The sequence below is a fragment of the Zootoca vivipara genome, chromosome 5 (genome assembly GCF_963506605.1).
Source record: "Zootoca vivipara chromosome 5, rZooViv1.1, whole genome shotgun sequence".
NCBI lineage: Eukaryota > Metazoa > Chordata > Lepidosauria > Squamata > Lacertidae > Zootoca > Zootoca vivipara.
The window spans coordinates 63059683-63181578 of record NC_083280.1 but is presented as its reverse complement, the minus strand read 5'-3'; the positions used below and the strand labels follow the sequence as shown (position 1 = coordinate 63181578).

General features: G+C 42.0%; 1 protein-coding gene across 1 annotated transcript; it reads left to right on the top strand.

Annotated features, from left to right (window-relative positions):
- The first annotated feature begins 228 nt into the window (after positions 1–228).
- DNTT (DNA nucleotidylexotransferase) lies at positions 229–108550 on the top strand. The gene is made up of 13 exons (XM_035138067.2): positions 229–431; positions 6398–6598; positions 7989–7998; positions 17307–17319; positions 17801–17877; positions 30901–31071; positions 31733–31804; positions 38687–38810; positions 41680–41812; positions 79153–79255; positions 89751–90014; positions 91492–91575; positions 108464–108550. The coding sequence occupies exons 1-13, from the start codon at positions 229–231 to the stop codon at positions 108548–108550; spliced, it is 1542 nt and encodes a 513-aa protein (XP_034993958.2).
- Positions 108551–121896: the final 13346 nt, after the last annotated feature.

The window sequence follows — 121896 nt, the reverse complement described above, 5'->3', positions numbered from 1 at the left end:
AAGTTGTAAAAGTTGCTTGAATCACAAGGAGTCTGAAAGAAAAGCCTGCTGTGTTTACTCCCATATAGCTTTGAGCTTGTGAGCCTGGAAGAGAAATAGAGCAAAATGACATCACTGGATGGTGCCATCAAAAGCTGCCTGTTGGCTGGGCAGACAGACTGAGTGCAAGCTGGTTTTTTCTGAGCTAAGCATTGGTTTAGACAAACAAGACAAAGTCTGCATTGTGTCATGAATATGATCAGAGCTACAGGCCTTATTCCCACGAGGAAGAAGTGGAAAGGGATGCAACTTTCAGCTCCTGTGAGCAGCTACAAAATACAGTTCAATGACATAACCATTTTTATTGTTGAGAAGAAGATGGGAATGAGCAGAAGGACATTCCTGATGGATTTAGCAAGAAGAAAAGGCTTCAGGGTGGAAAATGAGCTAAGGTATGGGGGGGGGGGGAACCACCACTCCACCCTCACCATTCATTAGATTCTTTTGTATGTAGACTTGGAGCTTAACATCTTTTGCTGACTGTGCAGTCCTATGCATGTCTACTCAGAAGTAATTTATCCCAGGTAAGTAGGGATATGGGATTGCAGCCTTAGCGTGCAAGGATGTGCTTATATATTCTGTAGCTGTCTTTTAGTAATTTTTCTGTCACTTAAAAGTTTGGGAAATTGTCATGAAGATAACGAAGCAAAGAGATCTGAATTGAATAATAAGTGGAATAAGTGGGCTGTTTAGCAACATTTCTGTGAAACTTCACTTAGCATTCGAGTTACATATTTAGTTTGATGTCTATATAGCTTCAAGGAAATGAATGTTCAAATGCACTCTAGTTCAACTGAGGTATATTCTGCATATATGCATAGGCTACTATTCTTGACTGCTGCAAGAAACTAGCATCCCATAGGAACATAGGAAACTGCATCATACAGGATCATACCATTGGTCCATCTAGCCCAGTATTGTCAACACTGGCTGGCAGCGGCTTTCCTAGGTTTCAGGTGATCAAGATGCTGGGGATTAAACCTGATACCCTCTGCATGCAAAGCATGTAGTGCCACTGAGCTTCAGCCCTTGCCCAGATGACCTTCATGTGAGTCTTCTTCCTAGCTTTCAGCGTAGAATCATAGAATTTTAGAGTTGGAAGGGACCAGAAGGACATCTGTAATGCAGGGATCCCACCCAACATGGGGTTTGAACCCACAACCCTGAGATTAAGGGTCTCAAACTCTACCGACTGAGCTTCCGCCTTTCCCCTCTCAATGGCCATTTAGAAAAATTCTAGGAAAATGTGGGAACCACAACAATAGTGGCTTCCAATTCTGAAATCCTCATGGGACAAGTTACCGTATCAGTTCTGAAGCAACAAGAGTCCTTCATTTTACATTACTGCTTCTCAGAAGACTATTCAGACATTTCATTCTTTTAATGATAAAGGAATAAATTGGTTTCTGAACAATTTTCAGATCACCAGCCTGAAGACACACACACACACGCACACACACACACACACTCTTTATCTTCCTCCGTTTGTTATGTGCCGACACATCCCTAAACTCTGCACCTAAATGTATTTGTAGAGTTCACTCATAAAATCTTTTATCTCCCTTTCTGCTAGACTGAATAGGCAGTTCTTTCAAATGCACCTTTTAAGAGGCTGATGTGCTTTGGAGTTCCATTCCGTCATTATTTTTAAATCTTTTCTGATCCGGGCTGAACAGAGTATTGCAAATAAAGGCCTCTTCCTGTGTCTTTTGGATACATCATAGTCAATGGCATCCACAACAGACTGTGTGCATTCTTTGCCACCATGTGGCTGGTGAATAACGGTTGTCCAACCAGTTGTCCCAGTTGTCCAACCTCTTTTGTCATTCCCATGCTTTAGGTCACCGGTGTAGCAAAATTGCTCATCATTTTTGCTCTTAATTCTTTCAAATAGAATCTCTCAAGTAGAATATTAGGAGTGCATCCCATTCATCTCGCAAATCGGGTTCTCTATTCATTGAGAGCACGTGTTGCGGTAGGGGTTAACAGGACATCTCCTGGGTTGCTGGGCAGATTAGTCTAATGGCCAGAGGGGGATTGGACAGTTTGTTGGGCGGGGGAGAAGTCATGTTGCAAGTTAATGATTGATAGTGATAGCGGGTATAAATTCTTTGTGTGCAGCTTTTAGTTTCACTGCTTATATGGATATTCCGTTAAAGGAATCTTGGGGCTCGACGGGCTCTCATCTGTATCCCCGCAAGGGGCTAGGGCCATGCAAGAGCAAGATCCTCAGGGAACATTTGGGGAGAGGTGAAGGGCCTGACACACGGCTCCATCATCTTTCAGTGGGTGTTTACCTACTGACTTCCCTAGATGGCTAGGGATGTCAGATCTGTCCCAGGGCGGGGGACAGATGGATGAACCAATGCCTAAACAACCACTCACATTTGGTTGTATTTTAAATGAAGTTGTGGCCAAAATAATGCCAAAAACCTTACACTTAAATTGCTGTGTGATGTGTGATTTATTGGGGGGGGGATGTCCTGTGACCTCGACATGCAATGGCTTTCTGATCTCCTTCCATACCGACAATGGTTCCTGACCTAACATGATGGTATGATGAAATTTAATCAAACATGCTTGTACCTTATTTACCAGCAAATACTAATTGCACATGTAAAAGAATGTGCAGGGATGGTGAAATGGATGTTCCAGATGTTGGACTACCATCATCCCAAACCAACATAGCCCAAGGTTCAAGGATGATGGGAGTTGTAGGACAACAACATCTGGAGAGCCACAGGTTCCCATACTTGCTCTAGTGTGACCAAGATACAGAATTCAAAGCAAGCCTATGTTAATGGGGGCTGGCATGGTTCCTGGAAGCTCTATTAAGTTATTTGGGGCAGAGTAACTGTAGGCTTGTGGAGGTAGTACACATGCATTGCAGATTTAATCCTTGGCATTTCCAGGCTAGGAAAGATGCCTGTGTGTGTCTGTGGATGGCAGAGTTTTTCTTCTTTGGGGATCACTCATAGCCGAGTAAGATTGTCTTCCATAAACACGGTTTTAAAAATGAGTCTGTAAGTGACTGTGGAGGCCAATTCTGGATCCACAAGTCTTTCCACAGTGAGGACATTGGTTTCCGGGTGGATTTGCCAAGCATGCCTTCCTCTTAGCATGTTTCTCCCTTGCATCCTGAGTTCGAGTGTCTTCAAAGCCCACAACACCTTTGGTAAATGCTGTTCCCCAATTGAAGTGCTCGCAGGCTAGTGTTTCCCAGTTGTCAGTGTTTATACTACATTTTTTTAGATTTACCTTGAGACAGTCTTTAAACCTCTTTTGCTGACCACCAGCCTTATGCTTTCCATTTTTAACTTCGGAATAGAGTAGTTGCTTTGGAAGATGATCATCAGGCATCCGCACAACATGACCTGTCCAATGAAGCTGATGTTGAAGAATCACTGCTTCAACACTGGTGATCTTTGCTTCTTCCATTACACTGATTTTAGTTCGCCTGTCTTCCCAAGTGATGTGTAAAAATTTTCGGAGACACCATTGATGAAATCTTTTGAGGAGCTGGAGATGGCGTTTATAAGTGGTCCAACATATAGTAAGTTTGGTAGTACAATAGCTTTGTGAACAAGCATTTTGCTTTCCCTACGAATGTCCTGGTCCTCAAACACTCTGCCCTTCAATCGGGAGAAAGCCACACTCACAGAGCTCAGGCGATGCTAGATTTTGGCATCAATGTTGGCCCTTGTGGAAAGATAACTGCCTAGGTAGGAGAAGTGATAGACATTATCCAACGTTACACCACTGAGTTGGATTTGTGGCGCTGCACAGGAAAGATACCTGTGTGTGTGTGTGATGGCAGAGTTATGCCTTTGGAGCAAGGAAAAGGTGGAGAAAGAAAATTTTGCAAATATGCTTCATATTGTTAGTGAGGAAATGGAATGCATCACTTTGTTTTCCTGCATCCGTTCTGAATTCACTTCAGCCAAGACCATTTAACCGTCAATTTTAAAATATTGTCAACAATATCTGTGGAAATCCTGCACTTCTTACATTTTATTATTTTTTGCCAAGAAGATGATGCAGCTGTAAAAGCATCAGAGGAAACTGTGGCACTGTTGGCTGAGCTGCTGCTGTTGTGAGTGCAGAAATGGCAAAGTTCCCAGATCGTCAGCTTTATACATATACATTAAACAAGCACATTTTATATAAAGGGATATAAACCACAGGAAGCAGAAGTTAAACATCTCTAACTGAAATTTGTTGTTGTTGAGACAACAAGGCAGAACCTAGCTCTGTGTTGATAAGAACATTGATGCACAGTGAATCTGATGACTCAGATATGTATTTAACTTAGGAAACATACCCCATCTTTCCTCTAAAAAAACCTAAGCTTACAACATCCAAGGAAAAATGCCAGAAAACAAGCAATTAAAACAATTTATAATCCAAAGCAGAAGCAGGATGACAATTCTTTGGATCCTCCCTTCTATAATATGCCTGACTAGTGGGATTTCAGAACTGGCATTTCAAGCTGTATTAGGGTCAAACTGCACATGACCTTCACTGTGTAGTTCTCCCTTGAGTGCACCATCCCTCTCTTCCCAGTTGCCCTGATAACTGGACTGGGCTCCCAGCAAGCTGGGTAGAGAACATAATCCTACACCCCTCCCTGCTGCAGCCTGCAGTTTGCACTGCAAACCAAGCTTTCTGTGTCTGTGACAATGAGTCCTGTTTCTCTGAAGTCAGCTATAGGAACATAGTGGTGGGTATTGACCCAGCTCAGGCACATGGTGTAGTGGCAAAGGCAATAGTTGGTCGTATTGTGATGGTTTCACTCCTGCCTGCAGGGTTATACTAGAGGGTGGTTGTTCAGCTCCATGGCTTTTGTCCTGTGGGGTCATGGCTGCAATTATCCATTCAGTCTCCTAATCTTATTCAATGTTCGTATGTAACTACTGGGAGCTGCTGTTTGGCTTTTTGGAGCACCAAGTTATTAGTACAGCTCTGTCTCTCCATTCCATCTGAATCAGGAGAGGCTGGTGCCTGAAATAAGTGAGGACGAATATATTGAGGATGAATCCTGATAAGGCAGAAGTGCTGCGGACGGGCAGTTCCTGTATCTGGGAATTTGGTGGACAACCCTGTTTCTGGGAGCAGTTGAAATCCTTCTGAAATAACAGGTTCATAGTCTGCGGGTACTCTTGGATTCTAGTCATGTCACTGGAGTCCCAGGTGGCTTCTATGCCTAGAGGTGTTTATGGTCATACTAGGCTGGTTTGGCAGCTACAGCTGTTCCTGGACCAGGATGGCCAGGCCTCAGTAATCCATGTTGTAGTGACTTTCATCTGATCTACTGCAATGCACTCTATGTGGGGCTGCCCTTGAAGGCTGTCAACATATCCCAGCATTCTCTGGAAGGCATTGCTGTGGCAAGTCAAGTCACTGTGCCACTGCAGCTAAATTTGACCGATTGGATCTTGCTTCCATTTGGTGAGTTAATGCCTCACCATATATTTCCCATATGGCTCATGCCACCTAAAATTATGCGAGAAGGTGCTATCCTATTCGGGCGGTAATTTTAGAAACAAGTTTTGGAAAGCGTCTTAAACGGCTTAGCACGCTATCCCTCGGAAAGCCCATTTGAAGCCCATTTCCTCCTCAGTGAATTCTGGGCCCTGTAGTTCACACCTCACAGGGTTACAATTGCCAGAAACCCTTAACAAACCACAGTGCTCAGAATTCTTTGAGGGAAAGATTGTGCTTCAAATGTCCTTTAAAGGTATAGTCACTATGCAGTCCCTGCTCTGCCTGGATTATACCAGAGGACTGGTATATTGAAGATCACAAGCCTGTGGGCATCAGGCACAAGGCTTTTGCTGGTTTTCAGCTGCCATATGTAAAAGCTTGAGTACAGACAGCTTATTGAGAAATCCCAGCAGTGGCATTGCTTGAAGTGTTCGACCCAACTGTCTCTTAACTGTTATGAAGCTCCCAGTCAATGAACAGGCACACCATTAATTCTCAAGGCTGTCAGGTAGCCTTAAGGAGGCTCTTCATTGCAACAGCATGTGGGCAGGCCAAATGTTTTCAGTGCTGCAGGCAATGGTGGGGAAAAAAAATATGTGCCTTAAGGGCATCAATTGATACTGAGTGTCAGAGGAAAGTCCAATCTGAAGGTTACAGGTAGGTAGCCATGTTGGTCTGACGTAGTTGAAACAAAATAAAAATATTCCTTCCAGCAGCACCTTATAGACCAACTAAGTTTGTCATTGGTATGAGCTTCGAAAGCATCGTGGCGTCAAATCACTTCCCCCTGTTCATTTTGTGGACAGCAAAATTTCAGGCTATTCTTGATAACTGGGAGAAAGACTTTTTTCCTTTATGTTTGTTTCTTTCCTAGTGATTCTGTCACACACATTGTGACTGAGAATAATTCTTGCACCGAGATCTTGAAATGGCTACAAGCACAGAAGGTGGAGGACAGTGCGAGATTCAGGATCCTGGACATCTCATGGTTGACAGCCTGCCTGGAGGCGGGAAGGCCGGTGGATTCAGAGAAATATCGGCTTGTAAGTAAAATGGACTCAGTTGAAAGCAACAGGTTGGGCAACACGTTGGAAAAGTCAAACCACAAGTAATGGGTGGTCGGGCCAGAATACTTAGGTTTAAATGGATTTGAAGGCTGGCTTCACCAAATCCAAAGTGGATGAAGTCCAAGTACTTAACTTGCTTGTTGGATCACAGCCAGACTTGGCTTACCTAATTTATTCTCCTGCCAAAACATGTTCTCCTTCTCTGTGGAAGCCTCCTGAGAAATATAAAGCAAACAGAGAATGGCCTAGAGTCAGTGCTGGTACACATGATCTTCTCTGCCCTTCTGACCACCCACCTCCATAATTTCCCTGACACCCAGCTGTGATGACCTTGGAGCGCATTTGTATGGAAAAGCGGCATACAGATTTAAACAATAAATTAATCTATGGCAAAGTACATGGTGGTGCGCATGTAATTACCAAATGCCAAACTCTGGGTTGGTCAGCTTTTGGGTGGGTAGGGGGCTGCTGCCACGGAGACCAGGTGATATATCTTTTTTCTTTTTAAAAAACACACATTTTCTGTCATTTATCCACATTCAGAGAAGTGGACTCTCCCATTTCCCACCTGGGAGCCTACTTCTTCTCCCAGTCTCTCACCCTGGGAGACCCTTTCTACCCTGTCTTTCATATAGGGAGGTTGGTCATGGATCCTAAGCCCCTTCATTCTGCTGACATGTCCCTCAAAGCAGAACTGAAGACATAGGAGTCAACTCCTAGGGAGCAAGGTCCCTTCGCCGCCTCCCCTAAAAAGTTTGAGGGGGTCAGACCAAAACTGAGGGGAATTTCCATTCAAATGGTGTGTTTGTGCCATGTCATGTGATCAGTTATGCAGGGCGGGGCTTACCCCCCAATTTTTTTTATTCAAGTTGGCACCCCTGACTGAAGATGACATCATTCCCTTCTTTTGTCATTGATGGAAGCGGGGAAATGGAAAACATTGTGGTATTAAATTGCCCCATCTCATGTCCCGGTCACAGGTAGCCAACAGAACAGAGGACATGGTGGTCGCTTCCCAAAGACCCCCCAACCCCCCCAACCAAAATATTAATCTGTTGCAGAATGCTTTCAATGCAGGAACTTTCAAATTGTGTGTGAGCACAGCGTTAACTCTCCAATCCGTCTTGAACATTATAGCACTGTTTTTACTATAACTTTAGTAATGTGCTTCATGCCACAAGCCAGAGAACCACACCACTAATTGTATCTGCCCAGCTGAGTTTGTGACTTGCTTCCTCCCTGCCGCCCAGAACTGCAGTCTCCACCACAAGCAAGACACTGTTCATATAATATGAACCATATTCATTTAAGCCTAATGCAGCTCTGTGGATATCTTGAAGAAAGTAATTGCCTAATAGGAATTAGGGCAGTCCTGCTATTGAAACTCCTTATGTGTAGTCCTTATCCCGTGTCAATTACAATGCCCAAAGAATGGGCATAAAAAGCAGGAGCAATTTCTGCCATGGTGGCAAGCTCAGCAAGTGCCATCATGACTACAGGAAGGATTGCAAGGCTGTCCAGCTACAAATGTGAATGCTGTGCTTTAAGAGATTTTGGGCGTGAGCAAGTCAGGGGATAATTATATGGAGAGAATAGTGGCAGCACCGTTAAGTGTGAACAAGCTGTTAATGTATAGTATTCAGTCTTTTTGTTCACAGAACCCGGATGGCTCATAGCTGGAGAAGGCTAGCTGGAGCAGAGTTTCCCATGGATTAGCTCTTCTGAGTGCAGAGCCAGGGAATGACAATTGATCAAGAAAAATGTATCTGGCTATCTGGCATCATCAATAATTTAAACGCTCTGCTGAGATGCGAGTCTCTGTCACCTGAGCAGATAAGAATATATTGCAGTTTCCTAATTTCTTCAGGATATTGCAAGGCCCAGATTTCTTTGGGATATTGCAGTTGACCGATTTGTTCCGGATATTGTGTTCAGTTCAGGTGTTTCTAACTTTCTAAACTTTATTAAGAAGGAACAACTCTATTTTGGGTGAGCCCTGAGCATGTGCCTAAAATAAGGTCGGCAATCTAAGTATTGTGTTAGCAAAATCCACATGCGCCCACCAGATGGCGATATTGCTCTCAGGCACTGGACGTTGTACAGCGCTTGTATTTTTTTTAAAAAAAATATTCCCAATGGATTTCTTGAAGAAAAGAATATAGTCAATACTTTGGATAATGCCTGTTTATGTCAATACATTTGTTGATTTATACAGGTTAAGCTTCGGTATTGGCTTACATGAGGAGCTGTGCTAAAAGATTAAAAGCTCAGGTAGAGATGGATGATCTAATAAAAATCCCTATGTGTGTGCATGCATGCATGTATTATGTGAGTGCGCGCACATGTGTGTGTGTGTGTGTGTGTGTGTGCGGCCCCCCCAGAGTAACTCAGTAATATTATATACATTTGCATAACAATTAAGGGATTTGATGTATAATAACCGAGCAATTTCCTTCAACTGCGCTATTTATGCCCCAAACTGGTAGCAATTTCCTTCAACTGCGCTATTTATGCCCCAAACTATAGGACAGATGTCAAAGATTTGAGATGGTTAGTTCTACTCAGAGTTGACCCATGGATAATGATGGCCATGCATGGTGTGGATCTGACCATAGGAGCATTCATTTCAATGGACCAACTCTGAATGCAGCTCAGCTGGATATAACCCTTGGGCTGCTTATTTCAGTTTGAGATGTGAGCTTCACCATATGAGCCATTTCTTCCTGAAAGCCTGTTCCTGTTTATCTTGCTCTCTTGGTCTTGCTGAGCCTTCTGCACTTCTATTTCTTTCCACCATTTGTTCCCTAAGCCCCCAAGTCCCTTCTGCCTGTCTCTTGTACCAGAGATCTTCTTTGGCGATCACTCATAGCCGAGTAAGATTGTCTTCCATAAACACGGTTTTAACAATGGGTCCGTAAGTGACTGTGGAGGCCAATTCTGGACCCACACATCCTTCCGCAATGGGGACATTGGTTTCCAGGCAGGAGTTGATCACGGTGTGGATTTGCCAAGCGTGCCTTCCTCTTAGCACATTTCTCCCTTGCGTCCTGAGATCGAGTTTCTTCAAAGCCCATGACACCCTTGGTAAAGGCTGTTCTCCAATTGAAGTGCTCGCAGGCCAGTGTTTGCCAGTTGTCAGTGTTTATACTACATTTTTAAAGATTTGCCTTGAGACAGTCTTTAAACCTCTTTTGTTGACCACCAGCATTACGCTTTCCATTTTTAACTTCAGAATAGAATAGTTGCTTTGGAAGGCATCCGCACAACATGACCAGTCCAACGAAGCTGATGTTGAAGAATCATTGCTGCAACACTGGTGATCTTTGCTTCTTCCATTACACTGATTTTAGTTCGCCTGTCTTCCCAAGTGATGTGTAAAAATTTTCAGAGACACCGTTGATGGAATCTTTCGAGGAGTTGGAGATGGCGTTTATAAGTAGTCCATGTTTCACAAGCATATAGTAAGGTTGGTAGTACAATAGCTTTGTAAACAAGCATTTTGGTTTTCCTGCGAATGTCCCGGTCCTCAAACACTCTGCCCTTCAGTCGGGAGAAAGCCGCACTTGCAGAGCTCAGGCGATGCTGGATTTCGGCATCAATGTTGGCCCTTGTGGAAAGGTAACTGCCTAGGGAGGAGAAGTGATCAACATTTTCCAATGTTACACCACTGAGTTAGATTTGTGGCGCTGCAGAGGGGTTATTTTGTACCTGTTGGTGCAGCACTTTGGTTTTTTGGATGTTGAGTGATAGGCCAAGCTTTTCGTAAGCTTCTACAAAGATATTTAGGATGGCTTGGAGGTCATCCTCTGAGCGTGCGCACACTACGTTGTCATCAGCATACTGAAGCTCTATGACGGAAGTTACGGTAACCTTACTTTTTTGCTTTCAGCCTGCTCAGATTGAAGAGCTTTCCATCAGTTCGATATATGATTTCTACTCCGGTCAGGAGTTTCCCACCTGTACCTGTTCCCATCTCTGTACCAGAGATGCTCCACTAATGACTAACACATGGCCTTCTGACTTCCCATGCTGAATCAATGACCAGGGCTTCATCAACACAGCACAAAACACCTGCACAGCATTATAATGCAGCCAGCACTTTGTGATTTTGTTTCTTTGTCCTTGTGATCATACCTGTCTCAGAGATGGAGAACATCTCCCACCATCCCTTACTAATGGCCATTCTTGCTGGGGTTGATGGGAGTTGGAGTCCAACAACGTCTGGATGGACACAGCTTCCCCATGCCTGCTTTAAGAAATATACCACCATATGCAACCGAGAGTAGAACTGGCAACCCCCAGTTGTGTCTGCAGCCATATGTGTGGTGTTCTGCAGTTTGGATCACCTTCCAGGGCGCTGACGTAGTTTCTGGCACTGAACTGGCTCCTGCCATCCACTGGGCAAATGGCCACCTGTCCTCCTTGATAGGAATGGGCACTTTGCCTGAGTGAGCAACAGTGGACCTCCTAAATATGACCCCTGACCTTTTCTGAGCTCTTGTATGCTTGGGTGTTTGGCTGACTCCTGGCTTCCTTCCAGCGGTGCACGGCATAGCTGCCAAGTACCCCGCTTTCCCCGGGAAACCCCCGTTTTTCCTTACATTTTCCCGGCAGTCCCCCGTATCACTTCATCTCCCGTTATTCTCCTGCCGGCGGCCATTTCCCCCCCGATTTGCCCATCTATGGGCACTGAAAATGGCTGGTGCCGGCTTCGAAACTCACGCCTGTGCATGTCTGGAAGTGCGTAGACGCGGCTTCCGGTGTCGGCGGTGGCCATTTTTTGTGCCCATAGATGGGCAGAGCGACACCGGAAGTTGCGTCTACGCACTTCCGGACATGTGTAGACGTGACTTTCGAAGCCGGTGGCGGCCATTTTTGGTGCAAAGTGACACCGGAAGTTGCGTCTACGCAACTTCTGGTGTCATGTGGCTGCCGGTCCCGGATTCTGCAGTCCAGGACTTGGCAGGTATGGCGCATGGTCTGTGGACTAAGGGAACTAGACTAGTCCCGGTAAATTAGAGTATTATAGTATTAGTGCCTGGTGCCTCCTTCCCAAAGCCCAGGAAGCTTCTGCCTGGCTTAGAGAAGGATTGGGATGTTGTGATATCGCCTCCCCAATTGCCCTCACAAGCTGGTGCCTCTGTCCCTAACTGTTTGCCTACGAAAAATTTCACCACAGAGTACTGTTTCCTTCCTCAGGCTGTGGCTTTTCTCAGCCCTGATGCAATGCTCTTTCCGTGCTTTATAATAGGTATCTCCACCAGAATTTCAAGCGGTAGCACCAGAAAATGTGCCAGAACACAATCTTTTTTTCTATGGCTTAAAAGGTGCAAATATTTCATGCTCTAAATACTTACCCGTGTTAGGGACAACTCTGGCTTCATTCTGTACAAGTAGGCTAATTAGAATCCATCTCCAATGAACTTTTCATAATCAAGACACATATCAAAGCAGTAAGAATTTTAATGAAATTAAAAAAGAACAACACACCAAAGACTGAAATTGAACAGAAGGCAGGGAAGCCCTTGCCCGTAAGCATGTTTAAAACCAGCCCATGACGTTTTGCTACCAGAATGATCTTTTAGATTTTCTGCTGCCTCCAGGAATAAGGAAGAGTTGAAATAAAGGTTAATTGGTTTTAAAGGGTTTTTCAAATTAATTTTGTTGTAATTTAATTGGAGCAACATGAAGTGGAGATTTGTTTTACAATGATCAGCTAATTTCAGACAAGGGTCAGTGACAAAATAATGGACTCTACTGGAGTGTGGACTCTGCCACTGCAGGGGAGCCCAGTGAGAGGAGCCAAGGCCAGGATTAGCCAGGAGGTGAGGCATAATGCAGTGAGCTACAACTAGGCAGAATGAGGCGGTTTTCTCAGGTGGCAGATTTTAGGCAACGTTAAGCAATAGCATTTTTTTTAAAAAAATCATTTGGCTCTCACATCCAGCCACACAATATCCTGGGAGCTTCTGCTCTGAGAGCTAGAAGTACAAAGACCTCATTGCAGAATGCTGAGGGTTGTCCCATCATGATTTTGCCCTGTTGAAGCTGCACAAAGCAGCTAGGATCAGACACTGAGATCCCTGTTCCGAGTGGGGTGACCAAGATGATCAAAGGTCAGGAAACCAAGCCTCATGAGGAAGGGTTGAGGGAGTTGGGTATCTTTAGCCTGGAGAAGAGAAGACTGAGAGGTGATACGACAGCTACCTTCACATAGCTGAAGGGCTGTCACATGGAAGATGGAGTTAGTTTGCTTTCTGCTGCTTCGCAGGGTAAGAGCTGTGGAGGATAAGACCAATGGATTCAAATTAGAAGAAAGGAGATGGGCAAAGTGTGATGCAGCAGCTAAAAAAGCCAATGCAATTCTGGGCTGCATCAATAGGAGTATAGCATCTAGATCAAGGGAAGTAATAGTACCACTGTATTCTGTTCTGGTCAGACCTCACCTGGAGTACTGTGTCCAGTTCTGGGCACCACAGTTCAAGAAAGATACTGAGAAGCTGGAACGTGTCCGGAGGAGGGCAACCAAAATGGTCAAAGAAACCATTGCCTTATGAGGAACGGCTTAGGGAGCTGGGTATGTTTAGCCTGGAGAAGAGAAGGTTAAGGGGTGATATGATAGCCATGTTCAAATATATAAAAGGATGTAATATAGAGGAGGGTGAAAGGTTGTTTTCTGCTGCTCCAGAGAAGCGGACACGGAGCAATGGATTCAAACTACAAGAAAGAAGATTCCACCTAAACATTAGGAAGAACTTCCTGACAGTAAGAGCTGTTCGGCAGTGGAATTTGCTACCAAGGAGTGTGGTGGAGTCTCCTTCTTTGGAGGTCTTTAAGCAGAGGCTTGACAGCCATATGTCAAGAATGCTTTGATGGTGTTTCCTGCTTGGCAGGGGGTTGGACTGGATGGCCCTCGTGGTCTCTTCCAACTCTACGATTCTATGATTCTATGAGATTTTGAGTAAACATCAGGAGGAACTTTCTGGCAGTAAGAGCTGTTTTAGAGTGGAACAAACTACCTTGGAAGGGGCTGGACGTTACTTCATTGGAGGTTTCTGAACAGAGGTTGGATGAGTATCTATCAGGGATTCTGTAGCTGTGATTCCCGCATTTCAGAGAGTTAGACTAGAAGATGAGCCTTTTGGTTGAACTGTACAATTCTATGTTCTATGATTTTCTGATTTCAGCATCCCTCCAGCAAGGAGGCAATTTTCTGTTTCAAGTCTCTTTGTGTCTTCAAAAGCTGGCAGAATGCAACTGATGCAGTATTAGTGTAATATAATAAATTAACCAGGCACCTATCATAAGTCTTCATGCCACGTTTTGCACTAACTGAAGTTTCTGGTCACTTTTCAAAAGCAGTCCCACGAACAACACATTACATCGGTCTAATCTGGAAGTGACTGGAGCATGTGTAACTGGCAATTTCCTTGTTCCAAAAATGTAGCACTCACTGCTACATTTCTGTCTAAACAGGCTCCTGGAATTAACTAAAATCTCAAGAGAGTACAGTATATTGACAGGAACTTGTTTAAGGTGATCAAATAATTTTCCAGACCATGTTGATACTTAATCATGCTGTACCAGGCAAACTGAAGCTATAGGTCATAAATTGCACATAACAGACATATTCTTCAGCCTGGTCTTGCATAAAATCATTGAAATTAGACAACTCAGAAGTTGTAAGTTTTACAAAGTTAAGAGATGACTTAACTTCCGAAATTTCCCACGCAGCACTACTGTCTTCCGAATTTCTTTAGCTGGTATTGGGTCTCTGGCAGCCCATTTAGCTGTGATATGGTGTCTGCAGTTTAAAATCCACCATTAAAGTATAATTCACAGATTGTATTATTATCAAGTCTGAATGATTTTGTCGCAACCTACTGAATCCCTTTGGGCTATTTGCCAAGGCAGGCTCAGACATACGCACACCAATTTTCCTCCTTTCAAAACACACAGTGAAAATTACCAGAAAGCTGTGCTTACTACCGCTATTAGAAATTATCCTAATACAAATGCCATTGAACAAGTAAATGAATTCCTAGTCTCCACTGGATCATATATAATGACAACTTTTAGATGAATTATTATTAGCGGAAGGGCTTATCTAATTTGGCAAAAGTCTTTTGTCCCATATATTACAGTCCTGTTTCTGACGTAGACATGGAAGAAAGCTTTTCACGCTATACCTGGTTTCCTACATTTTTGTCCTTAAATGTGTCAATACAGAATGAATCAATCTAGAATGGGTGCTCCCCCACCCACCAAAACTGAGATGTTCTATAATTTGACTTTGTGAATCATATTTGTTAAGAAGGGGAGCAGTACTAGGTCTCTCAAGCAACCTTAAGAATCGATTCTTTGTCAAACTCTGCTTTTCGCATGAGGAAACCACTTATAAGCCACTTGCTCTTTAATTCTCTTGCCGGACAGCTGGGATTCAGTTGACAACTTTACCATGTTACAGTATCAGCTCAACATGGAGGCCCTCTTGTCTTTGGAAAGGAGGAAGCAATGTATTTTCCTTATTTGGGTACTGGCTAGGATAAAGAACACAGGCATGGAGAAGATTTAATACTAGTCAGAGCATGTGTGGCAATATGACTTAGCCAGTCTAACCCAGGGGTAGGAAGCCTCAGGCTCAGGGGAGAAAGTGGCTCTCCAAGTCACTTTGTGTGGATCTCCCTAGCCACACCCTTTCCCCTGAGGCCACACCCCTCACCAGCCCTTGGTTTACATCCTGCTTTAGTGTTTTTGCTTGGTTGGAATGTGTCCTTGAACTCTAATAATGATTCTTGCTTGAGGATAGAGAGAGGTGTGTGTTGCATTGAGAAACCAGCCCAATGTACCACAAAGCTAAACAATTATATCCATTGTTTTGCCCAGTTTTGTCTCTGATCCCCTGCACTAGTGATATGTGAACCTGAGAACGTTGCCCAGAAGGGAATGTGACCCACAGGCTGTATGTTTCTCCACCCTTCCGGTCTAACCCTATGTTTCTCCAGAATCTGCGTTTTATGGCCATTTGGTCACCATAGGGACATTTTTCAAAATAATTTTTTTCATGGCAGATGTAAAGTTTGCCCTCTGGGAGAAGGGCCACATGCCCTGGGTATGAACCCTGCGATCTCCTGGAACAGCTCCTGGGCAACAGCTGCCAGTCAGTTTAGATACTACTGAGCTAATGGTCTAATTTGATATAAGGCAGGTTTCTGTGTTCCCATGGTAACTCAATACAGTGGAACCTCTGTTTACGAACACCTCGGTTTATGAATTTTTGGTTTACGAATGCCGCGGACCCATCTGGAATGGATTAATTCACTTTCCATTACTTTCTATGGGAAAGTTCGCTTCAGTTTATGAACGCTTCAGTTTATGAACAGACTTCCGGAACCAATTACACCCATGCTTCAGGTTAAGTACGCTTCAGGTTGAGTACTCCGCGGACCCGCCTGGAACGGATTAGTCCACTTTCCATTACTTTCAATGGGAAAGTTCGCTTCAGTTTATGAACGCTTCAGTTTAAGTACTCCGCGGACCGTCTGGAACAGATTAATCCACTTTCCATTACTTTCAATGGGAAAGTTCGCTTCAGTTTATGAACAGACTTCCGGAACCAATTGTGTTCATAAACCGAGGTACCACTGTAGTTGAATAAAAAGCATCATGCCTGGGAATGATGGGAGATAATATGAAAATCCTATCTGTGGTGTTGGTCCCATTGCATGGACAGGCGGTGACCCCTGAGCGGAATAATGACTCAAGACAACTTGCTATGGGATTAAAATTGGCCACAACTTTATTAAAGGGAGACATTGTAGGGAGACATTGGCTCAGGCATTGGGCATTTATCCCTCCCAGTCCCCAGCTGGGGATCTGGGAGACTTCAGGGTTATCCAGAATGTGTGGGGATTGGGCTGGCTCTGGAGAACATATGTTCAAGCAGAGAGCCCACCCCCCATTTGCTGCTGCTGGAGGGGAGAGCAATGACAACCTTTTGGCGTATGGCCAATGATTCCTCTCAAGACCCCTTTAATGGGGAACCCTGGTATCGCTGCTGAAAAGGGGGCATGGGAAACAGCTTCATGCCCCCCCCCCCATTTAGGAAGATCGACTAAAGGATTCTGCCCAAGGCCTGAAACCGCCAAAGTTGTGACGTATTGCTATGGGAAAGGCGAAGCCTGCCAATGCAGGAAAATTCCTTTCTGCCCCTTCAACAGTGGCCCTGACGTAGCAGCACCCGTGTACCAGTGGAAAAGAGGTTAACCTGTAAAAGAAGAACTGGGTTCACGTCTCCACTCCTCCACATGCAGCTGCTGGGTGACTTGGGCTAGTCACACTTCTTTGAAGTCTCTCAGCCCCACTCACCTCACAGGGTGTTTGTTGTGGGGGAGGAAGGGAAAGGAGAATGTTAGCCACTTTGAGACTCCTTCGGGTAGTGATAAAGCGGGATATCAAATCCAAACTACTCCTCCTCCTCCTCTTCTTCTTCTTCTTCTTCTTCTTCTTCTTCTTCTTCTTCGAGGGTGTGGAGGGTGGGAGAAGCTCTGGAGCCAACTGCAGCTTCTCAGGTAAGATTCACCTTCTGTTGTGTGGGCTGTATGGTCCCTCCCCTTACCTGGTCGATCCCCTGGCAACGCCTCCGCAGGCAGGATTGGCCGATTGGCTGGGGTAGGCAGAGACCCCAGGTATCCAGCCTGGGGAGGATGAAGCCAGCCCGAACTACCAGGTAGCTGCTCTGGGATCCAGGGGGCTGTGCGCGACCACGCAAAAGTTGCCCCCCATTTAATGTGGGGAGTGGTCATTATGGATCCTTCAGACACAGGCCAAATGATGCGGAGGTCATTTGGTATCTCCCATAGCTGGCAGTAAGAGGCGTTTGTGGTGTTCATTCTATATTGGGAGCATCACAGTTTGAAACTGTTGCTGTCAGAATAAGAGAAAGATGGCGTGAGAATATGGCTGGGTTTGTTCAAAAGCATATTGTCTTCATGAGAGAAACAGAAGATCGGGGCTGTTTGCTTGAAAGGTTTTGCAGCACGGCGAGAAAGGAACTGAATATATTCTAGAGAAATAGAAACTTGGTAATCAGGTTTCGAGGTGATTATTAGAATGACAAATTGCCCGTTTCCCCCCTCCTCTCTCTTTCTAGGTGGTTGAAAAGTGTTCTGCTACTTCATCCATGCTACTTCATCCAGTGGATACTTCAGTCCTTGGTACGGATAGTGTCTCCCAATATGCCTGTCAAAGGAGGACAACTTTAAATAATTACAACAAAAAATTCACGGTAATATACATAATAACTTTCTTCTCGGAATAGATGGCCACACTAAACTACAGGCACCTTGAGAAACTAGTTATAGACCATAAATACATTGTTCATTTAGCTGCCCAGGAAGCAGCAACACCTAATGCAGAGGATGGACAACCATCCTAGGCATATTTATTAAGAAGCCTATCATGCTGACTTTTATGGGAACTATTTCTAAATATGCACAGAGCTTTGGCACAATTCTAGTTAATGAATACTTTTTTTAAAAAAAGCTAATCAATAATATTTTTTTTTAAAGTACTTGTTCCTTTAGAATGGCTTCTTGACCTCACACAACCTTGCTGGGGTGTCATGAAACACTCCTGGTGGTTGTGCATGGGTCAAACAACTTTGTGGATAGGGTTTTCCCTCAATCGATCAAGAGCTGCACAATTACCCCCCCCCCCCACATGGCTATTTAGTTCATGCACAATTCCTAGCAACATGGGATCATGTCATGGGGAAGTAATGTAATGTTTCTTGTGTTTTTTTAAAAAAATGTTTTTGTGATTATTGTGAGCTGCTATATGAGCTCAACATTTGTTGTTGGAAAAGTGGAACAGAAATATCAAATTAAGTAATTCCTATGCTGCTCAGTGTGTGTATTTGTTTGTGTGTGTGAATGAGTGAGAGAGAAAGAGAGACGGAGAGAGAAAATGACTTGTAAATTGCTTCAAGAATTGCTGTAGCAACTTAATTTATGCTTCCTGATGGACACAATAAATATATGGTTATATGGTTATTTATCTACTTGCATTTTGATGCGCTTTCGAACTGCTAGGTTGGCAGGAGCAGGGACCAAGCAACAGGAGCTCACCCCGTTGCGGGGATTCGAACCACTGACCTTCCAATTGGCAAGCCCTAGGCTCTGTGGTTTAGACCACAGCGCCACCTGGTAGCTTGTGATTATTTCAGTGTGTGCCTCACTGGCATTTTCAACCTACATTTTCTGTCCCACCATTGCTATTACCAATTAACCTTTTTAGAGCTTTCCTGCCACATGGGAGTGAAAAAAATGGTTCTGTTTTGTGATCGGCAAACACCGAAAGAAGCACATGGCTCATTTCAGTGCATGGCTAGTTGCAATGTGGGTCTGGTCAGTGAGCTCAGCTTAGTTAAGCAAACCATTCTCTCTCAGCCAAAACGTTTCCACCCCCACCCCCCATTCCAATTTGTAACAATTGTTGCTGTTGTTAATTACTCTTGGCTTACTTTATAGGGTTGGAAACGTTACTGAGAACTGTGTAACCTTTTGAGAACTTGCGAAAAATGCCATGCAAATGTCCTTTTCTAAGGAATCTTTCCCCACAGTATCAATAGCTGGGAAATGGGGTTTCAGATAGTAAAGTTTTTCTGCTCTTTCTGTATTATGTCAAGTGAGTATGAGCATCCTCTGTTAGGCCCTGAGGATTCTAATCATTCTACCAAAATGAGGAACAGATTGGCTATGATGGGCTACAGACTGCAACTGACTCCAGCTGAATGTTGAATTTCATTTTCCTGAGCCACTCAAAATTCAGAGCCTGTTCAAGCTGCTGTGTTGTCCTCCTTAGTTATGAATTTTCCTCTGCAATCATTGGCTAAATATTACCCCCCACAATGTTATTTCAGATATGCCTAAACATAAAGATTTATTGCTTTGTTTTGGCTTTTTAAAAGTTAAACTCTTTTGTCATTCCCCCCGCCCCCCCCCACCTCGTTAAACTGACAGCTCAAAACAAGGGCATTTATTATGTAGTTTTTGTGCCTGCTTCATGCCGCATCTGAACTCGCTTCCAGAATCTCCATTTCTCTCATGTCCCTCATTAAAGTAACAGCCATGACACTTTTTGTGTTTTCCACAAGTAATACTAAGTCAAGGTGGTGCTGACTAGGGAGGATGGGAATCGTAGTCCAAAACATTGGGAGGGCACTGGGTTGGGGAAGCCTGCTATAGCATAATTTGGAACCATTTATGAGGCCTACTTTGTATGAAGGCAAGCAACTGCTTACAGATATACAGTGGTACCTTGGTTTAAGAACAGCTTAGTTTATGAACAACTTAGATTTAGAACGCTGCAAACCGGGAAGTAGGTGTTTTGGTTTGTGAACTTTGCCTTGGAAGCAGAACATGTTTTGCTTCCTATTGAGTGTGTTTCATTTGTAAATTGAGTCCCTGACCACCGCTGCTATGGGAAAGCACGTCTTGCTTTAAGAATGCTTTGGTTTAAGAACGGACTTCCGGAATGGATTAAGTTCGTAAACCAAGGTACCACTGTATAGGTATTTCCAATGAATTCCAGAAGTCTGCTCAGCAGTTAGTAAGTGGTAATGAGAATAAACATGAGTAGAAAGTTTGTGAAGGTGGGGAATTATAACCTTCTTGGGAAAGACAGATCCCAAATGATTGTCCATTTTTAAAGAGAAAAGTGTCCCGTGTCCTGTTTGGATGCCTTTTTCATAGCTGCCAAGTTTTCCCTTTTCTCACGAGGAAGCCTATTCAGCATAAGGGAATTTCCCTTAAAAAAAGGGGTAACTTGGCAGCTATGCTTTTTTCATGTATTCAAGTTCCTTCTCCTCAAAATTGTGTAGGCAGAGAGTGGGTCAGACTCGGAGAACGAGAAAGGGGGTATGCATGGCTTTGGTGGAGAGCAGGTGGAAAGAGTTTTTGTGTGGGCAGAGGTGGGTAGGTTGAAGACAGAGACTCAGAATCGGAGAGCTAGAGAGAGTAATGGCTTGCTTTGAAGTCATTTCTGCACCAGGTAAAGTAATTTTTAGCTCCTCAATTCCCCTCCCCCCGACCTGTCCTGTATTTTACCCAACCAAAGGTGGCAACCCTGTTCCTGACTCAAGTGTCAGACTGGGAAGGGTGGCAGAATGAGCACCCCTCCCCCGCTGTTCTGCCCAAGCTCCTCTTGTGCCGCCTGAGCCCCCGCTGATCTGCATGTAAGTTCAGGACCAGTAAAATTAGGTCAGACTGCTTTAAAATGCTGCTGCTTAGCAAGCTTCATGTCCAAGCAAGGGCCTCTGATGGGGACCTAAATGTCCAAGTGGACAAATGTGGAGGCGGGTCATACTTCAAGTACCCTGGCACCAAGGCAGGACATGATTTAAAGGACAAGACCAACACTCGGAACTGGGCCCAGAAATGGGCTGGGAGCTGTTCCAACCAGTGAAGGGCTGGCATAATATGCTCATAGCAGCTGTTCCCAAGGAGAGAACAATGTAGCTCTATTGAACTCCTTGGAGAAAATGTAGAGTATAAATGTAATAATAATTTGTCTTGGTGACCTGCAAGTTGTGTAGGCCTCATGTTCTATGCTTTCCTTTTCCTGCCTTGTTTGTTGCCCTCTACAGTGAAGAGGCATTATTGGGTATTTGAGCTCAGTAAATTCCTCCATTGAGAATAGGCCTAATCCTTGTCTTTTAAATGTTAATGTCAAATAAAATATTATATATTTACTTCATCATATAGGTCATATGGTTAGTCGGTATTCAGCGGCTACTGAGAATGCTCAATCCTCACCCGTCTTTCGCCTCCCCCTTTTGTGTCCCCCCCCTTTGGTACTTTGGGGTTCTTCCAAGCATGCCGATATCTCGGCATGTGTAGATGTTCCTGCTTTGGCTAAACAAGCAGCAGTGTCCATGCCAGGACATGGTAGTGGAAGTGATCCATAATGAAAAACAACATTGCAAAACAAGTTGGTGCTTCTGAGGGGAGGGCGTGCCCAGTCAGTCCATTGCAGCTGTACATGCTTATAATTTTGATGTCTTTCTTATTATTTCAAAATATAGTCCAGCTGGCTCTCAAATCCATCACTCTAAAGTCAATAAAATAAAACTCTGAAAGACTGAACAGTGGCGGTTTTAAACAATTGATGACTACACCCCAGTGGGTCATTCTGTAGCACCTAAATAAATAAGATGTGTGGTTTTTTTTAAATAAAAAAAGTTTGTGTGATACGTATTACTATTATTTTTACTTATTATGTTCTCTTCATTTGAAAGCAGTTCATTGCAAGTAATAAAACTGCATTCTGAAGCATATTTTATTGCTTTGGGATCTTCTGAGCTTCCACTATTTTGAAAAGCTGTGAAGGGGGGAGAGGTCTCTTTCATGGTAGATATAAGCCCTTCACTTTGCAAAGATCTTCACTTGGGGTTAAAGTTTCTTAGGTGGACAGATAGTCATTTGCATCACCTGCTAGTGCTATAGCCATCATTGCGATGTCAGGTGGTTTTTCCCTGTGAACTACAGGGGCTTTGTGAACATCCTTCAGCTGCTATGTTTATAAAAGGCTTTCAGGTGTGCCCCCCATGTTTTTCCTCCAAATGGAGGAAATGTGTGGGGTGGGGGATTGAAGGTGAACTCCCACCTGGGTGGGACCATACCATTCTCAATCAAAGGAATAACCAGGAGATTTCATCTCCCAATTGTTCCTTTGAAGCCCTTATGTGGGCACGGCTTCCTGAAAATGGCATTGTGAGCCAAATGAGGAGAATGTGGAGGACCATCTTTGGTCTGTGAGCTAGCGGTTCCCCAGTCCTGGCTTAGTGTGCCATGCTAACCAGGCCCAAGTGGCAGAGAGCAAGGCCAGGAACAAGTCCTTTTCATTAGATATTCTACATCAGAACAGCCAGTCAATGCATAATAACAGATGCTAAGGCTTGGTCAGCTGTTAACAGATCAACAGTGGGAAAATAAAAGCAGTTCTAAATATGGAGACTAGAGGGTAATACTGTATAAGAATTAGCACAATGCCCACTTGTTGTGCTCTCCCCACCTGCATGTTAATTCTACACATGTAATAGCATCTACATTAACATTATAAATTGATTTTGCACTTCCATGAAACTCTGGGAGCTGTAGTTCTATGAGGGAGTCTAGGGATCTCAATTCTTCCCACCTTTGCATGCTATGATTTCCATTATTATTTTTTTGCAGGGCAGGAGAGACCTTAACAAGTTAAATCGGTGCAAAACTGAAATAGGTTTGCACAGTAGATATACCTTAAAATGACTAGTAAATTGCAGTGGGACCACTTAACATCTTGTGGTGAAGAACAATGCAAGAACAGCATTTACTGGGAGGATTTTCATAGCAATAGTTTTATATTTAAACTTCTGTCCCGCAACGTTTTTATCTGGGGCCTGTGCTTTGACTGTAATTCATACATTCAGAAAAAAGATGTTCCGAAAGATTATTCTCTCTGCAAATACGGAGCTGTGATGAAGCAGCAGTATAATTTACTTATACAAGTTGTGGGCAACCAACCATTAAATGACGCATTGTCTCTGGCTGAATGCCACATAGCCTGCAAATTAGGTCCAAACTGTCTTGAATTATGTGCTGGTGATAGCATCTTGTTATAACCACTTTATTTTAAGATATAAATATATTGCCTTTTCTTTCCCTTTGTAACTTGGCGATACCTTTTTTTCTTGCTGTTGCTATTTTTAGCTTTTAATGTTAGCACCGCAGTCTGTGTTGGGCTGTGTGGTCTTTGATAAAGACAGGGATTTTTCACTTAGAAGTGACCCGCGGGACTCTAAAACCCCATTTTTGAGCTCTCTTGTAGAATAGCGGTTGCTTTGTAAAGGCAATTAAATGTGCCATTTTCCATACTCTCAAGTCAAGCAAGAAAACAGGTGTTTTGTTAACACCGCAGCCACTCTCATGTAATGAGGCTTAAGAAATCTTCTTTCCTTACAAGTCATGGTTTTCAGTAAATACTTCTAGGGATAAAGCTTGTGCTACGTTACATCCTAAATCATAATTGTCAGGTGAAGCCCAGGGCTGCAACATTTCCATACTCTTCCACCCTGTGGTGTGGACCAGGGCAGAGTGGCCACAAGCTCTAATGCTTTGGATAATAAAGAATGTGGGCCCAGGGATCTCATCAGCCCAACCTGACAGCCAGATGGAATAAAGGAGGCCAGCGCTGCAGATGTGGCTACAGGCCATTTTGGATGGCCCAAGGAGAAACTGAGCTGTTTGAGACTGAGAAAGAAAGCAGATATTAATATTGCACAGTTTGAAGTGCCTGGAAGCGTAAGAACTGACTCCTATGGGAAGAAATTATGGTCCAGACCCATAAAAATGTTATTCAAACTTTTACTTGCAGCGCTCTTTGAAAACAGAACATAAGCATCCAAGATGCAACCCAAATATCCACACATTGGCATGTGCTGTCCAGCACAGGATCAGCATCTTAGAAATAAAAGCTCCCAAAATCAAACTGTGTCTCTCCTCCCCATTCCAGCCTGCCTTAGCCTGCCATGGCTATGCATGCGCTGGGCCTCGGCAGCGGCAGCCTCTCTCCCTCCTCGCCTGCTCTCCAGAAACTGCTATGAGCTGCCCAAGGGAGGAGGTCAGGTGATCCTTCTTAGCCACCGTCTCACAGGACAAGTGCCAGCTCATCCTCCTCCCTGAGCTCGGTGGCGGTGGCACTGCTGGCGGGGGAGGGGGGAATGGACATTCCGGGATCAAATCAGAAGCCGGGATGGCTTTCAGTTGGGACTGTACCTGGAAAATAGGGACACTCGGAGGGTATGCGATGGGAGTTGTGGTCCAGCAACTTCTGGAGGGCCAAAGGTTCCCCAGACCTGTTGTAGACAGGTGTGCATGTCTCACGCATGTGTGCAAGGTGGGTGGATTTTGAGCAGACCCATCTCCCCCACTTTTACGTAGCATTTTCAGGTTGCTAATTGTGCCTTACCTATTACTTAAGTTTCAAAAATGAAAATGTAACTTGTAACCTGTAGGCAGTTCCACAGCAGCCCCATGTGCCTTCTTGCATGATGAAGGATTAATAAATGTCCGAGAGTGTAAAATCACATGGTAGCTTTCGTCTGGAGAGCCTTTAATTTCTTTCTCTGCTTCTGTAATAAATCAGTAGCATGGTCACTGGCTACCTTCTCCAAGCAAAGGATTCTTCACACATTAAAGCACCAAGACCTTGTTGTAATCCTGTCTCTTTCCATAGCTCAAGCCTGCAGTGTGATTTTTATGAGCCAAAACAAACATTGTTATTCTCCCCCCCAACCCTCCAAGAAGGTTGGTTAGCTTAGAATATTAATACCGAACTGCAATAAAATGTAGAAGGACATTTTTCTTATAGACAAATACAATTTAATTCTCAGAACAGAAAGTAGTTAAGGCTGGCGGAGAGGGCGGAGCAATCCTGAGGTTCATTAAAAACAGTTTTTGAATTGTACTGGCCTTGGGCCATTACTCATGAGAATAAGAAAGTGGATGTTTGACTATAGACAGAATACCAATTGCCTTACTATATCCGGTATGTGGGTGATGAGAGATGGTTCTTTTTTCCTGTTAACGTAGCATTTCATTATTTTGCCCCCATCCCTAGAAGAGTCTGTTGTGTCACTGACTTTGATAAACAAGTAAATTATTTTTAATGCAGTGTAAATCTGACAACATGGTGACAATATCTTCTAAATAACATTTTCTTTGAAGTGTAGAAAGTGTTTAGGGAAGAGAAATTCACAAACTGATGTGTTGAAACAATAAAGTAATACTGTAGATGGCCTCTGTGAACCTTAGCACTATGTAGAAGTTGCTTGCTCTAAATGTGGAAGGTCCTGTACGAGGGACCCAATCCACCGGGAAAGTAGCCTATGAAAGAAATGATTGACAAAGTCTTGAGATCTATTTCTGCAAACTTCTATGCAGTTTTGGAATTCATTTTGTATTTGTTTCTGATTTGTTTATGGAAAGCTTCCCCCCTCTGAGTTAGTGTTGGTGCTGACTTTGTGGCCATTGTCTCCTCTGCAGTTAAAAAAATATGCAAACGACAAACACACAGTTTTGTTTAGTTGTACTGTATAAAGGTAAAGGGACCCCTGACCATCAGGTCCAGTTGTGACCAAACTCTGGGGTTGCGGCACTCATCTGGCATTATTGGCCGAGGGAGCCAGCGTACAGCTTCCGAGTCATGTGGCCAGCATGACAAAGCCGCTTCTGGCGAACCAGAGCAGCACACGGAAACGCTGTTTACCTTCCCGCCGGAGTGGTACCTATTTATCTACTTGCACTTTGACGTGCTTTCGAACTGCTAGGTGGGCAGGAGCTGGGACCGAGCAATAGGAGCTCACCCCGTCACGGGGATTCGAACCGCCAACCTTCTGATTGGCAAGCCCTAGGCTCTGTGGTTTAACCCACAGCACCACCTGCATCCCTTTTTAGTTGTATAGTTAATACCAAAAACAGAAACTGTAATCTTTTTATTGCCAACTTCTAGAGTTGGAGACATCTGTAAAATGCTTTTATAAGAGTGAAAACTGGATCAACTTTGCAAGAAATTAAAATCTTTTGGAGGTGATGCATGGACCAGAAATATTACAGCACTGCAGGAATCTGGGGTTCTCCTCTGTACTAGATTAATGTAAATGAACTGTTTTTCTTTGGAAGATATATTTTTTATTAAGATGTTTGGCTATGTTGCTTTTTAATACAGAATGTGGAAGATACCCTTTTTATTAGGATGTTTATGGCAGGCTAACAGACAGTAAAAATTATCTGTATCATATACTGATATATACTGATGTGGTATCCTACTAGGATGCCAGCCAATTAAATATTTGTTAAATCCAAACAGTTAGCAGCGCTTCCCTTCTCCCTTGATTCTGATTACATGGCAGTGAAAAGAGATAGAGGTGGTGAAGTAGATTTTTTAAAATTTTATTTCAATCCTGAGCAAATAAATCAAAACATGCCAAAATGTGTCTTACAGGGAAAAGGCAGTCCTACAATTTCTTTCAGCGTTTGCTGCCAGTGTTTTGTTTAGGGTGGAATACATATTCAAACGCTAGTCTGATTGTTTATTTAAAATGTCTTAATGAGCTCTTGGGTAGTTGGAGAAAACACAGAGTAATGAAAACATCACTGAAATGAAGGCTTTGATGGCATCTTTTAGCTGACTGTCAAGAATGTTTGAGTAGACGTGGCATTTTAGTTTTCTTCCCAGTTTAAGGCAGTAACACGTTTTCCCTCAAGACCTGTCCACCCACTAGCAGAAAGTAAGGAGTAGCCTACCTAAAATAGCAATGGCATTATGCTTTCTATCATTTATCTTGATAGCTTAAGCAAGTGCAACGTGACTGGGCCATTGCTTTCCCTCTCTTTCTCCCCCCCCCCCACTTAGATTGCCTTTGTTCTTTAAGGCAGCTTTCGGTATTTCTTGTACAAACCGTGATGTCCTTTGCTACACCCACAATGCACTGGCATTATTTGAAAAAGTTCTGCCTCTGGATAACTCCTCTCCATGATACAGCCATACATTGGTTTTGAACAGCTTAGTTCTCGAATGTTTTGGCTCCCGACCGCCGCAAACCTGGAAGTGACTGTTCCGGTTTGTGAACTATTTTTGGAAGCCGAACATCCAACTGGGCTCCCAATTGGCTGCAGGAAGCCGCGCTTTGGTTTCTGAACGTTTTGGATGTCGAATGGACTTCCGGAACGGATTCTCTGGCATTGTGGAAAGTGTTTTAGGGTGAATACAGTGACCACTGATGTGATTATCTAAGGAGTCCCATCGGTGCAAGCCCTATGAAAGGGCTTCTGGCTGAGCAGAGGGGCTTTCCACAGTCTCATCTCTCTGTGTCTTCCAGTGCCCCTGAAATAGGCTTGGTGGGGGAAATGGGGAGAACCTCTAAACAGGGCGAGGAGAGGAGTGATTGTTCCTTTTGGCAAGCTGCAGTGCTTGTGCTGATGGGGTATTCAGCATAGCACAATATTAAACCCCACCCCATGTGCCCCACTGTGTAGAGGACAGTCTTCTAGCGGAGTGTTAAAAAATGAAGAAGAAAAAGAGGAGGAGGAGGAGGAAAGACCTCTCCTCAAAAAAGTCTGGCAACTAGACCAAAATTATGGCTTCTACACACACACACAAATCTGACAAGAGGCCCATTTCATTTTAACAGACAGGCTCTCTCTCTCTCTCCCCCCCCCCCCCCGGTTGGCAATCATAATCCAAAGGGAGAATAAAATTGTCAGCAATAATTTCTCCGCTCTGTGCTCTACATGACGTTATGTTGGAAGGGGTGGTGGTAATATCCTCATTTGCTCAGGAGGAAGCAATCGCTGCAAGAGCAAATGGGAAGATAATAGAGCTCGTGGAAGGTGAGTCAGTAGCAGCAACAGCAGCTGGTGAACTCATGATTTGCCAAGAGCATCTGGCAAGGTGAAGCAAGCATGAGTGTGCTTGGATGGATTTCCCAGCCATTTCTACTTGCGCTGGCATCTAGAGGACTGTGTCTGCTCCTTTCTTCCAGTGGCTAGTACAGACAGGGCAGGTCTTCATTACATGTGTTCCCTCATTAAGAGGGTAATATGTGAATCAGATTTTTTTATATATAAAAAAGGCATTGTAATAATGCATTTCTCAAGGAAAGACCCTACAAATGCTTGAGGTTCAATTCATACCCACACAGGCAGTTTAGTTACAAACAGAGGTATGTGGGTCAAAACGTAGCAAGATCAACTTTCTTCTACCTTCAGTGAAAGTGCAAAAAACCAGAGGGAGGCAAATGAGACTTCCCAAAACGTAATATGCTCTCTGAGTGAAACATCTGCCATGTTTTTCTATGATGGAAGGGAAAACAGGTGTCAAATGCGTAGGGGGGGAGACGATTATTTCTAAGTATGTGAAAGAGACAGAAACAAGCTTAAATAAGAGTTTTCATTTTATTATCAAAGTGTTCTGTAATCTAGTTCTTATACTGCAATTTGCAGAAGTCATATTTTACCATTCAAGCCAAGAGTAATTAACAACAGCAAGGTAAACAACATGGTTTGGATGAATAGTGTACTGGAGCCAAACTAGACATGACATTTGTTATGTTGTCTGCTTTTCTACAGCTCATTCTTTATTTTATGAATAGCTGGTGCACTTGGGGCTGGTGAGGTCCCTTCTACAGGTTAGGGGTCCTAGTTTGGACTGTGATGGGGCAATGAGTTAAAATAGAGGTGGCTAACCAATGGCCCTCTAGATGTTGCTGAACTACAATTCCCATCATCCTCTGACAGAAGAACGTAAAAGACTGCCTCAGAATAAACTTAATTTACATTCATCTTACCTAGCAATTATGAGAATTTCTTTCTGATGTAGTGCAGAAATTCAGTGAACTTTGTGACACTTAAGTACTTTGTTTCAAACACTGATCATCTTAAGAGAGACTAATATACTTAAAAAGTTTTGAAAGCCAAGGGTCTTGCTTTGTTTTGTTTTAAAGAAACACACACATTGATCTGCCACTTGAACATTTCAGTATGTTATCTAACTTTGCCAGCTGTTACAGCGTGCCATAGACATTTTTGGCTTGTGCTTTTGTTCCCTCATCAGACCTAAGATTCTTGTAATGTCTTGCCTAATATCTGACAAACCTGGCATTAGCTAGGTTATCCCCCCCCCCCGGCATGAAAACATAACTCAACAATGAGTGAACATAACAATAATGCACCATCTTAGTGCGGTACACTTTAACAGGAAAGCATTTGTAATTTGCTAAATTTCCTTGCATTTCAGTGACCCAAACTGGACTCCCAAATTAGTTTGAGGCTGCAACAATTTGTTATCTTGGCAAACCACGGTCATGTAGTGGTAAATTTTGAAGTGAAGGTGTAGGAGCTAATAATGAAAACCCCCATAACCACAGCCCCACAGAGTCCAAAAATGGAAACAGCTGTATCAAGCCATTATTTATTCACTCCCTTCCCAAACAGCAATACTACATAGGATAACAACCAATGTATTAGGATCAGAACAACATCATTCTATGTATAGAACATAATTTAAAAAATTCCTTCCAGTAGCACCTTAGAGACCAACTAAGTTTGTTATTGGTATGAGCTTTCGTATGCATGCACACTTCTTCAGATACGAAAAGCTCATACCAATAACAAACTTAGTTGGTCTCTAAGGTGCTACTGGAAGGGATTTTTTTATTTTGTTTTGACTATGGCAGACCAACATGGCTACCTACCTGTAACTAATTCTATGTATAGTTTCCTTTGGAGTAGGTTCCATTGAATGCAACAGTGCTCGCATAGGTTTGACTCATAAAACACATTGAGCTTTGATGAAAGGTCTTCAGCTAGCTGAAATGCAACCTATAACTTTTCGTTAGAAAGTGCCCATCATCTTGCAAAGAAATGTTTCCATTTACACTGCTTGCCTGAAGTTGGAACCCTATCAAAGAAAAGGAAAGAAATAGCCAGACTGTGCTTGTTTATATTCCTCATTCCCTTCGTTGGACACTTCCCTGGGCACCTCCAGACTATTACCATTTTGTGGGAGGTTTGTGCAGTTACTGGATTAAAGCACTCTTTTGTCCTACCAGAACAAGCCCGCTTAAAAAAAGAAAGAAATGGACTTTGCGTGGTTAGGAAAATGATGTGGAAATGAATTCAGCGTGAATGCTCCTTGCCATATAGCCTTCTTGTAAAACAAACCAGAATGCATGCTTAATAAAGTCAAGAACTGTGAAAGCAGATCAGAACCAGCACTCAATATATAGGAGCCCCAGATCAATTTTTGCACCTACTGATTCTTCCCCCTCACCCACCATTCCCCCTCCCTCAAGTCAGGCTTAGTTCAGTCTGGCCCTGCCATTGCCTGTTATTTGATTGTTTCGAAGAAACAAAGATGTCATGCCATGACATGCTTGACAAAGAGGATTTGGGCAGATTTCTCAGTATTACAGAAACTGCAGTATTTCACCTTTCTTGCCTCTGGAGTTTTGGTCAAATTGGTGGTGATATGTCACCTATTTCTCTCTAGGTCAAAAAGCCACAAAGCAGTCCATGGAAAGGTCCTTTCATTAAGTATACCTAAGAACAAAATGTCACAGACAGTTGCTAGCTATGCTACATTCACTGCGGTCTAAGGAAGTCTGTGCATCAGCTTGCAAGTTTTAAACTTTCTGTGTATGGAATGTATGAGTGCCAGTTTTTTTAACAACTCATTCTCTACTTCTGTCCTCATTCCTTGCCCCACCAAGGATGCGTTTGAAGTACTGGCTGAAAACTACGAGTTCAGAGAAGATGAAGGGCATTGCCTTGCATTTAGGAGAGCTGCTTCTGTGTTGAAATTTCTTCCTTTTGCTGTAGTTAGAGTAAGTGACGTTGAAGGATTGCCTTGGATGGGAGAACAAGTCAAAGGGATCATGGAGGTAAGTTATCATGCCTTAAAAAAAACACCCAGATACATTCTCTTTTTAGTGTTTTGACGTTAGCAGAATTGTGGAATGAAGGTAGAAAACAATTAAGAACATATATTATGGGATGAATAATAAACCCAATTAAATGAAGGCTACAAATGCTGGACAATGCATTTAGGGTTAACTTGATTCTGACCAAGCTGAGCCTCCTAGAGCAAAATATAGAAGACTTAGTTTGGTCAGAATTGAGTATACACTTCGAGAATTAACGCCCAGGCTTTTTAGACTTGTCTCCAAAGGGAACCAAAGGGGGACATTGTTTGCCAGATGTGGAATATATTGGCATTATTTTCAGCTCTCCTGACCCCACGACTTAGACTGCAGTCTTCAGGGGTGCCAAGTTGGCCCCGCGACTGTGCAGCATGCATGGCCCTGGCAATGAAATTTGTGAGTGCCTGGTCCCTTCATGGGGAATTTTGTGGGTGCTTGGGCACTCAGGGCCCAGGGAGTTGACATCTATGGCAGCCTTCATCTTAAAACAGAACTGCCAAGCTTTTAGAAGTTGAAGGTGGTAAGTTTGCAAACATGACCTCATCGGACTTTATTCTCCTATAAACAAACCCTATAAAAAACCTTCCTACAATAAAGATCTGTATGCATCTCATATATACAGGATATAATAGAAGATGGGGAGAGTCCTCGAGTGAATGCTGTGTTAAACAGTGAAAACTATAGATCAATAAAAGTAAGTCTATTTTGCTCTTTTCTTTTTTTGCACATAGAATTATCTTCTAGCTTGCCCCCCTAATATGTTGCCTTCCACCTGATTCAATGTGCACAATTGCTTGGTAGGGAAACCTTATTATTTCAGCCAATGGATCAAATGAAAAAATGACTGCTTAAGTGTACATGTTCTCTCTGTTGAAACAAATGAAATAGCTTTTACAGGCAAGGGAGCATCACATGTCTATTAAAGTTCTCAAACCTGTAAGAATTACTAGATGGAAACTATAAGAAAACAAATATTAAATGTTAATTTAGATTTAATTTTTTTAAAAAATATTTTCAGTATTTCAGTGCCACCTTTCAGGGCCAAAGTTATTCCGAGGTGACTGACATACAAAGTTAATATATAAAATATGCCACAATGAATGCTCAAGGTCTGGTGAATTTTGACATTTACACATGAATCCTGGCATCAAAGAAGAATTTTATGACTGTCCAAATTATATGTCAACATTTGTACAACTGAGCAACATTTCCTCTCCTTCTCACACACAGAGGTTAGTTGGATTTGGGGGAAATGGATATTAAGAAGAAACTGAGTATAATTTCGAGGTTTTTAAAAAACAAAATAAAAAACCTTCAGAACAATTACACCACACTTATTTTCCTCATGTAGAAAATGTAGATTGTGAACAGTTTGTGGGACGGTAATACAGCTGTGAAAAAAATGACACACACACACACACACACACACACACACACACACACACACAACATAATTCCATTCTGCAAATAGTTTACTACAACCAGTAACTGCAAGTAGCATTGCATAGCTTGACATCAGAAGAACAAAAGGAGCAAAAAGATACAAAGGAAGATGATTGGATCAGAGAAAAAAGAGAAACAGACAAGCACTAGCCAACTCACAAGACAGGTTACAGCCCCACCTACTGTTGGGAGGGAACAAAATATGTTCATAGACAGTATACACGAATCACTAGTTTTTGTTTTTTTGTTTTAATCTTTTCTGACCAGGAACTCACCTTTAACCCAAACATGCCTTTGGGGACCCATTTCTTAATTTTTAAATCATATAGCTGTATGATGGTAGTACTGCAACCGAGACTCACTTTAAATCAAGCTATCACATAGGTCCCAACCCATGGACTGGAGACCAATGATCTGAATCTCTTTGCACGTTGTAACTTCTTCAGCATCCCTTTTCAGTGGTATGTGTACTAAACTACAATATTCATCTTCTGTAAATTCCAGAGCACATCTGCAATCCTTTCTTCAGATGGACAATATCGAAAGTCAACAATTTCTTGTTAATGCCTGGTTAACCTTTTCGGACTCTTGATTGTGCTTGAACACTGATATTGGTTCAGGTCTACCCCACCTTAAATTTAATCTAAATGGCTTCCTGATGTACTTTTGCACCTGCCACATATTATTCTTCCGTTGAGGGAGGTGCATCAGTTGCGTACTTTCAACCGGTCCAGCTAATAGTTCCTTCCTCATGTTGATGGACTTGAGAGTGGTGGCACCCCCAGCCTGGTCAGCATCCACATGTCCAATTCTCTTTTAATCTACAGTTGCTGGCAGTTGCAATTTCCTGTGGATTGTTCCCCTTGGCTACCATGTCCCTGTTTTCACTGCACTCTAGTCACTTTGTGCTGTGACTTTTCCTGCACAACATTACTGCGGCTCCAGCTCTACCCCTATAGATGTAACAGCATCAGTAGTGGGCAGTGGGCTGGGCTGGGGAGGGTTGTGTTGCTAATCAATGCTGCATGTTGCTTCCTGTTACTGAAAAGATGACAGGAAAGGTTGTTGCGTGGAGCTTGAAGTGGTGCCTACTTCAGCCTACTTCTATGCACGCTTTCACCTTGTTCGAGCACCTAACTTGAGCATTCACCCTGATTTGTTCTGCACAAAGTTTGCATGGAGGTTCTATGATGTCTGCTGTCCATTGAGCAATGGTTCTGATTTGTTTGTGTGGAAATTATATGCCTTTCCATCAATCCATTGTTGCTGCCCCACACTTTCTATCACATTTCCCCATCAGTTTCCTTGCGACAAAAAAAGGCATTTTCATTGCTTTTTCACTTGTACATTGTAGTGCAAGGGTGCCAGACTCTACTTTAATTGTGCAAACCTAAATTTGCCGGTATGTGATTGAATTCCTCCCACAAAATAGTTACAATCTGGAGTGGACCTTTGTATCCTTTTCCAGCTGAAATGCCCCAGTATGATTGCAATATTTTTGTTTCCAATTAAAGCTCCTGTCCTCCTTTCCTTCCATCTGGATGCTTGGGTGATTTGTGATGATTCCTAGGTCTTTCATTTCAAAATGTTGATTTGATTTGCATATTATCCCATCGCTTGTCTCGCTTTTGTTAAAAGCAAATCATTATATCAACAATGAAAAAGCAGCCCACATATGCCCATTTATTCTCTTGTTTTCTGGAGTACAACTTTGGATTGGCTTTACCTTGTATGAATCATTCCTTGGTAAGTACTTCGTTTATTTTCTCATTCCATGCTCCAGCAGCCAGTTTAATTCCATAGACACTCTTTTGAGGTTTACACATGAGGTTCTTGTCCTTTAATTCCTTTAAATGGGGTGGCTGGTCCATGTAAGTGTCTTCCTTTATGAAACCAGGCAGGAAGGCAATATTTATGCCTAGGTCCTTGATTTGCATCTCCCTTCTGGCTGCCACACTTAGGAGTGCTTTTATAGTGATGTGCTTTACAACTCGGATGAATATTTGATCATATTCTTTGGCCACAAATCTATAAATGGAACACCTCTTCTGCACTGCGCATTATTTTAAATGTCTATTTAGATAGATAGATAAACTTTATTTCGGCCATAGGCCCATAATACACAGCTAACAAGGATAAAACAGTATAAAACCGTCATTCATAAAAACAACCAGACAAAATCAACCCCTCATACAAGGAACTTATGTACAACATATTTAAACGTTTCAAGTCGTTTTGTGGGGCTTTTAGCTATGGTTAAAACATTAATACTTTGCAGGCCTTCATTGTTCATTAATCAGATCTGTCATTAATCAGATCTGTAAATGTCTATTTACATCCTATAGTATTCCGTCCAAGTAGCAACAGGGTGAGCATCTATGTCTTATCATTGTGAAGGGTTTGGCTCTCTCCTGCCGTTGCCTCTTTCTGCTTTCTGGCCTCATTGTTGGGCAGATTTACTTTGCAGGATGAAATTTCAGTATTTCCCCTCTCTTGACAAAACCTATGGCGTTTCATTCCTTGGGTTGTTCCAGTTGAACACCAGGCACCCATTGCCATGCCAGTTTTGCAAGGCCAACCCAAGACATTTTGCTGCCTGAGAGGAAGAAAAAAGGTAGCACCCCCTGCAATTCCACATCTTGCAGATGGCCATGGCATGGTTCTCTAGTGTTTCGTATCCTGTTCCTGTTGATATGCTTTCACTTCCTTTCCTTTGTATTCCTCCTCTTGTCTGTGTAGAGTATTTGTAGCTTCCATTGAAACTTGTTTTTGGGTGCTGCCATAAGCTCTAATAATTTTTCAAGCATCTCATTTTTCTGCTTCATGAGAGATGTGACAGTGTGCCTGGAATAGTCTTCCATGAAGGTCACCAGGTATTTGCTCCCACTTGGCACGTGAGTCCTCTTGGGTTCACAAATGTCACTGTGGATACTTTCCAAAGAATGAGTAATCTTGTTTTGGATGCTTTTGGGAAGTAGGGTGCTTTGACTTTTATACAGCACATGCCCTGCACTTCTGTGGCACGACAACATCCTTGTCTCCTTTGCTGAATTTTGTTTTGTGAACTCCTCTATGGCCCCTGGAGTTCTCTCTCCTAGGCATCTGTGCCACAAGCGGGTGCTGAATAGTATTTCAGCCTGCTTGTTCTTGTAAGTGAATGTGTACAAGGGTTTGTTCACAATTGACTTCTGATTTTTGTTCTTCTGGTAATGGGCTCTTACCCGGTCTGGAAGGTAGCCCCTCACACACCCGATGGTCAAATTGACTTCACCATGGTGGCCTGCCATTGGAACGCCTCCCTGGCTGGCTACCATCCTGAAGTTTGAATTTGCCCAATCAGGGGCAAGCTGAGGGTGGGGGGGTGGAGCCTGGGTGGCGGACCGGAGTGGAGAAGTCTTCCCTCTGGCCCGCCTCTGGGAGCTAAAGGCTGACTGGCCCAAAGGATGGCACAAGGGAAACTTACATATCTGTGATAAGATGTACAAAATTCATACTCATCTGAACACCAGGTTTTGGGGAGATGTGCAAGTTTCTCCATCCCATCTTACTGAAGGTGCAGAAAGTAGAAGCACAAGTCATCAGGATTAATCCTTACTTGTGAGTAAGTTTGGTTGGCTCCTTTGAGACTAATTTCAAAGTAAATTTCTTTGTCCTGAAGTGTAAGTGCAGGTAAAACTACTCACTAACAGAAAGACAGTTATCAGTTAATCTAACTTCACTCACAGTTTTAAAAGAGACAAGATTCTTTAGAGGAAGAAAAGTTTTTAATTTTGTTTCCTTTTACTATCATTGATAGCCCTCCCTTTTTTATATATATAAAAGAAAAAACCATCCTAATCTTTACACAAGAACTAATACAACTTCTTTGAATCCTCTAGATCCCATTAAAACGCCGCTAAGCAAACAAAGTACTAAAAATTAATAGATAAGAATCTAAATAATTTTTGAAAAATGAGATTACAAAATACAATTATTCTTCCTCATAAACAGAAAGCTGTCCACAAAGAGTAGGTAATTTCACTCTTTATAACTTAAATGTCGAGTAATATGTATTGTAAATTGTCCAGGATTTCCATCCCCTTCTTTTCTTTATCGTAATTGCTTAAAAAAATAGTCTCATTAGAAAGACAAGACAAGATAAAATTAGCACGGTCCATGTTTCAAAGGCTGGACTCACTAGGAAGAGAATTATAATGGGACTTTACAGACAGTTCTCAAATCGAATGAGTGGCTGTGAAGCATTGAGGAAACACCACATTGATAAAATATATATAAAAGTGCATTGTTCATGTAGGATTCATATCTGGAAATGTTTGCTGCACTTCACTTTTACTATAAAAATATTACTATAGCAATTGTCAATTAGTCAAATGCATTATTTGGAATAATCCACCAGGACTTTTCTCCTGTAAAAGCTTCAGTGAATGGAAGGAATAAGACTCAGACAAGAGTATGGATGCGCTTTTGAATAAGTCTTGTTCATTTCTGTAAGACTACTCAGTGGGTAGTGGCCTATTTCTGGCTAGCTAGCTATATGATGTTTCTTGAATATCTGATAGAATCATAGAGTTGGTAAAACTTTTGAGGCCAACTAGTTCAACCCCTCTGCTCAGTGCAAGACTTGAAGTTCTCGTACACAAGTTTAGCGAGTTTTGTTTATTTAATTTATGAATCACTTTGCACAGCAGACAGTCCTGAAGTAAATACATTAGACCAGAGGCAATTATATTTCATCCAGCAGAGCTTTACTGCTACAGAATGCAAATGAGCATAATGGTCACAAATTCAATACCTTCAGGATTGGCACTGTCCATAAGAAATCCAGTTGCAGCATACTTAAATTAAACTTACAATAGGGTTGCGCTGTGGGTTAAACCACAGAGCCTAGGGCTTGCTGATCAGAAGGTCGGCGGTTCGAATTCCTGTGACGGGGTGAGCTCCCGTTGTTCGGTCCCAGCTCCTGCCCACCTAGCAGTTCAGCAGCACATCAAAGTGCAAGTAGATAAATAGAACCGCTACAGCGGGAAGGTAAACGGTGTTTCCGTGTGCTGCTCTGGTTCTCCAGAAGCGGCTTAGTCATGCTGGCCACATGACCTGGAAGCTGTACGCCGGCTCCCTCGGCCAATAACACGAGATGAGCGCCGCAACCCCAGAGTCGGTCACAACTGGACCTAATGGTCAGGGGTCCCTTTACCTTTACCTTATAATATGCCTAAACTTTAACAATAAGCATACTATGTATAGAACACCACACCAGAAGGAAAAGAGATAGAAAGAGAAAGTGAAACCCAGGGAATGCGCAAGAAGGAGAAGGATGACGATGGACACATGTCTTGGTTAAACAGGCCACAACTTTATTGGTAGCAGCTTACATGGCAAAAGCAGGTGGGGCACCTGAAGACTCTGATAACTGGCAAAATGAGAGTTTTATCTCCCAGTTCACCTTCTCAGCATGCCCAGGAAAGAAGACTAGCTTAGGGCAACCCACAATGCAGGCCTTTCCTGCCATACCTGCAATCTGATCCAGCATCTGATATATCATCAATATTAGGTCTTAGTTATTGCTATCCCTAAAGAAGAAAAAACGAAATGGCCATTTCCCTGTCATTTTGTAAAGCTGAAAATAATGTATTTTAATACATTTATTAAACAAAATAGCTTGCCTATCTTGATGGTACTGTTTAAACATCAAACCCTTCCCAATGTCCTGTCTGTGAAAACATTGTAGCTTACCAGATAGAACAATACCCCTTTTTCTCCTCCTCCTGTGTTCTGGGGGCTTTCCCAACACCCCTGAGCCAATGTCAAGGTGCACATGGGAGAGGAGAGGGGAGAAATTGCCTTGGCAGGCTTCCATTGGGTGAGGTGTATTAGGAGAATCCTGTCCCAAGAATGGCAGATAGGTTACAGAATGCGTACAACAGCATTAAGAGTCTTTGTCGTCTTCATAATTCATGGAATCCTACCAGACATGAACTCTGTGGTCATCATTTGCAATGGAGTAGGGGCAATGGGGTTGAGACTCTTTCCTTTGTGCTAAAATGCCAAAGAGGGAAACATGGAAGCATTGTTGTCCACAGCTATCCCAAAGCTCCATAGCTCATTAAACTGAGCATCATTCCATTCTTTGTAGCTCTTCACTTCTGTTTTTGGAGTGGGACTGAAGACATCTGAGAAGTGGTACAGGATGGGTTTCCGGACACTGGAAGAAGTAAAATGCGACAAGAACTTAAAACTGACAAGAATGCAAAGAGCAGGTAATTGTCCTGTTGCCATGGAATCTAGGATAAGTTTTGAAAGCAGCATGGATCAGAATAGCTATTACTGATGAGTGTAAAAATATGATCTATTTCATCCACATATGTCTTACATATTTATTGGCTATTCACGGAATATGTAATAAAGCTGAATATTTTTTTTACCAGAACATGCTTGTTTTGAAGATCTCTATTTCCCATGATAAATTACAAGGTCAATCATCCTAGGTAATATAAAGAAAACTCTCCTGATTGGTTTTAGGTTGGAAAATGAGATGTTTCATATTTTATCTCAATAAACATTATCTTGATAGGAAACATTCTCTTGTTAAAATGAAATAAATTAGTATTGCCAACAAATATTGTTCTAAGCCACAAAATAACTGCACAAGAATGATATAAATTGGATTTTATGCTATAAATAAGTCAAATTCTGTTTCTTTGGTAGCTCAGTGCTCAGAGAGAATGTGCCATTTATTTGTTTTATTTGTCTTGATGATTATCTTCTCTTCTTCCCTTCCATCTTACTTAAACGTTCACTTTTTTCTTCGGCAAAAACAAAGCCCAAACCATCAATCCTTCAATGCCAACCATGAGCTAGAAAATAGAGTTCTAGATGAATTTATGCCAAAGGCCTAGCCTCTGGAATTTTACAAAATCCGTCGGTTCAGTTTTCAGGAAGAATTTTAAATGAAACGTTATACTCAAAACTGTTTGACCATCTCAGTGGGTTACCTCTCATTTTCCATAAGATATACAAAAATGTATACTTTTTACACAATATGTACAACAATATAGACTTCTTATTTGAGGCCTTCTGTTTCAGTGGCCCTTTGTCTGGTTTCAAAAAGAAGCAATTTTTGGGTCGAATGAGTTTATTTTGTATGAAAACTAATCACTGAACAATTTCAGTCCCTGTCTTCCTCTGTGTATTCTGCCCCCCCCCCAGGCTTCCTTTCTCTCAAATGACGCAGGTAGCGCTGTGGTCTAAACCACTGAGCCTCTTGGGCTTCCCGATCGGAAGGTCAGTGGTTCGAATCCGCATGACGGGGTGAGCTCCCATTGCTCTGTCCCAGCTCCTGCCAACCTAGCAATTCGAAAGCATGCCAGTGCAAGTAGATAAATAGGTATTGCGGCAGCAGGAAGGTAAACAGCATTTCCATGCAGTCTGGTTTCTGTCACAGTGTTCCATTGCACCAGAAGCAGTTTAGTCATGCTGGCCACATGACCCGGAAAGCTGTCTGTGGACAAATGCTGGCCTGAAAGTGAGATGAGCACTACAACCCCATAGTCACCTTTGACTGGACTTAACCATCCATGGGTCCTTTACCTTTTATCTTTACATAAACTCTGTAGCCCTGCTTTGTGTTTTCAGTGTTGCAAGGCTCCTGGAGCATGATCTGAACCACGCATCTCATGAGAGCCAAGTGCAAGCTCCTTAACCAGAGCTACCCATCCATTTCCTTTCAGATTCTTATTCCTATGCTGCCCCATCTCACTGGCAGTACAATAGGTACAGACAGCCACATTTTCCCCTTAATTGGAAAAAACTCATTCTTCAAGACTTCACTCTTCTGTTTTGAAACAAGGATGGCCTTATTGCAGTCGACATCCTTACCTATATTTTTACATCCTCTTTTTGTGTGGATGGGAGGAAACCTCATGGAGAAGGTTGCATAACAACAGTATAAAGTAACCAATCAAAAATAATCAGACAGAACTCTGGAAAAGAACAAAACCTGAATAAAAACTAGGCATCACTCTTAACAGTGCAATTCTATGCAAACTAACACACTGGCACCCAAAGGATAGCAATGTCAGTGCTAAACAAGTCTTATTTGTGAAACTTTCCAAAGACAAAGATCACTAGAGAAATCTCTACCCACCCATTCAATATAGGAAGCAGGGACTTGTAGAAAGGCTGCACGGCACATCTTAACACCATGGCAGGTTTGTGTATTTAGATCTGAGCCACCTGAATGAGCAAACTTTCTGGGAAAGGCAGATTAAAATATTATAAAACGATTGACCCTCTAGAGCTTATGTATCTTCTTCCAGTGGTGTTTAATGGAGCCTTTATTTTGAAACAGAGAACACACACAATTGTCATATAACAAAATAAATAGTCTCTTTTAAAATAAAAAAAAATCTTAGCTATTTCCTTTCCCCTCCATTCTATTGAAAAAAATATTTTTTTCCTGGTAAAATATCTGCATTTAGCTGAAAAATGCCACTCATTTAGCACAGGATCAAAATCTCACTGAGTCCTGTCGCTTAGGGGAAATTTCTTGCAATGATATCACTACTTTGCAGGAAATTTGACACGCATATTTACATTCATGGAATATTAGCCAGCTTTGGTTAGAAAGAAGAAAAGAGTTTGGATTTGATATCCTGCTTTATCACTACCCTAAGGAGTCTCAAAGCGACTAACAATCTCCTTTCCCTTCCTGCCCCACAACAAACACTCTGTGAGGTGGGTGGGGCTGAGAGACTTCAGAGAAGTGTGACTAGCCCAAGGTCACCCAGCAGCTGCATGTGGAGGAGCGGAGACATGAACCCTGTTCCCCAGATTACGAGTCTACCGCTCTTAACCATTACACCACACTGGCTCTCAGTTGAGTGAACTGTTAGTAAAATTTATTTATTGGCCTTGGTACATTTCCATAATATATTATGATCATTATTCCAAGCCTACGAGGTAGCTAATTTTTAGCTTAGATGGCAAGCAAAGACTGACAGTGAGTTGAGCAACATCCAATTAGTCCCTGCTTCATCTAGGGCTTGAACTTAGGCCTCCTGGATTTTCAAGCTTAATATGTTGTCCACTAGACTATGCTCATTATACCAAACTTAAATTGCTTTTCAGGATTACTACACTATGAAGACCTTGTTAGCTGTGTATCTAAGGCAGAGGCAGATGCAGCAAGCCTAATTGTTAAGGAATCTGTGCAGAGATTTTCCCCCAGCGCTTTGGTAACTTTGACTGGTGGTTTCAGAAGGTATGTATAATGAACCATGGGCCTTTGGGCCACCTTTGATTTGTGGGACATCATGTCCCAAAGGGTGACATGGGGGGGGGTAAAGCTCTCTTGGGACCAATCTCACCTACTTCCCATCCTCCTAGGCCTCAATAAAGTTGCCCCCCCACCAGTCATCCTTCCCCTGCTCCAAAAACCAGGTCATTAAAAGCTTCCACGGCCCAGGTATCTACTGCCCCTACTGCCCATAGGGTGTTGTGTTGCATTCACGTTTTGGGAACCCATCACCACACCGATTCCAGCTGCCTCCTGGAAAAATTCTCATCCTCTGTGCGCATGTAGCTACATCACTGGGGGGACGGGGAGAGGAAGACTCAGAGGAGGTTGAGGGATATGGGGAGGAGGATTCTGCAAAAGTGCAGTTGAGTTTTTCCAAGTGTTCGCTTAGAAAGCTCACATAGATTCAACCAACCCTTTTGCGGCAAGCGGCGGGAAGCTATCACGTCTATTTTGGCCCTCAAGCTAAATACCTAGCAGTGTATAGAAGCAACACGTACATCTGTCTCAGAGGCAGGACAGATTGAGGGCAACACTCTCGAAGCAGCTCTGAAGGCTAGAGTGACCTCTCTGAGACAGATATGTCTATTGCTGCAATGTTATATTTTATTCAGACATGTGCGTGATTCCTAGGATTGCTTCTCTGTTATTTAAATGATTTCTCCCCTATATTGCTTTTTTGACAAGGGAATACAGACACTATTTAGTAGCCTGATAATCCCCAAAAGTATTAAACCCCAGGAAAATTGATCTGAAGCCCAAGACAGTTTGTTAATGGTTGGATCATTGTTTCCTAGTTGTATTAGAAAGAGGGGCGTGTTTTCTGTAAATCTGGTGCCTTATCAGCACAGTGAAGTCGTGATTGCTGTTTGTTTCTCCGTTTTGTACCTTTTGAAGTACATTTATATGAAAGCGAAGCATATATTACTCATCCAACTTTCTTCCCCAAGGTTCCTACACATGCCACATCAACAAAACATGACAGCAGAAGCTAAGATAGTTCTCTGCAATCTGTTCAGCCCATGTGTTGCATTTGTATATCTTGAGATTTAACTGTATATCTCTGCTTTGCAAAGAACGGAGTTTTAGCTAAGTGTTTGTCAGAGTTGGAAATTAATGTTTTGCCAGTTGTTCCATGGTGGTACTGACCTGTCATCTGTGTTTGTGGTGAAGAAATCAAGCAATAATTTCAGCACTGGTTTTAACATTCAACCACTTTCCATGCCATACGATGCCAAAAGTGTCATGTGAATTGTCCCTCAGTAGTGCTGGAGTATGGTTCCTTCTCTGGCCAACATTTCCTTCACATGAAAGGACACTCCAGAGAGGCAGATACTTCAGGCGATAAAATAAAACATGGTTAGTTCTTCAACCAGAGATCACTTCCTTTTCAAAAAGGAGGGAAACAGGTTCTTGACAGTAATTTGACACACATATTTTTCCATCTTTTCACATGAGTCAGCTGTCAGGCCATACTGCTCAGTTCAGAAGGAATGAAACTTTTCCGCAGAGGCAATTTCTAACCAAACCAATCATTTCTACTTTCTTAAATGCCTACATACAAAACAAGCTGGTTTTTCCACTGACCTGAAGTGAAATGCAGGTTATGTCAGCCACAGGTTAGCTCCTATTCATAACAAATAAAATATGGCAAGCAGATATGAAACACAAATCTATGGACAGTGAATAACAGCGAAATAGATTTACCTTGAAATATAATGCCTTAATTGGTTTGTGCATTGCAGCCTGAGGCAAGTACAGGAAGTAAACAGGTTCAAAGTAAATCTGTATCTAGAAATACATGGTACAGTTATGTGAATAATGTACCACTTCACAATTCTCAGGTGAAGTATTAATCTTTCAGCTGAAGTCAATGGAACTTACTTCCCAAAATGCATGCTTAGGATTTCAGACTTTTGGCCATAATTCTGAAATCACTTATCCAGAAGTAATCACTACTGAAGTCAGTGGACTTTACTTCTGAATAGGCATGGACAAATATGTCATTGTTGTTTCTTATTTTTCCAGTCCACATTTCCACACCAGCTTGTGATTAAAAAAAACCCATCATGAATATTCATTACTATTTCAGTGTGAATCTCTCCTAACATACATATGTTTCATGGCATTTTGCCTAATAATACACTTCCCCCCAAAGCAGTTTCCCTTATTGCAATGCATTTGTGTATATTAATTTCATTAACATATGCATCTTTGTGCACTCTTTGCCCCAGTATATGCACTTTTGTACACATTATTTGACTGGAGAAGTGCATTGCAAAATCAAGGGAAGCACAAATTTGGAAGACCGACTGTGGTTTGCTTTGCTCATTGTTTCAGAAAGTACGAATTAGGCTGGTTTGCCTTTCAATGCAAACTGAATATAATCTCCCCCTGCCCTACATATGAGTAAATATGGTTGGGATTAGGCTACAGTACATGAAAGTTGTACTTTTACTTGTGCATGTGTAGTGGAAGTAAAAACCCAGCTGAATTTCAAATGTTCTCCCCCCCTCCCTCTTGTGATTTGCAACTTTTAGCTTGTGTCTGTCTGGTGTACCAGGCTGGGAGATGATAAAAATGCCTTTCAGCAATCACACTTGTATCTGGGTGATTTTTGAAAAACAAATGGCAAAGCAGAGAAGTCTTGTGTAAATTTAGAACAGCTGTGATAAAAGACTAAATATATCTCCTGCTTTTCCACCCACACCGTCAATGGGAATGCATTTTATTGTCTATTTATTAAGGCTGTTGAACAAAGCAGATCAGTAGACACGTTTTGGCAAAGGTGTTAATAATCAGCACATGATATTATGAGTTACCAATGTGGACTGCCACATATTATGCAGTGCTGCAGTACAATAATAGGTAGGTACCACCTTATACCAAACAAGAAGCATGAGACTTTAAACCTGTCACTAAGGAAGTTTTGTTTATTTCTCACTAGTAAAACAATATTAAGGCACCCCTTCTTTTTCAAAGCTAATTTGCAACAAAGGAAAAACCTAGGACTTTCTTAACTTGGTGCTCTCCTGGTGTTTTGAACTCCTAATTCCCATCATCCTTGGCTATTGGTCATATGGGCTGATGGGAATTGTAGTCCAAACTATCTGGAGGACTCTGGGTTGGGAAAGGCTGCTTTAAAGATTAAAGGAGTGCAGCCTGCCATATATCACCCATCCAGAACGGTATAGATCTAAAGTAAATCCTTGGCTGAAAACCATCTCAGTCAAGGAGGTGAGTCTGTATGGTACTTGGATGTTAACACAGTAAAATATGTTGACACTTTGTACCTAGCTATGATTGCTATACGCCTTTTTCTTTGTCTGAAACATTAGCTGTAATAAAGGAAAAGAGAATTTGCACTGAGATGCTCAAGTGCAAATGACAGTATTTTTTGTAGATTTCTTCACTGTGCAGTTCTGGGGACGACAACTGTGTTATCAAGATGTTATTTCCCATTTTTTTTGTGGGGAAAAAAATCTACTTTAAGGGAGCATTGTGGTAAATTTGCTGCATGGACGCTTGAGACAATCAGTTAGTTTGCACATTCTCTAACTTGAACAAATCCTAGTGGGATTTGGCTGTTCTGTCAAGGACAGAGGCCAAGAAGAGCCTTTGGATATGTTCCATGCCCTCAGTTCTGCCTCTGGTAAACTACTCCACTGCACATCAGGGTTTGCCCCCCGGGGACCCCACCAATCCATTCCGTCGTGTAACCCACTGAAAATACATCCAGTCTCAGTCTTTGTGGATGTGTTTAATAGAAGTTGCTGATCTGGCGCGTCTTCAAAAATTTACTGCGAGAGAATTGACTGACATGTTATGTAGTGAGCTATATGAGCAGCATCAAACTAACTCTGATTGATGAGACAATCTCAAAAGAGACATGTGCACAAGATAAGGGTATGTGCTAATTCAGTGCTTCCAGATCACCTAAATCACATGTGCTCTGTGTTCTTGAGCTGCTGCCTGTTTGAGAGTTGACATCATTGACCTAGTACAAACACCGCAATGTGTGTTCCCTATGCTGCCTTTGTGGTGTTGCCTGCATAGTGGTGCTGAAAGACACCTCCAAATCTAGGAACAGAAGGTGGCCCAAGATAACCAAAATGCGGTGTGTTTTTTTCTTTAAGGAAAAAGAAAACCCTATCCAAGCACCATTGTCCACACCAGATGTTGGGAGACCCTTAAGCAAGATATCCTCAGTGACATTCCCTCCATGAGTGGATGCCTCTATTTCCTATGGTCACTAGCTGCCCTCTCCTTCCTGGCCCAGAAGGAGAAATACTTCTCCTTTTTGCTCCTATTACTGCTTAAATACTTAGAGACGACAGGTGAACAGGCAGCAACAGATGGAGTGTTAGCCTCAGGTACTGCTCAGCAATGCTGAACCCTAATGTAGGTCCACACAGCTGCTCACCACTCAGGAACTGCCTTGCTAATTACTGCTAAAGAATGATAACTTCTGGAAGAAATATGTGTGCTTTAGTGTATACATTTAATCTTGGAAGTATGTATTGCAGTTTTCACTTGGCTACTTCCACTTTGCATTTGACACACTACACAATAAACCATGTAAATGGTTGCTGCGATTTGTTTATTGGGGTTCAGTCTAGAACAGCTGTGTGATACATGTGATTCTCCAGGAAGAGACTTTGTGAACTGACTGGCACTTTCATTGAAAACATCCAAGGGCTTATCTGTTTTTCCTCTTGTCCCACTGCTTTCCCCTGTAGAAAGCAGTTCTTTAGTGCTCATTTGGAGCCGACAGCAATCAGATTTTCAGCAAATTACCAGGCTAAAGAGTCTGTTTTCCCTGGGACAGGGAAATGGAAAACTACTTGGACCTTTGCTTTCTAGGCACAGGACGAGCAGAAATTTGGACAAACCCTAAGTAAACTTCCTAGAACTGAGTTCTTGGGGAGGGGGCTGATCCTGGCACCTCTCTTGTTAGAGAGGTGCATTGCACCCTGCCCTTCAGCTCCTGCTCAGTAACGCTTATTTTCCTTCTGTCTTGTCCTTCAGTGTTAGAGAGAAGGAAGTTAAGCTGTGATTCTGCTGGGAACCATGTAGGATCAGAGTTAAGCACCATCTTCTAAGGGAAGAGAGAAGAAAGCTGAGCTCCTTTCATTCCGAAAACCCTGATGGGAAATGGACTTCAGCTTCTATTATCCATGGCCATTGGCCGAGCTGGCTAGGGAGCAACATCTGGAGGACTCCAGTTTCTCCATCCTTGTTCTTGGATCAGATCTTTGCTTCCATTTCCTACAGGAGAGCGATGAAGAACGGGGAAATGAGGTTGACCATGCTTTTGCAACCTCTAGTGCATCTACCGTAGTATTTTCAATTAGATATTTAAGAGCATCCAAAATTTATCAGAATCTTATAAACCACTTTGTTGATTGTTGACCAGAACCCAAAGTGGCTTTCATAAAAGTGCACATCAATAATAACAAAATCAATAAAATACCCTGAAAATATAATATTAATAAAGAATACTAAAGGATGACACTTTCATCTTCAGGCAGCTGGTACAGGATTCAGCGACTGTCATACTGGGAGCACACTCCATTTCATACTGGAGAGGTTGCAGTCCCTTGCATGCTAACACAATTCACTGGCATGCTTTAATGCTCTTAGTCACAAGCAAGCTGATAGATGTTTATTACTGCACAGACGTCTTCAAAAACTCTACAAGGGACTAGCTGCCGATTAATGTGACCCTTACAAGTGAGACAAGCACTTGTTGGCAATTATCTTCAATGCATAACTGCCCATCTCTGTGGTCTCTTGTGGCGTCTCAAAGAGTGTTGGTGATGATATGCAAACAAGGACGGCAAAGCAATAACATGAAATGGAGTGGAGTGAATGAAATGGGTCTAAAAAAAGAAAAGGGAGATCTCCTTGTGAATGCATTCATCTGCATACCCCATAAGAGCAAGCTGTCAAATACCCACAGGAACCAATGAAGTTATCACCTTTGATTCTTTCTATAATTTTCCTTTTAAGGTCACGCATCATCATTTTTCCTACATGAGGGCCATCCACTTGACAACTCCGGGCTTCTAAATTATACAGACATATTTTTAGAAAGCCTGCCATTGCATAAAACCCAAATGTTAATGGCATTGCTAAGTCAAATTAAATTTTAATGGCCCCGGTTTAATTTTTCTTTTAGCCCATTCACATCCTTTAAATAGCATTTAATGTGATTCAGTCGACTTTAATACCGGCAGCTGACCTGAATAGCCTTTTCAATTAGCCTTTTTGGGTGAAGCAAATCTGATACGTTTTAAATAAATAAAGATAGTTTTTATTATTGGTTAAATGCCAATATTCATGGCTCATTTAATCCATTTATTAAGAAGCAATGTCAAAAGAATAGCACTTCTTGTGGGGATCCCTGTCTTAGTGAATGAACTCCTTGAAGGGGAGGGAGATCTCTGTGTGTCTGTTGAGTATGCAAAGGAAACAGTCTGTTAAATATTATTAAAAGAAAATGATTTGCTCAATTAAAACCACTTGACAAACGTGAATGGGAAACAACAAGTTAACAACGCAAAGAACCGTGATTAGCTTTCCTTTCTTTTTATACCTTGTGTATAGTGCAATCTCAAAACAAAGTTAGAACTTCCCCTGTGGTCTCTATAGCCATCTATTCTGTGTTCATGTAATACGATTTAATGGAATATCTTCACAGCCAATTCAAGCGCTTTAAAGACATATAGGCTTATAAATAATGGCATTATGATGATACTTTGAGAGAGCAACTGCAACCCTTTGGTGTGTTCAGCACCATCTTCGATTTGCTCACAATAATGTTGTTTCAGCTTTATTTTAATTTCTCTGTGACAGGCGCTCAAAACCATCTCTACAAAGTGGAGACTCCTCCTGAGATAAAACCTTCACTGTTCTTAGAAGTGGGGATAGTGAGAGAAATATAAGCCTGAATATCAAGCAGGGAAAGCAACGACCCTAATTCTGACATGATGGGGTTCTCTCTCTCTGCCTGTGTAAGCATGTCAAAAGGACCATGACTACGTTGTACTGAAGTTTGACTTAATGCCATTTTTGTGTAACTATCGCTATTGCTGTTTGACTTTATTTTTACTACTGTAAATTTACTTCTGGCAACAGCAGGCATCTTTGCTGTTGGTTCATTTTTTTTTGGTAACCTTCTTCACTCTAAACAAAAGCAAGAGCTCAATTGCTTGAGCATCCTGTTCTCACAGTGGCCAACTAAATGCCTATGGGAAGACCACCAGCAGGATGTGAGTGCAACAGCCCTCTCTTACTCGTGATCCCAAGCAAGAGGTATTCAGTCATGACAATCCTTTCATGCTGCCTTTGATCCTGGAGGCAGTATAGAGCCTGATGGTTTTGCCTGCCATGATTTTGTCTGATCCTCCTTTTAAAATAGTCCATGTTGGTGGAGCAAATGGAGATGGTGGAGAGTAGAGCTGAAATCAATGGATTAAAGTTACAAGAAAGGGGGTTTGCATTGAAGATTTAGGATGAACTTTCTGAAGCTGGCACAAACAGTTTGACAGTAGGGGAAAAACCTCCACCAGAATGTGGTGGTCTTTTTCCTCATGAGAGGTTTCTAAGCAGGGGTAGAATGCAACCTCTCAGGGATGCTGCAGCAGGTGAATTTTGTGCATTGTCAGAAGTTCAGATTAGATACCCTTTGAGGAACTCTGATTGTATCTGGGATATTTTGGCTCAGCCTTAGGAAGAACCCAGGCAGTATTCATGGGCAGCTTCTTATCAGCCATGTTTGCATACACTTTTGTATTGCAATGGAAAGGAAAGTATTCAGCAGGCAACAAACAACATATCAGCCATGCTCCTTTGCTTTGAGACATTTATCTTCTCAGATGTTACACTCTGCTGTTACTTAAACTCACTTGCCCCCAGGCACTATTAGAATGTGTGATGCACTACAGCAGTGGTTTGGTGGTTCTGCAGCCAAAGTATATGTCAACTGTACTAAAACTGAATTATTGAGATGAATTTAAGTGCTTGAATTTCTGTTTCAAATACAGAGTGTCTGCTGATCACGTGTTCTGATCATTTATGATGAGAGACTGCCAAGGCAGATGTGAAAATATCTGACTTACATAAAAATGTTGTTCTTATTTAAAGAGAGACTGCACAAGCAATTGTTGCCTGACAATAACATGGAACTAGTTACGGGTAGGTAGCCATGTTGGTCTGCCATAGTTGAAACAAAAAATAAAATAAAAATCCTTCCAGTAGCACCTTAGAGACCAACTAAGTTCGTTATTGGTATGAGCTTTCGGTATCTGAAGAAGTGTGCATGCACACAAAAGCTCATACAAAAAACAAACTTAGTTGGTCTCTAAGGTGCTACTGGAAGGAATTTTTTTATTTTGTTTCATTAACATGGAAGGGGATCGTTCTGAACAATGCACCACTTTCAAATCTGTAGGAGGAATGTCAAGATGTTCCATACAAACCAACCTCAGCCAAGATCAGTGATGAGATTAGCAGTATTTTGCAACAGAATTGCTATCAAATGGTTTTCTAGTAATCTGAAGAGGGCAGTGGTCTTCTGTTCATTTCTCCGTTTACATGCTTGTAGCCTCAGCAGAGTTATTTTGTCTAAGAATGAGGCAGTGAGAAATTCTGCAAGTTTTTCCAAGAACGAAAGCGGAGATCCGGAGCTTTTGATTTTTCAGGACATGCACTTTATTATTTATAGGATCAAATCAAAGACCAAAGATTACTGAGGTTTTAAGCGATAGGTTTACTGTATCTCACACATCTCTTGGATGAAGGAAGTTAGTCCATACAGTGACCAAAGCTCTTCCAGGAGTTCCCATTAAAATTTCATTCAATAAGTAATCTTGACTGAAAGGGTGTCAGAAAAAGTAGGCCTTTAAAAGTACCAAAATGGAGAGTAATGGTTGTAGGGATACACCAGGGAGTTTTTTCTGGGCTCTGTGCCCCTTGTTTGACTATTGTAGGGTGTGAGAGTGCATGCACAATGATGTGGCAAGGTTTATGCATACAACTAATGTAAAGTAATGCTTGTCCGACAGACTGCAAAGATTTTTAAAACTTAGCTGTGCTATGAACTCAAACAGCAATCCTATATCACCTACCAGGGAATGAGTCGCATTTGATCATGAGTAGGCATTCATACAATTGCATGCTTAAGTGGTTAAGCAGTCATTCCACTCTTTGGGGAAACCATAACAGCTAGACCTGCATAGTCATAGCTCAGAGGCAGAACATATGCTTTGCACACAAAAGGTCTCAGGTTCAATCCCTGCTATGCAAGACCACTGCATGATATCTTGGAGAGCCACCACTATACCAGATGGAGCTGGTAGACAGCTGTCCTGGACACAGAATTTGATTTTCATTTATTGACGGCTGTATGTTATATTGTGGAACATCCTGTTTATTATATTCTGGAACATTTTGGAATATTTTGGAAGACTTTGTAAGATTATTTTATTAAAATAATAAAAAGAATTAATCTGTACCTCCATGGACAGCTGTGAGTCCAATATGACACCCAGGCTGTGCACCTGGTCCTTCAGGGGCACGGTTACCCCATTCAGGACCAGGGGGTCTTCTGCCCCTGCCCTCCTCCTGTCCCCCCAAAACAGTACTTCTGTCTTGTCAGGATTCAACCTCAATCTGTTAGCAGCCATCCATCCTCCAACCGCCTCCAGACACTCACACAGGACATTCACTGCCTTCACTGGTTCTGATTTAAAAGAGAGGTAGAGCTGGGTATCATCCACATATTGATGAACACCCAACCCAAACCCCCTGATGATCTCTCTCAGCAATTTCATATAGATGTTGAAAAGCATGAGGGAGAGGATGGAACCCTGAAGCACCCCACAAGTGAGAGCCCAGGGGTCTGAACACTCATTCCCCAACACCACTTTCTGGACGTGGCCCCCAGCTCCCAGCCCCTCTAGACGGTCCAGAAGGATGTTATGGTCGATGGTATCAATGCCACTGAGAGATCCAGCAGAACTAGGAAACAGCTTTCACCTAAGAGGGCAAATGGTCTGATTTGGTACAAGGCAGCTTCCTGTGTTCCATAGTTTGATCCTATACAACTGTGAGAACAGACAATACACTGGAAGATTATAATTGGAATGTTCCAACTGCTAAATGGATACTGGGGGGAAATGAAACAAATTTACCCATCTTTGGGTTCTAAATTTGGCAATTGATATTCAAGGTCCTCAAATCCAGGAGGGGCAAAAGGTAGGTAGATAGGTGGATCTCTGCTGAGTGATTTGCAATAGATCAGCAAGGGTTTTGTATATAGCTGCCAAGTTCTCCCTTTTTTTAAGGGAAATTCCTTTATGCTAAATAGGCTTCCTCGCGAGAAAAGGGAAAACTTGGCAGCTATGGTTTTGTAGATCACTAGTCTGTCTCCCAACCAGGTACTGACTACACCCAGACCAGCTTAATTTCTGCAAGGTGACTGCATCATGTGCCCTCAGACCACCCTCTTGATTCCAAATCAATGGGTTGTATCCAATACAGCTCTAGGTTAAAGCAGTATACCGGTACTTGTTCCACTGGTGAAATGTTTGGTGCTAGTGGAACGTTGGTGAGCAAGAGGTTGTTGGTAACTTTGCTGTGCAATGGATTGCACAATCTGCTGTGCAACTAGCTCAGGAATTCTTGCACAAGCAGACCCAGAACGTCAGATAAGCCCCAATATAAATAGCCTTTTTTATTTTAAAATAATTCCCCTCCTTGGCTGGTCTTGTGCTAATTGCTTCTCTCTCACCATCGGTACCCCTCTCCTGTGAAAATAAGAGTCATAATTGGTTGCCATAGCATTTGCACATGTTGGAATATCTGATGTTAATAATTCAGGGAACCATGCAGAGGGCCTTTTCGGTAGTGGCGCCCACCCTGTGGAACGTCCTTCCACCGGAGGTCAAGGAGATAAACAACTACCTGACATTTAGAAAACACCTAAAGGCAGCCCTGTTTAGGGAAGTTTTTAATCTGTGATATTTTAATGTATTTTGGTATTTGTTGGAAGCCGCCCAGAGTGGCGGGGAAAACCCAGCCAGATGGGCAAGGTATAAATAATAATAATAATAATAATAATAATAATAATAATAATAATAATAATAAGGTAAAGGGGCCCCTGACCATCAGGTCCAGTCGTGTCTGACTCTGGGGTTGCGGCGCTCATCTCGCTCTATAGGCCGAGGGAGCCGGCGTTTGTCTGCAGACAGTTTCCGGGTCATGTGGCCAGCATGACAAAGCTGCTTCTGGCGAACCAGAGTAGTGCACGGAAACGTCGTTTACCTTCCCGCCAGAGCGGTCCCTATTTATCTACTTGCACTTTGATGTGCTTTCGAACTGCTAGGTGGGCAGGAGCTGGGACCGAGCAACGGGAGCTCACCCCATTGCAGGGATTCGAACCGCCGACCTTCTGATCAGCTAGCCCTAGACTCTGTGATTTAACCCACAGCGCCACCTGGGTCCCTATAATAATAATAAATAATAAGATGTGGTTAATGTGCTTGTATATGCAGGCCACCCCAGTGATGGCTCATGTGGTGCAGGAGGTTTTTGGCTCCCCCACCCCCTGAGCCACTATTATGCACTTGGCTGTGGGTGTCAGATCTTGGGGTTCTAGTAAAAAATGAAGTAGATCCTGCATGCTTGTATCCTTCCCATTCCTGCTGCTGCAAATGGCAATCTTTCCTACCCTCCTCCTGCTGCTCTTGTGCTTTTAGGGGCTGCAAAATTTGCCTTATTGGTAATCCTCAGCTGTGTCCTGGTAATGGGATGATGTGCAATTTGAAGAAGCAGAATAGGAAATGCCACCTTTTTTTTCGAGCCAATGGATCCAGAACTCCATCAGCAGTAGCCTTTAGTAGCGAAGTCACCACCCTTAACATTGTTCTTACTCGCTGGGACTGATTAAGAGAGTTAATTGTCAAGAACGGGCAAACTTAATGTTTAAGTTCCCTAATCAAAAGCAGCAGCAAGCTGGCATCTCTTCTTTGTTTCTGATCTATCTACCATTTACACTTTACAAACCCTCTCATCTTTAAATAGCATTGTTTATTCCTTCCCCTGAGCAATGCAAGCAAAAAGCTTGACATGTTCTTGCTATTCTAGGGCTGTTTTGTTCCTCTTTCATCTTATGTATAAATACATTCCTTCTTCAGTGTCAATATTTTATTTCTGTAGGGTTGTGGAGGGTTTGCAAGAAAAATAGTTTCCTTGCATAGGGAATTTACTTCCAACAATGGGCCTACTCAGAGTAGGCCCACTGAAATGATTAATTAGGTCCATTAATTGCAATGGGTCTGCTCTGAGTATATGGATGCAACTCCATCTTCCCATGTTTTAAATAGTAAATAGGAATCATAGCCTCAATGGTCAGACTGCTCATTTTGCTGCCCATAATCACAGCTGGCCTGCCATTAGGCAGAATGAAGTAGCTACCCCAGGCAGTGGGGCATGGAGAAGTGGAGAGATGTTAGAGGCTGAGCTGGTGCAAGACATTCTTGACACCTGATGACACCTCTGTAGACTCTGGCTGCCCTTGAACACTGTCATCCTGTTTGTCAGGGCCAGCCTTATCATTAGGCAGAATGAGGCAGCTGCTTCAGGCAGCAGAGGATTGGGAGACAAGGTGGTATTGAGAGTGGGTGTCTTCAGATGCAATACAGAGCACTGTTAGATCATCAGTGCTGAAGTAAGATTCAGCTGACAGTCCATTTAGCTTCTGAATGTGGAAAGGAAGAGGTGTCAGTGTGTCCTTTGCCTCAGGTAGCAAAATGTCCTCACCCGGCCCTGTTCATTGCTTTTGTCACTGCAGCAGCACTGAGCGTGCTGAGGCTCTCCAGGGCTTCACACCAGACAGTATCTTGCTGTAGTGAAACACCTGATGCTGAAGGATTCTTTAAAGCCTAATAGTAGAAAACTATTTACTCCTTGAAGCAGTATTTACCATGTCAGAGTGAGGGATGCACTCTGTCGAGCCACCTCACATATACAGTCGTACCTTGGTTCTCGAACGACTTGATACTCATACATTTTGGATCCCGAACACCAAAAACCCAGAAGTAAGTGCTCCAGTTTTTGAATGTTCTTTGGAACCCGAGCGTCCGATGTGGCTTCCGATTGAGTGCAGGAAGATCCTGCAGGCAATCGGAAGCCGTGCCTTAGTTTTTGAATGTTTTCGGAAGCCAAACAGACTTCCGGAATGGATTACGTTCGAGAACCAAGGCACGAGTGTAATAGCAAGGAGCGGGTGACCTAGTACCACTAAAAAAACTATGCAAGAGTTCCACTGATCACTTTGTTGAAATGGCAGCAGCATTCCTAGTGCTAAATTGTGGTGGCTGGCCGGCCAGGCAAATCCACTGGCCTTCCCAGTCTGCCACCTGAGCAAATATCTCTGTTTGACTAACAGGTGGGCCAGCCCTGCTTGGAAAACAGAGCTGCCTTGGCTGCATCAGCTGCCCTGAGCAGGTCTGTTGCCCTTAGGTATGGTTCCGTGAATGCTTTTGTAGTGGCAGTGAAATAAGATACAATTGGCTGTCCTGTCAGTTTCTGTATATGGAAAGGGGCAAATTCATTTTTCCCCATTGCTTCAGGTTAGAAAATACTTAGCCTGGCCTGGGTCCAGCCTTCCACATTCAGAATACAACAGAAACCATGAATTTTAGTAGTGAGTACATGCATTCTGTACAGATAAGTGTTCTAACACCCTGGTAATATTTTAAAGAAGGATATGTTCGCTTAAGTTTTGGACATTGTAAATAAGCGGTGCCAGATTTCTACATGATGAATTCTGCACTCATCTTCAAATATTGCCTGGACAGCTTTGTGATGCAAGACCTTTTGGGGATATTACAAAACAAGCAGGACCAGATGAGTGTGGAAGAAGGCTGTTTGCAACATTTGCAACAACTGTACAAAGAGAATAAGGGGGAAGAGAGAATAAGTCGCAAAGAAGTCTTAGCAATGTTTCGGAGAAACCAATTTGCTGGTAGATCCATATGGGTGAATTTAATTGTGACCTCCGAGAGCAACAGCAGTTTAAAGGGAATGATTCTCACAAATCAAATTAGCATGGTGCAAAAGCCACAACAATTACATTCAGTACAAAAATTCAACAGGAGTTCGTTTATCATCCAATATATGAGACCTAATTCCCAAGTCCCTACAAAATGTTATGTTTTATATGTTTTATATGTTTTGTTGTTTTATATGTTTTGTTTTATATGTTTTGTTTTATATGTTATGTTATGTTTTATATGTTATGTTATGTTATGTTATGTTGTTATGTTTTATATGTTATGTTATGTTTTATTATTTAACAACCTTCCTATGCTGCTTAGCTGTAAATAAAACCTCTAAGTTGTTTACAAAAGATATAAAATGTACATTAAAATTGTCAATAAAAAGCAAAATGAAGAAAATCCACAGTTAAAAGTATACACCCTAAGCTAAAGTTATAGAATAAAACACATCAGCTCTACCTGTCTGGGAAGGCTTGCCTAAACCGAAATGTTTTTAGCAGGCACTGAAAAGAATACAGTAAAGGCATCTGCCTGATGTCAATGGGCAGGGAGTTCCACAGGAGCTGACTGCCACACTAAAAGATTGATTCCGTACAAATGTGGAATGAATATTTGTGCCAGTTCCACAGATTGCAGTGTTTGAGTGGGTCTGTATGGGATGAGGTGATCTTTTGATTGATAGACAGACGCCAAAAAGTTAAGAAGAAGAGCCTTTTGCACCAGGCCATCCAACAACGAGGGGAGCAGAGTCCGAACATTAAACCCCAAGATTGTCTTTCATTGCTCCTTTCATAGCTTCAGCAAGCTTGGGTCCATAGCAGCAGCCAACCACAGTCCCTGGTCTCTCAGTGCAGGCTCTGCCAGCCAAAGGGCATTGAGTTCTGCCCACTTCATTTGCATCCTTCCAAGAAACCTTTGCCCCCCCCCCAACCCTCACCCCTTTTCCCCCTGTGGTGACATCATGACCACTGTTACCCTGGCAACCTCCCCTTGCAATAGTAATTTCTTCTGCTAACAGTTGAGAGAGGAACTTCACCCTCTCCTCGTCTGCTGCTGAATGTTTTGCGTTTCGTTAGGGAAATGACTCTTGCAGTTCGAGGACCCGCCCCCCGCGAGGAATAAAAGACACAGTGACACATGAATTTAGGTTAATGGGCAAAATAAGGCCACAACTTTATTGGTTAGAGCAAGTGAGAGGTATTGGCTTAGGCATTGGACACACGTGCAAGCATGACTCCACCCCGTTCAGCGGGGAGTCATATAAGCTTAACAGCCAGTGGGAGGAGCCTGTTGATGCAAATACAACTGGAAGCTTCCCCTGATGTCACCGGGGGTCATGACATGGCCCTAGCCACCAGCAGGGCATCGGACAGGATCCACGACTGCCGGATTCCTTTAACGGGATACCCCTAAAAGAGGAGGGTTGGATGATGGCCACAACCAGTCCTCAAACACACAAGACAAATACATATTCCAATGCCTAACCGCCACCCAAGCCAAAGAGGCTCGCCACCAATACCCTCACTGCTGCAACCAATTCCTAATGCTTTTTGTGATATCAGCTAACCACACGTCATTTCCTTGATTGGAAAGATGAACGTCAGCATCACGAAACAGAGCCACCTTGCTGAACGTCAGGGTGCTCAATAACATGGCCATGCATATAATGCAGTTTGTGAGCCACCACACGATTCAAGCACGGGAAGCGGCTCCCACTCACAAAGTCTCCCCCCTTCAAGGAGGAAAGATCTTCCCATGTTCTTTGATAGCACCTATCTAAGCCAATCTTCCGAGGAAGATGCCTTGACTTCAAACTAATTTCAGAGATTATGGGGGAGAACCTGGCACTCAGGAATTTTAGGGGACCCTTGCTCCCGGCAAACCCACAACACTACTTAGATAGAATCATGAAGTCATTGAAAAGAATCTCTTAGAAAGTGAGATCACCTTCACTGGTACCAAAAATGGTGGCCCATTTCTGGAAGTAAACAGAAAACACAGATACGATAGAGCATATAAAATTTCAGGTGCTATTTTTTTGGGGGGGGGGGGAAATAATAGCTGTGAAGGAAACAACCCAAAGTTTCGACAACTTAACTTTCCAAAATGAGTCCCTTTCATGTCTCATTGACTTCACCAGCTGTGTAAACAGCTGTGCACTCATTACTGCCACCCCTGCACCAATTCACAGCGAAAAGGAACACGATTCCCATTTTATGTTACAGGACTGTCCAACCGGTGTGATTTTCTTCATTTGGCTGAATTTAAGTAATCTGTTTTTCACTTCAGAGCACTTTAATAGAAAAGCTGTCATGTTTACATAACTTCTACTACAATTGCGCTGGAAGCCAATAGCAACCCTTTTGCGTATGGATGGCTGATTCTGGTGGGGCTGGTCCACTTCAGATGAATGCGAGAGCTAGATTTGTATTTTGGATACCAGCGTAGCTTTCTAAATATATTCTATCTATTCTGCTGGGTTTCCATTTCCATTCAAAAGAGGTGGCAGGGCGTGAACCCAGATAGATCTCCTCTGTTCATTAAAAGGAATAGGAAAGCCCAGCTACCCAGGAGCGCCCTGTTGCCTCAGATCCATCAGAGCATGAACAGAACGATGGATTGACAGCGTTATCTTTTGAAGGATTGAAAACAACAACACTGCTATGATTGTTGACATGCTAAAATAGACATGCATTTAAAAAGAGCATATTAGACATTTCAGAGGTAAGCGAGACAATGAAATAAATCACTGAAAACCTTCAAAGCAGACAGAGGGAGTTCGAGTTGAAAGCACACTTCACCCAGCACACCAAACTGCATTAACCCAGCAAACATTGCTGCCATTAAGTAATTTGTTACTTTTATTAGAGCTTCGATAAATAAAAACGTCTTCCTCCTCTTTCCTACAAAATAGAGTATCATCTCTCTCTCTCTCTCTCTCTCTCTCTCTCTCTCTCTCTCTCTCTCTCTCTCTCTCTCTCTCATTCTGAGTAAGGAGAATAGAAATATAATTCCAAAACAAACAACTCTCTTTTAGATAATAAAAATTGGAACTAGTAAATTGAAATTGCCTTGCTTCAAAAAACACACAAAAAGCACAACCCTTTCTACCAGTAGTTTAAAAAGTGCAACAAATAGCATTATAAAATCAGATTCTCAGAATATAGAGCTTTCATAATTAATAACCTGAAACACTGTCCACTTATTTCAGTAAATAATTTTTATGCAGCTGACCTTTCTCTTTTCCACAGCTACATTATTAATGAAACTGGAGCAATCACTTGGTTATTGTTTGAGCAAACCTGGCTCTTCCCACTGATCCATTTTATAATTTAGTAACTTTGGTGAGCAGATTATGTGCTAAGAGGGAACTTTGGAAATGTAAAAATAGTCTTTAAATTTAGGCGTCTGCTGGTAAAATTCTGAATAAAAAGTAATAAAAGCCTTTAAAAGGCATTACTGCTGTGTTTCTCCGAAAATAAGACACCGTCTTATATTTATTTTCCTCAAGAAAATAAGCCTATTTTCAGGAGGTGTCTTAATTTTTATTAAGCAATCTACATTTGGACCTCTGGAGCCAGTCCCTTGGGGAGGCCGAGCCCCCCCCCCCTTTTGCAAGGTTGCAGGAAGCCCGGCTCCAGAAGCAGCGACTCCTGCTCCTCCGCTGCCTCCGCCCTGTGGGGGGAGAGGCAGGCGATGGCAGCTGCGGTGGCGCTGAGTTCTGAGTGGCTGGAGGTCTCTGATGGCCTGACCCTGAGCCTGGATTCAGAGGACTCCCAGCCGGGCCAGACGGAGGCGAGGTCGCTGCTCGCTCCTGGGGGATGCGGAGGAGGCCGGATGGGGACAGCCGGAGCCCAGCTGGGGGGCAGCAGCAGCGGCAGCAGTGGGAGGATGAGGACAGTGGTGGGGACAGCGACGGGGAGGTTGGTGGCGGTGGCGGCGGCGATGTCGGGGTACTGAGCCTGAAGCGGCGCTGGGGCTCCATTTCTTCTATTTCCAAGGGTACATTACAGGCCTCCTCCTCCTCCTGCCGGAGCTGGCGTTGCTGCTGCTGGGTCCCACTGGCTCGGGACGCCCTCCAGAACTCCACAATCACTACCGGTATGTCTTTTTTCGGGGTATGGCTTATATTCCGCAAATGCTTAAAAATTCTGCTACGGCTTATTTTATGGCTGCGTCTTATTTTCAGAGACGCACTGCACTGTAGATGTGTTCTGCCATTCCTTCTAACATTAACAGCAAACTGAGGTAGCAGAGTGCCTAACTGTTTAAAAACATAACTGGGCAATCATAAAATGAGGAAGTGCTCTCCTCACACTCCGGGGACTCCTGAGGTATGCGCAAGTATTTTAGCTGAAAAAGTTAAAACACACAGTTTTTTAAAACCTCACCTTAATGAGCTGACAAGGACCTGTGAATTTCCAGGATTTGCAAAATGCTGATGATAACTGAGCCTAGAGAGATTAAAAACAACAACCCTAGAGTAACATGTCCCAGTCTCAGGATACAGAATTCTGGTTTATTTTACAGTGCACTTATGCAGGCCTACTACCCAAGGTGTTCAATGGGATTTACTCCCAGGTAGGCGATTATTGGAAATGGGAGATGCTCATAGTAAACAAAGGCAAACTCCAGAATTTGAGTGCAACTGTGTGTTTTGTTAGTTAGTGTCTATCCCAAAACAGAAGACAGGAACATGTCATGGTCTTTTAAAAATTTCTCTAGAAATGTTTTTGTTCGTTAAGTTTTTTAACATTTAAAAATCCAGTGTGACTGTATGCAAGTAAGTGGGGTCAGGCCCAGCTCGTCGTAGACCCCCGGTGGCGCAGTGCACCATGGGGTGGGGCTGGTAAGCTGGGCGCCGGCCTGGGAAGGAGGGCGCCGTGCGGCGAAGTCACGCGGAAACCAATTGCACCCTGCGAGGGCGGGGCGGGCGGCGGAGCGATCTCCGCCCCTCAGCACCAGGGCGCGCGATCTGCTCAAGACGGCCCTGAGTGGGGTATGAGGCTTGGAGTGTAGCTGAGAAAGGCATTTGGGCTTGGAGGCAATCTGAGGGTGCAACTTAAATGGATTTGATTTTTTTATATATATAACTGGAGGGGATTTTTTTGCCTGCAGACAGAAATCAACCTTGGCCATACCTGTAAAATGCAATATTAGCCATGGGATTTACTGAAGCGTGGTTCTCAAGCATAAGAACCCTCAACCACTTTGATTATGGAGATAAGGAAATGCACTGGTATTGGCACTGGTGAGGTCAATTGTTTAATTCAGAAGTAGCAAATCCATGACCGTCCAGATGTTGTCCCCACTGGCATGGCCAGGGAAGATGGAAGTTGTAGTCCAGCAACAGCTGGAGGACTGCAAGATCCCCATCCTCATTGAAATGACTAAAATTCCAAAGTACCTATAAGTTGAGGTCTGCCAGGGAGGCCCTGCTGGTTTTGTCATCATCAACATAGATCTGTTTCGTTGGCATCAGGTTAAAATATTCTTGTTTCACTGGGCCTTTGAGCAATAGTAACGATCTCTTCATCGTCTTGTCGTCAGATAAGGATTTGCATTGAATCTTTGATTATGCAGCTCTTGTTGAGCTGTATAATTACATGGTTTGAGAGCATGTGCACTTGAATTTTTTGTTTATTTATCATTACATTTATACCCAACCTTTCCCCCAAGAAGGTAGACGGTTTCTCCTCCTCACCGTTTTATCCTTGCAACAACAGCAACAAGGTAGGTTAGGCTCAGAGACTGGCCCCAGGTCACCCACTGAGTTTCATTGATCAGTGATCACTCAAATAATTCAATAATCCCTCAAGTAAATGGGTCCCAAGATATTAAGGACTTAATATCTTACTAATCAACCATTAGTATGTAAACCTTGTGCTTGGTCAATTAGTAAATCAGCAGGCTGAGCAGATCTTTGAACAGAACTACTATAATGTGCTGGTACGATCTCACTTCTGCCAGCTGTTACGCTACAGAATAATTCTGCATTCTGCACCAATTGGAGTTTCAGCACCAACACCAGGGGAAGTAACCCAGTCTTGATGTTATCAATGCTTGGATACTGTGGTCAAGCTATCCCAGTCCAGAAATAGCCACAGAAGTTGCACCAGATGAACCTGGTGGAAGGCACTTTGAGCCACAAGGGGTCAACTGGACCTCTGGTAACAAAACTGGATAAAGGAGCACCTCCCAAATTGTGTACCTGCTGTTTCAGAGGGAGGGCAACCACACTCAGGGCAAGCGGCTGACTCATTTCTTGGACACAGGAACCGCTCTCCCGCAGAACCTGTGCTGTCTCAGTATTCAAACTCAGTTTATTTCCCTTCATTCAGTCCAGCTCTGCATCCAGGCACCAGTCCAAGCCCTGCACAGGCTTTCCTGATTTAAATGTTATGGAGAAACAGAGCCGAGTGTCATCAGCATAGCACCTTGCTGAAAATCTAATGAGCACCCCATCTAAATACTAAATAGTATTCATATATGGCTTCATAAAAATAGTAAATTTCTGAGGATAAAATGGTGCACTTCAGCTCACAACAGCATACCTGCCATGCAGCTGAAGAGCTCTTGAGCTGATAGGAAGGATCAAAATCACAGTAACCATCCCATGGAACTGGTCCATGATCAACAGCATCAAAACAACAGAGTGATTGAGAAGCAGGGGCAAGATCTACTCCCCTTGTCCCATTCTCAGTACAGGTAATCTGATTTGGGCACATGGCCAGGCCTGAACACAGATCAGAATTAATTTCAAATGAAAGGTCTGAATTCTGGATTGTCCTGTCTGTTTTATCACGTCACACAGGGCATTTCACCTATTACAAAAATTTGCTGCAGAGCGTGAGGAAATGTGCTGACAGTTATTTTGTGCGTGTATGCAAAACCCAGATAGATGTTTTAAGACTAAGAATTGCCGACTGCATGCTCTTAACATTTCAGCTGAGTACAGCTGGTCCCCGAATATGCATCAATATTCACTGGGGTGTATGCCTTTTATTTATTTATTTAAACAAGTAGAAGGTTTCTCTCTCCCACCCCCCAATCCCTTCAGCATTGATTGGCACTCACAAAAATTTATGCATGCAGGAAGTTGCCATGATGTCATTTGAAATGCTTGATTGGAAAGGAATGCAATTTACAAGATCTGCCAAGACAGCAAAAGGAAAACTCGAGCCATGTATTTTATGACTTCATATAAAACAGTGACAGATTGGTATGCTACATTTCATAAGCTTTAAAAGCTTGAAATTCTGTGGATGGCTTCCAGGTACAGTTGTTTTATTTACATGAACCTGAGACTAGCAAGTCAAAGCTTAAGCACGGTGCTGGTTTTGCATGGTAAAGTACTGGAGAGACTCCAGGAGAATTAGGAATTATCCAATCTGGAGCTTTAGTATTAAAACTTCAACTTGAACCAAAGCCCAAACAGGAGCAGCTTCCAGCCATTAGGCTATAATTAAAGAGCGTAACATTTATATGCTTAAAGTATGCACCTTTCAGTCTACAATCAGCTTAGTTCCAGATAAAATGGCTGCCTAAGAATCCTTTCTAATTTTGCATGTTGAAAGGAAGGTGATGACTTTCTTCCGCTTTTCACCATTTGATTTATAAAAAAAAGCTCTGGGTGATACCCAGTTGTGGCATCCTCACTTGTGCAAGAGCCATTTTGCTAGTGAAAGACTCGTTCTTAGCTTAACCATAACAGCCACCTCCAATGGGTGCATTAACCCTTGCAAAAAGCATTGTGCAGCTCCTAGTGTGACAGCTGCAATGATTATATTCAGTGACCATGAAGCTTGCCTGCTCCCATTTATGCAAGAACGTCAATGCTCAAAACAGATTGCACTACCTTTATGTTGGGTCTTGCCCTCCAGCTTTAGTATTTCATTTTTTTTAAAAAAAATTCCCAACGTTTGTATTCCACTATGGAAGCCAAGGTGGCATACTTGCAATTTATATGTGGTATTGTTAATAAATACCATATAGTACTCACACCTGTGCTGGCTTGAATTCCACAGTGGAATATAAATATAAGAAAATAAATAAGTGAAAAATGACTGCTAGAGGGTGAATCAAGTGAAATGTTAGTGCAGGAGGTTTAGAGAACTGGTGTCATTGTCACAGAGCACAAGCTTTACGTACCAACACTTATTGCCAAGGTGGTATTAATCTAAAACAAATTATTTACACTTAGTTTTTGCTGAGAGGGAAATAGCATAGAAGGTGGGTATTTTAAAACTAATTCTAGGGGAAAAAAATTAAATGCAAATAGGCTTTTGATGGTACATTGTTGTCTTCTACTGGAGAATGCAAGAGCTGTTAATGTACATGATAATATATTTGTTTGTTCAGGTGCTAATGTTTTAATTTGTCAATGCTGAGTGGAAGAAAATAGCTGCTTTTGACTCTGAAGAGAACAGCTTTTAAGTAGAAGTAGAAATTATTACCAAATTTAATCATCAAGTAGAGCCACTTTCAGTCAGTTTGGCACCCGTGGAGCATTAAAATAACACTTCTGTTTTATTATTGAAGTCATTAGTGCCCACACTCAGATGGGTTGGTGCTGGTCACTTGTATAGAAAAAGTGTGTGAGCCTAAAGGCAGATAGATAGATATAGTGATTTGCAGCACAATCTTATTCAGGTTTGCTTCTAAGTTGGTCCCCCCCCCTGAGACTATCATCTACATATCTGTCTGTCTGTCTGTCTGTCTGTCTGTCTGTCTGTCTTTCATCTATCTATCTATTTATTATACTGCTCTTCTTCTTTTTATTTCAACTTTTTATTATTATTACAAACACCTATTATTTTTGTTTAAAAAAATCCACACTGAAGCAATTCAATTTAATTACAACACAAACTAAAAATGATTATTTCATGGTGCTTCACAGAATAAAATGCAAGATAAAATACAAGTAAACAATTAAAACAAAAACAACAAAACAACCCCCACAGGCACATTTAAAAGGCTGTAGATAGAATATTAACCAGGCAAAGGCTTGGTTGAAGAGGAACAGTTTTGCCTGGTGCCAAATATATATATATATAATGAAGGTGAACCTCCCTGGGGTGAGCATTCCACAAATAGAGAGAAAGAGGTTTCTCTAGAGCAGGCACCCCCAAACTGCGGCCCTCCAGATGTTTTGGCCTACAACTCCCATGATCCCTAGCTAACAGGACCAGTGGTCGGGGAAGATGGGGATTGTAGTCCAAAACATCTGGAGGGCTGAAGTTTGGGGATGCCAGGTCTAGAGCATCCAAGTGATGGGGGTGCCAAGCTGCCCACCTGCAGACTGCAGTGATTTTTTTAAAAACATATTTTTTTATTAAAGATTTCTTGGTTTTCAAAAGTATGTGCAAGTGTTGAGGCCAGTAGGGTCTTATACAATAAAATTATCATTTATTAAAGGAATACAATGAAAGAGCCATCAACAATGAATTAAGATGTGCCTGTCACTGCCAATGAAATATTTGACTCCACTGAAATAAACAGAAGTTTAGGCCTAAATAGCATTCTCCACCTGGAATGGTTCTTTCCTTTTTCTTTGGCACAGGCACAACACTGAAATGACAAGAAATCTACTTAGTATCAGAACTCTAAATAGAAGACTTGGTGGAAGGATATGCAATGCTAAGAGAGTCCTGGGAGATAAGTGGGATTTAATGGTGCACATCACAAGCATCAGGACAGCCTTATTTTCTGGAATGGCCTTCCACTTTCATGGGACATACTGGTACCTAATCAGATGGTAGCAGCTTGTTCAAAGCTGACATGTTGTTTCAGCTACAGTATTATGTTCTGTAAGACCCACTGCTCCATAGCTCTCCATGCTCTAGGCATATAAAACTCTGAATTGCATGTCTCTTCTGTGATAGTCCCAAGCCTACCACAGAGAGGTTTCCCCTCCCCTTGTATAAAGAATGCAGGTTTGAGTCTATAATGAATTATTTTAGACACAACCTTTGTGATGTCTTGTCATTCTGTGTTTTGGTACACCATATACTCATGACTCTCTGTAGCTTCGGACTATATATCATGATGAATTATAAAATGAAGTCTTGCCTCCGGCTTTGTCATCAATCTTGCATTTTTGTCCCCAGTTGGCAGATGAAGGAATAAAGATCATGCAGCAAATGCTCAGGTGAGCTCAGTACAGAGCTTATATGATCAAATGCCTGGGATTTCATCTCACACAATTCTTTCTCTCCTTTTGCTTCCCCGTTCATTAACAAACAGAAAGTGTGCAATGGAAGATAAACCTGGGAAGGAAGAATGGCAACTTTTTTGCATTTTGTTCCCTCCCGTGTTTTTCTCCGCTGTTGTTTGGAGTGATGCTGCTGATTTGTTTGGTCTTGCAGTTTAGGAAACCTTTATTTTCCTACTCTAAAAGTATGTGAGCAACCATGTCACTGACAGCATGAATCAAAATGCTATTTTGAAAAGCTGTCTTGAATGCACATGTGACCAGAAACACTCAATGGCTTAATCTGGCCATTCAGCACATGCTACTTCCTGTTGGAACAGGAACTCTGGTGCAGACTTCTTCAGCTTTCCCTTGCAAGAGTCAATGCTTGTTCTTTCCTAATGGAAAAGGGGAGTGGGGAATCTAGGATTTTTCATTTTTCTAGAAAAAGCTACTATAATGGCGCAGAAATAAGCTTCACTGTGTTGCATCAATCTAAATGAGCCGTGTCCATTGGGTTGTATCCAGTGTGGTACTGTACTAAGTTAGTCACTTAATGCTACTGTATATTTGTTCCGCTGGTGAAATTTTTGCCAGGCATTGTTGCACAAGAAAAGCACACAAGGAAGTTGCTACCCGGTAGTAACTTTGTTGCACAATAGATTGCACAAAGATTGCACAATAGATTGCTTGTGCAACTGTTGCATTTGATTCCTTTCCCCCCCCTCTGCACAACATTGTAACTTACCTGTTTGCTAGTGCAAGAGAATGCTAGCAGGCAGAGAATGCCGGGTACAGCTCATTGATTTCAGTGGATCTACTGTGAGTGCGATTTAGATATTATAAGACAGGGGTGGCCAACTCCCAAGAGCTGCGATCTACTCACAGAGTTAAAAACTGGCAGTGATTCAGGTCAAAGTTGTTGAGCTTTTTCAGGGAGGAGGTAAAATGTTGAACTTTGGGATCGTTGGGGGCAGCCAATGATCTACCAGTAATCTACCGCAGATGTCCCTTGATCTACCGGTAGATCACAATCTACCTGTTGGACATGCCTGTTATAAGACAACGAAGCTTACTCCTAGGTAAGCAGATACAGGATTGGAGCCTAAAAGGTTATGAAATGCAAAATACAATAAGGTTAAATACCTTCTAGTTTTAAAGAATAAAGATATACTTTGAAAGGTTATTGGATTTTAAAAAAGGACTTCAGTAACTTGCTCAGTTTCTAGTAAGAAAGAGTTTCAGAGGAAATAATGATAAAATAATGAAAATAAGCTTTGAACATGGTTCCATTTAAATAAATTTTAAAATTGATTAGGATATTTATATTCCACCCTTCATGTTATCACTCCCAGGGTGGCATACAGGGATCTTGAAATAAACACCCAACACATTGAAACAAGGAAACATCAGAATGGTAAAAAATAGAGAAGCAGTGAAAATAAAATAAGTTTTTTAAAATGTGTTTTGAAAGCCTGGGAAAATAAAATCCTTTACCAGGCACTAAAAAGACTTGAGTGGGGGCATCAGGTGAACCTCCATGGGGGCGAGGATTCCATAAGCAGTGTGCCACAACTGAAAATGGCCTTGGCAGATGATATCAGCATGCTGCCAGGCTCATGTGGCTGTAGACAGCCCTGTCTATTCCATACAGCCATGTGTATAATTTTTCTTCCAAGAGATCAAGATGAAAGAGATCATCTTACTCACCACAGCATGAGACAACCCGCCAGGTGGTGGGGGAAGACTGTCAAGTTAACTCCGGCAGATGCTAGCAGTAGAACTCATTTTATAGTTTAAACCAGCTAGTAAATTAGCTGGTAAGTTGGAGGAAAAAATAAATAAATCCAACTCTTTAAATAACAAGTACGAATGACAAGCAATCAATGCCCTCCAAACTTGTGAAAGTTCTTCCAAATTTCCACATGTCTGATCTCATCCTCTTCACTGATCACTGAGTCTCTTCAAATATATAGTCTTTGAAATATACATTTCTTTAAAATTGAAGAAAGTAGATCCAAACTTGGCTGGTGTTTGCATATGAGGCTTTGTCCAAACTCTGCACAAGACATTCTGAGTAACTCAGCTCTTTGAGGTCTGGGGTTCTCCTGGCTGATTGGCTCCTTTGTGGAATAAATAAACATTATATACAGTATATATTTTTTTAAAAAACACCCATCATAACCCTAAATTATTTCAGCTGCCTAAGAGCTATCATTTTCTGAAGGCTATTTTCCAGTTGATTCTCCCTCACCCATCTACTCAATAGGCATTGAAATGATTGAGGTAAAACTATCTATTAGCACTGCTAATGCAGTTTAAATTTGTGAAATGGTGATGTTATCCCAGCTAGTGCTCTCATTCTTAGGTTATTTTTTAAAATCAAACGGGTGGCTTATAGTTCATAGCAGTGTTAACAGTTTGAAAGCCAGCTCTACCGAGTCATTCACACATTGCTACTAGACTTACTTAAAAAGAATAAATAAAACACACATTAGTGGGGGAGGGGGCAGGTTCTTTACTTCCAGTTCCTTCAAATTGACAAGGAATTCTAACCTACAAGATGAGAGCTAGTTTCATTGCTGCCTCCTGCAGGAGAAAGCGGGGCTGAGGGACAGAGCCTGTGGGATGAGTAGGAAATCACATCATGTATTTTCCTCTATCTGTTAGTCTCAACCCTGCTCTCAACTGACTGGAGGCATGCAACGTTGCTTAATATCTAACACTTATTTCATCATCCTCTTTGCTCAAAATGTTATTCATCATCAGTAATCTGTGAACTATGATTCCAGAAGCTCAAGAATAGGGGTGGGGTGTCCGTCAGGTCAGGGACTGAAAGCAGCCATCCAGGCCTCTCTGCTTGGCCCCTTCTGCCTTGCTCTAGACCACACACTTTCTCTCCCCCAGGCCACACTGCCCACTGCCTCTTCTCCACACCCTCCTCAGGTGTCCTCAAACTGTGACCATGCCTATTGCTTGGTTGGATGAAGGATGGAGAAAGCGGGAGCATTTTTTTTTTAGTGAAAACTCCTGGCACGGAATTGCCAACCCAGAATGAGAATGTGGGACTGGGGAGGGCTAAAGTCCTCTATCAAGGTTCCAGTTGGACGCAACCCCAGCCAATCACTGGAAATTTGTGGAAGAAAAAGGCCTGCATTCAAGGACAAACAATATGATTTGTGTCACAAGTAGTTTGGCTCTAAATGCTATGATAGGCTCTCATGTTCTTCTCTGTAACCTTTGCAGATGATGATGATGATGATGATGATGATGATGATGATTTGGCAGGGGGTTGGACTGGATGGCCCTTGTGGTCTCTTCCAACTCTATGATTCTAGGATGATGATGATGATAATTTAGGTACCCCGGCATCTGACTGGGTTGCCCCAGTCACTCTGGGTGGCTCCCAAAACATATAAAACCAATAAAACTTTTTAAAAAAACCTTCCCTTGCACTGAACTTATGACACACATATTGCGGGATCCTTTTTTGTGGAGCATGGTTCAGCTGTACCATATGGTCCATGGTTAATCCGGCAATTTAATCTTGTTTTTAAACTGTATTTTAATCAATTGTTTTATAACTGGTGTTAGCCGCCCTGAGCCCAGTCTTGGCATAGCTGCCAAGTTTTCCCTTTTCTTGTGAGGAAGCCTATTCAGCATAAGGGAAAATCTCTTAAAAAAAGGGATAACTTGGCAGCTATGAGTCTTGGCTCGGGGAGGGCGGGGTATAAATAATAATAATAATATTATCATTATTAAATTTCTTTGGTGACCCCCTTACCTTGATGCTCTAAGCCAGGCATCCCCAAACTTCGGCCCTCCAGATGTCTTGGACTACAATTGCCATCTTCCCTAACCACTGGTCCTGTTAGCTAGGGATCATGGGAGTTGTAGGCCAAAACATCTGGAGGGCTGCAGTTTGGGGATGTTTGCTCTAAGCGTGTGCTTATTTTGCTTAATGATTAATCCAGCCTGGCATAGATAAGGTTGCAGCCTAAATATAAATCCTTAAATGAAGTATAGTGTAAATAAACCACACTATTTTAGGAGCAATGTAGAGCATCATGCTTTTTAATATAGTTGACGAAAATTATTATTATTATTAATAATAATAATAATAATACTTTATTATTTATACCCTGCCCATCTGGCTGGGTTTTCCCAGCCACTCTGGGTGGCTTCCAACAAAATAGATGTACATCTGCAGTAGTAATAAAATACATTATGATGTATTATTTTCATAGTTTAGTCTCTATATGGGCTGCTTTCAGATCACAGAACTCATAACATGTTTTGATATTGAAGGATGTCATCCAGTGCAGTTCATGCTTTGGGTGCACCTGAAATGCTGCTTGTAGGGTGAAACATTTTTAATAGCACACAAATTCTAACCATCATGCTAGCATGTCCACCCTAAATATCATTTCCAACTGAAATCTATAAGCAATTGAAGTCAGATATATTGTATATCATATTGAATAACAGGAATATAAAATTGCCAAAATAGGCTTCCGGGTTCAGCGCCAGCGTCGATCGGCGGGGCTTCGTCTCGTCTCCGAGACGGCCCGTCTCTGCTAGGAGTGGGGAGGGCAGCGAGAGCGACGCTGCGCCCCTTAGAACCTCGGGAAGGGCGTCCCGAGGGCAATTTGCTCGGCACAGACCCAATCCGGACTCCCCAACTCTTCGGCTAGCTCTAATAAGAGCTCCGGAGCGAGGAGGGTAGAAGTCGCGGGGGCCATTTTGAGCGGCAACGTTATTCTAGCAGGGAGAAGCTTCAAGCCGAAGGCGGAGAGCGCTGGATTCTTCCAAAAATAAAACGATTGGAAAAGACTGTAAGTAACCTCATGATTTGGATTATTATAAAACAATTTGGATCTGGGAGAGAGGGGAGAAAAGAGGAAGCCACCCCCCCCCACGGCAACAAAAGAGACAGTAAATAGAAACCCGAAGCCATAAACAGAAGATTTACAATTCAAAGGATCCCTCAAAGGCATCAAAGAGAATCTCCCCTTTGATGCAGGGTGAAAAGGGGAGAGAGACTGCGGTTTATGACTGCCCTGCAATAAAGAGGTACAGCCTAAGAAAAAACCTTTCCACTCGGGAGCCGGCAGCCCAGACAACCCAGTGAGTTGTCAGGATTTATAAGTCAAATTTTACTTCACTTTGTATCTCTGGACTTTGTGGAATTTCTTTTTTGGCTTAAGTGTTTGTGAAATGTGAGTTCGAACTTTATTGTCAATAAGACTTGAAGAATGCAGCCAGCTTGTTAAAATGGAGTCGAAAAATAAACTGTGATCATATTCCACCCCACGTGACAAGTTTTGACCTTGGCAGGACTGAAATATGTCAACAAAAAAGTGTTCCCCTGAGTTCCAGCGGTCTGTTTTGACCTTAATGTGGGAAACAAGAATAGAGTTATGTCAAGAGGAGACACGACGGCAAGAGTTACAGGAAAAATTCCAGGAGGTGATGGCGGAATATGATTTTTTAGGAGATGAAGCTTTTGACACTGAAAAAGATGAATGTGAGAATGACAATGATGGGGAAGGAAAAGAAGAAGATGAGGATTGTGATGATTCAACACAAAATGAAGCACACCACGAAAAAAATGATGACTCTACTCTACAAAAAGTTGGATGGAGTGCCCTGCTTTTGAGGGGGGCACGATTGGTATCATTGGAACTCCAGAACGCCCACAGGGAAGAAGGAAAAAATATGCAGAGAAGAGAAGAAATTCAGGGGTCCTGTATGGTGGCCTGGATGACAAAAGACTGTAAACAGGGGGTGGGGTGAAGGGAAAGTGATGTTGTGATTAAGGATGGATTAACAGGTTTATAACTGGTCTGCTGATTTTGGAATTTGCTGGATTGGGAGGGGAAGCCGGCAATCGGGGATGTAAGGTTAAATTGAGAATAGTTATAGTTTTAAAAGTGAATGGATTTTGGAAAATGTGAAAATATGGAGGCTTATAGAGGGAGAAAAAACAAAAAATTAGGCACGGGAAGAGAAAATGGGAGTTTGATTTCTCAGTGATTTGAATATTAGATGAAAATGTTAACAATTGATTTATAAGTTGTATAAGATGCAAAGGTGTATTTTTATAAAGTAAGAAACTGTTGCAGATGATAAAAAAGGGATGAAAACCGGGGAAGGGGGGGGAGGGGAAGCCCACAAAATATGGTTTTACAACTATGAATGCAAGAAAATTTTTTTGTTTTGTATTGTTTTTTCTTTTTTCTTTTTTCGCCCTTTCTTTTTTTCCCCCCTTTTTTCCTATTTCTATTTTTCTTTTTTTTTTTTTTTGGTATGACAATAGATGGTTGGATGGATGTCCTCCTGCGTACTGCCCTGGTTTGCTGGAGCTCCCTGGTGGCAGGGGGGGGCTTTGGGGTCAGGGGAGGGGGGGGAGGACAGAAACCCAAGCATAAAATGGACCATCTCTGACTGTTCACATACATGGGATACTTCTGTGGCAGGGGAGGACCCATGTGGGTGGGTAGGAAGGAGGTGGAAAAGGGGTTTAAGTATGTACCTTTTTTTTGCTTTTTTGTATTTTGTAAAATTAATAAAAAGTATGTTCAAAAAAAAAATAAAATTGCCAAAATATTTTGGAGGTGCAAAATATGTATTTGTGCATCTTTTCTTTTTTCTCCTAGCAAGGGCAGTGATCGCTTTCTAGTTGAAATTGAACCTGGAGTGCATAACCCTCCATAACAACATCTTCTTTAGTTATTAAAAGGAATGGTTATAAATTACAATTCTAAAACATTTAACTGTTTCTGAGGGACTGAAATGTCTCAGTGCCATAAGGGGACAAATTAAAGGCTGGAACTTTCTGAAGGATCTTGATTTTACTCTGCAGATACTGAATTTTATGTTCTGTTTATGTTTTCTTGTCACATATCTGGTTAATTTAATCTTGCAGGTCTGTGACTTTTTTTGTTAGTTCTTTTTCTTACAGTTCAGAGGGTTGGGGGCTTACAACAAACTGATAGTTTACCTGGAGGCAAGAACAGAAATTGAAGTCCATTGTTTCCCCCTGTAAGCAGTTGAACTCTATATGAGCATGAAAATTACCAAATAGTTTGCAAGGTTTTGACAGATTGTCATGCTTCGCAAAAGAGTGTTTGAGTCCTTCCATTAGTGAACTTTTTGTAATATGCTAGGGGGAGAAATAACACTCCTTCAAATTCCAGCTAAATATGGCGAGCGTCTATTCTTTAAACTGCATCAAAAGAGATAATTACTTCAGCTTCCTTTTTCATGTGATACTTTCACAATGATGCTTTAAGAAAATGACTTTATATATAACAATGAAGCCTTCACTCTGGAAGCCATCACATAACTAATAAAAATACTTAGCATTTATATAGTGTATTTCAAGAGTAGAAAGTACTTCATATGCACTGTGATGTATTTAGGTACAGTGAGTTAATGGGACATTGTTTCCTACAAACTAGATTCCAGAAGGGTCATGTATCTCCTTCTGAACTTGAGCCAGGGTTCAGCCCAGCCTTGGACATGGAGGTCTTTTTGGATGAGGAACATGGGGAGCAGGACTTCACCAGCAGATATCCACATGACAAATGGTCCCTAGAAACCATTGGATCTGGACACCCCTGCCTCAGGACTGGAGGTCCCCACACCAACTGCTTGGGTTCTTGTTTATGTCTCAGACCAAGGGTCACAGGAGTAGAGAAGACATTGAGCCAGGATGGAACTTCAGAGCCATTGCTCCCTGTATTTGAGGCCACACAGGAGGAGAGGAAAGGGCATGGGAGCGCCTGCCTGGATCTGAGCCTGGCTGAGAATCAGAAAGGGGTGGAGCCTCCAGTTCCTGTAGTAGCTCAAGACTGGACATAGTTCCTAACAATGACTACCACAGTGTTTTCCCCTAATCTAAAGGATGAAAGTGGGGAGAGAATCTGGGGTCTTGCAGTGTAATAGGTGTGTGCCATGGTTTTATCACTGTAGATTGATTAATAATAAGGTTGACATAACTCCAATATGACCCTCCATGATGAACTTCGGAGACCTGAATCCAGTCTCCTCCTGAAAGGCATTCAGGCACGTGTTGAGTTCTCCCACATCTGACCTAAATATTAACACATGCACATTTAGTTGCAAAGTACACAGGGCTGTTTTAAGTATATTTGGTGCCCTGGCGCCATGGTGCGGCGGATCCCTCTGGCGCCCCCGCCCTGCCCCGTTTTTCAGCGCGGCGGGCGGCCGGAGCTGCGCGGCCAGAGCTGCGCGGCCGGAGCTGTGCAGGCGGGCAGGCACCCTGGTGCCCTGCACCACCCAGACTGGCCGTAGGGCCGGCCCTGAAAGTACAGGATACTCCAGCAGGATCCATCTACAAAAAGGTAAGGTGCTTATAGCAGACAGAGATGGCAAGGTTCCAATAATGACTCACCATCAAAGTCTTTCACCCTTTTGTTAAGCAAGCAGGATGGCCTGTTTTCAGTCCTTTTCTCACTAGGATGGGCAAGGTGCAAAATGGGCAGGAACTCTGGGGGAAAGACAGGACTTGCTCATCTCAAAGCCCCTCCCTTCCCTACTAGGAGGCAATAGCTGAGAATATTATTTAAACCCCAGATTTTCCAGTAGTTAGTGGTTCTTCTAGCTTCAACAGGACAGCACTTACCCAGTGCTTCCCTGGACTCAGCACACTGCTGCTTCACATTAAGGACAGGCACACTTTAATTCCACCTCCTCCACTTCTAGTGTGGGTTTATGGCAAAATTGTCATGTCCATGTTTCCATAAGCCACTTAAAATAGGGGATCTATTGTATGTATGGTATGGTATGGTATGGTATGGTATGGTATGGTATGGTATGGTATGAATGAATGATGAAGGCTGGAACAGGGATTCAGGGGAGCAGTAGGCAAAAAGACTGGTAAGAAAGTAGGCTGGTGGAAAGACCAGAGGGTAAACTAAACACAGTAGCCAAAGTAGTCAAAGCAGCTTAGCTGGGAGAGCACCAGATAGAAGTTTTAGACATCCCTAATTCAAACCTGGTCTTTTTCAAAACCCTTAGCCTGCAGGTTTGTCTGTAGCCCTACGGAGAAGGGCCATAGCTCAGTTATTGTTGTTGTTTTAAGAGAAGGGCCATAGCTTGGTGCTAGATCACTTCAGAAGGCCTATGTTCAATCCCCAGTATCCTCATGTAGGTCGGAAGTCCTGCCAGTCTATTTAGAGCAGCCTCACTCAACCTGATACCCTTCAGATATTTCAGACTACAACTCCCGTCATCCTTGACCATTGGCCATGCTGTCCAAAACACCTGGAGGGCAACTCCCAGCAGGGATGATGTGGTTCAAAACCTCTGTAAAGCACCATTTGTGAAAGCCTAATGTAGACAACAATGAATTAATGAAGTAATGATCTGACTTTGTATTAGATAGCTTCCTATGCTCCTTAGAAACCTTTTACAAACTTACACTGATCATCCTTGTAATTGTGTACTGTGGACTATGATTAGCAGTAGCTCTCCAGAGTCCTACAGAAGGATTTTACAAAGCCCACCACTGGCATGCTATTTTTATTTTGTAAGGTGGAATACTTCTTGGTGTTCCCAGCCACTTGGTATGGGAAACTTATTGAATTTTGGTAAAATGTATCTTGGCTTGTATTTTTAAACGAGCTTTCAAAAGACTCCCCACCTCACCTTGGGGGGGGGGGAATCACTTGGGAGGTGACAAATTTGCAGTGTTTCGTGTTGACAAACTTGAGTTATAACTTCATCATTGTTGATCATTCGTCTTAATAAAAGTATATATATTCCCCAAACCAAATATGAGTGCAGTCAAGTTAAGATGAATGTACAGTAAGGCGAGAGACTATGATAAAATTCTTTTCTTAAAAAAACACACCCTCAGAACAGATTGTACCATATAAATAAGGAAAACTGATTAGATGATGTTTATGTCTGATTGTTACACCCATAACTTCGATACTAAATACAGCCCAGTATGAATCACTGGGTGTGGTATCTGCTAGTGGGTTTGAATAGGTTCATTTGGCACACCAGGGTTTTGACCCAACTTGATCTCTCTCCCATGGCCTCATTCAATAAAAAATGGAGATGTCCGTGGAATAAGGTTCAGCTTTCCTGCCTACCTTACCATATTTTTTGTATTTGTGGGAATTCATGATAAACTGTGGCTGGTTTTTAGAGTAAGCCTGCTGGCTCACTTTATAATTTTTAAATCACAATTTTGGGAAGTTCGTGTGTGGATGTGGCCCAACCAGTAGGATATAGTAGGCCTTTCATAGGTTAGTGTCTCCTATATATGTTCCAATGGTGTTGTTCAAAACGTCCCATCCATTCCTTTCCCTATCCAGTAGTCTACTGGCTCATTCGTCCAAGCCTTCTATTTCCCAGGACCCTCACTTACTTCATTTCCAGCCCTTCAGATCCCCTTGTCATCTGACCTTGACCAATGTTGTCTTAGGTCTTGTGGGTTGTGGGGAGAACTGATCCATTTGTCCTGGAAAGAAGTGCACCGATATTCTCACTTGTTACTTTGCAATCTTGTGTTTCTGGGTCACAGCCTGCCATGGGGCAAATTACACTTATACTATACTCATACCAGGAGAAATTAGCAACCAGACAAGAAACCAACATTTCGAACCAAAGAATATATGTGATCTATTATAAGAGACACCCTTTAAAAATATGCAGGCTGTTACTGAAATAAAAGGTTGGTAGTTCAGGCACAACTAAATTTGCAGTAGCAGCTTTAGGGTTAAACCCAAAGGATTTTGTAGAAGTAGGAGGACTTTAGTAGTAGTAGAAGTATTTTTATTATTTATATGCCAACTATCTGACTGGATGACTGTGTTGTCCTAGCCTCTCTGGGCGGCTTCTGGAAAAATATAAAAACACAATAAAACATTGAACATTATACAAATGAAGGGAGGGAAGGACAGTCCATGCTAGGTGGCTATATATGGAGCTGAATTTGGTTAGAAGGGAAATGCAGAATTAGACAGATGGAAAGAAAGAGACAACCAGGGCATAGATGCTACCTCTTCTATGGTGATGGGATAAAGAAATGCATTCTTCTTCAGTGGGACAGGATTGTAAATTGTCTTAGGTGCTGAGCCAATGGAAATTGCTTCAGCAATCTATGATTGTGGTGAGCTGGGGACTAGTGGAGCCCTGCAGATCCCTGAAGGCCGAAGCCTTCTGCGATGTGAGATTCCATAGACAGAGGCTTGAAAGGGGAACTTGAGGCCACTGGGATCCTAATTAAAATTTGGCATAGAAATTGTAAAGACAGGAGGAACGCTGGATAAACAAACCAAGCTGGCAAGGCATGTAAAATTCTAAGCTAGGCTAGATCCCAAGAAGGACCAAGAACAGAAAACTCTTATAGGTTCAGTCACTCAGGAAGAGGGGGCTACTGAGAACAAGGATGAGAATGACCTGCAAGGATGGCCTTATCATTAGGCAAAGCAGGTTATCAAAAGCTGGCAAGTTTTTAATTATTAAGTTTATTGTTTTTCCACCAGGAAGTGGGGAACTTTGTGGGATTTTCTTCCTCAGCTTCTTCAAGTGCTGAAATAATTTAGCTGGCCTTGGGTGCTATGGGGGTGGCCATTGGCTGCTCCACCTCAGGCACCAAAATGCCTTGGACCAGGCCTGATGATTACAGTACTTGGAGAAAATGCTGGTGTGCATATTATTAGCACCCAAGTTTCCTTCTGCAGGCAATGAATACTAAGGCATGTGTAAGGCAGATAGAATTATTATGAGCTGGAGAGCTCCAACTTTAAGTCATGCATGCTTATGGACAGCACTTTTTTTCGGGGTGGGGGCACATACCCCTAAACATTTTGTGAATCTAGGTTTGGCCTCATTGAGGGGCAGTATTTCAATATGAGTAGGAAAATGAGAGTACCCCTAAACATTTTTAAAAGAAAAAAAACCACTCCTTACAGGTGATAATGTGGCTTACTAATGGTGGCAGTGCCTCAGCAAGCATGGAGTTTCCTTAACCAGGCCTGTAACTATGTCAAACTGCTTGATGCCTGGTCTGTTATGACTTGATTAGTTGGAGGTCAGGAAGAATAGAAATATATCTGCATTTTCTGGAGGGCTCTTGCTGGTATGAATAACTATCAAGAGTTTCACATTGACCATTCAGGGTCAAACTACAACATTGCCCTTGGTGCTCTTGAGCCTCTGCATGATGTACCAATTGCAGGTAGCATGGGGATTCTCTGGGGCCAAGGTGTTAGGGGGCATACTTAAAATGACAGTGAGGCCGAGCCTCTCAGTAACACTCTGAAGACGTGTTTGTGCTTCGTCTTTGTTCTTCCATGGCAATAGCAGGTGAGATCTGTGCTTGGCTACAGACAGGTATATAAATAAATGTGCTTAGAGTTTGAGGCACTCCACTAAAGCTATTATTAATACTGAAACACAAAAGACCTTCATTACTCCTCTATTGTAAAAGGAAAGAAATACCTGAATTGTGGGCAGAAAAGAAAGAGAATAAAATTACCTGCAACTAGACACTTTTTTTTGTAATTAAAATGTCCATCAACATTTAAACCATAACGTTAGATGGTGACAGGACTGCCAGGCTTATCAGAAGTTACTGCCTTGGATTAATAAAACACATCTAGATCTGTATCTGTATCTCAATTATTATTTCCTTTACAGAAGACTAATGCCTTCTTTTTCAGGATTAACAAAAAAAGAAGCAACATCACACCTTGCCCCAAAAGATCTGTATTATCTAGTTTGAATAAGAGATGAAATACATCAAGCCCTTTAAATTATTGCTTAACAAAGAGCAGTGACAGTCCTTGTAAAAGAAAGAAAAGATTTCAATTTGATTATGTTTTAAGAAACATTGCTATCATTTTATCCTGCAAGCTGTTTTCATAAGGCCTGGGTGGGGGAGTCTTTGAAAGTTGGACTTGGATCTAAGCAAAAAGTTATACAGTATGGGTGTTTTATTCTCTCTCCCCCAAAGACAGAGCACCTCTGAGTTTTATTATGCTTTGCTTGTTTGTTATTGACAGGGGCAAGAAGGCTGGACATGATGTAGACTTTTTGATCACAGTTCCAGGATCAAGTCAGGAGGATGAATTGTTACACCTAGTGATTGACTTTTGGAAAAAGCAGGTAGGACAAATTGTCGTAAGATCACTGTGTTCAGCACTCTCAGCTTGATGAATGTACATAGATGTTGAATACTTTATCTGCTCTGATCAACACCCCAGAAGTTATTTTTCACACTTATTGGCTTGTGCTAATTTGCGAGGGGTGCTAAATAGAAAAGGGTGCTAATTGCATTCTGCTCACCTTGCTGTTTCTTGACCAGAGATACTTAATGGCTCATTTGCTTGCCAGAATGACCAGCAGAATCTCTGGGTTGATACATGACTATATTCTTTCTCTGAAGTTTATTTTCTAAGTAAAATCCAGTTGTACAACACTATACCTCTGACTCAGATTGCGGTGACATCACTGCAGCTGTCCATGGAGGCGCAGGTCAATTCTGTGTCCAGGGCAGCTGTCTATCAGCTCCATCTGGTACGCAGGCTGAGACCCTACCTGCCCGCAGACTGTCTCGACAGAGTGGTGCATGCTCTGGTTATCTCCCGCTTGGACTACTGCAATGTGCTCTACGTGGGACTACCTTTGAAGGTGACCTGGAAACTACAACTAATCCAGAATGCGGCAGCTAGACTGGTGACTGGGAGCGGCCACTGAGACCACATAACACCGGTCTTGAAAGATCTACATTGGCTCCCAGTACGTTTCCGAGCACAGTTCAATGTGTTGGTGCTGACCTTTAAAGCCCTAAATGGCCTCGGTCCAGTATACCTGAAGGAGCATCTCCACCCCCATCATTCTGCCCGGACACTGAGGTCCAGTACCGAGGGCCTTCTGACGGTTCCCTCGTTGTGAGAAGCCAAGTTGCAGGGAACCAGGCAGAGGGCCTTCTCGGTGGTGGCACCCGCCCTGTGGAACGCCCTCCCATCAGATGTCAAAGAGAAAAACAGCTACCAGATTTTTAGAAGACATCTGAAGGTAGCCCTGTTTAGGGAGGCTTTTAATGTTTAATAGATTATCTTATTTCATTTTTTCTGTTGTAAGCTGCCCAGAGTGGCTGGGGAAACCCAGCCAGATGGGCGGGGTATAAATAATAAATTATTATTATTATTATTATTATTATTATATGGTAAAATGCCTCAGGTCACTGAATGGGGAGCAATGATATGGCTTATAAGCCTTATGGTCTATATCAGCTACATGTATTTTTATTAAAAGAAAAAGGATGAGCTATTGAAATTAAAAGGCAAGGTAGGAATTGAGCAATAGTGGCATCAGAGGGAGGTGGGATAAACACAGGGGATGGTCTGAAACAGCACATGATGCAGCAAAACAAAGACAAATTTGGTTGAAGACAAATCAGAGTTTGGTCAGTGTCTGGATTATGATTTTCTATGAGTTTCATAATACCAAGAGTTCAATATAAGTGTACCTTAATGCAATGAAACAAAACAAAACATTGTTGGACAATAATACAAAATAGCATACTTCTAAATTGTCCAGATTTTGTTTGATTTTTAAAAAAATGCCTTTTAAATGTGTTTCTGGGAAGGGCAGGTTATTGGGTTGTTGTTTTTTTAATGTATTTTGTGTTCTCATTTTGTATTTTTATGTTATGAGCTGCCCTGTGATCTACAGATGAAGTGTGGTATATACAAATTCAATAAATAATAAATAATAATAAATGATGTAACTTAAGGTTACCAGATGTCCCCGTTTCCTGGGGACAGTCCCCAGATTTACAAATCAGTCCCCATACAAAATCCATTGAAGTTGAAAAGTGTCCCCAGATTCATTGAAAAAAAAATCTAGTAACCTTAACCATCAGATACTACGGTAGGAGAAAGTTTTGTTTTTATTGGCTGTGGAGGCAGCTGGAGCTGGGGAGGGAGGACATAATTAAACCTCCCCTCCCTGTGTGAGCCTCATCCAGATTTGCCCTTTTGCACTTATGTTTGAGTATAAGAGAAAAAGCACATGCATAGCTGCAGGCTTGTACTGCAGTTTGATCCATAGTCACCATTTTAACAGCATGTCGTTTTTGGAAAGTGGCTAAAGGAAATTTCTCAAGGACAGTAGCTTCAGAATTTTTTATATTCTTCTTGCCTTTTGTAACACTGCATTTCTCAGTAGAGCGCTCATAAATTTTACTCCTGTGTTTCTTGGATGGCTTACCGAGATGAGACTCCTTTTCTGCTAGCTATTCTGTTTGCATTGCATTATGAATAGCCAAGGGTGGGATCTCCTCTATATCTATTATCTCTCCTAACCAGGAGAGAATGAATATCAATACTGTAATTCTTCACTCTCTCTTCCCTCTGGACATCCCCTTTAAAGTGAAAGTTTCCGTGCTTTTTGTTACGTAGATTCAAGCTGCCCCATTCTTTTGGTCTCTACTGAGACTTAGTGCATCTCTCTAAAATGGAAAACTCATCTCAGGAGCTGAATCTGCCACTTTAGCTCAGGGTCTCAAATTTTATCATCACATTCCCTGATTTGAGTCTGTATTGGATCTGCTCTCTCTGCTAACTTAGCCCTCAGGTCTAGTCTACAACTTCTCAGTAAGTTGCTTGGGGCTGCTATATGTGTTTTCTTATCAGGATTGCCATTACTCAAATCATTACTTCCTCTTTGAACTCACCTGAACCTTCCACCATCTCATTTCCCAACTGCTCTGTCTGTTAAGTGCTCACCATTTCAGTATGACAAGGCTGAACACCAAGTGGCTCTGAAAGGTCCTACTGTGTACTAAAGTTTTTCTCTTATTTCAGAGATCTACAATTTATTTATCTGTTCTAGCCTAAGGAGTTTCTGGTGCTGCTTCTCCAACAGTGGCAGAGGCAACAGGGCAGGTGGGTTGGCCACAGGAATGTTGCATCAGTTATGTGGTGGAAATGTGAAAAAAATCAGAGAGTTCTGGGACATTGTATATAATGAATTAAAAAAGATACTCAGATTCCCATTCACAAAAAGACCAAAGGCCTTCTTATTAGGGATAATGTCAACTGAAATCAAGAAAGAAGTAAGACCACTCTTTATGTACGCAACATCTGCAGCCAGGATTCTGGCTGCAATGAATTGGAAGAGTGAAATTACACCTACAAAGTCAGAATGGCAGGTAAAAAATGACAGAATATACCCAACTGGCAATAATGACAGGGAGAGTTAGAGGGTACTCAATACAGAGGGTAAATAAAGAATGGCTAGTATTTAAAGAAAATTTGAAAAACTACTATGATAGCAAAAATCTCCTGGCAGACCTTGAATGATTCTTGTAATGTATAGATAATAAACTAAAGAATTTTTCTCTGAAGGAAATTAAGGAAACAAAGTACAATAACATGATATTGTGTAAAAAATAACAAATGAGATTCAGTTTTTTGAGAGCAACCAGAAGTTTATTTTATCTTTCTTATCTTTATTCTTTATTCTTTTTCTCTACTTTTCACCGTATATTCCGGCGAATAAGACAACTGTGCATGTAAGTCGAACCCCAACTTTTCCAGTTAAAATATAGAGTTTGGGATATACTTGCCGTATAAGAAATACGACCCGGCGTATAAGACGACCTCCTGACTTTTGAGAAGATTTTCCTGGGTTAAAAAGTAGTCTTATATGCAGGAATATACAGTACTGTATTTTTCTTTTTTATGTGTAGTGTACATGCATAAATTGTGGCATGGTAAATCGTTGTGTAAATATGTGTTGAATGTTTAATAAAGATTTTTTTTTAAAGGAATGTTGCATCGGCAACTTCTGCCACCCGAGGTGGCTGCTTCTCCATGCCACGTTATAGGGCCAGTCCTGTATAGACCTCATTTTAAACTGGCTGTAATTTTCAAAGCAGAGACAACCATTGTAGAAAGAATGTGCTTTCAGCACTTTCAGCACAGACTTAGAAATGCATGAATGAAGATTTGAGTTGAGAATGAAATTTCCAAACCAAGGGCAATAAGGCAGAATATGTGATAACACAGTGATCTGTCAATTGGGAAAGTTGAAAACAATTACACTCCTGGGAATTTCCATGGTTTGTAAACCTGCTACCTCGCTGCTGATTCTCTCAGCTGATCGCAACCCTGTTTCAGTCCTCTTAAGCCCTTCCCCTACCATCAGGGCTGAAGGAATTGGCTGTCAACAAATATCAAAATGCTAAAAAATAAAAAAGACAAAAAGACCTATACTCTCCCTGCCTTTTCTGAAAAAAGCATCTTTGATTGCTATGCAAATGGAAAGCATGCCTTTATACTTGTGACAGCAAGCCTGTCTCTGTATTCACTCCTTTCCTGCTTTCGTGCAACAACTTCAAAGCCCAAACTGCATCAAAAAGAAAGCCACTAAGGTCACAGTGCTGACTTTCTTTCAGCTGTTTCCTTGAGAAAGAATTCTGCAGCATTTAACTTGTAAACAATGAATAAACCTACCCCCCCCATCAGTTCAGTAGTTTGGAAGCATTGCTTTTCCTCAGCTGAAAGTTTAACACTGTCAAATCCTCTTAAAGGCAGTTGAAAACAAATGGGGTAAGTCAGGCCTATGATGCTTTTTGATGTGGCATCATTGGGGATAAGCGAGTCTAGGAACAGAGGCTAAAAAGGGGCCTCTCAACTTAAAAGGGTAACAATACAACAGAAAAGCTGCATTGCAATTGATGGATTATCTTTTACAATAATGCTTTTATAAACATGCCACATGGGCCTTATAAAATGGCTTTGCTGTGGGCTGCCATTTGGAATGCTGTGTAGACCAGTCATTAGTCTATATTGATGCACTTTAAAGCAAATGTTCTTCCAGCCAATGATCTGGGAGTTGCCAGGAACTAAGACAGTTGGATGGCGTCTTGTACGCCTCCTTCCGGCAACTCCTGCAGCCAAGCTGGTGCCAAACGTATTGCTCTGCTTTCCTTTGGACCACATCAGAGAGTGGGGGTCTTGTCATATGCGCAGCCCAAGACCTTCATAATACTGCCCAGGCTTGCACCCCAGAGAGGTCACTTCAGTGCCGGTAACACAGCAGAAACAATGTGGGAGGCAGCAGTTATGAATTACTGGCTCTGCAGCCACTGCAGGCGCTGTGATTCTCCAATGGTTTGACTTCACTCCATTGTCTCTCGAGACTGATGGATGCCAACCACAAAAGAAAATATTGAGAGCGCCTTCATATTTGGTGTTATATTTCAGTGCATAGCTTGCGATAATAACATAGAGGCCTCTAGGAGTTGGTGTCACAATCAGAATACCCCCCTAGAGGAAGCCTGGAGTAGGAGAATTATATGTCTTTAGCAAAGGGTAGTAGAGAAATGAGAGAGAAAAGATGGTGGCCCTGTCCAATCTTAGCCCCGACCCCACCCATAGTCATCATGACCCTCTGATAGGGTACCCTTGAAGGAATACAGCCCTCAAGAGCAAAAATGTTGCCTCTCTACTCCCGCTGTCTAGCCACGCTCTCTCTTGTCCTGCTTTTATGATCTGTACTAACAGGCTCTGTTGCTCGAAGGAGACATTGATCTGCCTCCCCCCCCCCCACTGCACGCTACGTACAATGTGCTTCCTCGGAACGGAAATATGAAGCATAATATCCAAAGTAATCACCATGGAAAGTCAATGGTAGTCTTGCATCTGGATAATGTCTTTTGTTTTGTAAGCATAGCCCTTGGCTCCAAATCGATACCTTGAGTCCTATTGGAAATCTATAGGCTTTTAGCTATTGTCTTCTGAGTACTCTGAAAACAACTTCAATTAAATGTGTGTCCATGGAGCTCTTTGAGCTTCAGCATTGTGAGTTTCCACGTGTCAAAACTGCTGTATACCCTTCTAAGATCACTGGAGTTATTTCTATGCCACTGGTGTAATATCACTAGGGCTACCTATATTCAGGGCTGAAATAATATTTGTCACCAAAGAAAACTGAATTCATTTATGCACTTTGGGTAAATTTGTATAATTTCTCTTATTTTACATCGTCAGCAATGGTATATTTTGTGTTTTACCCGCCTTGTGTTTTTTTTTAAAAAAGTTTCCCATATTGTATTTTATTATTATTTTATCGTAGTAGCAGCAGCATTGATTTGGGCTACCTTGATATCCATTTTGTGGAAAGGCAGGATACAAATATACATGGGTTCTTGGAATTTTATCCTATAGTTGTTTAACTATTGTGATTAAAAAGAAATGCCTGGATTAGCATGGTTTTATCTTTAAGTTTTTTCATCTGTGTGTAAATTTCCCTTTCTTAAATTAGGACAGGTTTTTAATTGCAAACCTCCTTGGGGTGAATGGGTGAGAGGAGAAAGGTCTTCATACCTAACTGAATGGCTGGTCTGAAAATCCAGTGATGCTAAAAACTCTTTTTCAGTCATCTTAATAGTTTTGCTAGCACAGACTGAAGGCAATATTTTTTTTTTCTACAGCACAATCAGTTTTGGATAAAGCTGTAACTTGGTCACTGAAAACAAACTCTTAAATGATAGTTTGGGATTTGCACATTAGATGGACCCTAGAATTATGCATTTTGTAATTTTTTTCCAGCCTAATAATTTCCTCCTGTTCTTGTTGCTAGAACAGTGGTTTCCTGCTACGTGAAACAATTACAGTCTCACTCATGCCGACTGATTTAGCAGCTGTCTAAAGATGGACGCATTTGTGCTTGTCAAGCTATGCTACAAAGAGAGTCTAGGTCAAATCCTCAGCTGGTCTGACTTGGCACAAAGTCTCTGGGAGCCAATGGAACATTGCCATTTTACACTCGCTGAGGCCTGGCATGTTCTAAGGTGTTGTGATGATGAACGATGCCTCTACAGACTTTTTTCTTTTAGTGTAAACTCTGCTGGGTGAGGTCTTACAAAGCAGGGCCAGTAGTATATCAACTGCTAATAATTTATCATGTCTTGGATGGTTAATTCGCCTGCATTTGCTGCAGCAATTGAAATGAAGAGACAAACACAAGGCTCAACTTTATTGAGTATGAGTATGATATGTAAGGCATTCAGGTCAAGATAGCCATTACAGGGAAGAATCTAGCTTGCTCCAGCTAAACCACTAAGTTTCCAACTCAGGCTCACCACATGGGGTCTGCCTTCATAGTTTGTTCCATTTAATACACATTTCCTTTAAGAGAGAGGCGAACATGGATTTTCTCAGAGGCATACCTTAGGGTTGGGTGGGTTGGCCCCTGCCAAGGGTGCAGGCCCAGTGTGTGTGTGCATGCAAAAAACAAGCCTCTCCACTCTGTCTCAGAGTGGCTAGGACCTCTGCTTTTCTGGGTGGCCAGGTTGAGTCATGCAGGCTCCTCTGGGTGCCTTAGTGGAACTCCGTGCCAAGGCCACAAGAGATAGCCCCCCCCCCCCAATACAGCTCCTTGCCAAGGGCACAAGGGACCCTAGGATCGACCCTGAAGTTCCAGCTTTACTGCTACCTTGGAGCTTGCTGGATGGCAGTGGCAGAAAGTGGACCTGAGTCCCAGATTTGTCTGTCCACTGGAATAACAAATACTGCTCTTCATTTGTCATTTTTTGGGAGTCTGCATCAACTCCAGCCTTCTGGCTGCTTTCTGCCATTTCTTCATAGCACCCTAATTGCAACTCTAACTTGCCCTACACTTTGAATTCTCTCTACCCAATGCCATTTGCTAGTTATACATTATCTCAACACCACCTCCCACCCTTTTGCTCAATCCAAAGGGGAGTACAGACCTGCTTAAGTTTACATTTGACTAAATTTGTTATGTTTCTGTTTCCTCAATTATTTAGGATTCATTCTCTTCCCTTAAATTTCTGTTTCATTGCTGCTCTTGAACTTGTGAATGTTCCACCCCCTTGCATAGAGCAGCTCATATCTAAAAGACCCACATTTCTATTAATTAAATCTGTATGTCACCTAAACTGAAGCTTCTAGGTGAGTCACAGCAAACAAAATAGGAATGCAATTTGGAATCCATAAATACAATCACATAATAACATCAGTATGCCATCTGTCCATTATACAACACTTTATGAAATGGTTTCCCCATCCCAAACCTTAAAAATAGACCACAAAACCCTAAAAACATAATACAAAACACCTGAAATAATTTCAAGTCTTCACAAAGGCTGTAAGGTGACATGACATATTCTGAATGGTACCCTATTAGTCTAGATAATAAGCTAACCCTGCAGTTGCTTCCATAATTTTATTGCTCAAAAAATGAGGAACCTTTTCAATGTTTAAACGAGTGCAATTGACACAAAACTGGCCATTTTGACACACAGTTGGTTCATATAAGGAAAAACTTTTCATTTCTTAATGTTAAAAAGTCTATCCAAAGGTCAGAAATACTGCCTTGTATTAACACTGAGCAGAACAATTGAACTCCATGTTACAATGGTCTGTATGATAACCTTCAGCTAAAATTTAAATCTGGCATATAGTCCTTTGCAAGTGCAGGAATATTAAAATGGGGGTGGGAGTAGAGAGAGATGCTTGAAGAACTGACATAAGAGTGTTATTTATTTCATATACTGTGGACTACAATGCTCAGATTAGAGCATTTTAAGATTTTCATGGCTAGCTGCCTTCACAAAAGGCCCCATTTGTAACCTAGAGAAGTGCTGCTTCAGCTGTGTTATGTGAAACAAGGGTATTGTCCGGCACCTCGTCAAATTAAGTTAATCAGAAACACTGTCTCAATGGATATATCCTAGGCCTTGATTACTGTTTAAAAGCTGCATTCTGACTTTGAGTCAGATTTCAATTGCTTGCTGAAGTCAGCATCCGTGTAACTGTTGCCTAATTGCATTTTAAAAAAGAAAAGAAAAAGAAAAAAGAAAAGCAATGATATGGTTATTTGCAGGTTTCTAGCCTTTGTGTGTTCTTACTTACTTCTACAAATGGCTAAGCCATTTAATGATAGGGAGGCCGTAAAGAATAACTGAGAGGCGTTTATTCCTGAAATGCCTTTCTCATCATATTTGCCACACAGCACCATCCGCAGATTCTGAAACCGTATCCACTTGAGTTTATATTATTAAATCAGCAAGGGAGAAAGAATGTTTCATACCTATGTTTTATTGCTAACTTATTTAATGGCCTATAATTGCCTGGTTTAAGGCAGTGAAGTGCTCTCTGGAAGGGTCCAAGCCACAAAACTGGAAGTGAAGATTCCTGTCATGAATGAATCATTTCAGGGGTTTCTCTTGGTATCTGCAAAAACGTGGTTAAAAATTAAAATCACAGTGATGGGATTTTGCCCCTGGAACAAGTGGGTAGACTCAAGTTTCTGGGATCTGCTTTGTTTTTTTTACTGTTTTTTACTGGTCCAGAGTCAGACCAAAGTACAGTGGTACCTTGGTTTGCAACCGTTTTGGATTACAACCGTTGGATTACAACCACGTCAAAACTGGAAGTGCGTGTCCCTTTTTTTTGGATTACAACCCATTTTTGGGGGGTTACAAGCCATTTTTTTGGGAGGCCCCATTGGCGAAAGCACACCTTGGGTTACAACCTGTTTTAGTTTACAACCGGACCTCTGGAACGGATTATGGTTGTAAACCAAGGTACCACTGTAGTGGGTTGGACAGAACCAGGTGCAACTTCAGGGGATGGAGCTAATTACATACTGCATTCCATGAACATAAGATTGGAATGATCTGCATATATAAAATTATGAATCATCACCTACAGATTTGAAATCTAATTTAAAGAGGGAAGGGGTGGAGCGGGGAAGAGCCACTTGTTGGCAGGAACATAGGAAACAGCCTTATGCCATTTGCCCATCTAGCAGAACTCCCCTGGCAGCAGCTTTGCAGGAACACAAGCAGAAGAGTGACTGCCCATTCCTTGCTATCTGAGGCATCAGAATGCACCGCAACATGTCACAGGAAAGAGATTCAGAAAACAAAATTCAAAAGCAACAGCAACATTGAAGCAGATGGCAAAAATGGGTAGCGGGCAAGCATCAATAGTGTCTGTAGAAATGGCTCCATAAAGGTTCTCTTGAAAACCCCACACAATGACCACAACTTGCATCCTGCTAGTAGAATAGTGGTGGTCACCAATCTGCAGGTGATTGGCATGGATGTATTGTTCCCTCTTTTGTAAACTCAAATGTGAGAAGTAACAAAGCTTCAATAAGTTAAAGGGCTGTAAAAATAAGAAATGCATATTTTTATTTCCCCCCCTCAAAGATCCTTCTTTTCCACCACCACCTGGAAAACTTCCCCACTCCCCATGGCTCCAAAATTTGCAGAAATGTTGTGTTTGAAGAAGGGAAAGGCCCCTTCATCTGGTGGGAACTAAATGGTGGTCTAGATTGTTGTTCTGCTTTCCCTTTACCCATCCACTCAGAGTGAGATTGTCCTTATGGTTATGGTTGGAGGAGGAAGTGACCATCTCAGCTGGAACAATGGAAAGCTGGATGGAGAGGCAGCTCATTAGGTTGTTATGTCTTCTCTTTCTCCTCTTGGGGCAAGATGACTCTTAGATAGTCGTATGGTGGTCCTAAGACTTGCTGTCCATCGAGCATTAACCTACATTGCTAGTCTTCTGATTTCAGCTATTAATTAATTATCTGAATTGTGTGTTCTTTCTAGGGATTGGTCTTATACTATGATCTCATCGAATCTACATTTGAGAAGAAAAAGCTGCCGAGCAAAAAAGTTGATGGCTTAGATAATTTTCAGAAGTGCTTTTTAATTTTAAAATTACCCAAGGGAAAAGTGGACTTTGGCAACTCTGTTATATCAGTTGCTTCTGCTGAGGAAGGAAAGAAGGACTGGAAAGCAATTCGTGTGGATCTCGTTGTAAGCCCCTTTGATCAATATGCATTTGCACTCTTAGGATGGAGTGGATCTCGGGTAAGTAACCTCCTTTCCTTAATTTGAAACCTCAGCTGAAATTCTGATATTTGCAGCATAATAGGAAGATCCATATATCTCAACAATATTTCATTTTCTAATTGTTTCCCATTGTCCACACTGGGGGTTATTTATTTCTAAATGTGTATCTCATTCTCTTCCAAAGAGTTGAGAGTGCTCTTTTATTTTATAAATAGTCTGAGAAGTAGTGACCTGACCAAGTTTTGCCATTGAGCTTTTTAGCTGGTGCAGGTTTAGTTCTCTGTCCTTTACACAGTACTGGTTCCATACTAGGTTGTGCTAGGTGTTCAGAAATTGTTTATATTGTTAGAAAATGCAGTTGTTAAAAAAAATCAGTCCTGATTTTAAAATTAATCATGAATCTTTGGCACACTGGGGATTTGTGGAATTTGAAATATTTCAGCAAATGATGAGCCAACTGGGACCATTCTCTAGACATTTCTCTTCCCTGGGATTGTGGCTAACTTTTCCTGAACATTCTCAAACAACCATGAGAAAAGACAGCTTAGTATTGTTATCCTTTTAAAAATAGAATTTCTTGTTTCTAAGACCCCTTAATGAAAGCACCAGAACTGGAAAACCCCAATGTCTCCCTTTCCATATTGCATAGTATTAATGTTTGTGACAGAGAACCTGATATGCCCCGTTACTGCTCCTTTCAAGAAATAACAGAAATTAATGTGCCCCATCCAACTCTATGGGACTTATTTCTGAACAGACATGCCCTGGAATGCTATATAAGCCTGAAAACAATGCTATGTTCAGTGTGTTCCTTTGGCAGCGGCTTGAATGCCTTTAGGCGGATAGCTGCAGCCAAGCACTTTGCAAACTTCTCTGCTCACTGGAAAAGTGCAAACACTTAAGCTTTTTAGACTCAGACAAATTGTGTGAGTCACAAGCAAATGGAGTCCAGTATGTGTTTAAATTAAACTATCTCTTCTTATAAAACTATAACAATCGGCAAGGCAGTTAGTATCAGACAAAGCTAATGTGATGTAGTATTGCATGTCAAAAAGCAGTCCCTCTGGGTGAGCATCCATTATGGAGCTCGCATGAACTGCAGGCTACATTCATTATAGAGAAGAGGGTAATGTATGATCGCAATTTCATATTTCTTAATGTTATCTGTACAGTAATGGGATCCTGACAGACTTTCTTGTAGATGGTAACTTTGCCTTCCCCGTTCTTTTAATGCCAGCTCTAAAGGATCAGTCTTACTCCAGTATTTCAAAGTAGCTGAAATTGATGGAGATCTGTTGAATGCATCAATTTCAAGTCAGGGAAGTGTGTTGCAACACAGGCCTTTGGTAAATCGTATACTGTGAATGCATTTCCCCTCATTTTACTGAAATCGGAAAACACCATTTCTTCTTAAAAGGTGTCATTTCAGCGAGTTTGAATTTGGAGATTCATTTTGGTTTATTATCATATCGTTGTGACTTTTCTGTCTGTGTAGCAATTTGAACGTGACCTGCGGAGATATGCTACCCACGAAAAGAAAATGATGCTGGATAACCACGCATTATATGATAAAACCAAGGTATTCTCCCCCCCCCTTTCAAATGGCATTGTTGAATTCATAAAGCTTCCCTTATGTTGTGTGCTGTCTGTCGTGGCTCAACCCAGTCGTATCAAACAGTGGCATCCAATTCTTTCAGTAAGAACGTTAACTCCCAGAAAACTCTAATGGCTGCCAATAGACCTCTTATTGCTAGGTTAATTAAAGGTCAGTAAGCTATTACTGTGAAATATTTCACAAGAGCAGCAGTATGCAAAAAGTGCAAATAAACTATATATTTTTTATTTATGTTTGCTGATGCAATGGCCACACTTCAGTGATTTCGCAGCTTAATAAACTGAGATATGAAAGCTGCAGTTAACTATAGTTTCCTGCTGTACCAAAACCTGGAAAGTATGGTTAAAGGTAAAGGGACCCCTGACCATTAAGTCCAGTCGTGGACGACTCTGGAGTTGTACAATCACCTCGCTTTACTGGCTGAGGGAGCTGGCATTTGTCCGCAGACAGCTTCCGGGTCTTGTGGCCAGCATGACAAAGCCACTTCTGGCAAACCAGAGCAGTGCACGGAAATACTGTTTACCTTCCCGCCGAAGCGGTACCTATTTATCCACTTGCACTTTGATGTGCTTTTGAACTGCTAGGTTGGTAGGAGCAGGTTTAGACCACAGCGCCACGCACGTCATGTGGGAAATTATGGTTAATGGCTTCCAAATAAACCAGGATATGAAGCCATGGTTTAAATTTGGCTGGATATTTTGGCGTGTTTGGAAGCCATGAGGCATTGTTCCCAGTTTTGGATGCAATGGGAAACCATAGTTAACTGCAGTTATCTGGCTTGTTTCACTGCTTCTGCAAAGGGAGGGGCAATGTTTGGGTACACAAAAATCCTTCATATCTTGTCTTATTAAGTTGAAATCTGATCATCCAGATGAAACCAGCGACTGATAGCTTTCTTTCTTTCTTTCAAAAGTTGGACACGTGTCTGTTTTGTGGCTCACTTCTAAAGCATCTGTTTGATTTCATGTTGGGGAGTGAAGCTCCCCATCAGGAAGTAATCATAGTTTGGAAAGTGATTGCTTTGCCCATCACGGATAAATTTCACTTAGCCAACCTATGGAAACATTTTCATCTGATTTAGCTAAATGAATTTGAAAACCGATGCCTTGCCACTGAAACATGTAGTTAGATAATAATAGCTTTTGAATAGAAGCTGAAGCCTGAGAGAAGAAAAGGCCCCCCATTCTCATTTTCCTAGTTTCTTTAATCCTCAAGGGAATATATTATATGAGCTTACATTGTTCTTGCAAACAGAGACTTGAGTAATTATACAAACCTCACACAAAGAAGGGAGATGTACTCTCATAAAAATAGAGCAAAACCTAGAGAATATTCTTGACAGGCCAAGAGTGCAGTTTGGCTGTTGAAACACAACTAGTTGAGAACCAGAGGTAACCTGCTCTGAGGAAGAACAGAACAGAACAGAACTTTCCTCTATAACCAGACCTTTGGCCTTTAACTATCTATGGCCATTTAGAAGTTGGCAGGATGTTTTTAATGTCTTTGTTTTTCCTCTTGGTTTTAATATATCTATGTGAGGTTTTTTGGTCTGGTTGGTTGGTTGGTTGGTTGCAAGTCGCTTTGGATTTCCCTGGGCAAGGTCAAGTGACTAACAAATTCAGTGAAAAATAATGATGGTGATGATGTTTTCTATAAAGATTCTATAAATGTTTACTTCAGAAGTCAATCTCTCATGATACTTACTCATAGGAAAGTGTGCATAGGGTTGCAGCCTTTCTCTAATATTAATGAAAATAGGCCACATCTCACAACTTGAAAGAAGCTTGTAAGAGGTACAGTGGTGCATAGCTGCCAAGTTTTCCCTTTTCTCACGAGGAACCCTATTCAGCATAAGGGAATTTCCCTTTAAAAAAGGGAGAACTTGGCAGCTATGCAGTGGTACCTTGGTTTCCAAATGTCATCCATTCCGGAAGACCGTTCAAGTTCTGAAACGTTCGAAAACCGAAAACTCAATAGCCGGCAGCTAGGTCACAGGATCTTGCATTCAGCGGAAGCTGCATGGCATGTTCGACTTCTGAGGCGTGTTCAAAAACCGAAGCATTTACTTGCAGGTTTACAGCGCTCAAAAACCGAAATGTTCCGTCAACGAAGATGTTCGAAAACCGAGGTACCACTGTACTCATTTGGGCTGCTCACAGCTTTAGAAGACAGGATGTGTTGTAAAATCACAATCTAACCTAGTATCCTTTCAGGGCTCATCCTGGCCCACATTTTACTGATGAATCAGAGCAAATGGCAACCTGTGGAAAATCCTATTGCCATTTGCTCCAATTTAGCGGTAAAGCACAAGTTTTCCCAGGAAAAGCGCTGGGACAAAGGAAAACAAAAACCCACTCTTCACACAAGGAGCTTTAAAGCTTGCACCAGTGCCTAGAAATGTGGCACTAAAGGAAGTCTGGATGAGCCCTCTATAACATCAACCAGGTAGATTTTTTTGGGTTCATGAGTATGAAGGACACGTAATAACTGACTAAACTGGATGTCTAGCAGTGAGACATTTAGGGAGAGCCCTGTTCTTATGTCTTCACGTAGAGATTATACCCTCCATGTACTGCCTCCAGATACTGTAAAACGTTTATTTCCATTCACAGTGCAAAATTGTATACTCGAATTCCTTCGCTCTGGGAAGGGAGGTTGTTTGATCCACTGCTGCTGCTATCCAGTGTTTTGTTTGTACCAGATTGGTTTCATAGCTTTGGGGGGGGGGAGCATATACTTTGAACACTGTAGGACCCAAGGTTCTCTCCCCCCCCCGCCCCAGTTAAAAGAATCATAGGTAGCAGAACTAGGACCTTGGGGAGTTTGTGGCTTCTTCTGTGTAAGACAGATTCATATATGCCATCTGAAACTGGTCCTCTGGCTCGTAATGTATGAATATGGCCCGTAACTTTCCATAAGCCTCTTTGGGTTCCAGGCGGTGCTCATGTTGCTTATCAACTAAAAATAAATAAATAAAAGCCCTGCATTTTTTAAAGGCGGTTGTCTTTCCGTAGGAACATGGAACATTTTGTTTCATACTTGGCTTTTATTACAAAGAAACTCTAGGAGTGGATTTGCCTGCCAAGTTAAAGAGGGGCTTTTAATGGTTCTTTGCAAAACTGGATGCTCTAGTCTAGAGGTTGGCAGATGCTCAGCTAAAATTATTTGGTGATAACAGAGAGGCAGTCAGTCTTGAGAGAACATCTTGATGAATTAAACATGGTACAGCTGCAGTGTTTGCTTTAGATGTCTGCAGTAATGACTGGATTAGCCGTAAAGTAAACATAAAGATTCCAAATTTATAATATTGATTTCCAATGTGATTGGTGTTGTTCACATAGTCATTACTACATTTAAACATTGAGTCATTGTAAACAGATGCACATTCTTTCACTTACTAAGTGCTTCTCCAGCTTTTATCTCTCTGGGCAGAAGAGCAATTTTGCATTCAACTCTGGGAATTTGTTTTTCTCTGCACCTGGCCTGCTTTAGAAATCCAGCGCTCAAATAATCTCAGCTCTTCCTCCAAAAAAAGAAAGAAAAAGAATGACCATGCATTGTTTTGCATATTAAAGCTTTCTGCACAGCAATCCAGTTGGTAACTTTAATTGCTAGAGATTCATAATTGATAGGTCACTTTTACATGGGCAATGTACAAATCCACTTAAATCTGAAACTAATTAAATTACTTTGCACACAGAATTCTTAGCTGTTGTGTTTTGTCTTAGGATTAAAAACATAGAAATCCCATGTTCGGCACAAAAGGTTGTGATAGAAGCACCTGTGCAACTGTGAAAATGTTAACAACACAAATCTAACCATTGACAACCTGTTAGCTGACAAATCTACCAATGTGGTGGGCAGCAGAACTTCTTATAAGAGCCTCTGCTTCTGTTTTGTCTATTTGCCACGTTTTCACTCCAGCCAAGTGATTCTTTAACGCCAGTAAAACCAAATCAGTTCACTTGGGGCTTGCAACAGGCTTTCACATGTCACAGTGAGCCTTCATTCCCTTTACAAGTCAGCCAGCTATGACTGCCATTGGCTCAGATATTATGGTGTTTGTGATATCATTGAACCATGGGGACACACAACTGACTGTACTGGGGCAATGGGTTGGGAGTTCTGAGGTCCACAAGCAACTTTTGTATAATTAAAGCTTGCTGCTGTGTGTTGATACCAAGGGGATTCTGATAAAGATTGGTTTTAAAGAGCCTCAGAGCCTTTTGCTGTAAAGGGACAGACTTCTCTAAGCTGCTTATAAAGTAGAATAGCTAACTAAAACACTGCTTCAGAGTTATAGAAAAACAGTAGCTCTCATATGGATACTGTATCTCAAAATGTTTTACCTATGCGTTCCTTTATCTACATGCTATGAAGCTCTGTGGTGCTAATACTCTTGTCACAGTTGACATTTTGGGGTAATTTATCTGAAATGAAAGTACATCTGAAAAATGGTTAGATAATTTCATCATGATCGTGGGCACAATCCAGTGCAGTATTTTGTACCCTTATACACCACTGAGTTCAACAGAATTTGTAATTTATATAAATGTCTACAGTTGGTATCCCATGAGTATGAATGTGTCCTATACCACAGACATGTTGCCATTGGCTTGGAGAGAAAGTCAGCAACCGTCTTTATCTTTGGTCCGTGTTTTATCAACTTGTTTACTTGTTTATTGATTTGTACATGACCCTGGAACCTACTAGGGTGAAAAGCAGTGTATAAATATTTTGAATATCTTAAACTTTTCATTCCTTCTCACAGAACACCCTTCTGTGTGGCATCTACTGATCCTACACTAGGGCTTCACCTTTAAGAAATAGCTAAAAACATGCCCATCAGATGTTTGGTGAAGAAGCAGGAGCTGAAGCTATGTGCTTTCCCTTCCAAACAGTCAACCATTGGAATTCCAGCTTTCTTGGAACAATTGAACATGCACAACCCTGGCTTATTGGCCTAGAAAGAGGCAATGCATGTCTGATATCTGTTTACATGCACAATTGTGTATTGGTCTGGGATCACTGTGTGCAAGCCTGATTGTCCATGCACTTGGAGCCTAGCTAGACTCGGCCATGGATTTTACACACGACTTAGGAAAAGGTGACTTTCATCAGATATATTGTTTACATGGGATTTGGGGCACAATTCTTCCCTGCATAAACTTACATACAGAAGGATTCCTGTATGCTTATTTCTTCTCCCTCCAACTTTGCACACGCACAGGCAGCTGACCAGAGTTGCCTGGGGGAATGAGATGCCTGCGCATACTCCCCATATTCCCATTCAGAGCCATCTTTCCCATAGGGCTTAGTGGTGCATCGCACCAGGGCGCCGGCCTCTCAGGGGCTCCCCAGCAAGTGGGGGCCTCCCCTTTCCCTGCACACCCGCCAGCTGCACCCCACCAATCATATGGCTGGCAGGCACGCAGCTTCCCTCCCAAGCCTCCCAAGCCTCTGCAGGAATCTCTCTCCTCCTGAGGCATAGCTGCCAAGTTATCCCTTTTTTAAGGGATTTCCCCTTATGCTGAATAGGCTTCCTCGTGAGAAAAGGGAAAACTTGGCAGCTATGTCCTGAGGAGGCTTGGGAGGGGCGCAACTTCACTCCCAAGCCTCTGCGGGGATCGCTCTCTCACAGCGGCATGGGATAGATGTCACAAAAAAACCATTTATAGAGACATATAGGGCTTCATTAATTTATGATTCTAAAACTTGTCCAATAATCAAATGAAACTAGGGCACATAATTCTGGTTCATATTTGCTTCAAAGTGTATTCATGCTTAGGCTGCTTAGAATAAATTCCACTGCATATTTTAATACTGTTCCTCATGATTTTTCTCAAGGGCTTCGAGTCAGTGGCTTATGCTCGGAAAACTCCTTGTTCAATCAGAGTTTGTTATAATGTCATTTCAAAGAGTGATGGTTTTCCATCTAATTTATTTGTCGTTATATTTGTAGCTGGATTAAGGATAGATTAGATCTTTAAAGCATGCACTGTAATGTGAATATTTCTACAACAAAATGCCAGTCAGTTAAATGTGGAATTCACATTCATTGTATAATATAAGGCCTAAGGCATGTCAAATTGTGTACCCCTGGAGTCTGTTTTATGAAAGTGAACATACATAAATATATGTACAATACAGTGTAAAATTACCTCTTCTCTTCTCCCACCCAACACAAATTTCATGCCGTTATCTCATTTGCCCTTTCAGACTTGGCTCAGTTTGCACATAACAATAAGCCAAATTTTAGCAAGTGTGCTGCTGCATGGTGAGAATATCTTTGCCATTTTGCTCTTCCTCTGGTCCTGGTGCTGCTGCACTACGGTTTGGCTTAGCATCACATCAGAACTTGGATTTGTAGTTTGTCTTCCTCCAAACAAACCACAAGCTGTAACCAATGTTTGTTCTTGGCTCACCAAAGTGGCTGTGATTTTCTCACTGTACGCCAGCACACTTGCTTGTTCGCACTAAGCCACAGTTCATGCTAAGAAGACTAATTTTTTTCAACCCATCAATCAGTTTGAAGATCAGGAACTTAGTCCCAAATCTGTCACATCATCCACTTAGCAAATTAGCTTCAATAATTGGATACAATTTTTGTGCACACCAGCAGCTGATATAACTTCTGGGCAAATAGCTACCATATGAAATAGATGAAGGGATGTATGCTTTAGGCCAGGGCTTCCTCAACCTCGGCCTTCCAGATGTTTTGAGACTACAGTTCCCATCATCCCTGAACACTGGTCCTGCTAGCTAGGGATCATGGAAGTTGTAGGCCAAAAACATCTGGAGGGCCGAGGTTGAGGAAGCCTGCTTTAGGATGTCTTCTGAATAGGAATCTTCTACTTTCTTCATTAGTAAGTTATTCATACTGATGTCATTTAATAAATAAGTATCAGTAAAGATAAATTTGATAAAAAGAGATATTGCAACCCTCTTGGGAAGAGAGTATTTCCTGGTTTTCTGAATGGCACCATGCACATCGATGTTACGACATCGTTATTGTCATCATAATCATCATAATCTCAGGTACAGCAGCAACAATAGTGTTCAGAGTTGCTACTCAAATATTTTGTATTCCATCTAGCATTAAAGAAGTTGGGTAGAGCTTTCTGCAACCTGATTTCTGACACAATTTTCATGTAGTTCTCAGTCAGTTACAGATTGCCAATGGAAACCTTTAAAATATCTGGGTTTTTTTAAAGGGATTGCTAATCTAAAAGGCATAAAATAAATGATACAAGACAAAGCTAGGTTTTCAGCTAGAATGTATAAAGCAAGCAAGGGATAGAGGTGGGAGAAGAAAAGAGGCAAGTTCCATAATAAATGGTAATCAAATGGGTAGTCCTGAGCAGTAGCCCCATATATGATATGGGGATCCAATCAAATTATGTTCCCACTCAGTTTTATGGACAGAAGCACTAGATCTGTCTTACTGGATGTTGCAGCTGTTTCATCTGTGTTGTATACAATTGAATAAAATGGGTAATAATTGGGGAAGTCTGTAGTTCTGCCCAATATTTAAATTGAAGACTCATTATTGATGTTAATATTTGTGCAGTGAAATATCTGAGAAGAACATTTTCATCTTGTTGGCTTGTGCTGTTGGGCCAACATACCTTTCAGTCCATGCCTAATTTTTCATTCATGATATCGCCTTGTCTAGTGAATTCTCCCTCCCCCAACCCAGTGTGTCTCTGCCTCCTCAGTAGGACCTTCCTTTCTGTGCTTTTATTTAGGATTATTCAATCCTGAGTGCTTTAGGAAGACGCTGCCAAGTGCTGCAGACTCAGGGGACTGGGGGATGTGTAATTGAAATCGATAGGAACAAGAAAATAATCACTTAGAAGTGCTATTTTGGGATTTGTAGAAACATGAATGTCAATAAGTTGAGCATCCAGTTATTTGTGCTGTAGTGTTTGTTTTGTTGACATTTGATCACTTAGTCTATTCAAACTCATTTCTGATTTACCCATCTTTGGGGGGAGTCAAACGTGTATGAACCAAGCACATCCCATTTGATTAATTACTAATTTTCTTTGGACAGCAAGAAAAGACTGCATGTAATTCCTGAAATATCTCAATGTTAAGACTGGGGGGAAACCTTCAAGAGTGTTTGGCACTGGGGAGATCCTCTTGCCTCTGTTGTTAATTTAATCTGCTCAAGGCTTCCCTATCTTGCATGCTATAATGTGGAACTGAATCTCCCTTTACAGCAGAGTGGATAGATAAAGGGGATGATTGATAATTGGTTATGCCTCCTTTTCCTCCCCCTTGTGATGGAAATGGCATTGGTTAGGATCTCAAACACAGGGGAGACCCCAGTTAGTAGTGGAAACAGTTTTGTGGCACAGTGCCATGCTGTCTTGCCAAATGCCAACTCCAGATACAGAGAAGCCAGTAGAACACTTCAATTTCCCAGGACATTCAATACAGGATCTCAAAGCAGCTGTCTTATTATAAAGGAATTTCAGAAACAGACTTGAAAGAGAAGTTGCTGAATTAGAACTTATCACTAAACTGAAAACTATGGAGAGACCTGGTCTTAATAGAGATATTGGATTCCTGTCTCATTACATATGCTAATCATCTGCATAATATCCCTTGCTTTTTCCTGTAGGACTAATGGCAGTCATTAACAGTCGTCAACAGGTTCACCACACCTATCAGCCAATCACCCATTCCCACCACCCTTCTGCGTAATACCCCTCCCTACCCTCCCACTGGTGACTTCTGTTCCAGGGTCTGGTGACTTCTGTTCCAGTGTATCTGAAGAAGTGTACATGCACACGAAAGCTTATACCAAGATCAAACTTAGTTGGTCTCTAAGGTGCTACTGGACAATTTTTTATATATATTTCGACTGTGTCAGACCAACACGGCTACCTACCTGAATCCAGATACCTTGTAATCAATAATGTTGTGCCCTGTTTTAACCCCCACATATATTTCGGCCTTATTGTTACCCAACCTTTGTCTCTGGAGCAGCTTAATGGGCCCACCCCACAACTCTCATAGCCCCTGACCATTGGAAATGGTAGCTGGAATCCAGAACATCCGTGGAGCGCCACTGTCTCCCCCTACTCTAGGCACACACACCCATTCTTATTATAGAACTTCAGCTAAAATCGTATATTCACTTACCTGGCAGCAAGCCCCATTGAACTCAGTGGGACTTCTACTTTAAGCTTAGGGCTATGATGCAGGACATGGCCTACAGAATAGTATTTGTCAACTTGTCTATCTTTCTGAAGGCTTGTTTGCCAAGGTTGACTAATAGGCCACACAGCTGAGGGGTTTAATGAAAAATAGCTATAAAATTTACTTTTAATACCAAATTATCTTTTAATTATTTGAGATAAATCCAACACCATGGTGATTTCCCATTTTGCTAAATGTTTGGAACTCTGCAAGTTCATAAACCCAGGAATATTAAATTCCAATGCAATGTGTATGTGTGTGGTGTTTTTTTTAAAATCAGTTCTAGTTTTGGGTAGATGTTTCCTTTGTTGCCCAAAGTGATGGACTTTCCTGCCAGAACTTCCCTTTTTGGTGTGCGCGCCATTTTTCAATATATGTCTCTGTAAGGTTGTGTAAGGGACCCAGGGACTCTGTGGGTTAAACCACTGAGCCTAGGGCTTGCTGATCAGAAGGACGGTGGTTTGAATCCCTGTGACGGGGTGAGCTCCTGTTGCTTGGTCCCAGCTCCTGCCAACCTAGCAGTTTGAAAGCACGTCCAAATGCAAGTAGATAAATAGGAACCGCTACAGCGGGAAGGTAAATGGCGTTTCCATGTGCTGCTCTGGTTTGCCAGAAGCGGCTTTGTCATGCTGGCCACATGACCTGGAAGCTATACGCCGGCTCCCTCGGCCAATAATGCGAGATGAGCGTGCAACCCCAGAGTCGGTCACGACTGGACCTAATGGTCAGGGGTCCCTTTACCTTTACCTAAGGTTGTGTAAAGTTAAATCCATGAAATAGTGTGTACTCTTTTCCTCATCTGGCATTGCTCAGAACTTCACTTAAAGACACCATTGTTTCAGGCTCAGTATTTACTTGGCATTTATATTTTAAGGCTATATATACCTGAATCACAAGAACATCTGCATGTATATATTGTGAAGGTGAGTATTCTCTGAGCCTGAGAATTTATTCATTGATTACATTTCACATTCAAGACATTCTTTCAGAAGAAAAGATTAGGAATATGATCAGCCAACATTGAACATGTTTAATTTCAGTGGGTTTCAAAGTTTGACTGCAACCTATTGAAGAGATAATTGCATGTGACATTGGTTGGTTCATGTTCCTATCTTCATTCTCTTACACTTCCCCCATTAACTCTGACTCATTAAAATAGTAATTAAAGTATAACATATATATTTCTTATAATTTGCACACTACAGTGGAACCTCGGTTTATGAACACCTTGGTTTATGAATTTTCGGTTTATGAACGCCACGGACCCATCTGGAACGGATTAATTCATTTTCCATTACTTTCAATGGGAAAGTTTGCTTCAGTTTATGAACGCTTCAGTTTATGAACAGACTTCCGGAACCAATTACACCCATGCTTCAGTTTATGAACGCTTCAGTTTAAGTACTCCGTGGACCCGTCTGGAACGGATTAATCCACTTTCCATTACTTTCAATGGGAAAGTTTGCTTCAGTTTATGAACGCTTACTCCGCGGACCGTCTGGAACGGATTAATTCACTTTCCATTACTTTCAATGGGAAAGTTCGCTTCAGTTTATGAACGCTTCAGTTTATGAACAGACTTCCAGAACCAATTGTGTTCATAAACCGAGGTACCACTGTATCATTAATAAGTCTGTCGAAAGTGAAATTATGATCCACATATATATGGGTCTAGTAAGGGGTGATAGAATTGTCTAACATTTTCCATGGAAGAAATAATTTCTGTTTTATTGGAATGTTTTAAATATTATTGTTCACTTGTGGGAAATTCTCCAAAAGGTAGACTATACTTTTATTTATTTCTTAGTTTAAAAGTCAAAAGGACTGTGCAGATTCCTAATGAGTAAGAATATATGCCTTTGCATTTATATCAATCACTGCTGTGAGACTGACTTTTCCCCGAGGCCCATAAGCTACACTCAGTGGAATTTTAGCTTCTAGGAACTGAGACACTAGGTAAATACATCTTTCCAGACTGGATTGCACCTCCATTGGATTGTACCCAGATGTTGTTCAACAATGAATGCTAAGGATGATAGCCATTGTAAGTTAATGTACTGAAATCAATACACTTCCTGTAGGAATGACTTACCTGGAGATGGTTGGTTGATCCTTGATTCCTTGGTACCCTAAAAAAACGAGCGTGAAAGAAGCTTGAGTGGAGGCTGATGCCAGTTGTGTCAGATAAACCATGCTGGATCTGACCAAAAGTCCATCTAGTCCAGCATCCTGTTTTCTCCTCCTCTTCACCCTGTGTCCTTTTTTGTGTGCTTCAGAATTTCAAGCCTGCACTGCTCTGCTTGGTTTCATAGCCCAGGTGATTATTCTGTTTTCCTGGGCTCATTTCCTCCAACCTTGGATGCCTGCCTTATTGGCTCTCTGGATCCAAACCATTTTGAGAGCTAATTAACAAGCATTGAGTTTATTGCATCTGACTGGTGACTTAAGCCTTGTTCTGATATGACATTGTACATGTGGTTCCCCTGTTTTGTGAAAATGCAGATGTCAATGGCTTTTTGCATTTCCCCACATAAATTAGGAAGTGTCCACACTTCCTAATTTATGATGTGATGATGTGATATGATGTGACCGGAATGATGTGATATGAATGAATCAGAAGCTTGGATGGACAGCATCAGAATATGCAGATGGATTGGTGTTAATGCTGCAATACATGCCGCCAATTTTCATGGCGCTAGGAGTAAAAAAAAAAGTCTCTCATTATGGGGCACTTCATCTACATAAAACTGAAGTTCTTGTCTCAGATAGAAAATCCATCCTAGCAATTTCCAGCAATGAACTGATTGTGAAAATGGCATTAGTAACTTGAGAAATGTGCAGTCCGAATATTGACTTTAAGACAAATGCACAGTGGTTTGTGGCTTGAGAAATATGTGCAGCTTTAGGTGGCAAAATATGAATCTGCCGCACCCAATAGCATACAGAATTTCAAAAGAAAAATATTTTATATTGAAATGGACAAGAGGGCAGTTTGACTGCTCTGTGTGAAACTTTTCATCTGTCTTTTGGTTAATTTAGTTGAAAGTTCTTTTTCTGTCCCCATCCTTTTCTGATTCTGCCCATCTTAGCTGCCAGCAGTACATGTAAGCTCAGAGTAGGGTCTACTTGAAGTACAATAAATGAAAAAGGACCCAAGTTGAACCCTGAAAAAGAGTGTTTTCTTCCTTGTTCCACAGGCTTTTGGGGATAACAAAAAAAAAGGCTTTCAGTTACATGTATTTCATGTAATAACTGTTGGTCTGTCAAGAAAAACCTCTATGAACTGTGGCGATTTTTCTGGGATTGGCTGCATAAGTGCACTGATACATTCCATAAATATAAGTGGGCTCTTGACTTTATAGAACCTTTTGAGCTCTGTTACATCTATCTCCTTACAAGTGCAAAACATTCTCTGGTGCCTGCCTTAGGATGGCATATTTGACATGGACTACTATGAATTTTGAGTGAATTTATCCATTCATGTGATTTCAGCCACATATCATTGTTGGAAGCAACAGCAACATTTTTTTGTGGGTTTGATCATATTCTTGAAAGTATGCTCCCCTAATTCAGTTTAGGACCTGATCACACACTTTGAAGAGGCCATGGCAATTTGGGGCCAAGCTGGAACCAAGCTGGATCCAAGCTCCGAACCAAATCAGGGGCTGGGAACAGTCTTTAGTTAGGCTTGAAAACCCTGGTTAAACATGTGGTTGAGGGTGCCTGCATGCATCTCCCCCCTACCTCTTGCTCCCAGACATAGCCCTCACTTTGGCATCCCTGGATTGCTCCGGCTGTTCCTGATCTGATCCAGGGTGATCCAGGGCCGCCTCAGCCTGCTCCAGCCTAATGCAAGCTCAACCAAAACCACCTCAATTTGGACCGGGATTTTCTTGTGCACAAATCACTCGACTTGCTGGTTTTGCTTTGTGTTCTGCAAGGCGTTTGGGGGGGGGCACTTGTTACATAAAATTGGGGTACAAATTAATGTTCTTCCCTAACGAGAACAGCAAGTTCCTAGCAAAGGCAAGAGTCAAACCAGGGACTTCCCAGTCTGTAGCTTGCTCTCTTATCCCCATGCTGTGTCCTCTGAGATGGTTACAAGAATATATGGGCTCTAGGAGAGGGAGAAACTGCAGGACCTCTCCCTCAGCTCTGCTTAAAGGCCAGCAACGTTTGGCTCCTCATCTCCATGGAAATCTTTCCATTCCAGCTGGTCATGACAAGAACCATAGCTGCCAAGTTTTCCCTTTTCTCGTGAGGAAGCCTATTCAGCATAAGGGAAAATCCCTTAAAAAAAGGGATAACTTGGCAGCTATGACAAGAACTCAGCAACTAAGAAATAGTGCCTGAGTTTTCTTTGTTCCTCCTCTCCCAACCTCCTTTAATATTTTAAGCCAGAGAGTGGGGGAGTCTTATCTTAACATTTATAAGCCTTTTTTTTTTTTTGCCTGAGGAGCGTGAGAAAAATGTTTATGTTGTGATATGTAATAAAGACAATGAGTATGAATATTTTTTTTAAAAAAAATGGATCAGGATCTGGGATTTGGCCCAAACTGCTGCACAGCCATAGCAAGTACTCATTGTTACGATGAGATGATAGGAAGAGGAAGATGAGGTCAGAACCAAGGTCACCTGGCTTTTTCCTAGGCCTGCGAGGTAGAAGAAGAAGTGTTTGAACTTGATATCCCGCTTTATCACTACCCTAAGGAGTCTCAAAGTGGCTAACATTCTCCTTTCCCTTCCTCCCTCCCACAACAAACACTCTGTGAGGTGAGTGAGGCTGAGACACTTCAGAGAAGTGTGACTAGCCCAAGGTCACCCAGCAGCTGCATGTGGAGGAGCGGGGAAGCGAACCCGGTTCACCAGATTACGAGTCCACCACTCTTAACCACTACACCAAGTAATGCTTCTTTGTGTGCTCCACAGAGAAAGAGTCCTTGGCCTCTCCTTTTAACAGAATTGGCTGTGATTGGGGCAAGAGAATTATCCTTCCTCTTCTAGAATTGCCTCTACTGTCACTGCTATCTTGCTCTTAGGGAGGCAAGCTAGTTTGGATTTGATATCCCACTTTATCACTACCCGAAGGAGTCTCAAAGCGGCTAACATTCTCCTTTCTTTTCCTAGTGGTAATGGGAGATGAAGACCAAACTCAACTGTATGAAGGAGGGACCTTCCTTTTCTCACTGTGCTCTTGCATATCTCTTCTTGGATGATTTTCTTCCAAGAAGGCAAATCCAAGGGTGAAGTTCCTTTGTGCGTAAAGTGTCTTTGTGCCTTCTGCAAACAGAATACCTTTTCCCATTGTGATCTGAACTACTCATGGCTATTGACTTTTGCAAGACCCAGCCTTCAGAGCACAATAGGCAGATGAAACCACTTTGTTCCTTCATCTTTATTGTGATTGACCCACCTGCATGAATCTCGAAGTGCTTCCAGGAAGAAATGGTTTCATTATTGCCCTTTGTGCAGAGCCCTATTGAAAAGGAAATCGTAGAATTCTATGATTTCCCTTTCAATAAGGCTGTGCACAAAGGGCAATATTTGGGTTCAGATTTGTGACATTAGTGCTAGGAAGGATCCCCGTGCTCTGCTCCAGCTGTCACCTTTCACACTCCCATTGAGATCCCAGTTTCTGCTGCCACTTTCTTATCACTTTCTGTATTCAAAGTGGCACAACTTAAACTTGCGAGTGAGGAGGGCTTGGGTGAGAAAAGCAGCTGGAGACAAGGCGGAGGCAGTTGGGACAACAGGCGAGTGACAGAGAGGGGGCGAGAGATTGGACTGAATGTGCGCATTTTCTAATTTCAATCTTTCTTAAAGCTATGCACAGCACTTAACGTTTAACTTACAGAGCCAGGTTGTTCAGGGCAATTTAATTTTATTGAGTACCTTCTAGGAGCCATTTACAAGAAGCTCAAAGACTTGTTTAGAGATGCAGAAGAACGGAACATCCATCAAAACATTTTATATCTCAGAGTGAAATCACAGCACAAGGTCGTGTAAGCCATGCCTAAATGTTGATGCGCATTTCACGAGACGTCAAACACGTGAAGCGTGTTATCAGGTCATCCTTTGCTTCGGGGCTCCCAGGTTGCATGTTGGAGAGACACCTTTTCCCTTTAAAACGTCTACTTCATTGGGAGACTTGGGCGCATTCTTAACCCTGCATTCTGTTCTCCTCCTCGATCCTATGTAATGCAACTGTCCCAATTTATTATGGTTGGTGTAGGCAATAGGTATGGGTAGGAGAATTTCTGGCTGCCTTATGTCTCAATTTAGAAGTGATTTAAAGCTCCTGGTCGAAAAAGCACTGGATATTATATATAGATTATATGGAAAAATATTATACTAACAAGAAAACTATCATAACTGGAGGAACAAATACTCAGCAGTATATGCTACAACATGAGATAATGTAAAGCTAATGAGAATAATGTAGAAGAACAAGAAAACACAGTTAAAATGATAGTAGACAGGAAACCAAGGAAAGAGTGGAAGGGAAGTAAAAGTAAAGATATATAGGATTTAAACAGCTTGGAGGAATATATATATATGTTACTATTATTATTACATGTTTATGTTTTATATTTATGTTATTGTTCTTCTTTTCGGTTTGTGCATGAATGTAACAGAGTATATGTTGATGGTGAGATATAACAGAAAAGCAAATAAAAATTTTTTTGGGGGGGGATGGTTCTGGTAGAATAGCAAGATCAGTACCAGTGGGAACAAAAAGTAGAAATCTGACAACTCTGGGTTATAAATGTATTTAATTGAATATATTTATAGTTCACCTTCCCAGCCAAGTATGCCATTCATTCACAACCTAGTTAATGAAGGGCACTTTGGGAAAAGTGTTCAGCGAAGATAATTTGTTAATTTAAGATTTCTCTTGTATGTCAAATCATTTTGGAAAAGCTACATTTGCAATATTAATAGAACAAAGCCCAAACAAGTTATGAGTTAAAAGGTGGTTTTGAAATCTGATCCTGCTGCACTAACAAAGATTCATTGATTAAAATGTTAACGAAGATCGTTCACTTCACGCTTCACATGTCTTATTGATAATTGAAACCAGAATGAGAAATACAGCATTGCAATTCATAGACAGAAGTCATTTGCAAAACAGCCATTTTGTATTAAGTGTAGTTAATGGTCATGTTAGCAACCATAAATGTCATATTTATATTCATTGAAATAATTGCTCAGTTGAGATAGGGAGAGAGTTCTGGCAGACACTAAAGCGTCTGCACAAATAATTGATCCTGAGTTACAAAAATATCATTACAAGCATAAAGAAAAGTGAAGCCTCTGTATTTTTGCGTTTCTGCACACTCTATGAAAAGTTAGTTCATTTGTCGGTCCAGAAAAGGATGGCCCTTCATTAAGAACACGATGATGAATTTTCTGGTTCTTTCTGATGAGATCAAGATTAGCAATATCTCTGTGATTCTCTACCCAATTCCTTGGGAATCACTGCACTGAATATGATGGGATTTACTTCTGAGTAGACATTTTATAGGGTTGGATTATAAAATGGCTAAGAATGTCATTTCAAATAGAATTGTGTGTTTTTTGTTTTCAAAAATTATTACCTTCCCAAGGCTTATGCTGCTCTTTTTTAAATATATTTTTACAGAAACTTTTCCTGAAAGCTGCAAGTGAGGAAGAAATTTTTGCACATCTTGGTTTGGATTACATTGAACCATGGGAAAGAAATGCATAGAGTGACTTGTTAATGCTCTATTACGAATTCACAGCATTTATTATTATTAAAAACCTCCCATATTGTAGAGGCGCATTTACATGAAAAGCCTGCCTTTATTATTTAGGAAGTCACATATTAAATATACATAGATAGTCAGGTGTAGATGTCATTATCCTCTGAATAGTTAAAAGAAAGAGGATTAATTTAGTGCATCTGCACATAAACTGTCACATTTGCCAATCAAGATTGTATTCTTCATGTTACAAAAGAAGCAGTGTTGAAGAAAATGTATTGTACACAGGTAATATTGACACAACTGAATCAGGGAGGTGAAATGCAGACTAAGATTGCACTCCTTTACCTGGGATTAAGTCCCACTGAATGCAATGGGGCTTACATAAGAACAGACATGCACACAGGTCTGTTACCTTAACTGAATATTGTGCATTTGATTTCTATAGCATTTAAGGTGGCGTAGAGATTTTGGGGGTCTGGTCTCATGGATGCTGCAACTTGCTGCACAATTCTCTTCTGGAAGCTTGAATTATTCAAGGTGACCAACCGCCATAATGTTACCAGCAGCACCAAATGTTACCTGAACAAAAACTACTGAAAATGCTGAGAATGCCTTGCAACGGTCTGGGACATTTTACATGTGCTTTAAGATGAGGGAAGGAGCCTTGGCTCAGAATCAGGGCTATGCATACAATGTCTTGTAATTAGAAGAATAGAATCGTAGAATTGTAGAGTTGGAAGGGACCCTGAGAGCTTGAGATTATCAAAAATGTATAAAAATAGAGCAAACATATGTTGGAGATGCGGGGAAAATAATGGTGACCTATATCATATGTGGTGGCTGTGTAAGAAGGTTAAGAATTTTGGATTTATGATGAGTTTAAAAAACTGTTAGGAGTCACCCTTCATAAAAAGCCTTTTTATTGAACATCTTTAATAAAGATATTCCAAAAAATTTAAAAGAGATCTTTCTCTACGAAACGGCTGCAGCACGTACTCTAATAGCTAAAAAATGGAAAGAAGTAGAACCCCCAACAATAATTGAGTAGCAAAGCAAGCATCAGGAATATGTTGAAATGGCCCAATTGACCAACAGTCTGAGAGGAGAATCGAAACACAAATTTCAAGAAAAATGGACAAGATATAAAGTATATGTACAAAAATATAGCAGGAATTGGCTAGTCACACCAGCATTCGAATAATTTTGAGTACGGTTTCAAACAAGTCTAAATTCCAATGAAGATATAGTTAAGTAAGAGTATATGGAAAAATTTAAAGATATAGTGGACTGAGTTGAAACATGCTCATAGGAATGACTGGAATATACCTCTGGGTTTGGTAGGAAGTCACAGTAGGCCTATGCTTTCTGTGCAATTGAGAGAGAGAAAAGGGACGTCACATTTTATAATCTGTCTGTATTATTCTTTATGTTTTTTATTTGTATGAGTCTTTGGTTTAAATATTCATCTGAAATTGGTATTGATTTATTTTTGGTTTGTTAAATAAGTTTGTGTAGTTTGTCGCAAAGTGATGTAAATGGAAGCAATTTTTGTTTTTTTCTTTGTATTTTATTTTTGAACGATATAATAAAGGTTTTGCAACATCAAAAAAAAAAAAGAGGAAGGGACCCTGAGAGCCATCTTGTCCAACCCCCCGCAATGCAGGAATCTCAACTAGATCATACATCACAGGTGGCCATCCAACCTCTGCTTAAAAACCTCCAAAGAAGGACTGCCCACCATCCCTTGTGGAAGTCTGTTCCACTGCTGAATAGCTCAAGGCACAACGTACAAAACTAGCAGGCTGGTTCCACAAACAATACAAATTCAGAATGCTCTGCCGCTGTCCCTTGAGCTTCACATCTGTCACAGGGTCAATATCCACTGTTGCAGGACACCATTGCCATTTGCTTTGGTTTTTCTTTTACATCACTCCATACACCAAACATTACTGGGCAGGCCCAGACTGGAAGTATCAGGCCGTAGTCTTTCTCCACATTCAGCTGAACCCCAACTCAACCAAATACATGTTCTATGCACAGATCAACAGAAGCTTGTGGTATGGTTACTAATTTACGGGTGTCTTTTCTCTATGAATACTGATGTATAATTACATTGGTTCTTGCTAAACAAATGCTATTGCTTTGATTTAAATAAAGGATTGTGGGCTTGAGTAAAGGTGGTGTTTAACATGATGCCAAAAGCTCTTGCACAAGTATATGATTACTTTTTGGTGCTAAGTGGTTTGAGCAATGGGGCCAGATGTCAGCAAGCTGAAGTCCAATAATGGTGTCGGCACTTAGATGTAGGCAGAATGAGTAGCTGCAGTGAAAATTACTGGGGTGGTAAGTGGCACATTTTGTCCTTTAATATTCTTATTCGGAGCAAAGCCATTACTTTATCCAAAATACGAGGTTACAAAGTGATTTCTAAAGTGTCACTGTAAAATTATGGGCATTTGAGCCCATTGGGTTGGGACTGGATAAGTACTTTCTTGTTAGCTGCATATTTTCTTAATGCTTAGAGAGGCTTGTTTCCTACAGTTTCACAGTGGGAATTCAAAGACTTGAGGGATCCTGCCCATCAAATTATCCCCAATGTTAATAACAATCCCTATTTAAATATTCCATGGCAACACTAGACTTTAAAAGGTTTCTCATATACAGAAAACAAAAAAACAAAAAACAACAACCCATGGCACTAATGGATGGAGGATTTGAAGTGTGGCTCTGAAAAGTAATTAATATCCGGAACTTTTTTCTTTCTTTTTGAAAAGCTGCTCTAGAGAAGTACTGCTGTGTTAGTAAACATGACTGTCAAAAAAATCCTTCCAGTACATATTTCATTATGCCAACATTTGACTCCAATTTATTTTTTTAAAAAAGATAGATAACACACTGTGTACTTCTGTGAAGTGTGACCTCATTTTAATGAATAAGAAATTCCAAAGATCTTTCGTGAGAATGAAATCTTGGCACAGTTACAATATGGCAGGTATGTCCTGTAACGTTCACTTATGAGAAGAACAGCCAATTAGTTTAATGGACCTGTTCATGGAACCAAGGGTCTGTGGGACGTGAAGAGCAGCTGCGGTAAAATGTACAATAGATATACAAAACAAAGAAGAGTGGTTTGTGTGGACACAGCTGGCAAATACAAACTTGGCTAAATAATTCAGCTCCAAACCAAAGTAGTGGATGAGTTCAAGTGGACCAAGTCTTAAGCCAAGTTTGACCTCTTTGTACTATGGTGTTGTGCCATTTTAAACTTGGGCCTGCCCCACAATTATTTCCTGTTGAATTTAATTAATTAGACCTGGGTAATAAAATGCGACTTTTGATTGTGGATTCTTAAAGCTCTTTAATCATGAAAGGTCTGATTGCCATCAGTGCTGTTTTTTCTAGAAAAAGAGGTGCTGGAACTCACCATGATCACCTCCCTCGTTCTCTGAGAATGGCAATGATGGCACCCACCTGAATGGTGCCAGAACTGAGTTCCTGTGAGTTCCTGCTGGAAAAAAAGCCCTGGCCATACTAGAACTGTGAGTTGTCTTAGGTTTCAAGACTCAGGCTTCTGAATGACTAGGCCTTGGCTGTTTAGAAAACTTGTGAACCTGAAAACCACAGATAAAAGAAAAATGCAACAAATCCCATTTTAGGTGATGCTATTTTGTTAAGGTCTACATTATGTTGATTTCATAAAAAATGAAAGCCAAATTGTTAAAAATAATTGTATCTCTTGCTATTTGCCTAGGTTCAGTGCTTGAAGTGGGGTAGAGGTTGTGTACACAACCACCTATCTAAAGCACATGACTCACCCTCCCCAAGAATCCTGGGGACTGCAGTTTACCCCTCACAAAACTACTATTCCCAGCATCAAGCTGCAATTCCCAGGATTCTCTGGGGGAAGTCAGATGCTTTAAAAACGTGTGATGTCATCCCATTTCTTTTTAGGTGAATCTAAAAGCATCCCTCTTCTTTCCAATAGATATAGAACCATCTCGGAGTGCTGTACAGAACACGGTTACATCAATACTGTGAAATGTCACTTGATCCAGGCCAGAGCTGTTTGTGGAGCTGCGAGAGGCAGATACTAGCAAAGGCAGCTTCATCTTTCCCAACAACTGCAATCTCAAATCCAGGAGAGCCTCTGCTGAGTTTAGAGCTTGTAGCCCTCCATATGTTGCTGGACTGTAATTCTGATTGTTCCTGGTGATTGGCCACGCTGACATGGGCTGATGGGAGTTGTAGTCCAACAAATATTTGGAGGGCCACAGGCTCCCCACTCCTTGGTTAGACCTCAGAGGAAGATGAAGCCCCCTTTTTAATGCCGGCCGGCCTCTGCTGCTGCCTCCCACAAGCCAGCAAGCAGCTCTGCCCTGACAAGGCTAGAAGATGGAAATAGGCCAAATACATGAGAATATCATGGTGTCATCATGGCTAATATTAAGCCATAATCAAGAAAGGTTTGACTTTCTTTACTGGCAACATTCTTTCCCTGGTGGGCTGGTAGTGATGGCTAACGGGCTGTAGCTATTTCTAAGTGTGAATGTACAAACTCAAAAATTGCTATCAGATACTTTGCATGGTTATTAAATAAGCTGAGAATGGCTTCATTTGAAATGAGACTGTTTCAGTTTTTCTTTTCTCCCCACCCACAAACTTTGAGCGCTGCATGGAATTTAAGACCTTTCCCCCTTTTGGAACATTCTTGACATCCATCACTAGTGACGTGTTTGTCATGCTGGATGGGAAATGCTCGTGAGTTGCAGGCATTTTGCTGAAGAGGCGTGGTGTGATTCTTTATGCACACAGAGGTTTATGTTACCTTATGAGGAGATTTAAGTGAATGCCTCGTTGCTGGGCCCTTGGAGTAGAGGGCACAAGTGTTTCAGCCTGGCACATTTCTCATCTCTGAGGTCACTAGAGTTGGGTGTAGAGCAGGTTGGGTTCACCAACCCCACTCAAACGATGAATTAGAAACCTTTAGTTTATTCCAGGGACTGCTACAATGTAGCATAGCTGCCTCCCTGCACTCACAGTGATGATTTAATGTAACTAGGTTTCTATCGGTCTAGTGGTAGAAAGGTGGTTATAGAAAGATCAGACTCACTGAGATTTGAGCTGGAAGCAAGTGGAATGCCCTGCTGTGTTGACTTGTCAAGATCACACACTGTCATGAGCCCCACATTGCTGCTGGAATTGGGTTTAGGTTGGCAGGCTTCAGTCACTTTGGATGAGGCAGCAAGGATGCCAGCTCTATTGAGGTTATGAATATTGTGCACTTGGAAGCAACAGGATGAATAAAATCTGACTCTTCTTGAAATAAAAATTGTCCAGTCCAAAAATACGGTTCAAAAGCTATTCTTTCATCCAAGTGCAGCTACAATCTAGGGCTTTCACTCAAGAAATTCCAGGCTGTGCCTCATATAATAATAATAATAATAATAATAATAATAATAATAATAATAATAATAATAATTTATTTGTACCCCACCCATCCGGCTGGGTTTCCCCAGCCACTCTGGGTGGCTTCCCACAAAGATTAAAATACATTAAAATGTCACACATTAAAAACTTCCCTAAACAGGACTGCCTTCAGATGTTTTCTAAATGTCAGGTAGTTGTTTATCTCCTTGACATCTGATGGGAGGGCATTACACAGGGCGGGTGCCACTACCGAGAAGGCCCTCTGCCTGGTTCCCTGTAGCTTTGCTTGTCACAGTGAGGGAGCTGCGAGAAGGCCCTCGGTGCTGGACCTCAGTGTCCTGGCAGAATGATGGGGCTGGAGACGCTCCTTCAGGTATACTGGCCCTCGGCCGTTTAGGGCTTTAAAGGTCAGCACCAGCACTTTGAATTGTGCTCGGAAACGCACTGGGAGCCAATGTAGGTCTTTTAAGACCGGTGTTATATGGTCACCAGTCTAGCTGCCGCATTCTGGATTAGTTGTAGTTTCCGGGTCACCTTCAAAGGTAGCCCCACATAGAGCGCATTGCAGTAGTCCAAGCGAGAGATAACTAGAGCATGCACCACTCTGGCGAGACAGTCCGCGGGCAGGTAGGGTCTCAGCCTGCGTACCAGATGGAGCTGATAAACAGCTGCCCTGGACACAAAATTGACCTGCACCTCCATGGACAGCTGTGAGTCCAAAATGACTCCCAGGCTGCGCACCTGGTCTTTCAGGGGCACAGTTACCCCATTCAGGACCAGGGAGTCCTCCACACCTGCCTACCTCCTGTCCCCCACAAACAGTACTTTTGTCTTGTCAGGATTCAACCTGTAATTCTCTCAGAACCTGTTTTCCAGTGCAAGTTGGGCTGTAAGAAGGGAAGGAGACCCTGTGTCACAAGCTGGACTGGGACACACAGACAGCATGTGGAAGACTGGGTGGCTAGCTTTGCCCCTCGGGGCTGCCGTGCCCCACCACTGTGCATAGCTCCACCCTTCTCTTAGAGTTTCTTTTTTCTTTTGCCAAAGGTGACCAAGTCTCTTTAGATTTCCATTTGCATGATAACTAGCAAAGGTACAGCCGAAACAATGTGTGTAATTAGTTCTATTGATCTATAGTTATCGATGAAACTTGGATTAGAAAATGAAAACAGTACACAGGAGCCAAGTGCAGTCACTTAAATGTACTGGGAAAAGTAAAGGTTCATTGAGATATCAATGTTATAACTGAGCAGTAACATTCCAAATGGGTAGCATGTAGAAACGGTTCACAATTTACTGTGCTCAGCACTTTTATATGCAGCACTTTATAGGCAAGTGAATAAAGCAGTTTGCATCAGATTCTCCCATTGTATGCCAGATTTTGATTTCTCCCTTTGCTCCCTTCCACAATTTTGAAGGAGATTGTACTTCAATTGACATGTGTTTGCAATGTGGCTGTGGTCTTGGTCCCACTGCAGCCACAGCACAGCTGCTTCCTAACCAATGTCTGCAGCCTGTTAATACATCTTTCCTGTTCACCTTCTTCCTTCCTGCACCTGCCAGAGAGGCTGCTTGCTCACTCACTCAGATTTGAGCTTCATATCTGCAAACGGTGGGTGGGGGGAGCTGCCGTGAGAGCTGAACTTTGCAGCTGTGAAGGTCATTATGCAAGGGATCATTTGCATGGACCTTCGAGAGGGGAAACGATGATTGTGAGTGAATATCAACATGCTACAGCTTATAATCCAAAGGGCGCTCAGAGCATTTGTGCATTCAAATGATGTCCATATGTATGAACATTGATGGCACAACAGATATCACTATTTGACCTGTATATTAAGCAGGACCGCAATACTTAGCCCAGCTTTTCCGCTGGAATTTAGTGTGAGTGTCTGTGGGTATGCGTGTGCCAAAACGCCTTTGAGGATTGATTTGATCTTGGGATGGGGATTTTAAGACATTTCATGTGCAAATGGGGTTCCCCTTATGTTTTAAATATGAGGAAGGTTCCTTTCTCTTTTTTTCCCATATAAGAAAAAAGAGGGGGCTTCAGAACTTCATTTACAATATAAGACTGCCTGTGAAAGATGTTAGGATTTTGTCATTGAAAGTCACTGAATATCTGCTTCCAATTTTGCAGGGGGCAAATGGTCCTACAAATATGTGGGAAGGGAGAAAGGTAATTGACCCAGCTTTTTCTGTATATGCTCTAGTTCCCCCCCCCCCAACCCCAGAAAAAGAAAGACATCTCTGTGTCCAGATACTCTAAGGTTTGGGCTAAACAATATATTCTGTGCCATAGTCTGCCACTTGAATAAATTATGAATATTGACAAAATGTTCATAGTTCTGGTTATTTTTTTAAAAAAACTTTTTGGCAAATTCTCCTTGTCTGGATTTGCAGTAGGTTTGGCATTTGAAAGCTTTCACCCCCACCGTTTTCCAAGCGGTGTCTCTCCTTGCTTGTTGTAATGGTACACTTATGCACACTGTCATGATACCTCTAAGGATTGTACAGTAGTTTGTTTTCAGTTACTGTGTCTCAAAGCCCCAGCCATAAAGGAGAGCAGCTTGGAAACTTGACCTTCTCCTGCTACAGCAAACATCACTGTACAACAAGAGAGGAGTTTTGATCTTAAGCAGCACCCACAGAGAATATTGGCACGGAAATGTCTGCTTTGTTGGTTACATAACTCAGAATGGCAAACAAGAGTTGAACTGGGAGGAAGGAGTTAACATAGAAGACATCCTACACAAGAAAATGCACACATTTACAAAGCACCTGCACTGCTGAATGCTGACTGCACACATCCAGAACCTTCATCAACATTCTGAGGTGGAGGACGATGTCTTTAGGAAATGGCAATCAATTTGCAACACAGCCGAGTGTTATAAGCTAAGCAAATGCACAGCCCAAAGTAGGTAAATGAGAATTTTGGCAAATCATAACTTAATTGGCAAAGATATGGGAAAGGGTGGAAGAAAGTGGAATAGTTCAGCCATGGCACTGCGTATGAGTAAAGTAAGCAAGTAAGGGTTAGTGATTGAGAACATCTTCATTAGTTGAGTGAGGAGGAACTCAAGTTAGTGGATACTTAGGAGGAATAGGGGGTGATGGGCAAAGAAACAGGGCAACATGATAAGTGGAAGATATATCCAGTGCCACTCAGATAATCATCCCATTGTGTTTCTAAATATGCTGATTCCCTGAATTTGCTAGGAAAGGAAGGGTATATGCTGGCTTGCATGAGCTATGACAGAAGGGGAGAAGCACTGCATGGATATATATTCAAAAAGTTCAGAATAGTAAATCTAGAGTTCCCGGATCAGCTTTCTGCAACCTGGAACCAACCAGATGTTTTGGACTATAGCTCCCATAATGCCTGACCATTTGACCATGTTCACTGGTGTGATGGGAGTTGGGAGTGCGAAACATCTGGAGGGCAAAAGCTTTTAGAATGCTGAAAGAATGGAGAAGTTCATTGAAAGGACAAGATCCTAATCAGCACAAGTTTCCTGTGCTCAGATATCACGAAAGCCAGGAATAGATGTGGCATTTACTCTATAAATGACAACTTAGTAGTGTGCTGTCGCATACTATTATAGTTAAGTGAGTATAGGCTGGAGAAACAAATTAGCATCACAGTTTTCTGTAAGGTGGTGGCAAAGAAACACGGTTTTTGCATGTTTGTGCCGGATCAGCTCCAATTTGCTGATAAAGGAATACTGACCACTTAAGCCAATGTGTGAACAGCAGCAGCAGCAGACCTAAATGGAATAACGAATGAATGTGTTACTTTATTACAGATAGTGTAATAAAATAACTAATTTTTATCCACAAAATTTAAGCAGAAGTTGGGCTTCACTGATGATTGCACTGACAAACCAAGAGATTTCAAAAAGATGCTGAAAAGTGCTGTGGCTACTAAAAATATCTTAGCTCAACACAAAAATCCAGTTTCCTCAAACACATTAGCATTTGTGACTGATAATGCAAATGTGAATTATGTCACGGTACACTCAACGTACCATCTGCTCCAAAAAGAAAAACAGCTGTTGGTAAATGTAAGTTGCAGAGTTGACGTGGTATGCAATATGCTCAAATACTGTATGGAATAAATCAGTTGGATGTTGACGATATATTGTGTTAAAAATTATTCATCTGCTTTTTTAAAAGTTTGCAGAAAAGGGAAGCACTCAGCTGCAAGCAGTTTTGAGATAGCAGAGGAAATTGCAATGCAACATCCTGACCAGATGGCTTGTTTCTCAAGCCAGTCATTGACAGGCTACTCCATGGGTCGCCAACTAAGGTTTGCAGGCTGGATCAGGCCCAATTGCCTTCTGGATCCGGCCCACGGGCGGTCCAGGAATTGCCGCGTGGATCGCCAGTGCGCATGTTCTTTCCCTCTCACTCCCTCTCCCTCACGGCGGTGGCGGCACCTCCTCCCTCCCTCCTCCTGGCTTCTCCCCGTCCTGCCTACAGGAGGAAGGGGGCTGGTCTTTGTTACTGCCAGCAGCAGCAGTGCTCGAGCGGCCGCCATTTTAAGAAGCACCTCTCCAGAGCCCTTTCACATGCCGCTCATCCAAGGTCTGAGGGACAGTGGACCAGCCCCCTGAAAGTTTGCTGACCCCTGGCTCATATCACCTGCAGCTAACATTCCTCCAAATGCCTTTGGAATTAATTGGCAGGTGAGTTCAGTTGTAGTGTCGTGGTGGTGAACCCAAAGCAAGGTTTCAGAGCTGAAACCAAGAGTCAGGATCTCACAGCCAAATTTGGAGTTGAGCTAGCTGAACATGGTTGGGTGCAATGAATGAATGAATGATTGAATGAGCAAGTTAAGAAAAGAAATGGAATAGTTCAGCAAACCTTTAGTTCAACAGCAGATGACATGGTGGAACTGTGCCACTCACCTGACCACCCTATGGTTCAGTTGCTGCTGCATTTCAGGATGGAGGGAAGAAGGGGGAAGGTTGGTGCAGTGCAGTTGCACCTGTGGAACCAATCCAGCATTCCTGCAACCACATTTGCACCTCACCAAGCCCCTACTGCCTCATCTTTCTGATCCCGGTATATTGCAGGTAACTCAGCTGGAGGGAGGAAAGGTGAGTGTGCCTTTTGCTACTGCTTGAGTCTTAGGAATGTAGGAAATTTCTTTATACTGAGTCAGACCACTGGTTCATCTTGCTCACTAACTGGCAGCAGCTCCCCGGGGTTTCAGGTGGGAGTTCTTCATCGCCCAACCTTACAGATGCCAGGGACTAAACCTGAGACCTTCTGAATGCAGAGCATGTGCTCTACCACTAAACTATAGCCCTTTTGAGTTTTGCAAATGTTTTTGGTGCTACTCTTAGCCTCTAAGAAGCAACATGGATGGAATCACATGTGCAGTTTAATAATTTTGTATTGTTTCATGCAGAGAGGTGTTCAGTGCAAAGGAATATGCTATTGAAGCATTTCCAACAGGAGTATAAAAAATGACCATGCTTGGATGTTCATATTTGGGTTTATTAAGCCAAGAGGTGGATGAGTCATGTGCACCCTTGAGTGTGCATGGAAGCAGGAAGTTAGGGCTTCTTTCATACCATTGTTTCCTACCCTGACTTTTTTGGAAGTCATTAAACAAAGTTTTTCAGTTCCAACTTCATGGGAAGCTATAATTAACAGAAGACTTCCTGGCTTGTTTGATCACTCATGCAAAGGGAGGAGTAAAGTTGCTACACAGAGAGTGCTATTATCAGAACGTGATCCTAGAGGCCATCAAAATCTTGTATGAATGTCTGCCTAGAATGTCCATGCGGAATCCGAGCAATAAAACCTGGGCTGGAACCACTGCAGATTCTGGTTTGCTGAGAGTGGAGCAATGTGTGGAGCAATCCCCATATATGACATGGGGATGCCATTGAAAGTGACACCTCTATGGCACCATCTTGTCTCTTCTCCCTTGAAGCACATAGGATTGGTTTCCCCAGGTTGGGCAGTATCACATTTCTTTATCTCCTGCCCCACTTCATTGGCTGCCACTGAGAGGTGCAGGGAAATGCACAAGATGATGGTATCATGCCACGGAAGTGAGTATTCCCCCATTGGTTGTATGCAAGTAGTGCTACATAGACATTCCTGTCTGTGCAAGGATTTCTGCTTGCACCAAGGAATGTTCTTCCCTTTTTTCTCTCTCTCCCCCCCCCCATCCCTAAATCTGTTCCAGGGGGTTCCTTCAAAGCCTTGCAGAATTGCAGGGAGGACAGGAGGCAAATGCATGGGAAAGAAAGTCCTGTTGCAAAAGTGGGAATCCTTAGGCTGATAGCTGAATACCACCTCATGTTGCAAGCAATAGGAGAAATGCAAATAAAAGGAATGCCATTCTTGCCAACATCTCCAACTCACACCTGTGTCTTTCCGCCTGAAGCTAATCCCAAAAAAGGGAATCAAGGCATTACAGCCATTTGATTTCAAGGCTAATCTTGAACTTCAAATCCCTGGGTTGTAGAAGTGCCTGCCTGGCAAAAAGCAAGTCTGCTGAGGTCCACAGCTGCTCCACATCTAGTGTGCCTTGTTGTGTGTGTGTGTGTTGAAGACAGCGGCCAGGATCCTTGAGACTTTGGACTCTTGTTTCCTGGACAGCCATCTCCTCCACTGCCACACTTCACAGCAAGCCACTTATGTAACTGCAGAGAGTTTCAAAAATCAATATGTAATGTGGCATCAGGTGGTGTCTGCTGTTCAAAGGAGGGGAAAAGTCAAAAATTTCACTGGTGTCTGCCAGCCCTTGGGCTTGCCTAGAGCAGCTGCTGGCTACTTAGGCAGAATTTTATGTTGAAATGGAAATGATTAAAAAACAATGTATGCCAAAGGACTTTCTGAACCCTGAATACCTGATTTTACTTTCCTATACTGGAAAAAAATATCTTTTCCACTAGAGTTTTAGCTCATGTGCTGTTGCTAATAGTCCTCAGAAGTAGCATTTGACAATATACTTTCTTTTTTTTTAAAGCTACCTTGCTTTAATAAATATGACCGAAGAGAACATTACGGCTTTCTTTAAGTTCACCTGGAGAAATGATTCTGCTTGTAGAAAGTGTTACAGCTCTGCAAGGGGTGACTACTGATATGTGTGCCTACCCTCAAGGACCAAAGTGGAAGATTTAATATTGGCGTAAAGGGGACAATAAATTATGGATAGCATGCTTTTTTAAAAAGTTTAAGTGAAGTAAGAGAGAGCAAAACAGTATACCATGCAGGCAGTGCAAGACACCATGAAGTGATTGGAGGTGGCAAAAGGATAGAGCAAATGGCCAAAAAACTACAAAGGACAAAGGAATCCTTAAAAAAAAACTTAAATTGTCCTTGCACAATTACCCCTTCTTGAAATTTGGTGTGCTCCATTTAGCCAGAATGGGGTAACTAGGCCCGCAAATCTCATTGATTCTGCAAAAGGGGGAAAAAAAGAGTTTGATATCTCCATTCTAGTTAATAGAGATGGGATCGGAATCTTCAGAAAAACAAGGCCAAGCTCTACCTCAGTTCTGAGGTGAAAAATGATGCCACTCTGAACTAAAGAGACCCGCCGTTTGAGCCAGCGAGGTGGGTTCTGAGAAGAACATGGGTTTGTGTTTTTATAGACCTCTTAATATTTACTACCCAGGAAGTGGTTACTGCATAATGGTAAGAAGGGAAGTGAGAATCTGTTGCTATTGTGCATGCACAAAGACATCCCCCCCCCAATGGCATCTCCAAGTGGCCTGAAGGGAATAAAATGGTGATAGGAGTTTGAAAGGGATGTGTATCTTCAAGTCAGAGCTGTCCATGATGAATAGCAACAGTTAGGGTGTGGGCTGGTTGATTAGCCAGACACATTCCAGGTAAGTTCAAATTTAGGGGACAGCATTTGTGGTACCATCGTGGTCCATGGGGGTCACGAAGA

Bases quoted from the DNA above. Each gene is read 5' to 3' on its own strand.
- DNTT (XM_035138067.2), top strand. From the start codon at position 229: ATGAATATGATCAGAGCTACAGGCCTTATTCCCACGAGGAAGAAGTGG. The intron at 17,878-30,900 runs GTAATATACATA...TGCCCCACCAAG, and splicing joins ATTACAACAAAAAATTCACG to GATGCGTTTGAAGTACTGGC. The intron at 31,072-31,732 runs GTAAGTTATCAT...TCATATATACAG, and splicing joins AAGTCAAAGGGATCATGGAG to GATATAATAGAAGATGGGGA.